General features: G+C 40.4%; 5 protein-coding genes and 3 long non-coding RNA genes across 9 annotated transcripts in view; 1 reads left to right on the top strand and 7 right to left on the bottom strand.

Annotated features, from left to right (window-relative positions):
• Nucleotides 1-4,871, bottom strand: part of LOC122644211 (GTP 3',8-cyclase, mitochondrial) — an 18,756-nt gene extending 13,885 nt beyond the window's left edge. The window contains exons 1-3 of the mRNA XM_043837824.1: nucleotides 4,865-4,871; nucleotides 1,392-1,393; nucleotides 596-666 (exon numbers count right to left, since the gene is read on the bottom strand). Coding sequence (XP_043693759.1) covers nucleotides 596-658 — 63 coding nt within the window. The 5' untranslated portion in view covers nucleotides 659-666; nucleotides 1,392-1,393; nucleotides 4,865-4,871. The remainder of the gene's footprint in view (nucleotides 1-595; nucleotides 667-1,391; nucleotides 1,394-4,864) is intronic.
• Nucleotides 4,872-44,441: 39,570 nt separating this feature from the next.
• On the bottom strand, nucleotides 44,442-46,127 carry LOC122642384 (putative adenylate cyclase regulatory protein). Of its 2 annotated transcripts, none has more exons than XM_043835835.1 (2): nucleotides 45,341-46,126; nucleotides 44,442-44,467 (listed from the first exon to the last, which is right to left on the bottom strand). In XM_043835835.1, exons 1-2 carry the CDS (start codon nucleotides 46,073-46,075, stop codon nucleotides 44,447-44,449), a joined length of 756 nt encoding a protein of 251 aa, XP_043691770.1. In that variant the 5' UTR covers nucleotides 46,076-46,126; the 3' UTR covers nucleotides 44,442-44,446. The 2 variants fall into 2 exon arrangements, with proteins under 2 accessions (XP_043691770.1, XP_043691769.1); XM_043835834.1 differs by lacking the exon at nucleotides 44,442-44,467 and adding an exon at nucleotides 44,995-45,133 and having other exon boundaries at nucleotides 45,270-46,127.
• LOC122643175 (putative adenylate cyclase regulatory protein) lies at nucleotides 46,099-48,760 on the bottom strand. Its single transcript, XM_043836826.1, has 4 exons — nucleotides 48,557-48,760; nucleotides 46,829-48,463; nucleotides 46,223-46,723; nucleotides 46,099-46,107 (listed from the first exon to the last, which is right to left on the bottom strand). Exons 1-4 carry the CDS (start codon nucleotides 48,758-48,760, stop codon nucleotides 46,099-46,101), a joined length of 2,349 nt encoding a protein of 782 aa, XP_043692761.1.
• Nucleotides 48,726-141,944, bottom strand: LOC122642383 (disease resistance protein L6-like). The gene is made up of 3 exons (XM_043835833.1): nucleotides 141,429-141,944; nucleotides 54,939-56,040; nucleotides 48,726-48,840 (listed from the first exon to the last, which is right to left on the bottom strand). Exons 1-3 carry the CDS (start codon nucleotides 141,908-141,910, stop codon nucleotides 48,781-48,783), a joined length of 1,644 nt encoding a protein of 547 aa, XP_043691768.1. The 5' UTR covers nucleotides 141,911-141,944; the 3' UTR covers nucleotides 48,726-48,780.
• Nucleotides 66,105-79,951, bottom strand: LOC122642387. Its single transcript, XR_006330034.1, has 4 exons — nucleotides 79,715-79,951; nucleotides 79,308-79,448; nucleotides 68,297-68,306; nucleotides 66,105-66,115 (listed from the first exon to the last, which is right to left on the bottom strand). It is a non-coding gene; the product is annotated as an uncharacterized LOC122642387 (long non-coding RNA).
• LOC122642388 lies at nucleotides 79,547-80,427 on the top strand. The gene is made up of 3 exons (XR_006330035.1): nucleotides 79,547-79,630; nucleotides 79,759-79,896; nucleotides 80,313-80,427. It is a non-coding gene; the product is annotated as an uncharacterized LOC122642388 (long non-coding RNA).
• Nucleotides 81,020-94,128, bottom strand: LOC122642386 (TMV resistance protein N-like). The gene is made up of 3 exons (XM_043835836.1): nucleotides 93,556-94,128; nucleotides 82,278-82,568; nucleotides 81,020-82,181 (listed from the first exon to the last, which is right to left on the bottom strand). Exons 1-2 carry the CDS (start codon nucleotides 94,035-94,037, stop codon nucleotides 82,502-82,504), a joined length of 549 nt encoding a protein of 182 aa, XP_043691771.1. The 5' UTR covers nucleotides 94,038-94,128; the 3' UTR covers nucleotides 81,020-82,181; nucleotides 82,278-82,501.
• On the bottom strand, nucleotides 121,130-122,007 carry LOC122642389. The gene is made up of 2 exons (XR_006330036.1): nucleotides 121,964-122,007; nucleotides 121,130-121,332 (listed from the first exon to the last, which is right to left on the bottom strand). It is a non-coding gene; the product is annotated as an uncharacterized LOC122642389 (long non-coding RNA).
• Nucleotides 141,945-144,179: the final 2,235 nt, after the last annotated feature.

The raw sequence follows: 144,179 nt of genomic DNA, 5'->3' as shown, positions 1-144,179 counted from the left end.
AAAGAAGCAAGCTATTGGAAGTTTGAAACAATCAAAACTTACATTTGGTTTATACTATTCTTAGAAAGTATGATCTTATCAATAAGTAAATAAACTGCTATTTAAAGAAATGTTCTTGTTCTCTAAGAAGTTTGACTGATCAAATAATTTTATTTTTACATAAGACATTTTGTATTAGGTAGAACACAAAACCAGCTTTCCAACAAATCCAAGAGTTGCTTAAATCTGATTTATATTGAAGGAGTTATGTTCCGGTCAAACCTTATTTGGTGTGTGCGAATACTGTCAAAATCACTCTAAATAAAAATACTTTTTTAAATATCAAAACAAATGAATATTTTACCGCACTTTGGGTTTTTAGCAATTATGTATAATAAATTAATCATAAGAATATAAATATAAATAACTAATAATAAATGCAAAAGCTATAACAGGCATAGTTATGCTGAGTTTTTCTTTTCTTTTTTTACTTTTGGAGGGGGGATGTATATTACTGTATTTATTACATTCATAATCAACCATAAATGGATGACAGCTACCACAGGAAAATTTAAAATTTTCACCAGGAAATACATGGGAAGAGGTATGAACACACCGTAAAATTAAATCTCTTGAACCTTGAAGGCCATTTCCAAGCATTCACTACATGCCGCTGCATCGTTGAGGCTGAATCACCAAATGATAGATAAAAGATACCAAAATAATAAGAGACCTGTTACTTCAAAACAAACAAATCTAAAGACTAAACGAGTTGAACACAGATTTGTGGTCACAAATTACGGCAGCTCTAAATTTCAAGTGAAAGGATAAAGAGATGCAAAACTTGTTTGTTGATCCTTACCATCCTCTAATAGTTTTTGAAATAAATAACGAATGGATTGAAGCAATTCGGAACTGTAAAACACATGCAGGAGATTTAAGAAAACAAACATATGAAATTCTTCTTTCTAGAATTCATATAGGGGAAAAAAAGAACGAAATATATTGCTTTTTCCAGTTGGTCAATGTGTCATTAGCCCTCATCCTTGGACTATTTACAATTGGAAAACCAACAACTACCAAGACCTTGGCCTTCATGACCAACATGTAAGATGGCTAAGTATGGTTTCAAACATCCTGCTACTTAAACGTAATGAAGTACACCAAATAACAGAATCTCCAGGGATTCTCTAACTTTTGCAACCCTTGATACCCCAGGTTCAAGATTTTCCCAGCAAAGCACCAAATCCATCAACTTTGTGGAATCTCCTCAATCTCATATCAAGGAAAACACTAACCCATTGGCCAACAGGAAATGTAAGTGATACATAGTCAAGGTCCCTAACCAATACCAGCAGAGGAAGACGAAGTAATCAGATTTTGGTGTCTGACTTTGACAACACAACCATCACAGCTAAACTGACAGCCCACACGACAGCCAAATTTTCAGTGACATGACACCCTGCAGCTACTGTTCATAATTAGATTCTGTTTTGGATAAGAGTCCATATCTTATCCTTGTTAAGCAGTCCAATTGTGGGTTTTTTCTATAATTTATCTCTCTTTTTTTTTTTTTTAATGTAAAGCCTATTTGGATGGAATATATTATTCCAGTCTGAGTTGGCTCCTTTTCTCTTATTGGTTGGGTTACAGAAGTTCTTATTTCTTATTGGTTGGATTATGTAGGCTCTCTCCTAAGCATAGTACTAAAACTCGCGAAATTTCGATCGAGATATCGAATATTTCGAGTATCTCGACCTGTCCGAAACGAAATGCAAGTCCGAAATGAAAAAATGCAATATTTCAAAAATTTCGGTCATCTCGTTTCAGAAATTTCGAAAATCTCGGTAATTTCGGTCATCTCGTTTCGAAAATTTCGGAAATCTCGGACATTTTTGGCATTTTACACCCACAGAAAAATACCATATTTCGACCGAGATTTCGACGAAATTTTGGTATCTCGAAAATTTTGGTCAGACCGAAGCACCGAAACGAAACGAGATTTAGTACCATGCTCCTAAGCCAATCACGGGATTCTGGAGTAGCTATAATTATATGTACTAGCCATAGTGTTAGAGTTTATGTAAAAGGGGTACTTTAGTCACTGGTTTATTGGAAGTCATATTGAGTTGTAATTTTTATCTTTTTTCTTTTTACCTATTACCTCCCTAGAGAGGCTTATGTAATTCCAAGGAAATGATTAATGAACAATATAGGTGAGAGAGAAGTCGATTGACTCTCACCACGGTTTCTCTCTTCTCTTCTTCTTCCTTCTTCTCTTCTCCTCCTCCTCTTCTTAGCTCTTACTTCTTGTTCCTTGCTTGAATTGATCCATACTTGTTTTCTAACTTGGTATCAGAGCTTGGTTTGAGAGTCGACCAAGCTTACATTTCTTCTATACCTCCTCTTTGGAACCCTAGAAAGGTAGATAATGCAGTCCTAGATAGGTAGGAGACCTACTAGGAGCTAGATAATAGGATCAATAGCAAAAGGGGTTGCTGGTTCGAATGGACAGCACTGGGTTTTAGGTTAATTCTAGGGTTTAGGATTGGAATTTGGGAATGGGTCTTATATAGCTTTAATATGCAGGTCTAGGGGGTTATTATGGGATAAAATAATTGGATTTGGTTAAGTTTGAAAAATCTGCAGAATTAGGGTTAGGGTTTCGGGTTTTAGGAATTAGGAAATAGGCTGAATTTAGGGTTTCTAATGGTCAAATGGGACTCAAATTGGGCTCGAGCGTAGGAGGGAGAGGAAGGGATGTTTGCTGGAAGTTTGGCACAGATCTGATGGTTGGAAGGTGAATGCTTGGGGATCAAGCTAAAATTCGAAGGAATAGTTGTAGGTTTATTGGAGGGGATGGAAGGCTGGCTGTAGTGATCTGATTGGGTCAATGGGAAAGGATGGATTAGGTTAGAGGATGAAAAGGGGAAAGGATATATGCAGGAAACTAAAATTACTTACTGGTTTGATCTCCTTCAAAGGCAGCAGCAGCAGCTTGAAGAAGCTCGATTGAAGAATAAGAAGAACCTCCCAGTACTGGACAAACGCAAGGAGTCGTGAGAGTCCACTCACCCTAGCACCTTGAGATCCACAAGGCAACACTCACACAAGGGAGCAATGGCAGCAGCAGCAAAAAGCAGCAAAGCAGCAACGAAATTGTATTTTTAAAACTCAAAATTATGTGGGGGAGCCTCCCACGTTTTCTATTAATAATAAGGGCCTAAGGGCCAAATCCTAATACAATTGAAATTCCTTCTCTCTTCCAAAATCGTGGAAGGAGTGTGAGTCTAATAAACAACTTAAAACAAAAAGACCTATTTACCCTAACAACTTAAAACACTTTAAATAGCTGAGATTCCTAAGTAACCAATAGGATATAAGATCCTACTAGCCAATAGGAACACTTCACTTAAATTGGACCAAATTGAACCAATTGGATGCAACCAATATGAGCCGGTTCAATTACAAAATAGAAAATAAAACTAAGTATAGAACTGAAATAAACTATCCTAAGGCTCCTACTAAAACCCTATGACCAAGGAGGCTTCTTCATGTCATGGAGACTTGGATCTACATCAGTAGAGGGTTCCAATAGAGGCTGTACTATGTAAGATAATACATTTAGAAGATCTAATGCCGTTCCATTGTCCAAACCAAGACCTAATGGAGGAGATATGGGGGCAGTGAAAGTCGATTTGAAGACCTAGGGGCTCAAGACAAGTTACCGCTCATCCCTTCATGTCTCTCTCATCCAGCCACCATTTGAGATGTGGCTAGGCTTAATAGAATCGCCTAAGAGGTACTTTTCAACCCCCTAGGGCCCCATTTGCTGGAGTGATATACTTTGGGAGCACAACTCCATCTCTCCTAGCTGGACAGGTACCGCCAGATTCACTGTTTCTTTTCTGTTTTGCCTGATATGCTTTGTGGAATGTTGAATGGTTACTATTGGTTGAAGAGTTACATTATGTGAGACTTATTGGATGTTATGGAATGATGCTGCACTGTTGGGAATGCATGTGATTTGATTTTCTTCAAGAATTGTGATTTGTTTGCTTGCTGTTTTTTTTTTTTTTTTGGGTAGAGTTGACTCCCCATTTGATTGTGGTATTACGTTGATTCACTAAGTGTGTACTTACCAAGTCTGGGTCTGAGGTCAGTGGACCTATGGAAGCTTCGGCTAGTAGTTTGGGTGGTACCAACCCCAATATGACTCTCTTTGATAGCCCCAATACCCAAATATCCCTTGTGAAGTTGGACAATAACAACTATTTGGATTGGGCTCACTCTGTGAAGTTGTCTCTGCGAAGTAGGGGAAACTGGGATACATTAGCGGTTCTATTAGGGCCCCTGCAGTGACTGATCCCATATATCTGAAATGGGAGACTGAGAACTCAACCATTATGACTTGGTTGGTTTTCTCGATTTGGGACAGTGTCTCTAAGACATTTGACCAAGTAGGCGACTCACTAAAGGTCTATAAAATTCTTCAAAAGGTCATCTCTATGAAGCAAGGTGACTGAAGCATTTCTGAATACTACAACACTATCCTTGGTCTCTGGGAGGAGTATGATCACTATATGGCCCTCCAGCTGTCCCAACCCTGAGGATGAGGCAAAGGTGTATAGGAAACTTGAGAAGGAACATGTCCTTATTTTACTTGGTAAGCTTAATCCTGAATTTGAGCCAATCCAATTGAAAATCTTGGGGCGGTCACCTCTCCCATCTTTAGATGAAATGTGTAGCTACTTACAGAGTGAGGAGACCAGAAGAGTATGTATGGACACTACACCATCCCTGGAGAGATTTGCTCTTGCCTCTAGCTCTCAAAGAGATTAGCGAGGTGGGGGGGAGAGGCCAAGGGCCACCTCGTGGAGATAACAAAGAAAGATTTAAATGTGATCATTGTGGGAAACTAGGGCATACTAAAGAAAGATGTTGGGTACTTCATGCCCATCCCCTTGGTATGCGTGGTGGATCCATTGGTATGCATGGTGGTAGGAGAGGGAGCTTGGGCACACACTGTGACAGTTGAAACTGAGTCATCTAGACTACAGGCAGATCCTAACTCCCTTACTAGAGAAGATATTGCAACGCTACACAGGATGATGTCTCGACTGGGCCACTCTTCTATTGCTCCTGCAGAGTCAGAATATTCAGCCTCAACCTTGCAGGTCTCTCCATCTGCGCCTTCCACTACTCCCTCTTGGGTCATTGAATCTAGTATCACCGATCACATGACTGGTATGTCTCAGTATTATGATTCCTACTTTATTTGCTCTGGTGGGATAAAATTAGGGTTGTCGATAGTTCCCTATCTTCTATTTCTGGTAAGGGTAGTGTTCAAGATACTTCTTCTATTTCTCTTGACTCTGTCCTTCATGTCCCTAACTTTGCCACTAACCTATTTTCTGTAAGTCATCTAACCAAATCCTTGAATTGTTGTGTCACCTTCTAATGTAGTCCTAGGTAGGAGTAATCCCACTAGGAGCCAGGGTAATGGGGTCACACACAAGGGTTGGCCGATTGGGTTAGGGTTTACTAATTTAGGGCAAAACTAGGGTTAGGGTTGGATATTGAGAAAGGGGTTTATAGGGTATTAATGGGCAGGTCTAGAGGGCTATTATGGTATAAAAAGGTTAGGGTTTGGATGAGTTTTGAAATTCTGCAATTCTTGACAGAATTGAGTTGCAGGTTTTAGGTTTGATGGATGGAGGGGGGTGTGGATTAGGTTAGAGGATGAAGAGGGGAAGAATATATGCAAGAAATTAAAATTACTTACTAGTTTGATCTCCTTCAAAGGCAGCAACACCAGCTTGAAGAAGCTCGATTGAATAAGAAGAAGGACCTCCCGATCTACAAGATGCAAGGAGTCGATCGGAGTCCACCAATTCCTTCACCTTGATATTACCCACAAGGTAGCCTTTATATTACTCACAAGGTTCACTCAACAGAGCAGAGCAGCAGCTATGGCAGCAAACAAAAGCTTTTTCATTAATTAAATTCGTATTCAATACTTGGCCCCCTTACAACCTTACATAAAAGACTCAAAATTAGGCTCTTACACTAAAAAAGAAAGGCCTAACCCAATCCTTAACCTATTAGATAACTTAAATTGACTGGGAAACTGAAATAGACTCAAAATAGAGTCCTAATCCAGCCCAACTAAACAACTAAAAGAAAAACTAATAAAATCTCTTAAAACAACTACAATTCTTCAACAACCAATAGGATATAAGATCCTACTAGCCAATCAGAAATAATTACTTAAACTAAACCAATTGAACCAATTGGATGCAACCAATTAAAACCGGTTCAATTAAAAAATATAAAAATAAACTAAGTATTGGGCTAATCCCGTATGCAACCTATATACCCCTAATTTAGGCTCATTAAAGTGGCCTATTACATAGAAAACCCTTGGGAACAAAGGCCCAACATGTATATAACCCAACCCTAGGCCTATTTCTAAAGAAATAAGCCAATTTCTACGATGAACCTGCATCACCTTCTTCCCTTCTTAGTCTTTTTCAAGATTTGGTGACGAAGAGGATTATTGGCAGTGGACGTGAGGAGAAAGGACTCTACCTTTTTTTCAAGATTTTGCGACGAAGAGGATTAAGAAAATCGAAAAAGGAAAAAGACGGAGCATATCTTATAAAGAACTAAGGTAAGGAGGGCTTTTGCCCCTCGATAAATAATAGGCTTTTCCATCTGCACCTTGCTTAACCATCGTGTGAATTTCTCCAACTTTGATTTATTCCAAAGCATGTTAACCGTACTTTTTCTTTTGTATCTCATAATCATTCGATTCCGTCCAAACTAGTGACTCCTCTTCCTATTCTATTGATCAGAAGCATCCAGCAATCAAACCAAAACCTTGTCTATGAAAAAAATAGGGGTAAAATTGACCGAACCAGGCTGGCCGGTATCGGATCAATGGTAAAATCATAAAAAAAGAGTCAATTTTAATGAAAAGTAGGGGTAAAATTGACCGATTCAGGCCGTTCCGGATCTGTATCCATATATTTTATTTTCTTATAACCCGAAAGTTTTTTCTGTGGTTTAGAGTCTCCTCTCATATCCACAATGCTATTAGTTTGAAAATAGTCCGAAATCTCGCGAGATCTCGCCGAGATTCTCGGTTTTCCAATTTCCCGAGTCGAGATGACCTACGAAACTTAAAATGTCAATATCTCTCCGAGATCTTGCCGTCTCGGTTTGACATAGGAAAATGCCCATCTAGGTCCTTTATATGAGTGCCAGATCTCGAGATCTTGCTAGAAATTCTTGGTATACAGACACCTATCTATGCCGGGAACCAAGACAAAGAAGACAGACACTTATTTATGCCCAATATCATTTAAGTAAATGAAACTATTTCATTTACTTAAGATATTATTCATAAATAAGCAAATACCCCCCCATTTGAATTCAATAAAAATAGTTAAAAAATCAAATTCCAAAAGGAAAAAAAGTCAACCCCCCAGTTCAAGAACAAAAACTGGATTTTCGGCGATAGGTGTAATTTTCAACTTTCTAATGCTGAGGTTTTTCTCAAATCTAAAAATTCCATAAATCTTATTATGGTAAAACAATGCTAAAAACCAAAAGTGCGGTAAAATATTCATTTGTTTTGATATCCAAAAAATTATTTTCATTCAGAGCGATTCTAACAGCATTCGCACACACCGAATTAAGTTTGACCGGTACATAACTCTTTCAATATAAATCAAATTTTAGCAATCTTGGACTCGTTGGAAAGCTATGTTTTGAAAGCTACTGGTATCAGAGCCATATTCTATTTAGTCGACTTTTAGTTTTAGTTCTCTCCCTTTCAAGTTTACTTTCCGGCAATCCTCTGGGAGTTGCGTCGTGAGAACTAGTGGCTATTTGGAGCCGTAGGGCAGAGGTAAGACCCTAATATGCGGTTGATTAGCAACTAAAATCTCCTTCACCCTTTGGTGGAAAGAAGTATATTTTAGTTAGGGGGATTTGATACGATAACTATGAGTAGACTAAGTAGAACCATGTCTTCGAGACTGGTCAGCGACTTCAATTCGCCAAATCAAGTAATTAGTAATGAAGTCCTAACAAGTGACCTTGATCAGTCCCTGCAAAATTGGACCTTACCCAAGGTCCCAACCAAAGAAGTTTACAAACAAGAATGGTATAGTTTCACTGAAACCATCAAGACTGTAGAACAGACCATCAATTACTCTCCAGATATGGAAGAGATCCAACTCTTAGATCCTTCAAATCTTAACAAACTTAAAAAGGATTTCAACTACCTCCACATAGGACTTATACAAGTTGCCAACAGGGAAGGACTCAACGTAGCCCTCCTGCTTGCACTCAGGGATCAAAGGTTCCTGCAATTTGATGATTCCCTTCTAGGGATGATTGAAACCAGTTTACACAAAGGCCCAGTTTACTTCAATTGTTACCCAGATATAAACTTATCCTTGAATGATGCAAATCTTCTGGATACCCTAAAAGTTAACATCCTTACAAGTGGTTACAAGATGAAACAAGGATCAATACCAATTGCCATAATCCATAGAATCCAGTACAAGGCCATGAGGACTTTAAGACCTAAGGCCCTGAGAAGAACCATCAAAGGACAAACTACGTTCATAGAAACAGATTTTGTCTATTCAAGAACCGTTCACCCTAAAACTGTCAGCTGGAAAGACATTAAGTTTCCAACAAAATGGTGTCTCCAGGCTCCTTGCCCTGAGTCAATTGTTGAACCAAATAGTGACGTTGAATCGATAAACCAAGATCAAGACGGAATGGTTACCATAACATTCCAGAGAAAAGATAAACAGATAAAAGCTGAAGAGTTTGAAAGACTTAGTCAAGTTCTAAGTAGAGCTTCAACTTCTAGTTCTCTAACAAGTCTTCACTTAGAAAACCAAAGGTTACACCAACAATTAAGGTCCTTACAAATCTTAGGATTGCATACTCCAATTAACAGTAATGTCACCCAAGGAATTTATGAAGAACAGTCTAACCAATCTTCTCCGACAAATAACCCAACTTCACCAACTCAAACTGACATACAACACGAAGCAAGAGTTGCTGTCATAACAGTAGAAGACTATGAGATAGACAAACCCAAACTCAGGATAGATTTCAGTTCACCCAGAAACGCTGAAAAAAGAGAATGGTTTTCCAGCTACTTCTCAAAAGAAAAACAACAAGAAATCAAGAACCTTTGGTACGATAAGATGAGAGCCATCAAAGTAAATGTTATGTTCTTCACTTACCTAGACATTTACACAAGTAACAATAACATTCCTTATCCTTTCTCAAACATCAACGCTAGTAAGAAGACCTACCATAGCTGGAAATTAACTAATGATAAAACCATCGAAACTATACACCCTCCTGGTTCAAATATTAAGATCAAAATTAACAACACAGAAATAGCGGCAACACCTTTTAGGTCCATTGAAGGTGTTTCTGATGGATCAAAGAAAATTATTGAACAAACAAATTACACAAATCAATACTTACAAACCATAGGAAGCCAACTAATTAGAATAGAGAACTTAGTTCAAAAAGACACTCCTATTGAACCAACGTCTCTAAGTCAAGCTAGTACTTCCTCAACAACAACTCTGTTCAAACTGTTCACAATTTCCAACAAAAGCCTAAAAAATTTAAATACTCAAGAAAATAGAGATCTAGTAAACCAGATTTCCACAAGATTACAAAACTTAATTGTCCCTGACATACTCCAAAAGGAAACACAAGGAAGCTCTGCTTCAAATGTGGCAAATATCCAACAAATGGCCTCCTCTGAATCATCCAGTGATGATGAGGAACAAGACCAAGTAAATGCTATTACTAGCCCATACATGAACAATAACTATTATCCAAGACCAACATACCCAGATCTCCAAATTGAACAAAGAAGGAAATTTTCCCAGGCAAATTACCAAAGTGGTACCATCTATGAATGGAACATAGATGGTATGTCAGATTACAATTTGGCTAACAAGCTCCAAGAGATGACCATGGTGAGCAATGCTCATCGGATCAAGAACATACCTGACCAAGTCATAGCAGAAATAATTATTTCTGGGTTTACAGGTCAACTAAAAGGTTGGTGGGATAATGTTCTCAGCCCAACTGAAAAGGAATCCATACTAAATGCCATTCAAACTAATGAACAAGGTTTACCAATTATAATTGAAAACCAACAAGTTGAAGATGCAGTCAACACTTTGATTTTTAGTATAACCAAGTATTTCTTAGGAGATCCTACCAGACTCAAGGACAGATCTTCCGAACAATTATCAAACTTCAAATGTAAAAAATTACATGATTTCAAGTGGTATAAGGACACATTCATGACCAAGGTTCTAACTAGGGAAGATGCAAATCTTCCCTACTGGAAAGAGAAGTTCCTTACTGGGTTACCCAGTTTATTCTCTGAAAAACTCAAACAAAAATGAAGAGAAGAAAACAACGGGAAAATTCCCTATCAAACCCTCACCTATGGTGACCTCATAAGTCTTGTTCACAAAGAAGGATTAGCCTTGTGCACAGACATCAAACTCAGAAAACAAATTAGGAAAGAATCAAAATCCTACAAAAAAGAGTTAGGGGGATTCTGTGAACAGTTCGGATTTGATTCAAAAATCATCTCCCAAAAGAAACATAAAAGCCACAGGCACAACAGAAAAAATAGGTACTCAAGCAAATACAAAACTAAAAAAGAACCAGATAAGAACCTAGATAATAGGTCAAGCCCCAAGAAACATAGACCTTACAAGAGAACCTTCAAAAAATCAAGATCAACCCAAAACACCAAGACTGGATGTTATAACTGTGGCAAACCAGGCCACATAGCCAAATACTGTAGACTCGCAAAAAAGATCAACTCACTTATAATGCCTGATGATACAAAAATCCAACTCCTAGCTGATTTAGAACAAAACAGCTCTGAAAGTGAAATAGAAACCCAAGAAAATGAGTTGAACCAAATTGAGTCAAACAGTGATAGTGATGAACAGGTATCTCCCTGTAACTGTAGTCAAGGAGTTTTTTGTAAAAACTGTGATGATTCTGAATCATCAAAATCTATTAACATGATACAATCAAGTTCAGGACTTAAAAACTTTAACAAACCAGAAGAATTCCTCAACTTTGTTGACCAGATCAAAGATAAATATACCAAGACTTTATACCTTCAACATGCCCAAGAACTCTTACAACAGGTCTCATCAACAAAACCTCAAACTAAGGCAACCCCTCATAACATAAAAAATATTTACAAAAAGTTTGATAAAACTCCAACTTCTTCACAAAATCCAGACCAAATTAAAATTGCTAGCCTAGAAGCTACTACAAATGATTTGAAAGCTGAAATCAAAAATATAAAAGCAGACATAGTAAATTTAAAGAAGTTCCAGCAAAAGGTCGAATTAGGAGTAGAAGAAGAAGAAAACAACAGTATACAAACTTTACCAAACAATAATGAAGATTTTATTGATATTGTTAACAAAGTCAAATGTCAACAGTGGTATGTCAATATAACTATTGTCATATCTTCAGCTCACAAGATCAGTACCATAGCCCTAGTTGATTCAAGAGCTCAAATGAACTGCATACAAGAAGGGTTAGTCCCAACCCAGTATTTTGAAAAGACAACCCAAAAGTTAACAGGAGCAAATAGGTCAAGACTTAACGTTAATTATAAACTTTCAGATGTTCACATCTGTAATCAAGGAGTTTGCCTCAAACAAGTGTTCATACTAGTAAAGGACCTAAACACTGAAGTTATCCTAGGACAGCCTTTCCTAGAACTCATAAAACCCTTCACTGTTTCGGATCAAGGAATTACAACAACTATCCTAGGTAAACAAGTCCATTTCGAGTTCTTTGAACAAGCCAAAACAAAAGAAATAGACCTGCTCAAAACAGTTGCCATTTCAGAACAATCAACTATAAGTCTAATTCAAAATAAACAAAAACACCTGCAATATCTAAAACAAGAGGTTAACCATAGAACTATTGAACAGAAACTCCAAGAAAGAACAATTCAAAAACAAATTTCTAACACCAAGGCCCAAATTGAAAAGGAACTATGTTCAGAGTTTCCTAATGCCTTCTGGCATAGACGTAGGCATATTGTCCATCTTCCCTATGAACCAAGTTTTTCGGATAAGGACATCCCTACAAAAGCCAGACCTATTCAAATGACCCAAGAAATATGTAAAAAGGAAATTCAAGACCTTCTTGATAAAAATTTAATCAGTAAAAGCAAGTCATCTTGGAGCCAGGCTGCTTTCTACGTTAATAAGAACGCTGAAATAGAAAGAGGGACACCCAGACTTGTCATAAACTACAAGCCTTTAAATGAAGCTTTACAATGGATCAGATATCCTATACCAAATAAAAAAGAGTTACTTCAAAGGCTTTACCAAGCTACAATTTTTTCAAAGTGACCTTAAGTCTGGATACTGACAAATCCAAATTCATAAGGAAGACCGTTACAAAACAGCCTTCACCACACCATTTGGTCATTACGAATGGAACGTAATGCCTTTTGGTTTAAAAAATGCCCCTAGTGAATTTCAAAATATTATGAACAACATCCTAAACCCATTTGGCCAGTTCATAATAGTTTATATTGATGATGTTCTAGTATTCTCCAAGTCTATTGAACAACATTTCAAGCATCATAGGAGCTTCTTCCACACCATGAAAACTAGTGGATTAGTTCTTTCCCAGAAAAAGATGGAGTTATTCCAAACAAAGGTTAGATTTTTAGGTCATTACATTTACCAGAGTAAGAGTTGATTGCGATGCCGCAAAAACAAGTTTTAAAAAATGATGTTCAAAATATTGCTTCAAAACAGATTTTTGCAAGATGGCAAGCCCTTTTATCGAGTTTTGATTTCGACATAACTTACATAAAAGGAGAGATGAATTCAATTCCTGATTTCTTGGCCCGTGAATTCTTGCAGGGTCCCAAAACAATTTCTGTTATCATGGCTCCTAAGGAGCCTCCCAAACCCAGTGTTAAATCAAAAGGTTCCTATGCCAAGCCAGCTCCTTCAAGTCAACTAGTTAAGGTCTCCCCTTCCAAAACAGTAGTTGCAAGTGTTCCCTTCAACCAAGTCGTGGCTAGCCAGTCCACCCAAATGATCCCAAATACAAGGTCTTCCCAACAGCTCTCTAGGCCTGGTTCTTCCACAACAGTGTCCAAGCCAGTTCCTTCCCAAAACCTGCCCAAAAGTCAGTATGTCCTCAAACAGGCCTATCAAGACATTTTTGCCCTTGATGATCAATTCACCAAAGGCTGCAACATTCCAGTAGAAATAGCTCGAAGAGCTTTTTTCCAAGGTTGGAATTTCTATTCCCCAAATAGTTCAAAAAATCAAGAATTCTATGAATTTATTCTTGTTGATACAGATTCCATCCGTATCAGACAAAATTTTGACAAAAATGAATCAAATTTGGTTACCCATACTTCAGTAACCATTCTACAAATCATCAGTTCAAAAGATTGGGGCACACATCCCCTCACTACAAAAAGGTTCTCTCAAAACTACTAACCACAAGAATACCACTATTTTGATTATATGGATGCTTGGCACCATGCCTTCCTTTTTCAAAATAGTAAGAACCAACATTCTTAGTTCTTTTGCTTTGACTTCAAGTTTTCGAGCCCAATTCCAAATTGGTTCCCTCGTTGGTGGGCCGCCTATGGACCAATCAAAGAAATCCTACCTGATCAAGTGTTCAATGCTCTCAACATTTTTTGCCAGCACACCGAACAAATCCCTGAACAGCCAGATCTTCTAAGGTTCTTCATCCATTGCCGTCTGGCTTGGATCATGTATTGGGAATATGCAGTTGAGCAATCTGAAGGCCCTGATTGCTCTATCCCTTTTCTCATAAGAAGTTTCAGAGTCAAGTGGTGGGACAAGTGTGACCTAAAAAGATGCACCCCTGAGGCCCTTATCCAATCACTCACTAGAGCTACCCCTCAAGTGGCCCTCTCTGAAAAGTCAGAAAAATCCAGCAACAGTAGACGCCTTAAACTAAAGGCCAAGCAAGCAGAAATCGAGGCCCAGCTGGCTGCCCTCGATACAGAAGAAGAAAAAGAAGAAACCAGCTCAAGTGTTGGGTCCATTGACCCCTACCTTCATGAACGCCAATATGCTCAAGACCCAGATGATGGGCTGGACCTCATCAGTCAACAGTTCTCTTCAACAAGGTCCACCAGACGATCCATGAGCCAATCTTCCAGAAAATTAGGCCATAAGCCCATGGGTTGGTCTCCAAACCCTTATGTTGGAGAATCGTCAGCCATGACGACATCAAAAGAATGGCTCAGCAACTGACATGTGGCTGTATCAAAAGTCGTGTCCCAGTTACTATCTCTGGTCCTAGATAGTCAAGCCATCACTGGGTCCATTCTTATACAGTGAACCATCTAAACCAAACCAATGAGGAAAACAGTGTTTCGACATGTGGAATGCCTCGGTGCGGTTTTTGAAGTCTCTCTTCAACAGTTCAAGTTCTACCGACAAAGTGGACTGTAGCACTACGGACCAAGACTGCTTTCGACGCCTCTGCCTCCAAAGTCAAGACTCTGGGCCCACGCCCACATGCTTCTACGCTTTGCCAAAGATTCCTTCGAGATAAGGTTTGCTTTCGGTGGAAAAGTAAAGCGACCAAAGCCTCCAAAGCTCTATAAGACCCCTCGTCTTCTCCAAGACAAAGAGGAGAATCTCTGAAGAGGAAAATAGAAGCACGCAGCACTGTTGTAGCTCAGCTCTTCAAGTTCTTACACCAAGTTACTTCCAGTTTTTATTTTATTTTATTTCTTCAAGTGTAATTCATCAAGTCTACTTCAAGTGTTCTTCAAGTTGTAACTAAGATTCAAGGGTTCATCCAAGGTTGTAACTTCAAGTCTTTAGCCTTTATCTCAGGCTTCCAAGTTTCCGTCAAGTAACCTGTAAGTGAACAGTTATCTTCAAGCTTTCTTCAAGAGTCCTGTGTCTCAAGATTGTAATTCAAATTCTCCAAGTAATATAAAATTCAAGATTTTACTTCTCTTTTATCTTCAAATATTGGCCGGCTCAGCCGCCTTCAAAGCACAGCAGAAGGCTACCTGCAAAACGGTAGACCGTTGAGGTTACCCCTCCGAGTGCCGCGACCGGTTCAAATTAAGGACTGCAGCACCTGCTAAGCACACACAAGTTTTATTTCCGCAGACTCTTTCAAGTTTTCACTTGCATATATACTTTCATTACTGCATGTTTTATTTAGCATCCTGGAAAACCTACTGGTATGATAGCTTTCCAACAAGTCCAAGATTGCTTAAATCTGATTTATATTGAAGGAGTTATTTACCGGTCAAACTTAATTCGGTGTGCGCGAATGCTGTCAAAATCGCTCTGAATGAAAATATATTTTTGGACATCAAAACAAATGAATATTTTACTGCACTTTTGGTTTTTAGCAATGTTTTACCATATTAAGATTTATGAAATTTTTAGATTTGAGAAAAACCCCAGCATTAGAAAGTTGAAAATTGCACCTACCGTCGAAAATCCAATTTTTTGTTCTTGAACTGGGGGGTTGACTTTTTTTCCTTTTGGACTTTGATTTTTTAACTATTTTTATTGGATTTAAATAGGGGGATATTTGCTTATTTATGAATAATATCTTAAATAAATGAAATACAAAAGCATTTACTTAAATGATATTAGGCATAAATGAGACTGTTTGTCCTGTGTTTGTCCTGGTTTCTAGAATAAGTGTCTGTCCTGCTTTCTCACTAACTGAAACTCCAATTTGGACTTTGTTTTTGCAAAATCTAATAATGCCATTGTGTTTAAATGGCCTAAAATAGGCTGTATACTGATTTTCAGACCCAAAAGAGGTCTAAAACCCACCGAGATGGGCTTCCGAGTCAGAAAAAAAAAAAAAGGCACAAACTCGGCGAGATCTCGGCCCAACTCAGTTTTTTGCTGGGCCGAGATGGCTCCGAGACCCGAGTTTTCGAACCTTGGTTTGAATTGAAAAGGAAGAACAGGTTCTAAGATATTGAAGGTTGGAGTAATCCGATAGTACAGGTGGTGCACAGCAAAACGGAACCCCAGTCCAATGTGTTCATATCTTGTAGAGAAATGGTCCAAAGGGAATCTCTTTGCATCAAATAAGCCAAAAAACATTTACATTAATATAAAAGACAAATATCAAACAACCTTAGACTCCAACAGATGTCAAAATTTAGAAAAACAAAATGCAGATTAAAATAAGAGAAAGAGACGAGAAAAAGATGAAACAACATTAAACATCCTACAATATATCTAAATTACTAATTAATATCAGCATTACAAAGTAAACAAATATAAGAATAACATTGAAGATACTCACTTTTCCGTTAACCAGACCTGATAACCCTAAACATCCAATCTACTTAGATCTCACCTGCAGGAGAAAATAGATTCCCATTATGTACTGCTATTTATGTACTGATATTAGTGGAAAACAGAAAATCTTTGTGCATAACACCAAACGAAGTTTTACATCAAACATAGGCATAAAAATAATAGAATGTCCTTCTGGCGAGTTTCTAACTCCATTTTTTGTTTTTTTTTTTTTTTTTTTGGGGGGGGGGGGGGACTAAAGTAGGATGAAATTCAAAGAAGCACATCTGCAAATAAGAAAGAGGCCCAATGTCAAAGATCAGCTTACAATTAAAATTTTTGAACTATTATGTACATAAATTGATCCCAGCAGTATTTTCCAGCAAGGAAATTGTATCAGAACAATAAATTTGAATACAACCGACTTGATGTTATATTGTTACAATACATAACAATGATTCTTTGAAAAATAAAAGCTCTAGAATCAGGTTCAAATCAGTAGTATGTCTACTGGGAAGGCTAGAACAGACATGAGTCACATGACCACCTACACAGATCAAACCCACATATACCAAAATGAAGGGGACTTGGGTATTTCACCAGAAAGCACAAGAACCTGACAGAACCATTGGAACCACTGAAAATCTCATTCCATTTAGCACAACACCTATAATTACTAATGTAATGTCATTAAAAAAAAAAGGAATTGAACTCAGTAAAAAAAATATAGATCTTGATAACCATAAAGCCAAACTTTTATGAGACTATTAAGTAATGTGGATTGAAGAACTGAATCGAAGGGAAGAGACAATGGGCTATGGATCATAGATGGTTAAACAAGGTTGGGTTACAGGTTACGGAAGTATACCTTAATTTCAAGCAATAATTGAATCACGAATTAAACAGAGAGAAAAGAATTCAACGACATTGAAGAAGAATAAGAGCCGTCCTCTGCTCCAAGTAAATAAATAAAAAAAAATTCATAATGAAACAAAACAAAACAAAGAACTTTCTAAGTTCCACTATAGTCCTCAATGTGTAGCTTTGGTTCCAAAGGTTGGAATTTTTGGAAGATCTTTATTCTATACGATTTGTTGGGGGGTTTTCAAAAAAAAAAATGGAGTAAAAGGATTTTTTAGGGAAAACCGTCTGTTTCTGAGACCATGAAAGATGTAGTATTCCTTCTTATTGAGTGGGCTTCTTCTGATGCACGCATATTTACCTCGCCGGGTAAATAAATCATTGAAGATTCAATGATTTATTTACCTGGAGAAAAAATTACGTCAAAGAGGATTATCTCCTGCACTGAAACGAAAACCCCAACGAGACGATTTCTTAAACAATGATTAATTAACAGATCGCATTTACTAAAAAAAGGATTAATTAACAGATTATCGTATTGCTGCCAATCTTTAAATTTGGGTGTGAGATAGAGCACCGGTCGTCTTCTCCGAGGACGGCCATATACTTGAGCTCTTGGTCATTGAGAATCCGATTCAGTGGAAATTTGATTGGATTCAGACCTCAACGAGAGAGAAGAAGGTTTGCGGGGACTATGATTACAAAACTGCGAGAGAGAGAGGCAAAGAGACAAAAAGAGAGTTGGATTTTACCAGAGAAGACGCCGGCGCCGGTAATCGAGGCTGCTTTACAAGCGGGAATCCGACTTCCACGAGAGAGAAGAAAGTTTGCGGGGCTGTGACAGACTTAAAAATGGTTCCAACCATCCCGCTTCCAATACGCTTTACTCGATCGTGTTCATGCAAACTCAAGGGGGTTGGTGGTGGGTAGTTGACGAAGGAGGTAGCAGAGGTGATGATGGCGGCGGGATGAGGAGGAAGAGGCACAGTGAAGACGTTCGGAGAGATGGGTCCTGTATCTGTCTCTCCAACCTTACGAAGAAGAGAGAAATGGCGGGGAGCGGATTGGATGGATGTCTTATGAGATTGGGAGGTGTCTTTCGCACGGGTGGAAGGGTATGACGGTATGAGAGAGCGACTGGGGTATGTGTATCCATTTTTATAAGAGAGATGAGATAGAGTAGAAGGGTATTTATGTCAATTTAAAATATATTTGACAAAAATGTAGAGCTTTCATAGGATACATAGATACATTTTTTTGTGTGGGAGGTTAAAACATAGATATATACAATACATATGATGCATTAATGCTTTTGTTGGTAGTCACGACCATAGTTAGTAAGTTCAAGTACGGCAATAATACGGGAACGGATATGTATGATAATTAATCGACCCACTTCAAAAATCCGGTGCAATAAAACACATATGACAATTAATTGATACATGTTTTAATACGATTGCTCTAAAATAATTTGGGAACAAAAATGCGGATTTATCTTAGTAAAAATCAAGGAGAAAACTGATTTTTTTACAACTAAATCCTAATATTCTTATCCATTCATAAACACTTAAAACCAATATGACTTTCCAATTTGAAATTATTTCCCATTCTTTTGGATCTCTACATCTAATAATATTAAGGGTAAATTACACGTCACCCCCTGATTTTCGAACGAAACTCAAATCACCCCTGGTTTTGAAAATACTCATTCCCCTCTAAAGTGATAGTGTTAACTTAAATCAAACCAAAATGTGAAAGGACATAATTACCATTAACTCATTCCTTTCCTTGTTTGAGATTTCTCGGGCGGCACAACCACCTCTTCCAACCGGCGACACCACCACCGCAACTAAGAAAAAATATCACCTCAATTTGTCTGCCCGTCAATTTCCTCAGTTCCCTCTAATAGAGGGAGGTGGACCCCACCTTAGATGGAATTGAGGAAATTGAGGGGCAGACAACTTGAGGGGATAAAGATCCCCGCAACTAATCTCTCCAACTGGGCTGGGCTGCATTAAAAAAAATAAAAGCAAAGGCAGCAAAGCCACCCCCCCCAGCCGACGACACCACCTGTAGAGCAATTGTTCACCTTCTATAGTATTGGTAGTGATGCTAGTGCCAAATTGGGGGGGGGGGGGGGGGGGGGGGTGGGTAGAGGACAATAAGATATTAAGATACGAAGCTAGCTCCCCATCTCTCTCAGAACAGCAGCAATTTAATTTAATCTATATTATAAACATAGAAGATTACAGAGTTAAGGAAGACTGATCTGATGCCCTCATGAGTCATGTGGAACCAGAGGAGAAGAAGAAAGGAAGGTTTGACTTGGGAGGATTCTGAAAGAGAAACAACAGAGCACAGAGACCTTCCTTTAATGATTGCTTTAAACTAATTAATAAGTGAGTATGTGTTTGCTTAAAGGCACAAAAATATATGGAGAGACTGTTCGTTCTCTCTTTTGTCTTTCTCTTTATCTTCTGGGATTTGTTAATGGGACATCAAATAAAAGACCATAATGCCTCCCTACAAGTCTTCCTTGATCCCACTTCCCAATCTGATATGAAGCACTATTGATGATTGTCTGAACATCGTTACATCTATATTGAGCCAGATAATATTCGAGCCAATAAGAGCCACACTAATAAGAAAGATTGAAAATTTACAATCAGTGTCCAGAATATCTCTACAAGAGTGAGCAGCTTCTGCAAAAACCGATTGGAAAGAAAGATTAGATCTTTAAAGATGGTTACAACTATAAAAAATCTTAAGAAGGCTTATTAATGGAATATATACATGAAAAACACTGTACTTTAAACAATGTGGGGAGTGCAAAGTATGTCTATGGAAAAATCATTGTAGTCGAATGAAGAAAGAAAAATGCTTTTTATGTTTAATCCTTGATGCCAACTTCGTCACAATGTAAATAATCAAAAGATTATAATTTTAGGTAGGTGGATACTTTCTCGTACAATTTGTTAAATGTTGAAGAGCATATATGCATAGAGCGAGAGAGAGAGAAGAAAAAAAATTTCCGACATGGGCATGCAATTGAACGGAAAAAAAATCATTCATGATTATTACAAATATGGGTAGAAGCATCTTGGGCACGTATTGGGACAGTTGGAAAGCTCAGGACTTTTTAAATTTTTTTTTTTCTAATAAGTTGTCCCTTCTTGTGCAGAGATTCCTCAGCCATTATCTTTGGGAGCTTTTCATATAGTATCATATTTGTAAGTTACATTGTTTTCCTAAAATTCATGAGATATTGTGATAAGTCCGTATGGAATATTGCTGAAGCAACATATATGGAATAGACAGGTTTCATGAACTTTAACGACCGGATTTGTTATATCGACCACTATCCAATTTCTAGATTACTAAGAGTTTCAAATCCGTAGCTTAGAGCCATGGCTCTAGATGTTGTCACCAGACCTAACATGCCAACTTTGAAAAAAAAAACAAAATCATTCTACTGCTTTACATGGTAACTCACTCTGTGAAGTACACAAATAGATTGTTTTCACCAATTTCGTGTCATTTCATTGAATCCCCTTGTAAAGCCTTATATTAATACTATACTTCCAACAAATAAAAAATCTCTCAAAATTATGTCATCCAACTTCCCATATCAAAATCAAACAAAGTTCATCATGCCTTCATTCAGGAGAGGGGGGGAACCAAAAGTTAACATGCAAACACCAAAATCAAACCAGGGTTATAGCTCATACCAAATCTAAATATCATGGAGGAAGACCTGCATAATTAGATTCAAAGAGAATATTAGTTAAAAGGAAATAGAACTTAGTTTAACTAAAACAAAATCAATGGTTTGATTTGATCTCAATGAATAGTCATTTTTTTTTTCTAATTGATTACTATGCCAAACAAGATGCTTGCAATGCAAGAGGAGAGAGAGAGACAGAGAGCATACCAAAGAGCAGTCTTTTAAGATTCTCCTGCATGGTGTAGTTGTTGCAGAGACAGTATAACCACCAATGGTCTTGTTCCGAGGCACAGACTTAACGGCAGAAGAGTCTCAAATTTTTCCTCTGCGCTCTTCTTGCTGCTGCAATTGATATTGTTGTTTTGGTTATTATTCTTTCAACATTTGGCCTCATGATCTTCCTCTTTCTTGAGAACATTAATAGTGAAAAGTTTTTGCTCTTTCAACAATGAGGAAGGAAACCCATGAAACCTTGTAGTCCAGAAAGTCTGGAAAAGGCTGGCGGAAAAGTGATGGAAAAGGTTAGACAACTTTATGTACATTGCAGCTAAGAGTTGCAACTTATTCTGCTGCCAAGGCTACCCAAAACTATCATCTTGGAATTTACATTGGAACCCATGTATTTCTTTATTTTTATTTTTCCTATCTTCTTTGTTCTTTGAGCAACACCAGAGCTGCCATGTGTGAAATACTTGGGGTGAGAAAGTGACATGTATATTTGAGTTTCAACTGTGGCATTTCTTAGACTTTTCGAGATCAACAAATTAAAGGTAACAAAACCCATCTTGAGCTTCAGCCAAGTAATGTCCCTAGGTTCTCCAAGAAGGTTGGTAAGGGGTAGTAGTAACTTAGTTTACCAAAGGTAACATGCATCTCAATGCAGAACACAAATGGAATTGGAACCTATACAAACAAGGCTAGGCTAAAAAAAGTGTCCAAAAGGAAAAGATTTTAGCACCAAAAAATTCAGTTAAAAGAGAAGAAAATTGATATATACAAGAGTGGGGAGGAGAGTTACAATCTTAGAGAAGAGCTTGCCCCCATGTACAACGGATTGCTAGCTCTCATGCAATTATTGAATCAATTGGACCTTTAAGACGATTTGAAAAAAAAAATAATAATAATAAAGCAGAGAAAATGTCTCATAGATGAAATAGTTATGTTATCCAATCAGCCCTAACATAGGAGAGCTCTTCCACTGACAGAAGAGTTAACCAAAACAATAGTTCCAACTGGAATTGACCCTACATTTCAAAAGAAGGAAAATATGAAATGAAACAAAAGGAATAACAACAATTAAGGAAATACCACAAGCAATACTAAATAGGGAAAACCGGAAAAAGAGATAGAAGAGAACATTTGGAGATGTGATAAAACCTTCAGAATGTATTGGATTTGGGTAATCAATCTTGGATTAAACACCAAAGTTGTTGGGGAAGGAAAATAATCAAGTTTTCCCCAAAGAAGGTCACATGGTAATCAATTTAGAATGAAAAATGTGAAAACATCGGAACAGTCTACAGTCTAAAGTCTAAACTGAGAAGCTAATGTGGTGGGGGAAAGGGAGAGGGGGAGGCTTTTGGAATTCCCTATGTCATATTAGTAGATGAATAGGATACATCAATCGCAATAAAGTTATTCCATGCTGAAGAGAACTGCAAAGATGCAAAGATGAAAAGAAAAAAGTGTATGCAAACCAAAAGGCAACAAAAATTAACTTATAACCAACATAATGGGGTGTAATAGGGGAAAATTTTTTACCTGCATCCATATACAACCATGACTGAAACTCCCAAACTGGAGAGGGATTGCTCTTGACACACCACCTGTGACCACCATTAAAAAATGCTAACACCTTAAGAAGAAAAGAACAAATGATTTTCTTTATATAGGAGAAAACACAGTAAACAATTTAAATCTAAAGGTCATTCGCTTGTACCTGCCAATTGCTTTTGCTTTCCTTCTCACATCAGCCGACAACAGAACTGGGGATGAATATTTCGGGAGGTTTTCCTGTTGCTGCATTTTTCTCTCTCAACCATGCCTCCACTTCCACACACTCATATACCACCAACCAGGTATCAAGGATGAACGAAATTATAAAGTTGTCCCCTGTCATGAAGCCAAATCAATTACATTTTAAGAAGAAGAGAAATTAGCAAAAGTCCAAAGGTTCTTTCCAATGCTGCCTCTCTGAAACTGTTGATGCATTAATTAATTTGTTCAATAGCTGGTCTTCTCTCCGAGTTCTCCTTGTAACGCTCCTCAATGTGATCCCCCAGCTATCACTCCATTGAACTATATCAAAATACATCTCTAATCATTGCTGCCAGTAAAAGTTCACACAACAATTTGAAGTCTTTACCTTCTTGAGTTCCTACAGCTAATAATATAGACACCCTTGGTTTCATCCTCATCCTCCTCCTATAGGCAATCCTCAACATCCTATAATTTAAAGTGATCAATCTGTCCCCTGTCTGGAGGGGGCTTGTGGATGGGTGAGGGGGGGGTTCGGGGGGGGGGTTTTTGTTTATAAGTTGTAGGGTTTAGAAGGTTTGGTTGGGGTGGGGGGGGGGGGGGGGGGGGGGGGGGTTTTTGGGGGGGGGGGGGGGGGGGGGGGGGGGTGGGTTGGTTGGGGGGGGGGGGGGGGGGGGTTGTGGTTTTGGTTGTGTTGGGGGGGGGGGGGGGGGGGGGGGGGGGGGGGGGGGGGGGGGGGGGGGGGGGGGGGGGGGGGGGGGGGGGGGGGGGGGGGGGGGGGGGGGGGGGGGGGGGGGGGGGGGGGGGGGGGGGGGGGGAAGAAAAGAAGTCACAAATTTGTGATACTTGCCATTCACCTGGGAAAAAGACTAAGAGAAAAAGCTCATCAAATTAGCAGCTTGGTACATAGAAATTGATCATAAGCACCTAAGAGTAAAACAATGTTATTATCTATTTATGTGTGCATATATTTAACTTATTTCTCACATCATAAACTTAGCCTCCAGTGCATTCTTCATGTCCTTTGTTTCCTCCATGACTTGGTAGCACCATTTCCAACTCTTTCTTCGCATCAGCAGGTGAAATTTCCTCATAAACAAACTCTGCAACTGGGACATTTGTCATCTTTACCTTCTTACCAATCATAAAAACACCATTTGATAATATAAATTGAGGAAAACAATTTGCAGCTGTAAACTGAGATTGCATGGAAAATGAATGAAAGAGGAAGAGAAAGTACCTTCTCTTAAATTTTTTCCTAAGATTCTGTAAATGAGCAAAGGGAAACGGTTATAAAAATCAACTCCGGCTGATCACTGATCGGTTTTTCACTATGAACTGGAACAAATCCAAAAACTCACCTGTATAAGAAGAAGAAAAGAAAGCCAGAAGCACAAAGGAAGAACTGAATCAGTAATGAGAGTCCTGATCTCTTCGGATAGTAATTGAGAAAAACAAAAACAAAAATTGGGAAACTATTAGCCAACTAAAATCATAGAAATAATCAAAGAACAAAGAAATAAAATGCTTAAAAAACTGCAGTTTCGGAAAAATCACCATCAAAATTGGTTGTAGAACAAACGAGATGAGAGAGAGAGAGAGTTTGAGAATTATAAGGAGAGAGAAAAGTAAAGAAAAGAGGGAGTTTGGGATGGGGGGGGGGGGGGAGGGGCGAAAGGGTAATAGAAAAAACCAGAGGAAGGGGTTTCATGATGGAGAAAGTGGAAGAATTGGTCCTCTTCATGGATCTCAGCGAGAAGAAATGTGGAGCAAATAGAAAAAATTGAAACCACTTATTCCGCCATATCAGGGAATGGGTATAGAAGGTTTTGCTTGGTTGTTCAGATACAGACAATAGTGAGGAGGTTTTAAAAACCACAAATTCTAAGAGAGACAAGCCTCACCAACAAGAGATGTGAGCAGCAGCGCGGATGAGTTCTAGGGAAAGATGTGAGCAGAGACTCCACCAATTGCAGCAGCCAGCAAGAGAAAGGTGAGCGATAGAATACGATTCGTCAGAGACTTAAAAGAGACAAGCCTCAACAACAAGAGATGTGAGAAACAGCTTGATGAAGAGAGCAAGACAGGGTTGGTGATCTGCAGAGATGTTCGCAGATGCGTTTGACCGCTAGAGATGGTTCTAGTCAGAGTTGCAGAGATGGTTGAGAGAGAGAGAGAGAGACGTGACTGTTTGAAGGACTAAAGGAGAAATCATGATCCTATTCCTAAAAGGAGTGTGTGCGTAGAGATACGAGAGAGATGTGTTAGCACTGCTTCATAGGAGAGCGAAGAAGAGGTTGTTGGTGGTTGGGACTTAGAGCGGTGAGGGGTATTTTAGTCCACCCAAAAGTTAGGGCATTTTTGTCAGCTGAAAAATTAGACAAAAAAATATGGAGTACGTACTTTTATAGGATACATAGATGGATGCAGGTGATGCTATAGCAGCGGATGTGGAACCTCTCTACCCGTGACTTGATAGACTTGATAAAATCGATATTTGGGGTGATCCCAGTGAGGAGGAGCACTGGTCGAAGTACACATGCAAGGCCTGTGCCATGGAGTGATGTAGCATGGCTTGAGGCCCTTTGGGATATTTGAGTATTTTGTTTGACTGTTGGATTGTAATTAAATACTCTTTAATTCTCTTTATTGGTTTAGATTTGCATACTTATGTACTTAGTACTTTTGTTAAAAATTGTCATAATGGAATAAGATTCAACCTACCTATATGATATCATCCTATTAGCTTCCATAATCTGATAATTATGCTTCCACTGATACTCTGATTAAGATTATATTGATGGGTCAGTGTTCTTAGCACTGCAAAGTGTAGATCCTAGTGTTGGCCGGTGTGGAATACAAGGGGTATTCCAATCACACTGCCAATGTCTTGGGAGTGGGGTGTGACAACATGATATCAAAGAGATTTTTGCTCTGCCAGGTTCACTGACGTATCTGATTCACCTAGATTTAATCAATAATAGGTATCGCCTAATAAAAGCCTTAACAACACACAATTATAATAGAGACACATAGTGATGTGTGACAGATAGGAAGGTGCTATTTTCATTGATAAAAAAACTCTTACATTCAGATAACAATAAAAGAACAAGTACATCTTGATTTTTTTTTTCCTTCTTGCTAGACACCTCATTTTGTCTTTCCCCCCCGAAGGCCTCCTATAACGATGATGAGCACCCTCCAAGACTTAGAGCTGATGTTTCTGTGGATGTAGCGTCAGTGTGCACTACCCAAATCCATTTACCGATCGTCTATTCCCTTTGCCGGAGCCCAAACCAGAGCCTCCAAGCTCTCCAAGATCCCCTAGAAAGGCTAGCCCAGACCCAGACCCAGACCCTTGGGAACCAGTCTGGCCTAACACAAACCCTGGCCCAAACAACCCATTCCATCCCTGTCGACACCGAAACCCAGGTCGACACTCAAAGGCCCCGAGATGACACTGAGACCACCTTCCATCGACATAGCCCCTTTGACTGTCTAGCAGTGTATTCCTACTGTCTATTTCACTTTGACATTCAAACAATGACATTCAATAGCCGATCCATTTCCCTCGATGTCGACTGCTGTTCATCGACAATCACTCGATATCGATCACACCCCCCTTCGATGTCGACTCGAGCAATTTCACTGTCAAAATTGTGCAAATCCGAGAAGCCAAAACTTGTCATGTTTAGCTCCGATCTCGCTTCCTTTCGCGACCAAGCTCGTTTTTGTCAATTTGGATCTCAATCTTGGCTCCCTTAGGCCCCAAGAAACCACTCCTAAGGCAATTAAACACTTGCTACACCCCCCCCCATTGGTCCTTACCTTGACTTTACACCCACCGTTGATGCAAAGGCCCCCCATTTGGACGATCAAACCCAATATCCCTACACAAATTTGGGAGTGCACACACCTCTCTACATCTACAAATACAGCCTCTCCCACGTTGAGGAGGGCTACTAACTGATTTACTTGTTACTTACTTCGACATGAACTTCATTTGATCACATGCACTCCATATGAACCTTGCTTGCCCCAATTCAACTCCCCACTTCCTTATTCAAGAACTTTGAGTCCCTAGCCTTTGGCCCTCACTTGGCCTTAGTCTATTGTTTGCCCCACCTCTTGAGTGAAACATACCCCGTTGAAGTGTCACGCCTCAAACCACCCCTAGGAGAATTGGGCAAGTGACCCGGAATGTATAACAACATCCGCCAAATCTCCAGGATCTAGAAGCAGTTAATATAACTCACAAACACACACACCCATAACAATGGATAATAAAAGAAGTACAGAGTGCTGCGGGAGCTAGAGATTATCATAAAAGCTTAAAATATGTACATTGCATTGTTCTTGTTCTCATACCACCACTTGTTATACAGTCACTACAATTCTAACCAAGCTTTACAAAATTATAAAAGGGCTAACCAAGCTATACAAAACAAGAGAGTTAGTAGATCCTATCTACCCAAAAGAATTTGTTAACAGATCTGAATTAGGGAATAAGGCTTTGGATGATCAAAGGCTGATCCCAAGCAATGTATTTATAATATTAAAAAACAAATTACATGGACAATTCTGTCCCTCATAACCGACTCAATACAAAGCAAAATAAAAAGGGAACAAAAGGACCAAAATACCCCCATAGTATTCTGTCCCATACAACCACTCCCCCTCAAGTTGGTCAATATATGTCACACATGCCCAACTTGACTAAAATAGGACAGAAAACTTTGCTACTCAATCCTTTAGTGAACACATCGGCTAACTGGTCAGCAGACTTCACAAAGGGGACACAGATGAGACTAGCTTCAATCTTCTCCTTAATGAAATGTCAATCAACTTCAACATGCTTAGTACGATCATGTTGGACAGGGTTATGAGCGATGCTAATGGCAGCCTTGTTGTCATAATATCGCATAATGGGAAGATGGACAGCAACTCCAATGTCTTGCAACAACCCTTTAAGCCATAGCAACTCATAGATTCCTTATGCCATACCACGAAATTCAGCTTCAGCACTGGATCTTGCCACAACATTTTGCCTCTTGCTACGCCAAGTGACAAGATTCCCACCCACAAAAGAGCAATATCCAGAGATGGATTTCCTATCAATAGAGCCAGCGCAATCAGCATCAGTGTAAGCTTCAACTTTCAGATGGCTATTGAGAGATAAAAGTATTCCTTTTCCAGGAGCAGACTTAAAATACCGAAGAATACGAATAACTGCCTCCATATGAGAGGAATGAGGATCATGCATAAATTGGATCACTAGACTAACTGCAACAGCTAAATCTAGCCGTGTATGAGAGAGGTAGATTAGCTTGCCAACCAATTGCTGATAGCGACCTTTGTCAACTGGTTTACCTTATTTCTCCTTAAGCCTTGCAGTAGCTCCATGGGAGTGTCTATGGGATGACACCCTAACATCCTTGTTTCGGACAACGGATCTAGGATATATTTCCTTTAAGAAAGGAAGATGCCCTTTGAAGAACGACCAACTTCTATCCTTAGAAAATATTTTAGAGTTCCCAAATCCTTTATTTCAAACTCACGGCCAAGGAAGTGCTTTAATTTCTTGATCTCATCACCATCATCTCCAGTTACAACAATATCATCAACATAGACTATGAGAATAGTTACCTTATCACCAACTCGTTTGATGGACAGTGTATGATCAGCATTGCTTTGCTTATAGCCCACTGAAATCATAGCCTTGTGAATCCTGCCGAACCAAGCTCTAGGTGACTGTTTCAACCCATAAAGAGCACGCTTCAATTTACAGACCTTACCCTTGGTCTTATCCAAGGTTCTAAAACTCGGGTCTCGGTGGCATCTCGGCCTAGCCAGAAACCGAGACGAGTCAAGATCTCGCCGACGGCGAGTTGCTGCATTTTTTTTTTTTTTTACTCGGACCCCTAACTCAGTGGGTTTTACACATATTTTGGGTCTGAAACTTGGTATTCAGTCTCTTCCAGGCCATTTAAACACAATGGCATGCCCAGATTTCCCAAAAAACAAGTCCAAATATGAGTTTCACTTTGGACCATAGGTTGGTAAGCGATGAGTCGTACTAAAAGTCTAAAACAACCTACTCTACACATAATTTAGTAATACATAGCAAATTAGCAATCAAAACATTCAAATAAAAAGTACATTACATCAATGTTCTCTGAATTTGTTACATAAAATGTGATCGAGTAATAAATTCATCCCCATATTGAGCCACAAAGAAATCCTTCAAACAGGTGATGATTCTTGGACTGTTGGAGTTGAATATTCAATTTAGCATTTGAATCTCACTTGAAACCATGCAATCCACCCAAGATTTGAAGGAAAGAGGAAGAAAATTGAGGGAGAGGGCTGTTTTCCCCTTTCTTTAGAGCTATGGACAGAACTCAGCGAGATTTTCGAGTTCTGTCCATAGCTTAGTTTATGTTGTTTTGTTAGATGGATCAAATGGGCACAAAAAATGGGTCAAAAGTCCCAAAACCCATATCCATACCCATACCGAGATCTCGCCGAGAAATTGCATTTTTATAACTAAAAAAATCAGGAAAAAAATCAGGAAATTGGACTCATTTGGCTGGACCTAGACGATACCGAGATCCCGAGATCTCGAGATCTCTCCGAAAAATTGCACTTATATAATGCGTATGTGATCTCGACCCGAGTTTTTGAAAAACCGAGAAACTCGGTGAGATCTCGCGAGTTCTCGAACCATGGTCTTATCATTAGAGAAGCCTGGTAGAATATCCATATATACCTCTTCCTCTAGCTCTTTATGGAGGAAGGCATTCTTCACATCCAACTACTAAAAGATCTTACCCAAGATTTACAGCACATGACAATAACACTCTCACAGTATTGAGTTTAGCCACTGGTGTGAAGGTCTCCTGATAATCAACTCCATAAGTTTGGGTAAAGCCCTTTGCAACCAGACGTGCTTTATATCGATCCACAGTCCCATCAACCTTCTGTTTGACCACAAACACCCATTTACAGCCCATTGGTCATTTCCCCGGAGGAAGATCTACAGGATCCCAAGTATTATTTTTTTTCAATGCTCTCATTTCTTCCAACATTGCTGCCTTCCACTTTCCATCTGTGTAAACTTCCTGCCAATTTTTAGGAATAGAAACAGAAGAAAGAGAGGACACAAATGCACGAAAAGATGGAGAAAGAGAACTATAAGAAACAAAATGGGAAATAGGATGTTGAGTGCAAGTCCTAGTACCTTTGCGATGAGCAATAGGTAGGTTGGAAGGAGAAATCTTACCAGGAGAAGTAGGGTCTGGATCCAAAGTCGGCAACTGGATGGGTACTGGAGCTACGGTGGATTGAGGTTGCCCTCTTCTTGAACATCTTTTGTGATATATTAAAATGTTGGAGTCGTCGATCCTCTTCTGAAATTTCTCAATGGTTCTCTGAATTGGAGTCAACTCCCCCCGAGTAGGAGCTTCACCATCAACATTTTCCATAGTCTTCCCCTGTATAGGATCATCTAGAGGTGATGGGGCAGCAGCCAAAGGTGATGGGGCAGCTGCTAAAGGTGATGGAGGTTCAAGAATAGTAGGCCCAAGGGAAGAAAACACATCCACATCTTCAGTATAACTGTTCCCCTGAAGAGGTGGTGAAGAATAACAAGAAAGGCCTTCATGGAAGGTAACATCCATACTGACTAGAGTACCACGGGAAGGGGGATGATAACACTTCTATCCTTTCTAGGTTGGAGAATAACCTAAAAAAATACACCGCAATCCACGAGGTTCAAGTTTGCCAGGGGACTTGATATCCCTAGCATAACACACACAACCAAACACTTTAGGTGAAACCACAAAGGACGAATTCCCAAACAAAACTTCAGCCAAACTACGGGAGTCAAGGACCCCAGTAGGCAATCGATTAATGAGATAGGCTGTAGTGAGAACAGCATCTCCCCAACATTGGGAGGGAACATGTCGAGCAAACATTAATTCTCTAGCCTGTCAGTGACGGTTCTTCCTTTTGGCCACACCGTTTTCGGCTGGGGTATCAACACAACTAGTTTGGTGAAGAATTCCATGGTCAGCAAGATATTTTTAAAAGTGACCCTCTTTACACTCTGTTCCATTGTCACTTCTCAAAACTTTGAGAGTGGCTTGGAATTGAGTTTGGATCATCTTATGGAAATGCTGAAAATAGGAAAAGACCTCACTTTTCGTGTGCAAAAGGTATACCCATGTGTTTCTAGAGTGGCAATCTATAAATGACACAAACCATCGATGTCCAGAAATTGAAGTCTTACGACTAGGGCCCCAAACATCAGAATGAACCACATGGAAAAGGGAAGAACTTCTTTTATTAGAACTAGAATAAATTGAACGTGTCTGTTTGGCCAGTATACACGCCTCACAATATAATTCATCTTTATTACAACCCTTGACAAAGGCTGGAAACAAATGAGCCAAAGTTCCTAATGAGGGATGACCTAATCTAGAGTGCTATTGGTAAAGTTCAAAAGAGACCAATGAATTTTGATGAAGTGGAGAAGGTAAGGTTGGTAGAGAAGGACGACCATCATCAAGCAGGTACAATCCACCTTGCACTTTACCACATCCAATCGTCTTCCCTGTCACCAGATCCTGAAAAACACAGTGAGAAAGAAAAAAAGGTTACTTTGCAATTCAGGTCACGAGTAAGACTACTAAAGGAAAGAAGATTAGTAGTAAAGTTAGGAATGTGTAAAACTGAAGACAAGGTAAGGGAAGAGGTGCAGTTGATGGATCCTTTTCCAGAGATGGAGGAAAGGAAACCATTAGCTACCCTGACTTTATCCTTCCCAGAAATGGGAGAATAACGATGGAAAAAACTAGAAGATCCAGTCATGTGGTCTGTAGCACCAGAATCTATGATCTAAGGATGAGATGTTATAGAAGCACAATGACCACCAAATGGGATACCTGACCGAGCAAACTATGAACCTGAAGGAGCAGAGGAATTGGCAGGAGCTGATGTAGTAGAAGCCACAGCAGTAGAAATCTTTAGCATATGTAGGAATGCCTGTAAATCATCCTAGGATAAACCAAAGTCAGTAGTAAGAGCTGTAGTAACAGTCTCAGTGTGATGAGCCTTATTCTTTGGTTTTTTCTTGGCATCCCGTTTTACTTCAAAGTCAGCTGGTTTCTTGTGGAGTTTCCAACACTTCTCTTTGGTATGGTAGGGCTTGTGACAGTACTCACAAGTGACAGTGCTAGTAGTAGAATCACCAAGAGAAAGGTTTCCAGCAGGTGTAGGAGTGGTTGGGGCAGCAGCCTAGAGGGTTGATCTGTCAGTGGTAGGAGGATGTAACATAGCAATCCTACGATTCTCTTCAGAGGAGACCAAGGCATAAGACTGTTCAAGTGTGGGAAAAGGAGACTGGCCCAACACTTGAACACGAATCTAGTCATACTCCACATTCAACCCTACCAAGAAATCATAGACCCTGATCTTGTCCACATGTTTTTTATAGGCACTAATGTCAGCAGCTATAGTAGGGTGGAAATCAGAGAAGTGGTCCAATTGTTGCCAAAGGCTGAGCAGGGAAGCATAGTATTTGGAGACGGATAATTCTCCCTAAGTAGTGTGAAGGACCTTTTTCCTGAGTTCATAAACCTGGGCATCATTGCTAAGCTAACCATATGTCTCTTTGCAAGCAAACCAAATCTGAGAAGCTGTGTCAAAGAGAAGAAATCCATGTGCAAGGTCTGAGTCATAGAACCAATCAGGTATGACATGAGAACCTCATTGTTGGCAAGCCACCTACTTTGAAGAGGACCTGGTGCAGTCAGCATAACACTGGTGCCATCAATATGGCCAGTGAGGCCACGGCCAGTAATATCAAAGGCTGCAGATCGAGACCATAACAAGTAGTTGGAGCCATCCAGTTTGATGGGAGTAGGAGGAAAAGTGTAGTAATCAGTTTTGCCTTGACCATCCTGATCAGAAGTAGCAGTGGAAGTGATTAAGTCACCATACTTGTAGCAGAGAAACCCAAATCGTAGAGAGGGGTGTTGTGAAGAGAACCCCAACAAATACTCCAAGATAAAAGCTGAAAATTGGAGGAGAGACTAGTGGAAATATAGTAATAATTGCCTCCAAAAATCAGCAACAGCAGCTAGGGCAATCCCCTAGATCGACTTTTTCAGGGTTTTGAAAAAAACCCCGAATATGGTGAGATCGATGTAGGAGAGAATGGAAGAAAAAACACACTGGAATGGGCTGAAACTTGGATTGAGTGGCCTTCTAGTAGTGCTGAATCACCCTTCCAAAAATCAGCATCAACAGAGAACAGTAACCCTAAGATCAATATTTGCAAGGTTTCAGAAAAAAAACCCTGATGAGAGCAAAAATCAATAGGGAGAGAGAGTCTTCAGTATGGCTGGAGATAGAACCTTGTCCAATAAATCTGTTGCAGTTCCTGAGCTTCAATAATGTGGAGAGATCCCTTGGGAGATAAAGTTGAATCAGTCCAAAAATTTGAAGGCTTCAAATTTCGCAAACAGGGTACACAAGCTTCTATCGATTCTGAAATTTTAGAACATGAATGAGGTGGAGGGCAGCAACTGGATCTGTAGATCACCTCATCAGTGTTGCCCTAATGGGAGAATGAAGAACAAGGGGAGAAGGGTGGAAGAAGAACTTGAGAATGAAAGAGAGAAGAAGAAGAAGAAATCGAGAATGGAAGAGGGAGAGTTACCCTAATTCGAAAACTGCTCTGATACCATGTTAACAGATCTGAATTAGGGAATAAGGCTTGGATGATCAAAGGCTGATCCCATGCAATGTATTTATAATATTAGAAGACAAATTACATGGTCAATTCTGTCCCTCATAATCGACTCAATACAAAGCAAAAAAAAAAGGGAACAAAAGATGGAGCCTCCTCTCTGCCTAATTTTCGGCCTATCTCTCTTTGCAACCTTCTCTACAAGTTCATTGCAAAGATCTTGCCTAACAGAATCCAACTTGTCATCCCATCCTTAGTTAGCCCTAACCAATCTGCTTTCATCTCTGGTAGGAGCATTGCAGACAATATCATTCTCTGCTTAAAACTTGTGTGCGAATCTGATAAAAAATCCCACTCGTCCGCGGCCCTCATGAAGATCGACCTCCACAAAGCTTTTGACTCCCTCAGATGGGACTTCATCTGCGATGTGCTTGCCCAAATGGGCTTCCCTCTGGCTTTCATCAGGTGGATCTATGCCTGCATCTCCTCCCCCTCCTTCTCTGTCAGAGTCAATGGCTCTCCCGCAGGTTTTTTTCACTCTATTGTGGGGATCCGTCTAGGCTGCCCCCTCTCTCCCTTTCTCTTCTCTTTGGCCTTGGAAGTCCTCTCGAGGAACATCTAAGCCAAAACTGATCTCCACCTCATCTCCCCTATTCCCAAGTGCAAACATATCAACCTAACCCATTCGGCCTTTGCGGATGATTTAATGATTTTTTCCAAGGCCTCCCCCTCTTCGATTTCTGCAATCATGTCTTCCCTTCGTCTCTTCGAGAGTCTATCTGGCCTCCAAATCAACCTCCTCAAATCCAAGCTCTTTCTCTCTGGAATCTCGAATTCCGATAAAGACCTCCTTCTGCGCCTAACGGGTTTTTCCCTAGGCTCCCTCCCAGTGAAATACCTAGGCCTCCCACTCATCCCTACTAGGCTTTCCAGTCAACACTGCACCCCCATGCTTGACAATATCCGCAAACGCCTACAACTCTGGAAGGCCAGACTTCTCTCCTATACGGGTAGGCTTGAATGCATTAGATCGATCCTCCAATCTTCCTACATTTATTGGTGTGGTATCTTTGGCCTCCCTAAATCCACCATCAAATCCATGGAGAACCTTTTTTGTGCTTTCTTATGGAAAGGGAAGGAAATGTCCAAATTCCTCCATCCAATTAGCTGGAAGTCCATCTGCCTCCCCAAATCTAAAGGAGACCTTGGCATCCGCCGTATCCATGACTCTAATACGGCTGGAATTCTTAAGCTTATTTGGAAGATTTCCTCCAAGCATGATTCCATTTGGGTTCATTGGGTCTATTCCCATCTCCTCAAGAATGACTCCATTGGACCGTCCCCACCCCTTCTGATTCTTCCTGGCTATGGCGCAAGATCCTCCTCCTCCGCCCTTTGCCACCTCCTCCCATATTGTTGATGGATCCTCCAACTCTCTCTGGCTGGACCCCTAGCACCTTAATGGGATCCTCTACAACTTCTTTGGGGCTAGAACAATCTACTCCTCTGGCATTCCCAAGAATGCTCCCCTCTCATCCATTATCTCTCATGGTTCCTAGTCCCCCCTCCCCCCTTTCCCCCCCCCCCACTCTCCTTGATCTGGCATCCCCTTCCCCCTCCCCCCTCCCCCCCTCTCTCGCTCGGACAAGGTTATTTGGCTCCCCTCCCCCAACAATCTCTTTAGCTTTAGATCTGCTTGGAACTTTGTTAGAACCCAGGCCCCTCCTGTCCTTTGGCACAAGCTAGTCTGGTTCAAAGGTCACACCCCTCGTCACAGCTTCTTAGCCTGGAGAACCCTCAGCCTTTGCCTCCCCCACCCAAGCCTTCCTCCTTCACCGTAGAATCCTTGTCTCCCCTTCTTGCATCTTCTGTCGTAATGGTTCTGAAGACACTGACCACCTTTTCTTCGCTTGCCCTTTCTCCTCTACTATCTGGCAGAAAGCCCTTTCTATTTGGCCTTGCTGCAGAAGACCTCTCCCCTTCGCTAGAGAATGGCTCTGGATGGATATGACGTTCCTTGGATGTTCTACCTGCGACACTGCTGGTAAGCTGGTGTTTGATGCAACCTTGTACCACATCTGGATGGAGAGGAACTTTAGGAGATGGACCTCTAATTCCCGGTCCTTTGATCAGATTTAGAAAGCCATCTCCTTGGATGTTTCCTCTAAGTTGATTGTTCTCCCCAAAAAGCCCTTTTGTGATTCCCTAAGGAACAGGCATGTTTTTGTTTCCTGGGGATTAGATAGTGCTCTTTTACGGCCTCATTCCCATTCTTAGTTTGGTTTGGGCCTTTTCTCCCCCCCCCCCCTTCAGTTTTCCCCTTGTATATTCCCCCCTCTTCTCCCCAATATATTTTTTATCCACAAAAAAAAAAAGGGAACAAAAGGACCAGAATACCCCCCACGGTATTCTATCCCATACAACCAACAGAATTCCTAAGGTTAGAATAGTATGCTGCCCATCCCTCAAGGATCATCCTCAAGGATCACCCTGAGCACCAGCACAAGAGGGATAACCTCCATCGGGGTCCACACCCAGATAGTCATAATCACCATCAACCTCCGCCTCGAGATGTCTACCTGTAGACTGCAGTATCATCTTAAAGAAAATATGCAAGACTATGAGCTCCACCGAGCCTGTGAATGAAATATAAACCATGCATGATATTAATTAATCCACCTAACAACAAAACTAAGACTGGTGAAGTTGCTACTACAATCCCCAATACATGTCACCCCTGGTGCGGACTTTTAACCCCTGTCCACGATACAACCATTGAGTTGTCAGAGAAAACCAGTCAGCTCTAGCATTCTCTCCATGGACAGCCCGACCAGCCCTCTATGATTAGCCTGTGATACCATCTTTCTTGAAGATGGGTACCCAACCGAAAAATACCCTTGGTATTAGTTCTCTCACAGACATCCTACACCTTAACCCCCGTTGGGAAGGGTTCGCAACACGGGTGATAAAACCCTAACCATATGCATTCTATATGACATAGTACGAGTCAGGTGGTGCCCCGCATCCCATTCTACGGGCCACCACCAGTCCTGTTTCCAAGCTGACTACGGCATCTAGACTAACAATTATATGCAAGCAATTCCATCAACAGTTCTCAATATAATTCCAATAAGAATAAGAGTTTATAAAGACAGTAAAGTAAATTGAACTTATTGTCATAACCCAATAGTTATGTTACACCTACACGTATAGTGTAATTCCACTCACCTTGACTAATTCTTGATTGTTCGTCTGTTTGTCGGGTCCGATTGGACTTTGATACTGCTCTTCGTACCTGCGGCTATAACCTATGTTAATGGGACCATTAGAATATGTTAAATACTGTTTAAAGGGATTTAGAGTCTTAGGGAGTTAGCTTGGGGTTAGGTTGGAGTCAAATCAAACATAAAATAGTACTGTCAGCATCTCTGGGCCTTTCACTGGGCCTTTTGAAACGCCCAGAGAGCAAATACAGCAACAGTGGAGGTTCTTCCTGGGATTCCTTTGTTTTACACGACAACAGCCCTGGGGAGTGATGGCAATGGTTTTCCCCATGCTTGGCTCATGTTTTGGTCCCATGGTCCCTCCTTGGATCATGGCCATTGGTGCTCCCAAGGTAATGACAGCAGCAAGGCTGCATGAGGTAGGTGTTTATGATGGGTTTCAGGTTCTAAATACCATTTTGGGGCCTTGGGTTAAGTCCCATAAGGTTTGGATTAGGCTTGGTCACAAAACTGCTACTGGGCCTTTGGGAATCGCTCAGTAGCCTGTTTAACATGGGATTATTGAATATCTAGAGGGATTTTCCGGTAGGATTCATCCCAATTCGACTTGGGATAGTCCCCAAAGGTTTAGTAAAACATGTAATTAGGTCATTATAATAGGTTTACATGATCCCAATTATGGTTTGCCATATTGGATGATGGATTGGGTCCAAGAATACAAGGTTCAAGCAAGGCAAGGCCAAAATCAATAGCAAGGCGAAAATCAATCTTTTAGCATTCTAATTCATACAAACAGTATAGGAAATAGTTATATTAGCATATCACAGTAGCAATCCTAAGCCATAAAGTAGGAAACACATCATACATGTAAGGATTCGTGGCTCTATCCTACCATTCATGCTTTATGTACATGGTTTGGCATAAAACTAAGCTATATTCATGGCTGGAACTGAGGTCTAAGCATTTCTGAGTTTGTATCATGCCATGAATGCAAGGATCCATGGTCTCCTAAGCATTCTACATGATATTTGCATATGGGAATATGGTAATACATGGTTACATAGCTAAGCTTTTGGGATTTTATACAAGAACCAGAATTGGGAAGTGGTAAAGGCTAGGAATCGACTCGTGGGGGGGGGGGGGGAGGTTATACCTTCAAAAAACAGAATTGATCCAAGGCCTAAGCTCCTCTCTCTTCTTTTCTTCTTCTTCTCCTTCCTTGTCTTCCTTCTCTCTTTCTTTCCTTCTTTCTTTCTTCTCCCTCCAATATTTTGAACAGTAATAGTACAAGTCTAAGGCTGAGTCTTTTATTCATAGGCCCTAGCCTACTAAGGTTTGTTTGGCTAGGGGTTGTTATAATAAAACTCATTCTTTTCCTAGCTTTCCTATGTGTAAGGATGGGTAGGTGGGTCCCACATGGGTTCATGGTTGGGGGATAGTTCCTACATGCCATTGGGAATGTATTGAGGGAATCCCCATTGCAAGACACTGGATTCCCATAAGTTTGGAATGAAAGTTACACGTTTCAGCAACTCTGGGCCTTTCACTGGGTGTTTGGGAATCGCCCAGAGAATCCTGTTTTGCTGTTTTTGCTTTAATTCATCACAAAGGCTGGGGCTTTCGCATGGCCACCTTCCCCCACATGTTTACAAAGTTACTACATGTATTAATGTGGGCATGGCCCCCAGGAATATAACAAGGAGTGGTTACCTAGAGTTGTACATCAGATGATGCATTGGGCATTTGCATGGTGATGGAATCCTCCTCCTAGCTGGTATGTAGGATGCCATCAATAGGGGCACCTCACTAATCTCAACCACAGGAGTAATATACTACAGAGTACTGGTGTGAGTGACCTCAGGCTCCTGATCTATAAGCAAGGGTTTCAATTAGATTGGGGCTAGTTTAACATTCTCCCCTCCTAACAGAAATTTCGTCCTCGAAATTAGCATACCTTGTTGTCTAAAGAGTTGAGGATATTTATCACGCATTTCTTCTTTACGCTCCCAAGATGCATCCTCGGGCGGGTGATTTCCCCATCGAACCTCAACGAACGCAACTGAGCGGTTGCGGAGGTTATGCTCATTTCTATCCAATATCTCCTTCGGTTGCTCTTCATATGTCATATCGGCATCAAGCTGCTCCGGTTCTACGGAGAGTACATGTGTCGGGTTGTTGATTTATTTTTTTAACATCGACACATGGAATACATTGTGGAAGCCTTCCAAAGATGGTGGTAGGGCTAATCGATACGCTACCGGTCCAATTCTTTTCAGAATTTCACAGGGTCCAATGTACCTCGGGTTCAATTTCCCTTTCTTGTTGAACCGCAACAGACCCTTTGTGAAATCCACTGTAAATTTGAACTTTGGAACTTGTGTGATTTCAGGTTCTAGTTCAGTGTCTATGGTTGCTTCAATGTTGTGAACTGCATCAGTAGAAGATGCAGATCAACTCCTCGACTCACCTATGGAGGATTCCAGGGTGTCATCACAGCTAGCTATTCTTGAGTCTGAAAATCCTACCGGCTCCCTGCACCAGAGTTACTTGTGTCAGATTTGCTGGCTCGTTCGTATGCAAAATCTCTCCATTTCCTAAACTGATTAGGGACAAAATGGTAATTATTACTTACGAGACCCACATCCCCATTGTAGAACCCAGTTTCCTTGTAGACTATAAACACTGGCTTCCCTTGATGTCACATGACATCACCCCAATGACTAATTATAGCTAAATAGGTAACTAAATTATACAAAATCAGATTATAAAAACACTTCCTAAAATCTGTTTTTAACATACTTAACCAAATAGCCCTTAGTCAATACACTAGTATAAATATGATACTTAGCCTTAGATTTTCATTACATTCCTACACAAACCAGAATTCGGTTCAGCCCAGGAAATCTAGAGAAGAGAAAGTAGAGAAGGAGAAGAAGAGAAGGGAAAGGAAGGGCTAGAACTTGGAATTGAGGCCTAGCTTGGAGATTGGACTTGGAACTTGGAGACTACCATTAGAGATCATACTTGAAACTTACAATCAAGGCTGCCATCTTCAATCTCATCTGCTGTATCAGGTAGGCTATGAGTAAACTGCAGTATCTTTCTTCTTCCTCTCAATTCTCTTAACTCCAATTGGGTCTTAAACCCAATTCAGCCCTAAACCATAGAATTGGTAAGAACATAACCAAACCCTTATTTTGTTCTTGAATTTGGACCTAATATGATTCAAGTTGATAGATAACCTGAATATCACTTCTTATCCTTCAACTATAAATGAATCTTATAACCTATTAAACCCTAGCATAGGGAATTAGGCTAAATTAACCAAACCCCCAAATTAAAATGTGGTTTTGAATTGAATTAACCCAATTCTACTGACCCACCTTAAATAAAGCCTAAAACATAAAATTGAAAGCTTGCATGTCAAGATCCAAGAATTACATGAAAAACCCCAAATTCAGACTTTTGGACCGGATGGAGTTGCAGGCATGCAACCGGTCGACCGTAGGGTTTAGAGTGTGAATCCAGTCCATGATTTTGGCCCTGTCTTGAACCCTGATGTTAGGGCTTTGACCTAGGACTCTTCCTATATCTAATTCATGATATTTTGTGTCTATTTAGGACTGTTAAACCCTGTCTTTGTGTGATTTACCAGGAGTTTTGGGATTTTATTTGGCTAGGCTAGTCTGCTATTTCAGGTAAGGGAAATTGAACTTAATTTGGTGTGTTTGTGAAATTAATTGATATTTTGTTAAGTATGCCATACCATGTATCATCTCTACAACTCTGATCATGTAGTTTATTAACTTTTACTTCTTTGCATTAGATGTGCATGATTTAGGATGCATCTGCATATTGCATTGCACTTATTATTGTTCTTGGAACTGTATGATTTATGATGATGTTACTGGTCAGCTTATTATTACTCTTATTAAAACATATGCCATCATTTTAGACTGCATATGGTTAGGATTGACATAGCCCAGTACTACGTCCCTTACCAATAGGGGAGAGGTGTTGGATAACCCGTGGTAGGTCCGAAGGGATGATTCCGGAATGTCATTCACTGTCCCATTTCCGAATAACATTACAAAAGTGGGAACAAACAGTTGGGTTAGTCACTGGGGGTCCATTAGCGTCAGATGTTTGATGCCTGAGCTATCGGGTCTCCACCGTAGTAGAATGGTTTCGTTCGGGTGACCGACGTCTAGTTATGTGTTTCCGGGACCGAGGCTATCATTCTATTACAATATTTACTTATACCTCATGAGACCTAGTATCCATGTTAGGAGTATGTTTAATTTAGGTCATTCATCATGGACTATCTGCATATGCTTGTATGTTTTTCCTTGCTGGGCTCAGTGGAGCTCACCCCTGTGGAGATTCTTATTTTCAGATGATACTATTGTTGTTACTAGTGTTTCTGTGGGAGTTTCTTCTGCTCAGGACCCTCTTACAGCTCATGGAGTTGATACTCCGCTTCTTGTGGAGCACGATGTCTCGTGCTCGTGTGACGACTGCACCTCCTCTTGATCTGCCTGACAGACCATGCCATCTCCTCTCTTTTTGTTTATAAACACTTTTGTATACTTAGACTTATGTAGATATATCTTTTTGGTTTTAAGTTACTGTGTGGGATTGCCTTGTAACTCAACTTCACTCAAATATATACGACCGCATTATCACGACTTTTTATTACGTCTCTTTATCTCTAATATTTAAATTGCTTCACTATGTTTAAATTCTATATATTGTGATAATTGTCCGGAGACTCATGCAATCCTGTGGATTGGTGGATGTCGAGACATCCACTTCACTGGCCCTAATGAACCGGGCTGGGGTGTGACATTTAAGTAGTATCAGAGCAATCGTGCTCTACTCCTATTTGTAATCAAGTTCACAGTATAGCAGCTCTTGGACTCATTGATCTGAAGGTGAGTTCAGTTTGGGGTGATACAAAAACTTCAACTAAAAGTTACTAAGTAAAAGAAAACTTGATTGTGAAACATAAATGAAAAGAGAATAAAAACTATTATATATATATATATCCGAATTTTGTACAAAATTTCAGCAAGTATGCTGATTTGGGTTACATTGGATTAAACAATTATAGAAAAGAGGACATAGTCCTTATAAGGAAAGAAAACTAAAAAGACTAAACTAAACTGAAGATAAGAAAAACATCTGAAAGTCACTATGGTGGTGCCTGCCCAGAGAAATGAGATCTCCACTCTGACAGCTGAGTCTCCACTGCACTCACTTGCCCGCTTCAGCTCCGTTCGATAGTCCAACTTCTGGAACAAATCGAGGGCCTCTTCCGCGATGAGCACCCCTGGTAGACCTCGTGTTAACCATAATTGTTTTTCTGAAAAGGAACCTTAATCATAAATAAATCTACATTTCCTAGCTAAGGAAGGATCTAAATTTGTACTCATGCATACGAGCTAGCATCTACTAAGGTACAACATAATAGCAAGACATCGCACGTACAGAGGAGTATAGCTAAAAACACAGGAAATCATAAAGCCCTAAGATAGGATGGGATGTGTCTTGTACCTGTAACTAGAAGGCAAACTATTCAAGTCTTTTTCCTATTTATATATGCTTCCACGTCGAGGTGATGTAGATCACTCCTAACCTCGTCGGCTAATGCAAGAAAGTAAATGCGGTCTTCAATCCTACAAGTATCGGCATGGACTAGGTATACTTTTAAATATTTCTTTGCTCTGGTCTTAATTCTCTGGATTCAAGCCAATCTCCTTCTTAGTTGCCTACGGTAATGCATGTCGTTGGGGATTGTCAAGCCCAAACAACACGACCATTTCCTGTCATGGGAAAGATTTGGGTATTAGTCTACTAAGGGTACTTTAAACTTAGGGCAGGTACACTTAAGGTTGCATGCAGTCTGGCAATGAGTACGGGGAACATGGAATGGAATGATTCGAGGATGCATGCAAGCAATAATATTACTCAAAATTTAATCTAGCAACCAGATATACAAATGGAAAACTTTAAAGATAAAGTCAACTAATACCTTACCTGTACTCCCTATACTAGGCATTGAATTTGGTCTGACCATCGGTTTGGTATACTCTCAATGCGAGTAGTGTGGTACTGGAGGTAACCGAATCTTCTTTCAATAACATAGAAATCCTTAGCCATTAAGTCTCTATTATGGTGCAGCTGGCCCTGTAGATACTTAGGGTCATTTATCATAATTTCAAGTTTCTGGTTCAGCTCATGTATGTTGCTATCATCATAGTGATAATCCAAAATTGGCTTTAGGAAGTACTCCATTATGATTTCAGTTCCCAAGTTTGTGTGTCGGCACGTCGCTCCTGACAAGCATTTGGTTAGGTTCATATGTGGTTTTCCTCATTCTTACATATCTATGTGTAGATTCTCATTCACTTTTCACACACACACGTTCATACACATTTATGTATATACACATGCTAGTATTCATATTGCACACACACCTATATGTATATATATATAAAATATGTTATTTATTATATATTATTTTTGGAACATGGACTAATATGTCACCATGCTCAATCAAGTGTTTTGGGGTGTTCATGTCATTCCATTATGTAAGTTGGTTCAAGCCAAAACAAGGAAAATTTTAAATTTTGCTGTCCTGCCATTCTCTGGGCAATTGGGAATCACCCAGTGAATCGTCCAGAGAATCGGGGGCTGTTTATAACCTCAAGTTCTTATGCATGAGGGGGAGTGTTGAATTATGTACACCAGAATACCGTGGGGGTATTCTGGTCATTTTACAGTTGACTTTTATATGCTTTGTACTTCCTAGTTAAGTCGGCTATGCTAGGGGTATTTTGGTCATTAGGATGTAATCTTCTCTATTATAAATACAAGGCTTGTTTGATCATATTGATCACTCAAGCAATTACTCTCTAATTCAGATCTGTTAACAAAAAACCTCCAAGCAAAGGGGGCTCTGATGTTGTTATATACACAATACCCCTTTCTTACTGTTAGGATTAATTGATATCATCTTCAAGAGTAAATGAAAAAGTGAAAGAAAACGGATGTGAAACATTGCAATTAGGATAGCATGAAGAAAGATAGAATCTCAGAATAAGATTCAGAGAGTTACCTGGAGGGTCTAATGAAGCTCATCCTGAGGCACACAATTTTAGTCCAATGGTGAGGATTTTCTAGCACATCCAATGGTGAAGATGCCAATTAGGAAACAGAAACCAAACCAGCATTTTTCTACATACTCCATCTCGGCTAACATATTAGTACATAAATCTTGGCTAACATATTTAGTACTTAACCCCTCAATTTTTCAGGTTTGACAGATCTGGGGATTCACATCTCTGTCTTAGAAGAAGGCCCAAGACCTGCCGAATCCTCACAATCTAATACCTGCGGTTGGAACCTCAAGCTCCCTCATCACACCCCTTTCACCCTCTGTTCGGCTCTACATCTGACGCAAAAGTCTCTGTTTCCAGATCCCCTTTGCTCTTGTCTTCCCCTGTCCTTATTTCCATCCTCAAGAGCTCAACCTTCTTTGGTTGACAGAGACTAACAGGAGCCCTCCTCCCTAGAGTTGAGATTAGTTCTTCCCCATCTAACTCTAAGGTTGGAAACACTTCAAAACCACTTGGAGACAATGATTCCCACGGGACTCCTGTTCTTCCTGCCGATACTTGAACCCCAAATCGTTTGCCCAGGTCACACCCTGATCCTACCAACCCAGATGAGTGGGTGATCGAGAATCCCGAGTCAAACTTTCGAGTTTCTCAAACTGGTCTGTCCTTCAATTTGCCCCCAAAAACATCCAAGAACTATAAGGATTCCAATCTGTTTAGGCCTTGAATCTCCGTTAGCTTGACGCACATGTTAGTTTTTAGATGCTTCAAGTTTCTCAAGTTGAAGAGATCCAGTAATCTTTCCATAGATCTGCCATTATTCAAATCCAATTTCTCTAAGGATTCCAATCTATCGAGGCCTTGAATCTCCTTTAGACTGAAGCACTCAGCAGTGGATAGACGCTTCAAGTTTCCCAAGTTGGAGAGATCCAGTAATTCAAATCCAACGTCTCTAAGGATTCCATTCCATCAAGGCCTTCAATCCACATTAGATTGACACACCCGGCAGTAGAGAGATGCTTCAAGTTTCTCAAGTTGGAGAGATCTGGTAATCTTTCTATAGATCTGCAATTATTCAAATCCAATGTCTCTAAGGATTCCAATCTATGCAGGCCTTCAATCCACATTAGATTGATGCACCCGGCAGTGTATAGATGCTTCAAGTTTCTCAAGTTGGAGAGATCTGGTAATATTTCCACAGAACTGCAATTAATAATATCCAACGTCTCTAAGGATTCCAATCTATCGAGGCCTTGAATACCCATTAAATTGTCCCACCCGGCAGTGGATAGATGCTTCAAGTTTCTCAAGTTGGAGAGATCCGGTAATCTTTTCATAGATTTGCAATTATTCAAATCCAACGTCTCTAAGGATTCCAATCGTCGGAGACCTTGAATCTCCTTTAAATTGAAGCACCCGGCAGTGGATAGATGCTTCAAGTTTCTCAAGTTGGAGAGAGCCGGTAATCTTTCCATAGATATGCAATTAGTCAAATACAACATCTCTAAGGATTCCAATCCATCGAGGCCTTGAATCTTTTTTAGATTGAAGCACCCGGCAGTGGATAGATGCTTCAAGTTTCTCAAGTTGGAGAGAACAGGTAATCTTTCCATAGATATGCAATTATTCAAATACAACGTCTCTAAGGATTCCAATCCATCGAGGCCTTGAATCTCCTTTAGATTGAAGCACTCAGCAGTGGATAGAAGCTTCAAGTTTCTCAAGTTGGAGAGAGACGGTAATCTTTCCATAGATATCCAATCATTCAAATACAAGATCTCCAAGGATTCCAATCCATCGAGGCCTTGAATCTCCTTTAGATTGAAGCACCGGGCTATGGATAGATGCTTCAAGTTTCTCAAGTTAGAGAGATCTAGTAATCTTTCCATAGTCCTGCAATCATTCACATCCAACATCTCCAAGGATTCCAATTTATCAAGCCCTTGAATCTCCTTTAGATTGACGCACCCGACAGTGGATAGATTCTTCAAGTTTCTCAAGTTGGAGAGAGCCGGTAATCTTTTCATCATGCACCCACAAAAATTCAGGATCTCTAAGGATTCTAAATTGTTCAAGCCTTGAATTTTGGTTATCTTCCAGAAGTGTCCGACCTTTATTTCAGTCAACTTTTTCAAGTTCGACAGATCTAGTAAGCTTTCGATCAATGGACAATCAACCAGGCTCAGTTTTGACAAAGATCTCAAATTCTCTAGGCCCTCAATCCAATGTATCTTATTGCAGTCCAAGATTTCAAAGATACTTAGTTTTTCCAATGCAGACAGATTAGGTGTTGCAACCAATGATTGGCATGACTTTATTGTCAACAGCTCCAGGGAATCTAATTCTTCAAGGCCCTTAATCTCCCATATATTCAAGCACTCCATTTCTAATACCCTTAGTTTTTTCAAGTCAGATAGTTCCGGTATTTTTCTTAATAGTGTGCACCCCTTTATTGTCAACAGCTCCAAGGAGTCTAGTCCCTCAAGGCCCTCAATCTCGGACAACATTGAGTAGTCTTTGAGTCTTAATTCTTTCAGTTTTCTCAAGCCGGATATTTTCCCGATTTTCCTTAATGATTCACAGTTCTTCATCATCAACAGTTCCAGGGAATCCAATCCCACTAGACCCTCAATCTCGAGTAACTTGTTGTAGCCTTCCATTTCTAATATCCTTAGTTTTTTCAAGTCAGATAGTTCTGGTATTTTTCTTAATAGTGTGCATCCCTCTATTGTCAACAGCTCCAGGGAGTCCAGTCCCTCAAGGCCCTCAATCTCGGATAACATTGAGTGGCCCATGAGTCTTAATTCCTTCAGTTTTCTCAAGCCAGATATTTTTCCGATTTTTCTTAATGATCCACAGTTTTTCATCATCAACAGCTCTAGGGAATCCAATCCCACGAGGCCCTCAATCTCGAGTAAACTCTCGCAGCCTTCCATTTGTAATATCCTTAGTTTTTTCAAGTCAGATAGTTCTGGTATTTTTCTTAATAGTGTGCACCCCTCTATTGTCAACAGCTCCAGGGAGTCCAGTCCCTCAAGGCCCTCAATCTCGGATAACATTGAGTAGTCTGTGAGTCTTAATTCCTTCAGTTTTCTCAAGCTGATTATTTTTCCGATTTTCCTTAATGATTCACAGATCTTCATCATCAACAGCTCCAGGGAATCCAATCCCACGAGACCCTCAATCTCAAGTAACTTTTCACAGCCTTCCATTTCTAATATTCTTAGTTTTTTCAAGTCAGACAGTTCTGGTATTTTTCTTAGTAGTGTGCACCCCTTTATTGTCAACAGCTCCAGAGAGTCCAGTCCCTCCAAGCCCTCAATCTCGGATAACATTGAGTAGTCCGTGAGTCTTAATTCCTTCAGTTTTCTCAAGCCGGATATTTTTCCGATTTTCCTTAATGATTCACAATTTTTCATCACCAACAGCTCCAGGGAATCCAATCCCACGAGGCCCTCAATCTCGATTAACTTCTCGCAGCCTTCAATTTCTAATACCCTTAGTTTATTCAAGTCAGAGAGTTTTGGTATTTTTCTTAGTAGTATGCACCTCTTTATTGCCAACAGCTCCAGGGAATCCAGTCCCTTAAGGCCCTTAATCTCGGATAACATTGAGCAGTCCATCAGTCTTAATTGCTTCAGTTTTCTCAAGCTGGATATTTTTCCAATTTTTCTTAATGATCCATAGTTCTTCATCATAAACAGCTGTAGAGAGTCCAACCCTTCGAGGCCTTCAATCTCTACTAAGCTCTGACAATTATCAAGATTTAATTTCTTTAAATTTCTCAACCCTAACAAAGCTGGCACCGCCACCAGATTTTCACAATCATCAAGGCACAGCACCTCTAAATTTGTCAGGTTTGAAATCCTTGGCAATGATTTCAAAGTTTTGCATCTCAGAACACTAAGATATTTCAAACCAGAAGGAAGGTCTGGGAGCAATTTCAGACTGTAGCAGAACCTTAAATCAAGTGTTCGGAGTGAGGAAAGACCAGAAACTGTCGCTGGTAGGCTATGAAGATTGTTTCCACCTAGTTTCAAGATTTCCAAAGAGGATAACCACCCTAAAGCATCCGGAATTCCACCATCCTTGAGATAACAAAAACTGGCATCAAAAGTCTCTAGGTTTTTGAGAAAACCTATGGTATCAGGTAAATTGTCCAAACCTTCACATTGGTGTAAGTTGAGATTTTTAAGAGAAGTCAACCCCCAGATGCCATATGGGAGTTCCCTTAGTTTCGTGCATCCCCTCATATTCAATATCACTAGCTTCTCAAAATAACTGATGGACTCATCAATCTCAACCAAACTTCTACAGTTTTCAAGAATCAAGACCTCCAAGCGACAATTTGCTAGTTCAGGAGTTCGCATTAGGTATTGACACCCTGCCAGATTCAAAACTTTCAGATTTTTTGCCACCTGCATGCAAAAAGAGAGATTATTAGAGAGAATTTGTTTAAGAAGTTCATGATTGATTACATCAAACAAAAAGGAAAGAAATTTCTTTGAGACCTTGATGCAGTTCCAACCCCTCCAATTAATTGTAACAAGACTATATGACAAATCAAGAACAACGAGGTTCAGTGGATGAAATTTCGTTAGTGTAAATTCCAGAGGGCATCCTCTCCATCGAAACCATATCAATTCCGAAAAAGAAGTCACGAAGTCTGGAGCAAAGTGTGCATAATCAACTTGGAGTAACCTGAGTTTTGTCATTTTAGTAAATCCTTCACTCGTCAAACAGCGTTGACTTCTTGAACTACCTCCAAAGTCAACACACTGCCCTTCAACTTTATCTGTCCCCTAAAACAAACAACTTTAAATAAGTACGAGAAATTATCACAACCAGAACTTGCTAATGTTCACAGTGTTTTGTTGAATTATTTTGCTTTAACAATCACTTGTCAAAGATTGGATCAGGTGAGCCAACACTATAAAGGAACCCCTCCAATCTTATTTGTGAAATTTTAACCCAAAAAGAGCATGCTACATGGACCAATAGTGCATCCAAAGGTGTACAAAAGGGTAAAAATGCCACTGAATTTAATATTAGACAAGCCCTAAATATTTTTGGCATTTTCGTAGTTGTTACTTCAAACAATGTTTTGATTATATGCTTATATAGGTCCGATTCTGAAACTTCACCATTGAAATGAGTACAGAAAAAGCCTGTGCAGCAACAAGTTCACCAACCTCAATGATTTTTATATTTAGAAAAAGAAATGAATGTTCATATATCAAATCTATGAAACCTTAAACAATTAATAAATGCCTTCTAGGTATTAAGTCTTATCAAAATTTATATCTTAAAAGGAAGCGCTTTTAGTGGAAATATATGTGGTAGTGTGGACAGATTTAAAATTAGGGAAAGCTTGGATGATCTATTCATCCCAAGCACTCTTTATTTATAAGAGTAATAAAACAGTAAACATCTGTATGGTAGCAATGTGGGACTAAACCACATAATACAAAACTAATAAAATAACAAAGAAAAGAGGTCCAGAATACCCCCACGGTATTCTGGCCATATATCTAACACTCCCCTCAAGTTGGAGCATATATATCATGCATGCCCAACTTGACTAAGATAGGATGAAACAGCTTGCTACTCAGTCCCTTAGTGAACACATCAGCCAGTTGATCAAGAGACTTCACAAAAGGAACACAAATGAGGCCGGCCTCAAGCTTCTCCTTGATGAAATGTCGGTCAACCTCCACGTGCTTAGTACGATCATGCTGGACAGGGTTATGAGCAATGCTAATGGCTGCTTTATTGTCACAATAAAGCATCATGGGAAGATGGACAGCAACACCGATATCCTGTAATAATCCTCTAAGCCACGTGTTCACAAATTCCTTGGGCCATCGCACGAAACTCGGCTTCAAGATCGACCTGGCCACAACATTCGCTCTTGCTACGCCATGTGACAAGGTTCCCACCAACAAAGGAACAAGAATCTGAGATAGATTTCTGTCGGAGAACCAGCCCAATCGGCATCGATAGGCTTCAATCTTAAGGTGACTCGTGGGAGATAGAAGGATTCCCTTTCCGGAGCGGACTTCAAATACCTCAAAATACGACTGGATCGCATCCATATGAGAGGAATAGGGATCATGCATGAACTCGGCTCACCAAACTCACAAAGAATCGCAATGTCGGTCGTGTGTGAGAAAGGTAGATTAACTTGCCCACTAACCGATATAAACACCCTTGTCAACAGGCTCACCTTCTTTCTCCCTAAGTTTTGTAGTAGCTTCCATAGGAGTATCCAAGGATGACACCTAGCAGCCCTGCTTTCTACCAATAGATCAAGGACATATTTCCTTTGAGAAAGAAAGATGCCATTTGAAGAGCGAGCAACTTCTATCCCTAGAAAATATTTCGAGGACCAAGATCTTTGACCTCAAACTCACGGCCAAGGAGGAGCTTCAAATCCCGATAGCATCACCATCATTACCGTGACCACAATATCATCCACATAGACTATGAGAAGAGTTACCTTGTCACTAACTCGTCCGATAAACAAAGTGTGATCAGCATTACTCGCCTACAACCTGCTGAAATCATAGCCTTGTGAAATCGCCAAACCATGCCCTAGGTGATGCTTTCAGCCCATAAAGTGCACGCTTTAGTCTACGGACCTTGCCCTTGGTCCTGTCATCGAGAAGCCTGGTGGAATGTCCATATATACCTCCTCCTCAAGCTCCCCTGGAGGAAGGCATTCTTTACATCTAATCGTTGAAGATCCCACTCAAGATTTACAACACGGATAATAGCACCGGATAGTGTTGAGCTTCGCCATCGGGTGCAAGGTCTCTGATACATCAACTCCATAAGTTTGAGTGAACCCTTTGCAACTAGACGTGCCTTATATCGATCCACGAACCATCGGCCTTCTGTTTGACCACGAAGACCCATCTACATCCAATCGGTTTCTTTCCGGAGGAAGAGTCACAAGCTCCCATGTATTATTTTTATGTAGTGCTCTCATTTCTTCCAACATTGCTGCCTTCCACTTTCCATCTGAGATGCTTCCCCAAGTTTTAGGAATCAAATGTAAGAAAGAGAATATACAAAAGCACGAAAAGATGGAGAAAGAGAACTATAAGAAACAACACGAGATATGGGATGTAAAGTACAAGTCCTAGTACTTTCATGAGCAATAGGTAGGTCGAAGAAGAGGGATTACCAGGAGATGGAGGATCTGGATCTCGAGCCGCAATTGGATGGGTATTGGTGCTAAAGTGGATTGCAATCGCCCTCTCTGTTCGCCCCTGTGTAGGTGAGTATGTTGGAATTGTCAATTCTCTTCAAATTCACCAATAGTTCTTCTCGACGAGTCGCCCCGAATAGGAACATTAACAACACTATTTTCTATGGTCTCCCCTGTAAAGGATTCCCATTAGGTGAGGGAGGAACAGCGGAGGAGGTTGGACATCATCCAAAGGAGGTTGGGCATCGGGCAAAAGGAGGGTGGGCAGCGCCGTGGGTGCCGTCAAAGGAGGTCTGGACAGCAGCGGAGGAACCTCTGCGAGGAATCTCAAAGGGCACATCTTCACTAGAACTCTCCCTCAAGAGGTGGTGAAGAATAATAAGAAAGGGTCTCATGGAAAACAACATCCATACTCACCAAGGTACGACGGAAGGGGGATGGTAACACTTATAACCTTTTTGGGTTGAGAATAACCCAAGAAAATACAACGGAGCCCACGAGGCTCAAGCTCGGTCTCGAGATCTGGTATCCCTAGCATAACACACACACCCAAATACTTTGGGAGGGACAATAAAGGAGGAATGGCCCAAGAAATATTAGAGGGTGTACGGGAATTAAGAACCCGAGAAGGGAGCCTATTGATGAGATAGGCGGCTGAGAACCGCATCCCCCATATTGAGAAGGAACATTCCTCGCAAACATCAAAGCCCGGCCATTTCCAACAAATGGCGGTTTTTTCTTTCTCGCCACACCATTCTCGGGGGTATCAACACAACTAGTTAGGTGAATAATGCCACGATCAGCCAAATATTTTTGAAATTGTGATTCAAGAATTCGGTTCCATTATCACTTCTCAATATTTTGAGAGTAGTTTGAATCGAGTTTGAATCATCTTATGAAAATGCTGAAAACATGAGAAAACCTGATTTTTAGTATGCAAAAGATATACCCAAGTGTTCGAGAATGACAATCAATAAAAGAGACAAACCAATATGACCGAATAGAGGGCTTCATGACTAGGGCCCCAAACATCGAATGTACCAAATTAAAACAAGAAGAACTCCTTTTATTTGAAATAGGATAAGTTGACGTGTCCTGTCAGGCGTAACACAAGCCTCACAAAAAAGTCATCCTTAGTATGTAGGGTGACCAAACTAGGAAATAAATGAGCTAAAATTCCTAAAGGGGTGACCTAACCGAGAGTGCCACTCGTAAAGTTCGTAAGAGACCAAGGAGTTCGATGCGCATGAGAAGGCAATGGCGGTGGAGAGAAGCGACCGTCATCAAGGTACAAGCCACCATGCACTTTACCCAATCCAATCGCTCTTCCCGCAGTCCGCATCCTCGAAACACACAACGAGATGGAAAAAATGACTTTCAGCTTAAGATCACGAGTAATACTACTAATGGAAAGAAGGTTAGTAGTAAAATTAGGAATATGTAAAATGTAAGACAAGGGAAGAGAGGAAGTGCGATTGATGAGTCCTTTTCCAGTATATTGAAGAAAGGGACCCATGGCCACTTTTACCTTATCTTTCCTGCAAGTGGGAGAATATCTGTGAAGCAGACTAGAGGAACCTCCTGAGTCGTATGATGCGTGGCTCCAGGTCCATGATCCAAGGATGGGAAGCCCACGAGAAGCACAATGACCTACAAATGGAATACTCCTGACCGGGCAAAGTGTGAACACAGAAGGAGGCGAGGAATTGCGTGGCGATGTAGTAGTAGGCGGCGAGCCAGCAGAAGTCCTGAGCATACGTAGGAGGGCTTTGTGGATCATCACAGGATAGAATGTCGGTAGGGGGCTAGAAATTGTAATGTGATCTCGAGTCGATGGGCCTTGGTCTTTGTCTTTATCTTTGTCTTGGCAGCCCGTTTAGCTTCAAAATCAGCGGTTTCCCATGAAGTTTCAAGCCACTTCTCTTTGGTGTGATAGGGTTTGGTGACGGGTGCTCACAAACAACAGTCCATGTAGTAGAATCACCAAGAGAAGTAGTGCCACTAGGTGCGAGAAGGGTCGGGGCAGCACCTTGAGAGCTGATCTATCGCAATAGGCGGGTGCAACATGGCAGCCCTATGGTTCTCCTCGATGAAACCAATGCATAAGATTGTTCGAGCGTGTGGGAAAAGGCTTATGGCCCAACACTTGAACACGAATGGGATCATACTCACATTCAAGCCACCCAAAAATCATAGACTCTGATCTTGTCCACATGCTTCTTATAGGAAGCAATAGCAAGAATCGTAGACGGGTGGAAGTCGGAGAAGTGGTCTAATTGCTGCCAGCATCGCGTAGAGTAGCATAGTACTTAAACCGAAAGTTCACCTTGAGTGGTATGGAGGACCTTCCGCCTAAGTTCATATACCGGGCATCATTGCCGCTGCCGCCCGTAGGTTTCTCTGCAAGCAGCCCAAATCGCAAATGTGTTCTAGAAGAAGAAAGTTATGCTGCAAATCGTAGTCATTGAACCAATTAAGTAGGACATGAGAACACCATTATTAGCAAGCCACCGTCCCCGAAAGCAGGGGCCTGGGGCGAGGGTTGAACACTAGTGCCATTAATATGGCTGGTGAGACCACGGCCAGCAATGGCAAAAGAGGCAAACCTGGACCATAAAAGGTAATTCGAGCCATCAAGTTTAATAGGATTTGGTGTGAAGTCGCGTGGTAGTCGGGCCTTGTGGTGACCATCGGTAGGTGGCTGATCCGAGTAGTCAAGAATCGAGAGAGTCACCCATATCCGCCGAAAGAAGTCCAATAATGTCTTCATGGGAAGGCTGAACTAACTCCAAAAATCAGAGACAAAGAAGGTGAAGAGTCCTATATCGATAATGGCAGGGTTTTTTTGAGAAAACCTGAATTGCTGAAATCGATGAGGATAATAAGGAGTCCAAAATTCTGCAGAAAAATGGCTTCAATCGAGGTCAATTAACCCTCTATAGGAAGAAACAGCCGCGAAAAATCAGAACACTGGTGCAACAACTCCAAGATCGATAGGTGTCGTGGTTTTGCAAAAACCCCGTGATAGTAGGATCGATCTCAAGGAGGAGGTATTCAAATCAGATAAGAACTCGAACCAATAAAAAGAAATCCTTCTCGGTTTGTGGTCTTCAAAGGAAGGAGTTAATGCCTTGTAGTTGTTGTAGAAGCAAGCTCCAAAAAACTGAAGATCCAATATCGCAGCAGTGCTTGGCGAGTCCTTATCGAGCAGAATTATAGTGCATAAAAGAGGTAATGGGGGCAGCAATCGGATCGTATGATCACCTCATCAAGCTGCCCTATATGGGAATGGAGAACAAGGGAGAAGAAAGAGAGAACTAGAAGAGAAGAAGATCGAAAGAGAGAGGGAGAAGAAAACTGAAATTCGAAGGAGGGGTTTTGTCCCTAACTCGAATCGCTTCCGATACCATGTGGACAGATTTAAAATTAGGGAAAGCTTGGATGATCTATTCATCCCAAGCACTCTTTATTTATAAGAGTAATAAAACAGTAAACATCTGTATGGTAGCAATGTGGGACTAAATCACATAATACAAAACTAATAAAATAACAAAGAAAAGAGGTCCAGAATACCCCCACGGTATTCTGGCCATATATCTAACAGGTAGCTTATGCTTAAAAACATCAGTAGTGATTGGAAGAATAAAATAAAGTGTATTGAAAATTTATTGAGAACCTACCGTATGTTTATCCAATACATCCAAGGCTTCCTTGTGAGACCACAACCTACTACGCCCTCCTGCCACCTTAAGGTTTTCTTGGCGAATGATTTCCTTTCCAAGATCTCTAAGCAGATCATGCATCTTTAGTTCATTATTTTCACCAATCTTTATCAAAGACTTTTGGCAAAGAACCTCAACTCCTATTTCAGGGCGAAAGTTACACTGTTGCCATATGAAACATGCAATATTTTTATCCATTTCAATGAAAAAGCATGCAATATCAAGAAATATATCTTTCTCCGTATCCTTTAAGCCATCAAAACTTATTTTCAACTTTTCCAGAACTTTATCATGAAGAAAATCATCTTGCAACATCTTCAGTGTATCCTGCCATGCTAATTTTCTCATACCAAATAAAGATGAACCTATAACCTCAAGAGCCAAGGGAAGCCCTCCAGTATTCTGTACAATTTCTTTTGAGAGATCTAGATAGTCCTCCGGAGGTTGGTCCCTTCTGAAGGCATGCCTGGAAAATAGTTGAAGAGATTGATTTGCATCCATTTCATTGGGTTCGTAGATCTCATCCACTTCACGATTAGCTAATATATGCCCATTTCTTGTTGTGATTATAATCCTACTTCCCAAACCAAACCAATCGCGCTTCCTGATTAATGCATCTAATTGAAAATTTTCATCCACATCATCAACAATAATAAGAACTTTTTTCCTGCAAAGTCTTTCTCTGATCACATTAATTCCTTCATCTACATTAGTGATGTTGAGTCTTGCTCCTTTCAATATATTAGAGACAAGTTGATTTTGCAAATTGACTAGTCCCCAATAATGTTGAGAAGTTTCTCGAACATTTGCAAGAAAGCTACATCCTTCAAAGTGATGAGAGATTGTATTGTAGATAACCTTGACGATAGTTGTCTTACCAATCCCACCCAGACCCCGGACTCCCAGAATCTTTATATTATCAGATGTAATGTTTAATAAGCTCATCATTTTTTCAACATGAGATTGGATTCCAACTAGCTCATCAGAAACAATCTGGGAGTCTTTTCTCAATTTACTGGAAACTTCTGCAACAACTAACTTGACTAATGTCCCTTCATGCCTGTCCAATTCAAATCAAGAAGAAATAAGAAATTTCGAGAGCAAACAAAATCACAAATAACAAAAGAAAGGAACTACAACATTTTACACGGATGAGACCATAAATCAATAATTTGAACTAAATTAGATGGGAGAACTTTAATTACGTCTTTTTTTCCCTATCATTCTGAATAGATATAAGTGGGGTGCCAATATATAATCTCATATAGGTAAAAAGGGAGGGTGAAGACCAAGAACAATACTCATATTTTTATGGCCCTAAACCCAAGTGTTTTTTTTTATTTTTTAAACCCGAATATTACCTGCGACCCGGGCCAGTCCCTAGAATTTTATTAATAACCCAAAATGGTAAAAGAATACAAGGGGGGAACATTCCACCTTACCCCAACCCAAGGAGTAGAAAAAGCTCTCATAAAAACTCTCAAACAATTACCTTCCCAACCCCATACAGCCAGGAAAAAACCACAAGCACTATTTTCTAAGAACAGGCAGTCCAGCCTTGTCCTCCCTTTAAATATCTTGTAAAACTCCCGGTGGCAGACTGCCCTGGTGGAAAGTGAGAGAGGACCTTGTATCACAAGCAAGGTTAGCCAACCAATCAGCCGCCCTATTACTTTCTCTATAAGCAAAGGACACATTAGACCGGGTAGAAGAAATTAAAGCTAAGACCTCCAGAAACCAGTACCAACCCTTCCATAAGTTACATCTCCTGAGTTTAATCATTCTAACAGTAGATGCAAAGTCTGAGTTTACCACCAAATCAATAAATCCTAACTCCTGGCACAGAAACAAACCATCCCTTAAAGCCCTTAAATCTGCAATCGAGTTAGTGCAAGCACCATAAAAGTTAAAAAAAAGCTGCCAGGACAACAGCTTTCGAGTCCCTAATGATCCCTCCACTCCCCCCCAGCCAGGATTACCTCTACAAGCACCATCCACATTAAGCTTTAAAGAAGCGAAAGGTGGACACCAATACACTAGGAGAGGGGGTGTCAGCTTGGGGGTGGGCACCGATAGGCCGAAACACTGCAAAATTAACCCGTCTCTAGAGGACCCCAAGCGCCCAACCTTGGAGGGGAATGGAATGTCTTTCACCCAAACTTTAATGCACTCAACTATTGAGCCAGCAGAACGCAAGCTTTCCCTGTGTCTTCTATTGTTTCTTTCCTTCTGTAGCTCCCAGACGATCAGAGAAGGCAAGATCCCTGTGATATAGGCACTTAGGCTGTTGCAACTCGCCAATTCCTACCAAAGAGAAAACCCGACTTCTGGCATCCTGTGAAGGAAGAATAGCAATGTCCAAAATGCATAAAAAATAACCCCAAACCTTGAAGGCCGTGCCACCAAAAACCAGGCAATGATCTGTTGTCTCCCTCCTTGGATTCCCACAACAGTTGCATTTGGAGGCCAAGGGAATACCAACCAACACTAAAGATTCATCTGTGGGGATCTTTCCATTAAGGAGCTGCCAAGTAAAAAAAGCCACTTTCAAGGGCAGGGATTGATTCCAGATCCATTTAGCACAGGAAACATCAGGCGACACACACCGTACTTCATTCCAAGCCGATTTAGTTGTGAAACAACTATCACTAGAAGGGGTCCATACCAAAACATCATCTCTATCTACAAGAGAAAAATTACCAAGAGATATGCAACATCTTATCTCTGCTGAATCTGTGAAATCCACCTCTAATTTGAACTTTTTCGAACTTGTATGATTACAAGTTCTGGGTCTATGTCTATGCTTGCCTCTATGTTGTGGGCTGCATCAGTGGTGGATGCAGAGCAATCCATTGACACACCTATGGAGGATTCTGAGGAGCCAGTACAGCTAGCCATCCTTGAGTCTGAGAATCCCGCCGGGTCCCAGCATATCAGTTTCTTATGCCAAACATGCTGGATTGAGCATATGCGGAACCTCACCATATCCTAGGCCAGTATAAAGATAAAAATCCTATTCTATGTATATATATATTGTATTCTTGCTTAATTACTGTACTAGGGGCAGAATAGTAATTTTTACCTAGTGGGACCGACACCCCTTTGTAGATCTTGGCTGTTTAGATGTCAACATACCCGAACCCACTTCCATGACCTATAAAGGCCTAAGTTATTATTTTAAAACTTAAACTCAGTAATTAATTAACTTTAGAAATAGATTTGTAAATTACATTCTTTAAACTAATTCTAATTATAACATAACAAATAGCCTTTAGTAAGACTTGCTATATAAAGAATCCTTAGTTTAGGATTCATTTTACATCTAAACAAGAAACGATTTCAGCTTTGGGACCTTAGAAGAAACTAAGGGAAAAGAGAAGGAAGAAGAAGGAAAGCTAGGGTTGATCTTTTGGGACTTGGAGTTACACTTGGAGTTTGGGAATTTGGGGCTGCCATCATCAATTGAACTCTAATTTCAGGTAGGACATCTAAACCTTAAATCTGTTTTCCAAAATCCGTTTCTTCTCTGTTCTCTTATGGCTGAATTCTTGACTCATACCAACCCTAGTATGATAAACCCTAATTTGGGTTGTTAATAACCCTAAACCGTAACCTAATTAAACCAATCTACTGTTCTAGGACAGCACCCAATCTTAAACCTGATTTCTCAACTTCTTCTCTAATTAGTCTTGCTGAATTCTTCTTGGGATTAAAACCCAACTTAGCCTAGACCTAGGGGATTAGGTGGTTTTAGATAGAATCCCAAATTGGACATAGGAGCAGCTTGGTAGATCACCAAAGCCATGCTGAAATATCAACCCTTTCTTTTCTTATTTGGTTTCAGCCATGTTTCCAAATTACAAGAATTTCTACTTTATTTAATTTTAATTAGGAAACTTAATTTGATCTTACATGCAAATGGGTCAAAACCTTCCCTTTGTTGTACTCTATTAAAGCCCTAAACCTATTTTGGGAAAATAGCCCCATACATGAATGATCCATGAGTTTTGGATCTCAGAACAGCCACTGGTAGGCCAACCGCATTCAGACAACTGAGTCCTACGGTCAACCGGATTCAGACGGTTCTGAATCCAGTTCTACCCACAGACTTAGTTTTGGTTCTTGTGTACTTTGGGCTTTTACCCAGGGCTATGTTAGACCTAATAATTGTTGTATATTGGTTATATAGGCAATAATAACATCAAGTGATGGGGTAGTTTGTGTGTATTGGAGCTTCCATTGGCTAGGATAATTCTCCAATACAGGTAAGGGAATTCTGACTTTTCTTTGGAATGTTTCTTCTTGATTTACTATTTATGCTGGCTGTAATTGTCATGCATCATCATAATAGTATAATCATGTAGTTTTGTAGCTTTTGTTTTACATTAGATGAATGCATGTTATTAGGTGTCATTTCATATTGCATTTGCATACTTTTACTATGATCTATTGTGATGTATTGAGAAATGATGTTGGACTTCTAAATTACTATCTATTGCTGCCTCATATGACATCACGTTTAGAAATACATATAGTTAGGCTATCATAAACCCAAATGCTACGACCCTTGCCAACAGGGATAAGGTGTTGGATAACCCGTGGCAGGTCTGAAGGGTTAATACCAGAATGTCATTCACTATCCCAGGTCTGATAAGTACATACCGAAATGGGAATAACAGTAGGGTTATCACTGGGGGTTCGTCGGGGTCTGATGTGTACATTCTGGAACTGGAGGGTCCCCACCATAATAGAGTGGTATTCTTAGGAAGACTGATGAGTTCATTCCATGACTGAGAATGTTATACCCACTATAGTAGCATTTATACCTCATAAGACCTAGACATTGATGTTGATCATGCATCATGGACTATATGCTTGTGTTTGCATGTTTCCCTTGCTGGCCTCAATGGAGCTCACCCCTATGGTGCATCTTCTTTTTCAGATAGTGCTGTTGGTTCTAAGAAACCAGATGATGTGGTTATTTCGGCTTCGGACTTCCACACCGATGAGGACCGTACGGTGCAGAAGTTTGAAGTTCATGAAGCTTACTGCGGAAGCGATGCATGTGCGTTTACTTGATCTAGCCTGATGGAGCAGGCTAATCTTTTTGTGTTTATATACTTCTTTTGTGAAGTATAATTATGTAGATACTGTTGTACTTTTGTACTTGTGGTGCTTTTTGAGAACTATACATTATATCACAGGTTTCACTTAGTATAAATACTCAGTTATCACCTGATCTCTTTATTATTATTGTTATTATTACTGTTTATTCATTTCCGCTGCGATGATTTACTGTGTTTTATGAACTGTAACTAGGAGTACTGCACTAATTGATCCTGGGGGATTGATTGCCAATTGGCATTCGGTCACACCTTACCCTTACTAACCGGGCCGGGGTGTGACAGAATCAATGAGATTCAAAATGCCTTGCCTCCAAGTGTCGTCTTCCTTAAGCACATCCTTGCCACACAACGTCGTATCAACCTGAAGCCCTTTGTCAACATGGTCAAACAGAGGACCAGCCCCAGCCCAATTATCAACCCAAAAAGAAATATTGCCAGAGCCAATTAACCATCTTGACCTATCCAACAAGAACTCCTAATACTCCAGGGTATTTTTCCAAGACTTCGAACCATCCCCATGCGAACCAGCCAAGGCAATATGAATATTTTTTAAGAACTTTGCCTTGAAAAAGTCACTCCACAGCGAATGGTCATAAAGGATTCTCTAAAAGCCTTATAGCCTAAGAGAGAGGCCAACATCCTCCAGAAGCCTAACCCCCAACCCTTCCCCTTCTTCAAGTGGCTTGCAGACCTTCCGCCAACTCACCCAATGCCTGTGTTTTCCCCATCCCGAATTTCCCCAAAGAAAATCAGCAAAAATTCCATAAAACCTACGAATGACCGCCTTAGGCAGATCTAGTATGGCGAGAACATAGATGGGAATAGAAGAGAGAACATATTTTAAGAGCATAACACCCCCCGAAGATAAGAGCCTCCCTTTCCAACCTGCCACCTTGTTTCTTATCTTTTCAACGAGACCATCAAAGAAACAAATTTTGAGCCTTCCAGAATGGAGTGGGGCCCCCAAATAGATTATCAAGAGTGACTTCCTAGTAAAACCCAGTAACCGTCCCCACCATACGAGCTCTAGCCATCGAGACCTTGTCTCCCAACACAAAACAACTTTTTGCCTGTTGACCAATTGCCCCGAAAAACCTTCATATTTGTTGATAAAACCCATTATTTGCTTGAGGGAGCTCTTTAAACCCCTTGTGAAAATAATGGTGTCATCTGCAAATAAGCAATGAGAGATCCCAAGGCACCCTCTCGGAAGCCTGAAAAAGGATGCATGCCCCTTTACAAACAAGCTTTTAATGCCTCTGCTAAGAACCTCTTCCGCCAAAATAAAGAGAGCAGGAGATAAAGCATCCCCCTGCCTCACTCCCCTGGAAGACTTAAAAAACCCGAATGGTTGCCCCCCAAAACAATAGAAAACCAACGATTCTCCACAGTCTTCCTGATTAAGTTAATCTAGGCATTGGCAAAGCCAAATTTTGAGAGGACCAACCAAAGGAACATCCATTCTAAACGGTCATAAGCCTTTGCCATATTCAGTTTGAGAATCACATCCCCCCCCCCCCCCGAGCCTTCCTGTTTAAGTCCTGAGCAACCTCTTGGACAATCGAAATATTATCATGTATACACCTGCCCTGCACAAAAGCACCTTGCTCTTTCGCCACTAAGCAGGGGAGCAGCCCCGCCAACCTAGAGACAATGATTTTGGTAATAATTTTATATGAAAAATCGCAAAGGCTTGTAGGCCGAAAACCAGTCATTACCTCAAGGTTGTCCTTTTTTGGAATAAGCACCAGATTAGCAGAAGTGAAGCTTCTCGGAAGAACACCACCCTCAAAGAAATCCTTAATAGCAGCCCAGACAACATTGCACACAACCTCCCAGCAAGCTGTGAAAAAGTACCCAGAAAAACCATCTGGGCCCGGAGCACTGTCAATCGAGAGAGAGAAAACTGCCCCCTTCACCTCCTCCAAAGAGGGGAGCAACAGAAGAGAAGAATTCTCAGCTTCAGTCACCACCTTGGGAATCAAAGTAGCTCATCATCAACCAAACACCCCTGAGAGGCAAAAATTTCCAAGAAGTGACACACCGCCTCAGCCTGCACCCCATCATGGTCAAAAATCCACGAACCATCCCCTCCTTTTATTTTATGAATACCGCCCTGCCTTCTTCTGACATTAACCATGGAGTGAAAAAACTTCGTATTCCGATCCCCCTCCTTTAACCAAGTCACTCTGGATTTTTGCCCCCAGAAAATTTCCTCCTGCAGCAACACCCCCTGCAGAGTTTTCCTGGCCTCCTCTAGGGTCTCCAAGGACCCAACATTTGCACACTGGTCAAAGGTCGCCTCCGCCCTACTAACCGAATCCTCAACATCCCTAACCTTTTGGTGTATATTGCCAAAAGCCTCCTTGTTCCATTTACGGAGAGCACAGCGGAGCCATTTGAGTTTCATGAACAACACAAAGAGAGGCGAACCGAAAACATGCTTTTCCCATTGGCTCTTAACAAAGTCAAGAAAACTCGGGTGCAACGACTATATTTGCTGGAATTTAAAGGCCGAAAAAGATTAGTTACAAGCAACAGAAAAAGAGAGCCAAATAGGTGCATGATCAGAACAAGTTCTATCAACCCCATAAACCTGTGTATAACCCTTGGCAACCAAGCGGGTCTTCAAACGAGCCAAGGAGCCATCAGGGTTCACCTTAACCACAAATACACACCGACAACCAACACCCTTCTTGCCAGTAGGTAACGGTACCAAGTCCCAAGTATGATTGTCAACCAATGCAGCCAATTCCTCCTCCATAGCTGTCCTCCAGCCAGAGTGGGTTAATGCCTCTGAAACAAACTTAGGGGTAGGATAAAACTTAACAATAGAGAGACAAGCAGATAAGTTAGCAGATAAGCCTGTATAAGAAACAAAATGAGACAAAGGATGTTGTGTACAACTACGAACACCCTTACGAAGAGCAATGGGAACATCAAGATCAAAAGAAGGAATACTTAACTAAGGAGGAGGATCCGCAGGCAAAGTTGAAGTTGGACGATCAGTAGAGACCGAAGGTGCTGGATCATCACGAGGACGCCAAACAAATCTGAACCGAACAGGAGGACAGGCTGGCCGAACAGGAGGAGGTGGAGGCGGAGGCGGAGGCGGAGGCAGAGGCAGAGGCTGAGGTGGCGGAGACGGAACAACAGCCGGTTGAACCTAAGAAACAGTACATTGCACCACATATAAAGGAAGATTCTTATCCAACTCCGATGAAACAAAAGAGGTATCATCATAAGCAGTGGACTCAAAAAAGTTAACATCAACAGAGACAAAGTACTTTCGAAGAACTGGTGAATAACATCGATAACCTTTTAGAGAGCGTGAATAACCCAAGAAAATACATTTAATCGCCCGGGGATCTAATTTGGACAGACCTGGATGATGATCATGAATAAAGCAAACACACCCAAAAATCTTGGGTGGTAGAACAAAGAGAGGTTCAGTAGGAAATAAAAGAGAATGAGGAATTCCATCCTGTAAAACAGCAGAAAAGGCATACGATTTATAAGTAAACAAGCAGTCAACACAACATCAGCCCAAAAAAAATTTAGTACTTTCATCTCAAAAAGAATTAAACGGGTCACTTCCATTAAATGTCTATTCTTCACTTCAGCCACACCATTTTGCTGGGGTGTGTCTGAACAAGAAGACTGGTGCAGCATACCACTGTCAGCCATGAAAGAATTAAAGGGAGCAAAAAAATATTCCAGGGCATTATCATTGCGTAAAACACGAATATTCTTATTAAACTGAGTCTGAATTTCAGTCATAAAGGCACGAAAAATGGTAAACAACTTGGAACGACTTTTCATTAAATTAATCCAAGTGACCCTAGAATAGTCATCGACAAAAGTAACAAAATATTTAAATCCCATCTTAGAAGTAACAGGGCAAGGCCCCATACATCAGAATGCACTAAAGAAAAAGGGTACGCAGACCGTTTATTGACTCTAGGGGAATAGCTCACATGGTGGAGCTTTCCAAACTGACATGACTCACACACTAAACCAGAAAGGGATCTAAAACGAGGATCCAACTTTTGTAGACTCTGCAAAGACGGATGGCCCAGCCAACAATGAACCTGGTGTGAAGACAAAACACTGGAATAAGTAGCTGAAGGAGAATCTTCAAGATGATACAAACCCTCCTTGCTCACGTCCCCTACCAAGCATCTTCTTCGTCATAAGATCCTAAAAAACACAGGAATCAGGATAAAGGGTTACTAAACAATTGTAGGCTTTAGTAATTTTACTAACAGAAAGCAGATTACAAGGGGAGTCAGGTAAATGGAGAACAAAAGACAACGATAAGGACTTAGTTGGGTTAACAGTGCCCGTGCCAGTGACTTTGGTAAGGGAACCATCAGCCAATGTAATACTAGACTCTGAAGACCGAAAGGAAGAAAAATTACCTGACACACTAGACATATGATCAGAGGCACCTGAATCAATGATTCAGAGACGAGAAGTGGAGAAACACGGAGTGGCATTACCTGTCTGGGCAAAAGTAGCTATGGAGGAAGATGTGGAGGGCTGAGAAATCTGAAACTGTGTGAACCGAGCATAATCCTCATCAGACAATCTCACCACCTTACCCTCAGAAGGTGTAGCAGGAGACTCAGTACTAGCTACTAAATTAGCATACTACTGGTGCGGTGGCTTCCCATGAAGTTTCCAACAAAAGCGTTGGATGTGTCCTGGTCGACCATAGTGATTATAAGTCTTCACAGAACCAGTTTCACTACCACTGCCTCTTCCACCTCCACAGCCAGTTGTACCACCATCACGGCCCTCATTACATCCAACATTACCTCTCCCTTGACTAGAAGCAACAAGGGCAGAGCTCTCACCATGAGCAACTGCTGGTTCATGGGAACTATCACGAAAAACACGAAGAACGTGAGAGAAAGTCTCTGCAAGTGAGGCAACTTTATCACCTCCAAGAATAGTAGAGTGTACTGATTCATATTCCTGGCCCAGTCCTCCCAAAAATCCCATGACCGCAAGTTGTTCATGTTGATCTTGCACCTGTTTCTCATCCGAACTAATGGGCAGCAACATAGTTATCAAGCGTCCAGGAACCTTGGTCGCCTAGGCGGACGCCTTGATCACCTAATTGGTGTTGCCTTGATTTTTTACCCTCTCCAGCGCCTTGGATCACCTAACCGTTGTGACAACTATGGGCAGCAACACATTTAACTCTTCAAACATGCGTTTATAATCAACAAAATATTGGATCAATGGACGCCCCTTCCTATCAGCATGATAAAACTCCTGTGATAGCTCATATATACGGGATAAATTATTCTGTCCAGAACACAAAACATGTAAGTAATCCCATAACTCCTTTACAGTATCTATGTGAGTCATTAAGTCAACAATCTGTGAATCCATACTGTTCAACATCTGTATCATCCTCTGGTTTGGCTTTCGTAAGATGTTCTGTTGGCCACAACCAGTCAAAACAACCCACACGATTTTCTTCCATTACTGGTAATTACTCACCCTTTCCAATCTCTTCTCTGTAATAGACTTGGAAGAGCCCGAAACAACCTCAGAGATAACACCTTTGGAATCTTCAGTTGGGTCACCCATCTCAACCAAGCAAATCGATGCAAAAATTCACAAATAACTAATAAACAAGAGCAAAAGTGATAAACCAGCAAGCAAACACTATCGCCAACAGCCACCGAAAAATCAGAGATCAATTTTTTTTTCACAAAAATCGATACAAACTCAACGTCCAGCAAAAATCGATTTAGGGAGAACCTTACAAATAACCTTCAAACCACCAAAAAAGTGGAACAAAAATCAAAGAATAATCTCTTCCCAAAACCCTGAATCGATTTCAAGCAACCACCATAAAATCGAGACTAGGTTCTTTTATATAATCATAAACCAGTCTCAGCAAACTCCACCAAAACGCAGCATAGGGTGCTACAACCCCTTCAAACTATAGTCACGAAAACCTACAAACCTGAAGCCTTCAAAACTGCAACACTATCTTGATCAATCTGAGAGTAATCGAGTAGGTCCTAGGATGTAGAATCGACTCCTAAGATCCTAGCTCTGATACCATGTAAATAATATCAAATTTAATGGAGAAGATGGAGAAGAAGAGAGGAGTCTGTAATCCTTCAAATTTAATGGAGAAGATGGAGAAGAAGAGAGGAGTTTGTAATCCTTTGAGGAGAACAACCGATTAGATTGAACTTCCGACTTTCATTAATCTAAATAGGAATAGGGTACACAAGAGACAAGATGGGATAAAATCCCCAAAATAACCCCACTAAACCCATCTCGCTATACCGAGATGCCAAATCTCAATATCTAACAAAACCTATATCTGCCATAATATACTTGCAATTCGAGCTATTCCATCGCAATGATCTATTCCTTGAGAGGAGGCAATGGCTTGACTCACCCCGTCTCTAATGTCATTAAGTAACGCATATTCCTGTAAGTTGATCCTTCCCCAGGGAGAGTAAGCCCTATAGCATCGCATAAATAGGTGATTGGAATCTAAAATCCCTTGAGAACACACCATGCATACATGAGGTACATTTAAACCCCATCTTTGAAGATCTGCTGTGGGTAACTGTCCAAGTAGAAGTTTCCAAAGGAAGATTTCCACTTTAGGAGCAGTGAGAATGTGCCAAAGCTTAAGACACATAGTATTAGAGCCAGTACGAACAGTACCGCAAAAGAGGAAACTAAGGCATTTAAAAAAAAATAGTGTGACTATCTTCGACCTCTAAACAGTCACGCAACCTTCAACTGACAGCAGCAGGGGTTGGGGGGAGGCGATAACCAAGAATACACCGATAGCATAAAACCCAGAGGCGTCTTCCACAATAAAACGCAATTTTCATAGAGGAGTTCTAGTTCATTTTTATTCTTGAAGCTTTACCATCCGGTCCATCCTTACTCGTTTATCAGCCGGATAACATGATTTTTTTAGGCAAAATTCCATATCCAACCGTACCCTACTTGTTGCCATTGCCTATGACTTTATATTCATGGTTAAGCCTAATTTAGTTAATGCCCAAAATAAATAAAATAAAATAGGAACTGTTGGACTTACCCGTTAGCGATTGTCTTCAAATCCCATCCCTTCAATTTTCCAACCTCTCTAAGAGCCTCTTTCCATTCCTCAATGATCGTCTGATGGAACCTTTCGTTGTGTTCCTGAAGAGCCTTCGCATAGCTCCCAGTATGGTTACGGACGTCTGAGGGATCAACATTGTAGAAGATGGGAAGGACAAGTTGATTCATGGTTTTACTGCATTCAACTATCTTGACGAGCTCATTGAGGCACCATTTGCTTGATGCGTAGTTAGTCGAGAAGATGGGGATCGAGATTCTCGATTGCTCGATCGCAGATAGTAGCTTTCCACCGATCTCCTCCCCCGTGCGTAGTCGTTCATCGTCCTTGAAAGTATGAATTCCAGCGTCATCCAACGCATTGTAGAGGTGGCCGGTAAAGGTGTTGCGAGTGTCTTCACCTCTGAAGCTCAGGAACACATCATAACTCCAACCAGATGAGGGCGTAAAAGGGGCTGCCATCGAGAGACGTCTTCACCGAAATAAGTAAAATTTACTCTTTGATTGCAGAGCCTCTGACTTAGTTACATACAATCTTGTAAGCTGCTTGATTTTACTCCCTCCCTATCAGTTTAGACCAAATTGTTTGATTGACTTACTATTGAAAGTGGACCGAGTTTCCCTTAGCACACGGCGAAACTGTAGGGGAGTAATTAGACCTTAATTTGATGGTGGATGAACGAACCTTCATCCTCTTGTTCGGAAAACTTTTTCAAAAGTCAAAAGCATTTTTTTTTCTTTTCTACTAACAAAATGAAATAATCGAGAGACGATTAGATTTGGTTTTTTAATGATTCTAGACATTTGTTGGAAAATTTCAACAACAAAAAACAAAAAAAGGTAATTTACAAAACATCTCTCGAAAATGGAACGATAGTCAAGTCACCCCCTCTTATTTGAAAATACCCAAAACACTAGTTTGTTTGTTTTTTTTGTTAAAAAGAGTTTATATATTATAACTTACAGTAATTGATTTACATTCGTAGGTATTTCTTCCCCATAGCATCGCTCTGCACTGGATGTGAGAGAGTTGCTGGGAGGGAATCTACACACAGAGAAACCTCCTGAGAGGATTACAAAAAACTCGCTAAGAAGTCAGCACAATAGTTAATTTCTTGTACATGGTGGGAGAAAACACAACCCATGAACGAGTCACGCAGATCCCAAATCTCCTCGACAAGCCACCTCACATCCCATGCTATCTGAAACGACCCAACAATCATTTGAATGGCAACCATCGAGTCTGACCTTACCTGAACATGGGAAAGGTTGAGAGCCCGTGCCTTGGTAAGGCCACACCTTATAGCCAGCAACGCCATGTGTATAATACTTATATCAACACATCCACCAGCAACTACGAACCATGGCCTCCCCAAGTGGTCACGACCAATAGCACCATAACTACTAGTTCCTACTGTTAGTTTTACACGGTTAACTAATGAAGTCAGCTAGTTAAATTTATTTAAAATCCTAAACTACCCTTGATCACTGTATAGTTACTATTTTACCCTTGAATCTAAAAAACCCAACATATACTCTTTTCTTTTTTAATTGAAACAAGGAATTGGAGAGGGCCTTCTTCCTCAAATTGCTAAACCGCATGGATTTAGAGTTTTAACAACCACCACCGTGGTCTCTTGCAGCGGTGACTAATTTGCCTCGGATGGGGGTTGCATCATGGTTTCGATCTTGGCTGTGGCAGTGGCAACAGGAAGAAAGAGAAGTTGACATGACATGATGGAATTTTCCAAATGGACTAGTTTTTTTGGAGTTGCAGTCCCAATCATTGTTTTCTGGTTTCAGAGGTTAATGGTAGACAAATGGTAAAAGTGATTTCTCCAGAACCTACCTGCAACGCAATTGTGTTCTCTTTAATCACCAGAGCCACCATTGAAATAAGGGTTCAAAGCTCAAGAGTAAAGGACTACGAAAACAGAGCACCATGGGTCGTGCTCGAGTCTGGGTTGAAATTGAGTTAGGGTTAGGAAGTATGATCTGATAATTGAATGAATTCATGAGAATTTGAGTTTAATCAGCTCTGGCTTAGGTTGGTTTTGGTTCAAACTCCAAAACCCTGAAGATCCCAACCGTTCCAGCCCGGAACCTAGAGGAGATGCTTCAAAATTCATACCAGAAGCAGAGGTGGTGATGATGATGATTCAATTCCAGAAGGGGAGAAGAGATAGAAAACAACTGGGTTTGATTCTTGTATCTTAACTTCATCGACATCTACATAGAGAAACAAGATATCCTGGTGGACCAAAGCCAGCTCTTCGAATAGTTGGTTCATCACCACCAACGGCATGCACCAGGTGGCCGTGAAATGTATCACCACCTATAGATTGAACAATTTCACAAACAACCACCACCACAAACCAAATTTATAAGGATAAATAGATAATGGAGTAATGAAGAACAATTCTCTATTTTATTAGAAAGATTGCCCAGAGAAGAGGATGGTGTGGGATGGGGCTGCACGGTGGTAATGGTGGTGGCGGTGGTGGTGATTTAGGGTATAATTGGAAATATAAAAATTGGTATCTTAGATATAATTTACAAGCTTTGGGTATCTAAAGTGCATTTTCTACAAATGTTGGGTATCTCAATTGTCATTGTTTATCTTATTTTGGTTGAGGTTAAAATTGTCTTTTCATTTTTTGGTTTGACTTAAGATAACACCGTTAGTATAGAGAGGGGCGGATGAGTATTTTCAAATAAGAGGGGGTGACTTGAGTATCGTTCCATTTTCAGGGGGTGTTTCATAAATTACCCAAAAAACACATTATTAAAAAATCAGGTTTTCTTAACCACTCATTTTGGCATCCTTCTTTCTTTTTCTGCCTGAAGAAGCAAAGATTGTTTGATGAGTTGCCACAAAGAGACATTTATCCCTTGGTCTAATCAACTATGAATGATGCAACTTGCTAGGTTCTTTATTGATACCCCTCAAGGTGTCAAATATTTCATAATCTTATATTTCTACCCTTTAGTCTTATACATAAATTTTTTCCAATGAGGATAAATATTGTCATTTCACATTCGTACTCAAAATATGTGCATGACGATGGCACTTTTTTATTATGACATCATGACTTGTTACTTTCAAATTATTTTTGAAAACCTTTTTATACCCCTAACTTTCTTTTTTTTGGTAGGAAGAACATCTATTGATAGAAATGGGATACACGCATGTCATCAGTGTTACGTGACACAGAGAAACAGGGATCAGAAGTAGGACAAACAATCCTACCCGCCACGGACTGAGCCCTCTTAGCCAAGGTATCCACCAAAGCATTGGCCACCCTTGTAATAAAACGAAAAGTGACTTCATCAAAATATGAACATAGGAACTGGATATCCTCCACAATTGGCCTAACCGATAAGACTGACAGTTTGGAGGCATTTTGCAAATAGGATAACACCTCCTGGTTGTCACTTTCAACTTGTAGCTTGTAAAATCCTTCAGATAATGCTTCCAGCAAACCTTCTCTAATAGCAGATGCCTCGCCCACGAGCATGTCCTTGATATTAAAAGGATCCGATACCGCGAACCGGGAGTGGTCCAAATGGTCACGAATGACAAAACCCAATCCTCCCTTACCCCTCTCATGGCTAAACGACGCGTCACAATTTAGTTTATAGTATCTAAGAGGAGGGGGAGACCAGGTTAAAGCCGATTGCGCCCCTGCAGGCCGAGAGTGAGGTGGCTATGGTGACAAAGACGACAGGTACTCATTGCATGACTTGTGTGCCTTTTCGATCACCTCTATTGGCGTCCAGTTCTTCCTTCCAAAGAGGAGATCGTTTCGCGAAACCCAAAGGAACCAGCATATGAAGGAACAGAGGGTAATCGTGTCCCTAGCCATCTTCTTCCCTTCATCTTTAAAAATTTCCCAACCTAAAATCTAGCGGTGCATAACAGCAATCTCCTCCGAAGGAACTGTATAAGTCAGCCTGCTACCAAACCAACCAGAACGTGCGAATGGGCAGTGGAAAAATATGTGATCAATAGATTCTGCTGCTCCACCACATCGTTGGCACTGAGTATCCACCTGCACTTGTCATTGGTGCAAAGCAACAGATGTTGCAAGACCTTTAGAGCACGCCCTCCACAACAGGGTTTTAATCTTGGGTAGTGTATTGGAATTCCAGATCGACTTCCAAACTTGCTTTGGAACTTCTTCCCATCAATGAGATCTTGCTGAAGATGGATTCACTCTTTCCTTCGCAATCCACTGGTCGCAGAGTATATGATATGCACTCTTGACCGAGAAGATTCCTTGCTTAGAAGCCCCCCAAACTTGATGATCAACACCTGCAAATAAACTCAATTGGATTTTATAGATCGCTGCATTGTCACTTGGATGGATAAAACGCTCAATGATGTCCCTCCTCCAACAATGGGTTTGTTGGTCTATAAGATCAGAAACCAAAGTGGGAGGATTATCTTCTATTGACTGGTATTGCAGTCTAAAGCCTGGCAAATTGGGAACCCAATTATTGGACCAAATCTTAATCCATTCACCTGTACCAACACGCCATAGCAATCCCAATTTCAAGATGTTATGTCCCTCCATAATGCTTCTCCATCCCCACGACGGATTCGCACCCAACTTTGCCTCCATGAAATCATGCCGAGGGAAGTAGACTGCTTTAACAAACAGGGACCAAGGAGAATCCGGTTCACTCCAAAGTCGCCATGCCACCTTTGATAATAGTGCTTTATTGTGTATTGTTGGGTCCCTAAATCCCAACCCACCATTTTCCTTAGATTGGCATAGTCGAAGCCAAGAGATCCAATGGATCTTCTTCTTATCTGAGCCATCACCCCAATAGAAATCAGTGGCCAGTTTTCGCAGCTTGTTATGGTGTGAATTAGGTAATTTAAAATGGGAACCAGCATAGTTTGCCAGAGAAAAACCAACCGACTTTATCATCACCTCCTTACCTGCAAATGATAATAACCATTGTTTCCATCCACTGAAACGCTGGCAAGTCTTCTCAGCTACTTCACGAAACAAATTGGCCTTCGATATCCCAAAGAAAGTCGGCAGTCCCAAGTATTTGCTAGGTCTTTTGTAATAAGAGACCTTTAGAATTCTGGAAAACCACCATTGCATCTTCATATGGACATTGGGGCTAAAACAAAGACTTGATTTGTTGAGGTTAATTGCTTGTCCGCTGGCCTTGCAGTAGATGTCCAAGCATTGCTTCAACTTGTATACCTCATCAAGCTTCATCTTCGAGAAAAACAAGCAATCGTCTGCAAAGAGCAAGTGGGCAATTGGGTTTGCCCGATTCTTCACCTGAATCCCTTTAATAAGACCTGCTTGTTCTGAATGTGATACAACACCACTCAAAGCTTGTGAGCAAAGTATAAATAAAGCAGGAGAGAGTGGATCACCTTGTTGTATACCCCTCCTAGGGGTTACACTTCCTCTTATTGCACGATTAATCACAAGCTTGTATGTCACAAAGCATAAGCAAGCCATTATCATTCTTACCCAATGTGCAGAGAAACCAAATTGCAGCAATAACTTGTCAATGAAGTCCCACTCCACCCTGTTGTATGCCTTCCTCATATCCAATTTTAAAGCCAAAAACTTCTGCTTCCCTTTCTTCTTCCGCTGGATATAGTTGAAAAGTTCATGAGCCAAGAACACATTATCGGATATGGAACGATCAAGGATGAAAGCCGATTGTGCTGGAGAGATGAGCAGCTCCAAAACCTCCTTTAATCTATTGGCCATAATTTTGGTAATGACCTTAACCGCCACTGCACACAGACTGATAGGTCTATACTATTTTGCACTTTCAGGATTAGAACATTTAGGCACTAAACATAGGAGAGTTTCATTATAATGTACTGGAAGGTTAGCTGATGCAAAGAAGTTACAAACAAAATTAAATAAATCCCCATGAGTAAAATCCCAATACTTTTGAAAGAATGCAGGAGGCAAACCATCTGGGCTGATGCAAATAAGCAATTAAAAGAACTTTCAAGTTCTAAATACACCTATACACTATAGAGGATTAGAGGTGTCATTCAACATTCCCTTAAATAAATATCTATCATACACTAATTGATAAGGGGGAGGGTTTCCAATGCTGCCAGCGTGGGTAGAAACCTGCATGCCACATCAATCGGTGTCCTTAAAAAGGTCATCCATATGGGACCCATATTTTCAAAGTAAATATGAGAAAATAATAAAAGAAATTCACATTGGAGGGAAAATGCACACTGGCATTGTAGTGTATCTTTATCGTCTCCATTTATCTGCCCCTCCATTTCCTCCATTACATCTCATAGGGGGGCAAAAATGACCACCCTACCCCCTGCCCAAACACACTGCCTGGGTGGAGTCCACTCTGCCCCCGTATTAGATGTAATGGAGGAAATGGAGGGGCAGATAAATGGAGACGATAATTTTCCCATTGTAGCAATCTTTTTCCTTAGGACATCAAGCTAAGATTAGCTACCGCTCCCTGCCTAAACTAGATCCTCAAGTAGTCAAGTGTTATCCAAATACTATTTACCAAGTAGATTTAGGGTGACTGAAGTATTCTAATCAGCTAGAGGGTAGGTTCAGTAGGGTTGATGCAAGCTTGAATTAAAAAAAATTGTGAAGCCCCATCTTCAGAACCATGGATAGTACCTGAGTTAGCATCATGGCAATGTGCATTTACCTACATCTTATAAGAAATTCTACACCCCCTGTATAATATATGCAGCAGCTTTGATCTTAGCTTGAGGCAATAATTACATATATTCACCTAATAGAACACACACTGACCATCTACTCATGGTTAGGTATTGCTACAACTATCCCCAGGGTTAGTCTATTTTATACGACAGAAAAAAAGAGTATGAATCGAACAGCAGACTTCGTATAAAAGTATATGCAGTAATGCAATATAACCAGTTGCCAGTCAAGTACAATATGATCGATGTCCTCAAATATTGGAGATTAACAAATATGGCCCATCAATGTTTGAACAATTATATATGGTGATACATTAGGGATACATTACATGTATTTACAACAACATATCTATCTCTACTGTACATATGCCCGGTCACCCCTAACCAAATTCACCATGACTGATGCTTTAGCCTCTTAGATCACCTAATGTACCGGTTAACATCGGGCTCCTGCTGTGAAATTCCATCATTTGTCCGCCGACTCTTCTTCTTACACTCTGTTTCACAATTGTATTTTCATCAAAGATCTTCAAGGAAGTATTCCTACTCATCCGCCGTGATGAGCCTCGGTTTAACAAGTGATCGGATACACCAAATGTCCTTTTGTAGAAATGAAAATAGTCAGATAGCGTTCATCAGTACAAGGATTAACATTATTCTATCAACGGATATAATAACCACTCATCCACAGATTATGCTGTAAACATATTCACCTGTTAGAAGGGAAGCCTTTCAGAGCTGGATCAATACTAAATGTCTTTAGCATGAAGACCCGACAATTGCCACTGCACCATTTTATTATTTCATTATTATTGGGGAAGTTTACTTATTTAGTCACTGTCCGCTGAGGAAACCCTTCCACCAGAATGATATCCCAAGGGCCAGCTGAGGTTCTGCCAAGTAGCTTGTCCCACAACCTGCGACTACACAAAGAACACAATTATTTTCAAATATATTGCGACAAATATATCAACTCTCATCAAGGTGCATCACAAGAACGAGAAAATAAATTTTTTGTACGGAGAGAACATAGTAATGCTTATTCAAGTAAGCTATAGTGTTGCTAGTACATACCATGATATACATTTCAGCCTTGTACACATCAGGTCGGTTTGGTAAGGTATCCACTATATAGATGGTCCCGCCTTTGACATGAACACTATGCATGGTTTATGCTGTGAATTGGGAAGAAAACTGCAAATGGCCAATTTAAGTTAATAGAAGTACTCTATTAGAGCTCATACTCTGCTCTGCATGGTTTGTTATTTGGTAGTACATAAACATAGATATACTCGTTTATGATCCAATGTGAACATAAAACTTTTCCTTCTTTCCTTCTAGTCCTACATGAAAAAGGGTACTCATACACGACTAGTCATTCGCTTGGAAGGAAAATCCTCCAATCTCACAAGTTCTTTCCATATTGACAGTTTCAAGTGCACAGCTGATAAAAACCTGATCACATGTTTCTTGCATTGTTTCATGAAATTGAGTTGGGTTAAGTTGGTTTATGTTCCTCATCATATAAAGTATGCAAAGGATTGTTTATTGTTGTGCTTCGGCTATAAAATCAACAATGGTCCACTGGTTGAAGATATTAACTATAACAGATGAATATTTAAAGCAAATTGCAGGTAAACAAAGAAATTAAAGAAACTTTTATTAGATGTGCTTAGATAGAAGTCACATCTTGTTGATTGTAAGATACAACCCAAGAGGAAGGTGAATTGGAAAGTATGATCATTAAATGCAAATGTGAGGACAAAGTCTAATATAACTAAAAATAACAACGGAAAGACATAGGAAAGCAAAGAAATTAAAGAAACTTTCTTAGATGTGCTTAGATAGAAGTCACATCTTCTCTCTCTTCTTCCACATTACTGATTCTGATTTCCTGTTTCTGGTTGTTTCAATTTAAAAAACAGAAACCTTTATTTTTTTTCTTTCTAGATTCCATTCTATTGGCTTATACATCTTATAGTGTAGGTACATATATGTGAAATATTGCGTATGCATCTTGTTGCAAAGGCAATATAAAGACAACATATTTTGAGCACACAAAATAAATATGTAAAATTTTTAAAATTTATAACCAAACCTGTATGCCAAACGATCCCATTATGGGTATTTTACTGTAGACTAGTGCATGAATTCAAGGCAAATATATGTGGACTGGGTGGATTCAAAAGTGCAAAGTTATCCAGGACACCCTGCCCTGATAAGTTTTTCATAATGGTCCACAGCACATCGGATGAAGCCTAAATTTTTTGGGTTGGAAGACCCCAAGTTCCCCTGTCAAGTTTCAGCCCAAATGGCGTTCATGGACCAAGGTTCAAGAACTCAGTTTCGGGGGGGGGGGGGGGGGGGGGGGGGGGGGGGGGGGGGGGGGGGGGGGGGGGGGGGTTTTTTGGGGGGGGGGGGGGGGGGGGGGGGGGGGGGGGGGGGGGGGGGGGGGGGGGGGGGGGGGGTGGTTAAAAAAGAAAAAGAAAGGGGTGGGAAAAAGAAAGGGGGGGGGGGTTTGGTTTGGGGGGGGGGGGGGGGGAGAGAAAAAAGAAAATAAAATTTTTTTATTTTTATTTAATATTTAAAAAAAAAAATTTAAAAAAAAAAAAAATATTAAAAAAAAAATAAAAAAAAAAAGTGAAAAACAATCTTACATAGGGGGGGAGAAAAAAAAAAAAAAAAAAAAAAAAAAAGGAAAAGGGGGGGGGGGGGGGGGGGGGGGGGGGGGGGGGAGGGGGGGGGGGGGGAAAGGGGGGGGGGGGAAGGGGAAGGGGGGGGGGGAAAATTTGGGGGAATTTAATTTAAAAAAAAAAAAAAAAAAATTATTGTTGTAAAAAAAAACCAAAAGACCATCACAAGAAGCTTGTCAAGATCCTCTAAATAAAATTTTGGGAAAATTTCACGGACATCCCCTATAAGTATCCAATACATCATGGACATGCTAAACTTTGGCAAAATATCACAGACTACCCTTATTTTATGTTTTTATTTCAACTTAGTCCACTCCGTTAGGTCTGTGCAGTTAAGTTGCTGTTAATTCTTTTATAATGGCGAAATTACCCTTACCACAGGTGAACTTCCCATAATACCTTAATGTATTAAACAATGGGTTCTCCTGTCAAACCAACACGGACCGGTTCGATCAGACCAAAAGGACCGAACCGATCTTGAATCCCAAGATAAAACCCTAAGTCATCCATCTTCTTCTTCCTCTCAGATCTCCCCTTTGCTCTGCTTCCATCTCTCGTCTCCGTGAAAGGTCGCTGCTGCAACCAAACCCTAAATCGAGATATGTAGATGAGTAGATCCTCGATCGTAGATGGCAATCCGAAGGCGAGAACGGTGTCTGTAGATTGCGCGAGGCTTGATTCGATAAAGAATGAATTTAGGGTTTTGAGAAGATTTGAGGATGGGAAATTTAGGGGAAAACGAAGCATTTTTTCTGGCCATAAGACTTGCAAACCTCACACTGCATTTGTAAAACTGTTAGCCAGCGTTGTGTCCCAAATGCCATTCCACTAGTTACATATTGATTGAAAACCTGATGAACTGGTTTATTCTCTATCTCTACATGTTCTACCCATTTAACCTGTGTTGAAATGGTTCCATTAAATCATCAACTTGAAACTAAGGAGAAATGCCATTTAAAAAGCCAAATAAATTAAGCATATTTCAATCCATACTCTCGAATATCCATTAGGCATATCTTCAATGATGCAACCAGATGGCCTTCTTCTGTATATAGGGAATGAAAATTGGTGATTGTTATGTAAGATATCAATTGGTAAACCAACAATTGTCCAAGTTCCTTCTTCTTCAATGATGCAACAAAGCTTTTTTCATTGCAGAGGAGTGAAGATTAAGAGGAAGAAGAGTTCAGGAGTTCCAAACAGCAAAACAAGTCTGAAATTTTAGGGTTTCAAATCCTTCGTTCAATGACTCTGTTTTAGAAAACCAAAACGGCGGTGATGGTGGAAGTGGTGGTGGTTGGAGTTTGGAGTAGGACTAACCTTAATAAGGCACCTCAAACATCATTTTTCAAAGTTAGGATACCTCAAATGTTACTTTTCCAAACTTAAGGCACCTTAGATGTAATTTATCTGTTTTTTTATTTAAATATCTAAGGGGGTAAAATGGACATTTTAACTTTGGGTGGTAACCCTGCTTAACGTCAGGGGGAAGGTTGATATTTTCACCAAGTTTGGCATGTCTGACATATTGTATACTTACAGGGGGTGTCCGTGAAATTTTCCCTAAAATTTTTCTTTTTGAATATTTTTTTACCTCTTCATCTTGTTAGGATTACTCGATATCATATTCAACAGTAAATGAAAAAGTAAAAGAAGAATGGATGTGAATCATCGCAATTATGATAGCATGAAGAAAGATAGAATTGCAGAGAATAAGGTGAGAGAGAAAGGTACCTGGAAGATCTAATGAAGTTACTCCTGAGACACGCATCTTTAGTCCAATGGTGAGGATTTCATAGCACGATATCAAACAGTGAAGATGCCAATTAGGAAACAAAAATCAAACCAGAGTATTTCTAAATATTCAGTCTCGGCAAAAATGCTAGTGTACAAAAATCTTGGCCAAAATATTTAGTATTTAAGCACCCGATTTTTTGGGATTCACATCTCTGTCTTGGAGAAAGGCCCGAAACCTGCCCAATCCTCACGATCCAAGACCTGAGACGGGAACCTCAAATTCAAGCTTCCCCATCACTCCTCTTTCACCGCTCGGCTCTACATCTGAAGCAGAAGTCTGTTTCTTCAGATCCCCTTCACTCCCCTCTTCCCGTGTCTTCTGTACCATACTCAAGACCTCAACATTCTTTGATTGAAAGAAATGAACAGGAGCCCTCCTCTCCAGAGTTGAGACTCGTTATTCACCCTTGAAATCTAAGGTTGGAAACACTTCAAACTCTCTGGTAGACGATGATTCCCTCAGGACTCCTGTTCTTCCTGCCCAAACTTCAACCCCAAATCATTTGCCCAGGTCATGCCCTGATCCTATCGATCCAGATGAGTGGCTGATCCAGAATACTATTTGTTGAGGCCTTGAATCACCATTAGCTTGACAACATGCTAGTTTTTAAATCCTTCAAATTTCTCAGACAAACAATTATGAAAATTCAACCCGTCCAAGGATTCGAATCCATCAAGGCCTTGAATCTCCTTTAGGTTGATGCACCTGGCTCGAGTTAGAAAGATAAGATAATATTTTCATAGACCCGCATCCAGTAATCCAACGTCTCCAAGGATTCCAATCCATCAAGGCCTTGAATCTCCTTTAGATTGATGCATCCGGCAGTGGATAGATGCTACAACTTTCTCAAATTGAAGAGATTCGGTAATCTTAGACCCACATCCAGTATAATACAACGTCTCTAAGGATTCCAATCCATCAAGCCCTTGAATCTCCTTCAGATTGATGCACCCGGAAATGGATAGATGCTTCAAGTTTCTCAAGTTGGAGAGATTTGGTAATCTTTCCATAGACCAGCATCCAGTAAAATCCAACCTCTCCAAGGATTCCAATCCATCGAGGGCTTGAATCTCCTTTAGGTTGTGGCATCCGGCAGTGGATAGATGCTTAAAGTTTCTTAAGTTGGAGAAATTAGGTAATCTTTCCATAGACCAGCAATCAGTAAAATCCAACGTCTCCAAGGATTCCAATCCATCAAGGGCTTGAATCTCCTTTAGGTTGCGGCACCCGGCAGTGGATAGATGCTTCAAGTTTCTCAAGTTGGAAAGATTTCCCGGGAGTCGCAGTTATCAAATTCTAACCTCTCCAAGGATTCCAATCCATCGAGGCCTCGAATCTCCTTTAGATCGATGCACCCAGCAGTGGATAGATGCTTCAAGTTTCTCAAGTTGGAGAGATCCGGTAATCTTTCTATACACTCGCATCCAGTAAAATCCAACATCTCCAAGGATTCCAATCCACCAAGGCCTTGAATCTCCTTTAGGTTGTAGCACCCGGCAGTGGATAGATGCTTCAAGTTTCTCAAAAGTTGGAGAGATACGGTAGTCTTAACATAGAGTCACAACAATCAAATTTCAACCTCTCCAAGGATTCCAATCCATCGAGGCCTCGAATCTCCTTTAGGTTGCAGCACCCGGCAGTGGATAGATGCTTCAAGTTTCTCAAGTTGGAGAGATCCGGTACTCTTTCCATAGACTTGCAATTATTTAATTCCAACCTCTCCAAGGATTCCAATCCATTGAGGCCTCGAATCTCCTTTAGATTCACGCACCCGGCAGTGGATAGATGCTTCAGATTTCTCAAGTTAGAGAGATCTGGTAATCTTTCCATAGACTTGCAATTATTAAATTCCAACCTCTCCAAGGATTCCAAACCATCGAGGCATTGAACCTCCTTTAGATTGACACACCCGGCAGTGGATAGATGCTTCAAGTTTCTCAAGTTGGAGAGATCCGTTACTCTTTCCATAGATTTGCAATTATTTAATTCCAACCTCTCCAAGGATTCCAATCCATTGAGGCCTCGAATCTCCTTTAGATTCACGCACCCGGCAGTGGATAGATGCTTCAAATTTCTCAAGTTAGAGAGATCCGGTAATCTTTCCATAGACTTGCAATTATTAAATTCCAACCTCTCCAAGGATTCCAAACCATCGAGGCCTTGAATCTCCATTAGATTGACACACCCGGCAGTGGATAGATGCTTCAAGTTTCCTAAACCGGAGAGATGCGGTAAAATTTTCATAGAATTGCACCGAGTAAAATCCAACCTCTCTAATGATGCCAATCTATCAAGGCCTTGAATCTCCTTTAAATTGACGCACTCAGCAATGGATAGATGCTTTAAGTTTCTCAATTTAGAGAGATTCGATACTCTTTCCATAGATTTACAATTATTAAAATCCAACGTCTCCAAGGATTCCAATCCAAAGAGGCCGTGAATCATGATGCACCCAGCAGTGGATAGATACTTCAAGTTTGTCAGGTTGGAGAGATACGGTAGTCTTTCCATAGACATGCAATTATCAAATTCTAACATCTGCAAGGATTCCAATCCATCGAGGCCTTGAACTTCCTTCAGATTGACGCACCAGGCAGTGGATAGAAGCTCCAAGTTTGTCAAGTTGGAGAGATCCGGTAATCTTTCCATAGATCTGCAATTATTAAAATCCAACGTCTCCAAGGATTTCAATCCATCGAGGCCTTGAATCTCCTTTAGATTGACACACCCGGCAGAGGATAGATTCTTCAAGTTTCTCAAGTTGGAGAGATGCGGTAATCTTTCCATAAATCTGCAGTCCAAGATTTCTAACATCCTTAGTCTTTCCAAGTCAGACAGTTCCGGTATTTGCATTAATGATGTGCACCCCTTTATTGTCAACTGCTCCAGGGAATCCAATCCCACAAGGCCCTCAATCTCGAGTAACTTCTCGCAACCTTCAATTTCCAATATCCTAAATTTTGAGCAGCCCACGAATCTTAATTCTTTCAGTTTTTTCAAGCTGTGTATCCCAATTTCTCTTAATGATTCACAGTATTTCATCGCCAACAGTTGTAGGGAGTCCAACCCTTCATTGAGGACTTCAATCTTTGTTAAGCTCTGACAATAATCAAGACTTAATCTCTCTAAATTACTCAGGCCTGACAAAGCTGGCATCTCCACCAGATTTTCATAATCATCAAGGCATAACACCTCTAAATTTGTCAAGTTTGAAAGCCTTGGTAATGATTTCAAAGATCTGCATTTCAGAACATTAAAATATTTCAAACTAGAAGGAAGCTCTGGGAGCGATTTCAGTCTGTAGCAGAACCTTAAATCAAGTGTTTGGAGCGAGGAAAGGCTAGAAACTGTTACTGGTAGGCTACAAAAATTGTTTCCACCTAGTCTCAAGATTTCCAAAGAGGATAGCCACCCTAAAGCATCTGGAATTCCCCCATCCTTGAAAAAACAAAAGCTGGCATCAAAGGTCTCTAGGTTTTTGAGAAAACCTATGGAATCAGGTAATTTTTCCACACCTTCGCACTGATGTAAGTTGAGGTTTCTGAGAGAACTCAACCCCCAGATGCCATAAGGGAGTTCCCTTAGTCTCGTGCATCTCCTCATATTCAATATGACTAGCCTCTCAAGATAGTTGATGGATTTGTCAATCTCAACCAAATTACTACAGTTTTCAAGAATCAAGACTTCCAAGCGAATATTTACTAGTTCAGGAGTTCGCACAAGATATTGACACCCTGCCAGATTCAAAACTTTCAGATTTTTTGCCACCTGCGTGCAAAAATAGACAAATTATCAGAGAGAATTTTTTTTAAGCAGTTCATGATTGATTGCATCAAACAAAAGAGAAAGAAGTTTCTTCAAGACCTTGATGTACTTCCAACCCATCCAATTAATTGTAACAAGACTATATGACAGATCAAGAACAACGAGGTTCACTGGATGAAATTTCGTTAGTGTAAATTCCATAGGACATCCTTTCCAACTAAGCCATATCAGCTCCGAAAAAGAAGGCACAAAGTCTGGAACAAAGTGCGCATAATCAACTTGGAGTAACCTGAGCTTAGTCATTTTAGAAAATCCTTCACTCATCAAACAGAGTTGGCTTTTTGAACTGCCTCCAAAGTCAATACAGAGCCCTTCAACTTTATCTGTCCCCTAGAACAATAAATAAGTACAAGAAATTATCATAACCAGAACTTGCTAATGACCAGAGTGTTTTGGTGAACTGTTGTGCTTGAACAATCACTTGTCATACATTCGATCGGGTGAGAACATTATAAAAGATCCGCACCAATTATTTATGAAATTTTAACCCAAAATGAGCATGTTATATGGACCGATATTTCATCTAAAGGTGTAAAAACAGTAAAAATCCCACTAAATTTAATATTAGACGATAAAGGTTTGTGGCATTTCGTAGTTGTTACTTTGAACAATGTTTCGTTTATATGCTCATACCAGGCTCAAACTTCATGTTAACAGATCAGAATTAGAGAACAATAATGCTTAGATGGTCTAAGACTGACCCCAAGCTTTATATTTATAATGATAAAAAACGTTACATGGACAGAATTGCCCTTACATACTCAAAAGCATAATAAAGAGCAATAAAGAGGTAAAAAGTCCAGAATACCCCCACAGTATTCTGGCCCATACAATCCAACACTCCCCCTCAAGTTGGTGCATAAATGTTACACACATGCCCAACTTAACTAGAATAGGATGAAACACCTTGTTACTCAACCCTTTAATGAACACATCGGCTATCTGATCAGCATACTTCACAAAAGGAACACAAATAAGTCCAGCTTCGAGTTTCTCCTTGATGAAATGTCGATCAACCTCCACACGCTTAATACGATCATGCTGGACAGGGTTATGAGCAATGCTAATGACCGCTTTATTATCACAATATAGCATCATGAGAAGATGAACAGCAAAACCAATATCCTGCAACAATCCTCTAAGCCACAAAAGTTCACAGATTCCTTGTGCCATGGCAAGGAACTCTGCTTCAGCACTGGACCTTGCCACAACATTTTGCTTCTTGCTACACCATGTGACAAGGTTTCCACCCACAAAAGAACAATATCCAGAAATGGGTTTTCTATCAGTAGAGCCAGTTCAATTGGCATCAATATAAGCTTCAACTTTTAGATGACCACTGGGAGATAAAAGTATCCCTTTTCTTGGAGCAGACTTCAAATATCGCAAGATGCGAAGAGCTGCCTCCATATGAGAGGAATAACGATCATGCATAAATTGGTTTACCAAACTCACGGCAATGGCTATGTTTGGTCGTGTATGAGAGAAATAGATCAGCTTGACCACTAATCTCTGATAACAACCTTTGTCAACAGGTTCACCTTCTTTCTCCCCAAGTCTTGTAGTAGCTTCCATGGGAGTATCTGAAGAATGACACCCTAACAGTCCAGTCTTAGAAAATAGATCTAGGATATATTTTCTTTGAGAAAGAAAGATGTCCTTTGAAGATCGAGCAACCTCTATCCCTAGAAAATATTTTAGGGTTCCCAGATCCTTTATTTCAAACTCACGGACAAGGAAGAGCTTCAATTTGTTGATCTCATCACCATCATTTCCGGTCATTACAATATCATCAACATAGACTATGAGGATAGTTACCTTATCACCAACTCGTTTGATGAACAACGTATGATCAGCATTGCTTTGCTTGTATCCCACAGAAACCATAGCCTTGTGAAATCCACCGAATCAAGCTCTAGGTGGCTGCTTCAACCCATAAAGAGCCCGCTTCAATTTACAAACCTTGCCCCTGGTAGCACCATCAGAGAAGTCTGGTGGAATGTCCATATATACCTCTTCCTCTAGTTCTCCATAGAGGAAGGCATTCTTCATATCCAAATGCTGACGTTCCCATCCTAGATTCATAGCACAAGATAATAATAATCTTCCAGTATTGAGTTTTGCTACTGGTGCGAAGGTCTCTTGGTAGTTAACTCCATATGTCTAAGTAAAGCCCTTTGCAACCAGACGTGCCTTGAATCAATCCACTGTTTCATCTGCCTTCTGTTTGACCACAAATACCCATTTACATCCCACTGGTTTTTTCCTTGGAGGAAGAGCCATAAGATCCCACATATTATTTTTTTTCAATGCTCTCATTTCTTCCAACATTGTTGCCTTCCACTTTCCATCTGTAGATGCTTCCTGCCAATTTTTAGGAATGGAAACAGAAAAAAGAGAAGATACAAATGCAAGAAAGGAAGGAGAAAGAGCACTATAAGAAACAAAACGAGATATGAGATGTTGAGTATAAGTCCTAGTACCTTTGCAATGAGCAATAGGTGGGTCGGAAGAAGAGGTCTTACCAGGAGAAGAAGGATCTGGATCTTGAGTAGGCAACAGGATGGGTATTGGTGCTGCAGTGGATTGAAGCTGCTCTTTTTTGGAACATCTTGTGTAGGTGATAATCTTGAAGTTGTCTGTTCTCTTCTGAAATTCACCAATGGTTCTTTGGACTAGAGTCAGCTCCCCCTGAATAGGAACATCACCACTACTATTTTCCGTGGTCTCCCCTTGTAAAGGATTCCCCTCGGATGAAGGGGCAGCAGCCAAAGTAGGCTGGACAACAGCCACAGGAGGCTGGGCAGCAGATAAAAGAAGGGGAACCTCAAAGGACACCACATCTTCACTAGAACTCTCCCCCTGAAGAGGTGGTGAAGAATAATATGAAAGACTTTCATAAAAAACAATATCAATACTAACTAGAGTACGACTTGAAGGGGGATAGAAACACTTATAACCTTTCTGGGTTGGAGAATTACCCCAAAAAATACACCGTAACCCACGAGATTTAAGTTTGCCTGGAGATTTTGTATCTCTAGCATAACACACACAGCCAAACACTTTGGGAGAAACCACAAAAAAAGAATTCCCAAGTAAAATTTCAGCCGGAGTACGGGAGTCAAGAAATCTAGAAGGTAACCAATTAATGAGATAGGCGGCAATGAGAATAGCATCCCTCAATATTGGGAGAGAACATGTCGAGCAAACATCAAGGCCCTGGCAACTTCTAATAACTGGCGGTTCTTCCTTTCAGCCACACCATTCTGGGCTGGGTATCGACACAACTAGTATGGTGAATAATGCCATGATCAGCCAAGTATTTTTTAAATTGAGATTCTTTATACTCGGTTCCATTATCACTTCTCAAAATTTTGAGAGTAGCCTGGAATTGAGTTTTGACCATCTTATGAAAATGCTGAAAACATGAAAAAACCTAATTTTTTGTGTGCATAAGATATACTCAAGTATTCCTAGAATGACAATCAACAAAAGACACAAACCAACGATGACTAGAGAAAGAAGTTTTACGACTAGGGTCCCAAACATCAAAATGCACCAAATGAAAACAAGAACTCTTTTTATTTGATATAGAAGAAGTTGAATGTGTCTATTTGGCCAGAACACAAGCCTCACAAAAGAAATCAGATTTATCACAATCTTTGACTAAAACAAGAAATAAATAAGATAACGTTCCTAATGGGGGGTGACCTAATCTAGAGTGCCATTGATAAAGTTCTGAAGAGACGAAGGAGTTCTGGTGGAGTGGTGGACGTGTCGTTGGTGGAGAAAGACGACCATCATCAAGCAGGTACAATCCATCTTGCAATTTACCACATCCAATCGTCTTCCCAGTCACTAGATCCTGAAAAACATAGTGGGAAGGGAAAAAAGTTACTTTGCAATTAAGATCATAAGTAAGACTACTAATAAAAAGGAGGTTAGTAGCAAAATAAGGAATGTGCAAAACAGAAGACAAAGTAAGAGAGGATGTGCAGTTGATGATTCCCTTGCCAGAGATGGAGCAAAGGGAACCATCAGCTACCTTGACCTTCTCTTTCCCAGAAGTAGAAGAATAGCGATGAAAAAGGCTAGAGGAACTAGTCATGTGATCCATAGCTCCAGAATCTATGATCCAAGGATGGAAAGCTAAGGAAGCACAATGACCACCAAAATGAAATACCAGATCGGGCAAAGTTTGAACCCGAAGGAGCAGAAGAATTGGCAATAGTGGATGTAGTAGAGGTAACAGCATCGGAAGACGTTAGCACACGTAGGAATGCTTGTAGATCGTCCTAGGATAGACCAATATCAGTAGTCGGGGCTGTAGCAACAGATTCAGAGTGATTGGCCTTGTTTTTTGTCTTCTTCTTGGCAGCCCGTTTAGCTTCAAAGTTAGTTGGTTTCCCATGAAGTTTCCAACATTTTTCTTTAGTGAAGGTTTGTGACAGTGCTCATAAGTAATAGTTTCTGTGGTAGAATTACCAAGAGATAGATTTTCAACAGGGGCAGTAGGAGCCGGGGCAACAGTCTGTAGGGCTGATCTCTCAGTAATAGGAGGGTGTAACATAGCAGCCCAACGGTGTTCTTCAGAGGAGACCAAAGCATAGGACTGCTCAAGTGTGGGAAAAGGAGAATGGCCTAACACTTGAACACGAATCTGGCAATACTCAACATTCAACCCTGCCAAGAAGTCATAGACCCTGATCTTGTCCATATGTTTCTTATAGGCAACAATGTCAGCAGCTGTAGTAGGGTGGAAATCAGAAAAGTGGTCCAATTGTTGCCAGAGGCTGCGCAGAGTAGCATAGTATTTAGAGACTGACAAATCTCCCTGAGTAGTATGAAGGACCTTCTTTCGGAGTTCATAAACTTGGGCATCGTTGCCAAGCTGCCTGTATGTTTCCTTGCAAGCCGACCAGATCTGAGAAGCTGTATCAAGGAGAAGAAACCCATGTGCAAGTTCTAAAGTCATAGAACCAATCAGGTAGGACATGAGAACCCCATTGTTGGCAAGCCATCTAGTTTGAAGAGGACCAGGTTCAAGTGGCATAACATTGGTGCCATTAATATGGCCAGTAAGGCCATGGCCAACAATGGCAAAGGAGGCAGACCAAAACCACAGTAGGTAGTATGATCCATCCAGTTTGATGGGATTAGGTGGAAAATTGTAGTATTCTGATTTGCTATGGCCATCATGATCAGAAGTAGCAGTGGAAGTGGCAGAGTCACCCATAAGTGCAGAGAAGCTGTGGGGATGAGAAACCCAATAAAAAGTCTAGGATAAACTCTAGAAATTGAAGTGGAGAGTCCTTATAGGATGAAGATATATGCCTCCATAAATCAGCAACAGCAGACAAGGGAAACCCCTAGATCGATATTGTCAGGGTTTTGAAAAACAAAAAACCTTGTTTTGCTGAAATCGATATAGGGGAGAATAGCCCAAAAAACTGAATGGATGAGGCTGAAACATAGTTATCAAGGCATCGCCAAGGCGACTATTGCCATGGTGTCCAGGCTCCTTGGTCACCTTGGACGCCATGGCGGTCGCCTTGCCGCCATGTCTGTGTCACCTTGGTTTTTTACCCTCTATACCGCCTTGGTCGCTTTCCCGCCTTGATAACTATGGGCTGAAACTGTAGTCGAGTGTGCCTTTATGAGAAGTGAAGCACCCTTCAAAAAATCAAAACCAATAGAAATCAACGACTCCAAGATCGATAGTTGTCAGGGTTTTGAGAAAACCTTGTTTTTGTTGAAAAAAATCAATCAGCGGAGGTCTTCTGTCACACCCCGGCTCAGTTTATAAGGGCCAAGTGTGACTGGATGTCTCTCACATCCAACCAACCCACCAAGATCGCAAGTGCAGTACTCTATTCGCAATCATATCCACAAATACAGAATTAAATGCAGCGGAATAATTAAATATATAAATAAGGCAGCAATAAGAGAAGAACTAGTGATAACAGCTGTATATATATTCAAGTGAAATTGAGTTACATTGGAAGTTCACAAAAGTATCCCAAAACCCAAAAAGACTTATCTACAGTAGTCTATACAAAAGTGTTATACAAAAAGAAAGGGAAGAAGTAGCCTGTCAGTTAGGCGGCTCAAAAGAAAGCACAGTCGTCGCATGAGCACGAAGCATCGTGCTCCACCAAGAAACTTCGACAGGAGCAGCGTCTGTCATCCTTGACCTACTTCGAGGTGAAACCTCAAAAAAGGGTTTTTCGGGGCAAGTGACAATCTCCAAGTCGTCAGCGATCTCCTCCAACAGGCTGAAACGATTCTGGGGATCTCGTCCAGTCTGGGTCTTCGACAGCGACAGGCCATTGGAGGGCTGATTTGTAGGGTTCTCCACAGGGAGATGATTTCGGCGCCGATGTCTGGTTCTCGGCCTGCCTCGAGAAAAGGATATGTGCCGAGGAAGACACTGAGCTGTGTCAACAGCAGCAAATGTTCCAAGGGTCACAGCAGCTCCATCGTCAGTGGCTATAGCAGTCCGAAGGTTTTTCCCAGCATCAGTTTCTTCAACAGCCACTCCAATACCAGGGATTTCAGAGACAAAGGGGACCTCCTCAGCCAAGGCCTTGCCTGTCGGAGCACAGTGATGCGAGTCGTGACCAAACACCTGACAGACAGACCACTGAGGGGGTTTCCATTCATAGTGCACTTCTTGCTCAAATGAGAAGTCCTCTCCGTCATGGGCAGTGATGAAGGCAGGAAGGAAGACTTTGGCGGAGACCTCAACACAAATTCTAGCATCAGCCAGTCAGTCCTTGCGCCTTGTTCTCGCATCAGAGAACAGAGGCTTACCAAGGACAGAGCCTATGTAACTGAGCCCGTCTATACACGAGAAGTGGAGAGGCAGACCAGGAAGCGAAATCCAGAGAGGAATGGAGGTAAAATCCATTTTACGAAGCTGCAGCTGCCTATGCCAAGGACGGAGGAAAATAGGCTTCTTCCCCACAAGCCAAGGGCCACCCTCAAGGGCGCGAGACTTGTCTAGGGGAGAGGAGAATTTAAAAATGAAAAAACCATTGTCAAGTAGAAAGGTCTCCAACGAACCCTGTGGACGCCATTGCTTGGATAGGGAGGACTTGACGACAGGGAAGGGTGGTCGCGAACCCAAGAAGTTTCCAACCAGGCAGTTCTCTCAAAGCAGAGCTTCAACGGCAAGTAAATCAGCAGGGCACAATACCACCTTCAAGGAGCCCACAGAGGAGGGGGCAACAAAGGGTAAAGGGAGCCCCTCAGAGCCAGCAGGGAGGCCGAAGGGGAACAAAGAGGACCAAGAAGCAGACTGGGGGACAGGCAAGGAGGGACTTGAAGGAGGAGTAGGAGGGGGGGAGGAAGGGGGAGGGGAAGCAACAAGGGAAGGGGACGGCATGCCTCGTAGGGGAGGGACAGGCCAGGGAAGGTCAGGCCTCCGGCAGGGAGGGAGGGAGAGCATCAGGTCAGCAAGGAAAAAAAAATCGAAGGGTTGTGGAATTGGTATCAGCTAGTTGATTTCTTCTCTGCTGAACTCTCAATTACAGGTGTAGCATCACGAGAACTCTCACTAGATACTCGAAGCACTCGAGAAAAGGTATCCGTGAGTGAAGCAACAGTCTCACCACCAAATGATCTAACCGACTCAAATTCCTATCCAAGTCCTCCCAAAAAAACCCATAACTGTCAATTGCTCCCTTTGGTTCTACATCTGCTTCACATCAGAAGAGATAGGAAGGAGGGAATTCTACTCCTCATACATCCTCTTTAAGTCAACAAAATACTGAGTGATAGAATGCCCCTTCCTCTCAGTCCGATAGAATTCTTGAGACAACTCATAAATCCAAGACAAGTTGTTCTGACCAAAATATAAGGTTGTGTTTAGTTGAGTAAATCAACAGAACGCAACTCTGTAGAATTGCAATTCTGAGTTAATAAAACCGTTTGGTTTACTAATTCCAATGGATTATGTGAATTTCATGATTCTGATATTTACACTAAACGTGATCCATATCTGAGTTAACCTCTTTAGGTGAACTCAGATATGAATTCCAAATTCTAAGCTTAGTATAAATAGCATCATCCAACTTTGAATCATAAGTTTGCTGCCCTAAATCAAAAACGATCTGATAATCGCAACGTTTACTTCTCCTCATTAGCTTTCCTCTCTATTGCTGGACCTCCTCTCTCACACCATTCTCTCTTCCACGAAGGTGCGAAATGGTGCTGCATCAGCTTTCCTCTCTGTTGCTGGACCTCCTTTCACGCCATTCTCTCTCTCTCTCTCTCTACCCTAAGATTTCAGGGAGTTCTTCTATGGAAAAGAAAAGGAAATCTGTTGAAATCAAGAAAGAAGAAACGAAGCCCTTAGGTTAGGGTTTCTTCCAAGGAAAATAAAAAGAAATCTGTTGAAATCAAGAACCCTAAGAAACACCCCGAGAATGAAGAGCCCTAAAAGAAACAGCCCCTCCCCTGCATTCTTTCTTTATTTCTCTCTGAAAACCCCTGCCTGAAATGTCCAACAAATACTCTCTTGAAACTGGAAAATCCAAAACCCAAGAAGATGAAGAAGAAAATCAAGCTCTCTGATCTCGGTGTTTACCTTTGTGCCTTTTTTTCCCCCTCTTTAGTAGTGTGTTTGTTTTTCTTTTTCAAGATTTTGTTCCCATGGTGAGCTGAATCATTAGTGATAGAGATCAAAGTCATGAAATGAGGCTCCAGATAGAAAATAGGTACAAATTTAATGGAAATTTAATCAAATGGGGCTGTTTTTTAGTATATGTTCACAATTAATAATAAGATGCTTATCTGCTTTCTCTGTTTGTGTATGTGTTGGATCTGATAATTAATTAGCCAGAAGCTTCTTTTTTCCATTTCAAACACCAAGCATGATTATACTGTTCTGATCAGCTAGCTCATTCATTTGATACCAAAGCATGATTCTTCTTTACCCTATCATTTACAGCTTTGGATATCTCTTGTACATTGAACTGTAAAGCCAATGAGAAAGAAAAGGAGCCTCAAAGCAGAAAATTGTAATAAAGACAAGTGAGATATCTATAGAGTATTAGAAAGATGCTAGCCATTTTTCATAAAAAACCATTCAAAAGTCAACGTAAGCTGATGACTTCACTTACCATATCTCAAACCTTGCACTCGTGGGGTGGAGCCTTTCTTTTCTTTCTTTTCAACCATTTCACAATTCCATGAGGTAACCACCAATTTATTGTGACTAATTGGGCAAATTTCTGATTGTTCTGAGATTAGCTTTTGATTGGGGGACTCCAATAGGGTTCAACATGATTATGGTTTCTTTTATGGGTTTGTAGATCTTTGGGGCAAGTAGGTAGCTTTTAAGCATCAGGGCTTAGCTAGACATAAGCATGCATGTTGCTTATTTTTCTCTTTAACTTCAGTAGACATAAGCATGCAAGTAGGTGTTTCTTTTTCAGAGTTGAGTATGGGATTAGTTTGCTTTCATGTTGTTTATTTTTCTCTTTAACTTCAGTTTCGTTAGCATTCTTTGGTATTTAGGGGATCAATGACATCATAGCCTTTATGATGCTTATTTATATATCAGTCTGTGTTATGCTACTTATGTTTTCTACTCATAATAATTACAACAAGAAGTGATTCCTTATTGGAAAAGACCATAGATGAGTATTGTGCTTAGCACATGGAAACGATCTCTCACTCAATTGATTTTATTATGCTGGGGAGTAGACATGGGCTGCAGCTAGGCAGTTTGCCTTCCTCCTTGAGATTCGACAGTAATCTGTTTTTTGTAGCTTTTTTTTCTCCTCTTCTGAGTTTCTTCATATTGATTCCCTTCATTTCTAATGCAAGTTCAAGTGATGTTGCTAGAAAATTCCCTTCTTTTAGTTGATTGTTTTTAATAGTTCCCCTGTGGGTTGGCTTCAAATGTTTTTTTCTGCTCCTTGTTCAGTTGCTATATGTTTTTGTGACATAGTTTATAATTTATATAGGTATGTGAGTCTTTAGCTCAAAAGGAAGAGCACATGGGTTTGTTCCCAAGAGATGATGGTTCGACTCCATCACGACTCTCATGTAGCAGTAGCTTCTTATTTAATTTCTTATCTTGAAGTGAATGACTTACCCATCAGAATAGGGTGAGGCTGGGGGGAATCTGAACTTTTGTTTTACTGTTATTGGAAGTGTTGTGTTTCAGCCTAAGTTCAACTTCAAATTTTGGTTAATTGAAAATCTCCTGTTTCTGAGATTCAGCCAGTGTGGTTTTCTTTCAGCATATTCTCAGGGAAGGCAACCAGATTGCGGATTCACTAGCTTCCACTAGAGCGACTTATCAAACTGAACAGTTATGGATTCCCCATCCCCTCCTTTTATTCTCCTTCCTTTATGTTTTGATGCTTTTGGTTGCAACTTTCCCAGAGGTTTTAATAAAATTCCTCTTTTACCACCAGAAAAAAAGGCTAATGTTAGGTGGGTAAAGAGTGAAGGGATTTACCCTCCCAGTTTAACTGTCTATTAGGGGTAATTAGGTAAAATTTATACATCCCATCTAATCTTGTGCTAGTCTATATTCCCAAGTTTTCCATCATTACCAAGGTTTTAATAATTATAATTGGGCCTGAATCGGTCCAATACAACTGTTTTAAAGAATCTGTCCGATACAACTGTTTTAAGCTATTTTATGGTCAAAATAGAATCGATTTCCTACAAAAACAAAAAAAAAGAATCGGTTTAGGAATCTTGAATTGGCCCATGAATCGGTCCAACTCAATGTGGATTACAAAGAAAATGACTAGCAATAAGCCAATACAGATCCGATTCCAATTCAGGCAATAACAATCAAGAACGGTGGAAATCGGTATTGGTGTCAGCCGATTCCGATCTAAATCAGCCAATTCACCTATCCGATTCCCGATTCTTAAAACCCTATTCACCACAGGGTGAAGGAACCGGACAGCCATTAATGACTGTACTTAACTCCCCCCTAAGTACGGATGGATAATACCCTCTACCGTTCCGTCCCGATCGCCTCTCCTGCCCATCCGACGGCCTTGGACCATGACTGAAGGAAAACTCGTCCTAGAAAAAAAAAAACCCATATACCCAATTCATTTTTTCCTGTTGAAGCTTTACCATTCTTACTCGTTTTATTTTTTTATTTTTTTATTTTTTGATACCCTACTTGTTTTTTGGGTAATGCAATAGATAAATATAGGCAAAGTCGCAAAAATGACTTTTATATTCATGATTAAGCCTAATATTGTTAAAAGAGAAAAAAGGAGACTGCCCAAAAAATAAAGAAATAAATAAAATAAAAGGAAGCTTTGGAGAGCCTTACCCGTTATTGATTTTCTTCAAATCCCATCCCTTCAATTGCCCAACCTCTCTCAGAGCCTCTTTCCACTCCTTTATGATCGTCTGATGGAACCTTTTGTTGAGTTTCTGAAGAGCCTTTGCATAGCACCCAGTGTAATTACGGACGTCCGAGGGATCAACATCGTAGAAGATGGGAAGAACAAGTTGATTCATGGTTTTCCTGCATTCAACTATCTTGACGAGTTCATTCAGGCACCATTTGCTTGATGCGTAGTTCTTCGAGAAGATGGGGATCGATATTCTCGATTCCTCGATCGCAGATAGTAGCTCTGAGCCGATCTCCTCCCCCGTGGAGAGTGTTTCATCATCCTTGAAAGTATAAATTCCAGCATCATCCAACGCATTGTAGAGATGTCCGGTAAAGGTGTTACGAGTGTCTTCACCTCTGAAGCTCAGGAACACATCATAACTCCATCCAGATGAGGGCGTAGAAAGGGCTGCCATCGAGACGTCTTCTCCGGAATTTTTTTACGAGTCTTTTTCTTCGTTTCTAGGTTACATTTTCCCTTCGATTGCAGAGCCTGACCTAGCTACAATCATGTAATGTAAACTACTATGTCACATTGTCACCAGCTATTCTTCCTAATAAATGGACAACGCCTTTACCAAATGGACAATGCCTCTAAAAAATAATAGAGAAAATTACATGCACCCCCCCAGTATTTTGAAACAATATCAAACCACCTCCCCTAGTTTCACTATTTCAAAAAACCCCCTAATGGTTCACGATGTTAGTAAACTATTAGTTTTATAAGTAAAAAGACTGTTTTACCCTTTTTTCATCAGTGACTTAATTCAATTACCATTTTACCCTTTTACATCTTCTCCTCCAAACAAAAATCCCTAAATCGATTTAGGGCTTTCTTTGTTGCCTATCTCCTTAGCGATGATTTCGCATCTTGAAGGTGGACGGGACGTTAACCGCCTTGATTCTTGTGGAGATATGATCTGAATACTTGGGCGGCAACGAGCTCGGCACGCCGGCCCTAACAGAAGCCTTGGCGGAGGAGGTTTGGGCGTACGAACACCGTCTTGACTGTCGCACTGCGGCGTAGACGAGTGCTAGGATCCTTTCGTCCCTGTTAACAAAAAGAGAGAGCCATAGCGGCTAAGTAACCACCGGCACCGGAGACTTGACATCAGCAATCTTTTCCAAATTGAGAAGTCGGAGTAAGTTTCGAGCTTTCTATGGGGGCTCCTCCTTCTCCTCCTATTTGGGCCTCCGCATAGTATAGTGAATTTAGGGTTCTTGAGACCTACCTCGACTTGGAACGAGGTGTAGTACTAAGAAAAAATGAATTGGAGGTGAAGGTAGGAGCCATGACTCATGAAACCGAGGGAGAGAGAAGTTGTGTTAGTTGCTCATCCAAGTCTCTCGGGCATGATAGGGAGAGAGTTTTTTTCTGCAATTTTTGTTTGGTTAGGATAATCGGATCACTTGGATGGGAGATTCGAGCCATTAGCCAATGGGAATTATACATGTCATTGGCAATTATCCGGAACAGAGAATCGGAGACCAGAACTTGAAACTTGGAATGAAATTAGGATATATCTGTGAAATGAATTTGTGTTAAAAATGACATTCCCAGCTCACAATTCACCTTATCCTTTTTTTCTTGGTGGTTTGGTGCTTGGAGCTTGTGTCTAGTTTCTAATCAAGCCTCTCCTCTGTTAGATGTGAAATGAGGTGATCCGATGGTTTGGTGCTTGGAGCATAAAAAATAGAAGAAGATTAGGAAGAAGAAGAGGAAACCCAGGCGGAGAAGAAGGAGATAAGGAGGAAATTGTGCGGACATTGGTGACATCGGCCATGACCGTGCTCGGCTTCTTTGTACTTCTAAACCCGGATAAACGAAATGATAATAGAAAAACATGAGTTGCGGTGGTGATGTGCTCAAATCGCGGAGAAGAAAGAGATAGGTGGAGGAAGATGACAATGGAAAGTTGGTTTTGGGGAGATGGGTTTGGGCTATGGTTATCTCTCATAAGGGTAAGAGGGTCAATGTTAATTACTTGAAGGGTAAAATAGGATTTTAGAAAAGTTTAACTACAACTAACGTTTTACACTTGACGGTAGGGGCTTATTTGTAAGTTGTCCAAATTCCAGGTGGGTGCACGTTAAAAGTGAAACTATTTCGGGTGGTTTGATATTGTTTCAAAATACTGGGGGGTGCATGTAATTTGCTCTAATAATAATAAATGGACAATGAAATTTTTGGATAAAAATTGTGTGGTTGCCTTACCATCTGAAGTCATCAAAAAGTCTGATTACATTTCCTTGTGGGAGGACTCGGCTCCTGTCCAGCACCTTGCCAGGCTGTTATGTGTAGCACGAGAAAAGACTGTCTCACCCCAGCCTGAGCGCCTTGCCTGAGTAGGGGTGAGGTGGTCTTTTCACGCCTCACCAAGTCCGGCGTTGCACATGCAGGCCGGGCAAGGTGCTGGACTGAATCCTTTTGGAAATACCCATTCTCACGAATGGGTATCGAGAGGATATTTTGGAATATACAAAAACCTTAGGAGGAGTTTGTAAACACTAGGATGGTGGGTAAACCGTCATTTATGAGTGGAGGAAATTTTTTTTTTGTTTTTGATGAAAGTTGAGGGAAACTTTTGTCCTTAAAAAATTGTGTGATACTATAATGGTAAAAAAGTAGAGTTACAATTTTTTTTTACCACCAACCTTGATTATAACTAAATTATGCTATTTCTCATCAAAAAAAAAAAAAGGAAATTTACGAAACACCCCTTGAAAATGGGTCAAAACTCGGATCACCTCCTGAAATTTTAAAATACTCAAATCACCCCCTGGAATAGAGCCCAATGCTCAGATTCAACCCTACCGTTAGTGGTCCACCATTAAACGATGAAGTCAGCCATTTAAATAATTTTTAAAATCCTAAACTACCCTTGTGCAATGTAAAGTTCCAATATTACCCTTGCTGAGAAAAACCCCCCAAAGTCTAATGTTATCTTCTTCGTTCTTCACTCTCTTCCCAAAAAACCTGCAACTCCAAAAGTGAACTTCGCCGGACTGAAGAAAGACAAGGAATTTGAAAAATGGGTTGCCGAGACTGCCTTGACTCACGCCCTTATGAATGTTTTACCCTTTTTTTATTTTTTAGGATGTGAATTAAGTAGATGGAATCCAAGAAAATGTAATGAATATTGTGTTTTAAGCTAAAACCTTGACTGTAATGATCAATGGAATATTGGGTTTTTAAGTTCTAATTTAATTATTGGGTTTTAAGTTCATTATTACATATAATGTAATGAGATGCATGATTCCATTGAAAACCCTTCCCATGTATGCAAGCCATAAGCATAGGTTCAATGGAACATATAAAGAGGTGAAAATTTACTGAGACAGACCATTCGGTATACCGAATTTGGATCTTGTATACCGTTTCTGTCAATGTCTTCACATTAAAATGAACAAAAAGGGAAACGGTGTACGCTGGATCCAAATCCGGTTTACCGTTTCAAAAAAATTTCAGATGTGAAATTACAGAGAGAAAAACGGCGTACACCGGATCCAATCTCAGATTTGTTTCTGCAATTTTTTGTTTTTTTTTCTTTGTTATTTAACAATCGAAGAGAACGATCACTGAGATCAATCGAAATTTCTGCAAATCTGCCTGATTCCAGGTATGATTCTCTTTCATTCTTGGAATTTCTTGATCTATTTGAGATTCTGAAGTTCGACAATCGATGGTATCTCTCCGAAAAAACTGATTTTTTCTCTAGTCGATCAAACTCAGAGACGACATTTCTGTGATTTTTGACAAAATTGTTGCAATTCCTCAAACCATCCACAATGGTTCCATTCTCGAATTTCGATATGAGATCCACTTTTTGCAAGGATTAAAGCTGCTAAAGCAAATAGACGGGAAGAACGCCAACCAGATTTTTGTCACCCAATTCAATGCTTATTACGAATCCCCCGAGTTGCAGAAAACTCCGGCGAAATTGCAATGGTGAGGTCGGAGTTGCAAAGTGAGGATTAAAGGGAGATGAGGAAGAAATGGGTGAAAGTGGGTATTTTGGTTGAAGATGAAGGAAAGGGTAGTATTGTAAATTTGATTATAATGATTTAATACAAGGGTAAAATAGTCTTTTTATGCCAATAACTAACAACAGACTAACACCGTTAGTGTAGAGGGGGTGATCTGAGTATTTTCAAATTTCAGGGGGTGATCCGAGTTTCGACCCATTTTCAGGGGGTGTTTCGTAAATTTCCCCAAAAAAAAACTAAATTATGCTATTAGGAAACTGCTCATGCTCTCGGATTCAAGATGTAGCTGCCTCTCTGCCCCTGTGGCTTCTTTTTTTTTTTTCCTTCACTTTTCCATTTTTTCTTTCTCCTTTCACTCGCTAGATCTCAGTTCTCGTTCACTAGTCGAGTTTCCTTTCCCAGATTTAGCATCCGATGTGTTTTAGTAATTTGTAGAGGGTATTAATGTCAGTGGGGGTGGTGAATCCCGCCGATCCGACTCCATTCTTGGTGAGTACGAGGACTTTGATTACAACCTCCACACCTCTCATACCCTTGAGTTCCTTGGCATCCACACCATCCTATGTTCGTGGGCTGACCATAGCACCCAAGATCTCGACTGTCTCGTAGAATATCATCATTGGCGTTTGGCTCGAGAAAAAGAGTTTCAACGATACTGCAATTTGGATCTTTGTTTATTTGAAACCTTTCTTCGAGGAAAAGAAGGAAAAAGAAAGAATGAAGGAAATGTTGGAAATGTGTCCATCAAACCCATTTATTAAATTAATGAATTTAATTATTAACATTTTAATTATATTATTTGGGCTTATAAGTTCGTTCCATAGGTGTTAACGTTAAACTGGTCTTAACTGAGAATGGGACTGGACATCCTGTTTATATGATCGCCGTACCGCATGTCACGAGAAATGGAGATTTCGGTGCATGGGTATGCGTACACGTCGAGAACGTGTATAGATAACAATCCGGTATGAGTATCTGATGTAATGTTACTGGTTGTGTGAGTGATATACGTACCCCGCCACTCGATGGCCCTTAGACCTGAGAGATTCCATTTGTTGCAGTGTGGTGTTACGGGTTTTGGTAAACCAATGGTTGATATCCGTTAGGATTATAAACTGGTGCACTAGATTCGTGGTCCCGCATTGTAAACAAAGAAAATTCTCAACATGAAATCCACTGCCCGTTTATGGGGAATATCTAGGAGAGAGAAAGTCAGTGATTGGTCGGACAAAAATCTAGATCCAATGTTTATTCGAAATGTTTTATAAATTTATTTTTAATATAAAATTAATATATAATATATTGAATTTTGATTTCAAAGTTTTACGGCCGTCCGATCGCAATCACATATTCTCTTGATCAACGTACATGATGAATTGGGGATTAGTAGCATTAAAGTACATACCCTATAATTCATTATGAGATATTAAAAAAATGGAAGGGCTTATGTGCAATAAAAGAATTTATTGGACACATGACATTATATGGGAGAATAAAATATTTATGAATGAATATTTTTATGTTATGTCAAGAGATATTATGAGAATATCTCATGAACCATAGTTTAGAAAGATTGTATCCCTTTTGAGATTCTCTGTCTTCACTTTAGTAGTAAATTGGAGTTACAAAAAATAAAAGATTCACAAAACACCAAAATGAAAAATTGAGTCAATGCCAAGAAGGAAGGGGATTACTGAGATCCAAAGATCTCCAAAATTATAAAAAGGGAGAGGGAGGAGCCTCTCCATGATTTTGGCAGTGCTCTCTCTCCCCTCTCTTGTAGTGGTGTGTGTGAGAATTGAGTTTGAGAACTCAAGAGGCTTTGATGATTTTTTTGTTCTTTTAAAAAGTTGCAAGGATTGAACAAACATTCAAGTTTTGAACAAGTTTTCGATCTCCAAGTTTGCACAAGTTGGAAGACATATTATCTATAGGAGGAGTTACACTTGCGACTCTAAGGTAAGCATGAATTTTGTTTTTGAAATTGTTTCTTCCCTACTCTTGATCATGAACTACAAGTATTGACCCGAACCAAATTCCGTTGCGCATCGGGTTTATTCCCAATAGGAAATGTCTCTGGGGATGCACATCAACTTCGATCTTAAACTCATGGCCTCCTCACTTGAAGGAGTCGATGCCGGAATTCAAGTTGGCTCTTCACATCCCAAGTAGCAAATCGATTACCTTGATGGCTTTGGCTTCGTCTTCAAATCTGACTTCTGCCAGTGACGATTTCATCAAGAAGCTGACCAGAGCAATGTTGGGGAACGATCTACAGGAGTCTATAGTGGTGTTGAAGTCACCGAAGCCTCTGAAGTGGAAGACGTTAGGTTGAGGTTTGAGTGGGCTGACCACGATATCGATGGAAGAAGGAAAGGAACAAGAAATGGGGATTACAAAGTCTAAGAATCAATCGCTCAAAATGGGGGTCCCTTAAGTTTTCAGTGATCAATGTGTGTTATAGACTTATAGTTAGTTAAAACGGGAACGAAAAAAAAAAGGGTATTCAATACGGACGTGTTTTAAACGGATCAAAACTTAAGTAAAATGATTAAAAATACAATCAAACATTTTGAAAATGGTAAAAGAAAAAAACAGATGGTACGGATTTTAGACGTTTAGATTTTAAAAGTGCAAAACCAAAAAAAGGCAATATATATACATTTTTTTTTGGTACGAGCAATATATATACATGATATAATGAAGAAAAGTCTATAGCAAGAGTTGTGGTCATATATTGCTAATGACTCCAAAAAATGTTAATGGATAGATGAGCTTTGATACTGAGAATAGGACTCTAGGTAGTTTTTTATTTTTTTTTGGTCAGAATCTACAATTTTATTATTGGACAATTGTCACAGGACAAATCCTGAACTAAAAGATTACAAAGGGTGACAAAAAGGGGGAGGGGGAGAAAGCCACTAGAACGGGGATAAAAAGAAACGAGAGCCACCTTTAGCTAAATGGTGAACCTCATGTACAATAGAACGAGATACTAAAGCAAAAGAAACAAAGGTAAAAAATTGAGATAAAGCTAAAACATCATCCACAATGGCCATGGTGGCCCAACTAAGAGAAGTTGGGCACCATCTAAGGGCCAAGGCCACAGGTCGACAATTGAGAGAACCATCAAGTGGGCAATCTGCAAGCTACATCTGAGAAGCATGACATCACATATAGCATTAACTTCAAACAGAAAAGCTGATGAACCCAAACTAGCCTTACACTTGGTGCCAAAAAAGCGACCATCTGACTCATGAAGCAATAAACCATGACCACCCCTACATAGGGAGGGAAGCCAAGAGCCATAAGTAAATGCAAAGAAACAAGATGGGAGAGGACGATCTAAAAGGATGACTGAAGGGCCACGGGGAATTAGGGGTGTAAATGAATAGCTGCAATCCATTTATGTATCCGTGTCTGTATCTGTTTAGCATTATCCGAATCCATCCGAAAGCTAAACGGATGCGGATACAGATAGGTTATAGCTATCCGAAAAGCTATATTTACATGTAAATGGATAAAATATCCGATCCGTATCCGTGTCCGTATCCGTTTAGCACTATCTGAATTCATTCGATAGCACTATCCGAGCCGAATCCGATCTGTTTACAGCCCTACGGGGAACGCTATGATAAATGAGCTTTGATTTTGAGTCGTTTATGGTCAGTCGTCACGAAACACGCCTAAGGTGTTTGATTGTTTGTAGCGCACAAGAGCTTGAGCATAATCTACTTTATGGGTTGGGCTCTTAAATGTACAGGCCAACTTGTTTTTATCATATCAAAATATTTCTTAGCGTTTTATTTTAACTTGAAAAAAAATGTAAACGAGTTTTATATTACATGTCTTAACTAACTATGGTTTGTGTACCTTTATTGGTAGATCTCAAAAAATGTTGATGTAAAATCCGCAATAAATTTAAATTTTTGGAACTTGTGTGATTTCAAGTTCCAGTTCCGTGTCGATGCTTGCTTCGATGCTATGGGCTGCATCGGTCGAGCTCTTAGATCAATCCCCCGACACACCTATGGAGGATTCTAGGGAGTCTTCTTCTCAACTTGCCCTTCTGGAGTCAGAGAACCCTAGTGGGGTCCCGCATCTAAGCTACCTGTGTCGGATCTGCTACCTGGAGGGCATGCAGAACCTTTCCCTTAACTAAACTCATTGTAAGTATGAAGTTACATGTATTTTATTTTGTATGGTATGACCAATTAGAGTTATAGGGGTCTTTTGATCATTTTATCTCTGTGAGACCCACATCCCCAGTGGGAAATATTGTTTCCTATAATTACCCGAACCCTGATATTCCCTGATGTTATATGACATCATCCTATGATTAGAATAAGGTAATAGGTACGAAATTCTGCCTAGAATTAGATTTGAAGACTAGTTTTAGAAACTGTTTTTGGCCTTAGCAACCAAACAACCTTTAGTTGCAAATCTATATAAATAGCACCCCTTACCTAAATTCACTATTCACTAATCTTAAGGAGACTAAAATCGTTCCAGCCCTTAGAAGCTTAGAAAAGAAAGAAGAAGAAGAGAGAGAAAAGAAGGGAAATAGGAGATCTCCATGGGAGCTTGAACTTAGCTCTGGTTTGGGGAGCTTGAGAACCTTCATTTGGGACCTTGGAGCTTAGGAGCAGAGCTGCAACTGCTGTACCTACTACTGTACTTTGGTAGGCTCTAATCCCTCTCCTTCCCATCTTCTTCTTCCCAAATTCTTAGTCCTAACCATGCCTAACCCCATTTCAGCCATTAAAGCTTGCAAACCAAGCTTTGATAATAGAAGTTTGTTAAATTAAACACTGTTTTGGACCCAAATTTGGATCAGGTATGGCTGGAACATGAAAGCAACCCTTAAAGACCCTAATCCTTAACTGAATTGACCAAAAATTAGAACCCTAAAATTGCCAATTTAGGATTAAATGTTCAAAATCCCAAATTGATATTAAACCTTTGAAATTAAACTATTAATTAGACTGACCCACCTTAGGACAGCCTTAAAACACTAAATTTGGGGCTTGCATGTTAAGATCTGCCCTTTAATAGCAAAATCCCCAATTCTGGGACTTGAACCGGATGCAAAATCAGGGTTTGAACAGGTCGTCCGGTTCAGGTGCCCTATGAATCCGGTTCAGTCAAAATGGACCAAAATACACTTGACCCCTTGGATTGACCCCTGTCTATATTCTGACCCCAAAACTTGATGATTTTTTCCTGTTTAGGGACAATTTCAGCCTGTTCTTCGCTGATCTTGTCTGTGTTGCTGGGATCTTTGGAGGGTAGTTGTTAAAACCTGATCTACAGATTCAGGTAAGGGAATTTTATCTTATTTTATGTGTGTTTGTTACTTAATTGTTATTTATTCTGCGTGCCATGTGATGTTTCATCAACAATATACTGTTCATGTAGTTTGTTAGCTTGTTTTTCCTTTGCACTAGTTTGCATGTTATTACAGGCTGCATTGGCATCTTGCATTTGCATTGATATGTTCAATTGATGAAAGTGAAGTACTGTTTGTTCTTACAACTCAGTTACTCATACATGTTTCTTCATGCATAGATTGCACTAGAGACTAGGTTGTTATATCATAACCTAGTACTACGCCCCTTACCAACAGGGGGTGAGGTGTTGGACAACTCGTGGTACGATCGAAGGGTATCTTGGGGTACCATTCAACTGTCCCATGTTAGCGTGTGTGCTCATTGTGGGAACAAACAGTAGGGTTGGTCATTGGGGTCTGTTGGGTTGGTTGCCTGGTGATATGCTTTCCTGGCGGGTCCTCACCGTGGTAGAATGGTTTCGTTCGGGTGACTGACGTCTGGTTATGTGTTTCCGGGACCGAGGTTAGCATCTACCACAGTAGTACTTAAACCTCATAAGACTTAGCCTTCATGTTAGGAGCATGCCAAAAAAAAAAAAACTAGAACATACATCATGTTTATTGTGTTTATTTTGCATGCATTCCCTTATTGGGCTCAATCGAGAGCTCACCCCCGTGAATCCTTATTATTTTACGGATGACGCTACTGTTGCTGCTGCTTGTATTTCTGTGGGGACTCCTTCTGTTCAGGATTCTCCTGTTGACCGTGGAGTTGATACTTCTATTCTAGTGGAGTACGATGCTTCGTGCTCCTGTGATTATTGCGCGTTCTCCTAATCTCCTAGACTGATCAGACTTCTTCTTCCCTTTTTGTTATATCACTTTTGCAATACCTATTGCATATAATCTTTTTGAGTTAGTGTTACATCTTTTGTGAACCGGCATTGTAATCCTGCTGTACATGAATGTTCATATATAAATATAAACTGTTATCACTAGTTTCCCTTAATTATTGTCTTACGTCTTATTAAATTGCTTCCGCTGCACTTTAATTCAGTACATTGTGAATGAAACTGCGAATAGAGCATTGCATTGTGATCTTGGTTGGATGTTTGGGACATCCTGTCACACTTGGCCCTTATCAACCGGGCTGGGGTGTGACAGTTGAGGGTTTCAAGTGCTTTTTTTTTTGTTTGAAGAAAAGATGCATTAAAATTAAAAGGGTAAATTACATGTCACCCCCTGGTTTATAAATGAAACTCAAATCACCTCTGTATTAAATCCCAATATAACAAATTAGTCATTACAATTAGTTTTATACTATTAAATGATGATGTCAACGAGTTAAATAAATTTAAATCCCTTAACTATCCTTGACATCCAAACATAGATTTTGAAGGGTAGTATTGTAAATTTAAATTTTAATGTTTTAGTAAAAGGGTAAAATAGTCCTTTCACACCAATATCTAACAGCAAACTAACACCATTACTGTAAAGGGGGACGGATGGGTATTTACAACAAACTAGAGGGTGATTTGAGTTTCGTTTGAAAACTAGAGGGTGACGTGTAAATTACCTAAATTAAGAGGTTGAGAGTTTGTCCATATCTCTAGATACTTGATGCCTGATGTTAAGATGATCATCATTAAGGAAAAGACAGGAAGCCCAACCTCCTTCTTTATTGGAATGCAATAAGCTGCCATCAATGATGGGGAGATTATGAGCAACAGTTGCATTTAATTGGACAAGGGAGCATATTGGGGAGTCGGGACAAGTATTCTCACAAATGTAAATTATTTTTTTTTTTTGGGAATTGGAGAGCTTTAATAGAGGGATAGGAGATGGGGATAGGCCCCAAGGTAGTTTAAACTGATGACCTCTTATATGTACAAGCAAATCTACGTGAAATTAAAAATAATAGATGATCATGATTTTTTTTTTTTTAGGAATTGAAAACCACCGAATTTCTTTCAAACCAAATGAAGAACATAACTAAAAAAATTTAAAATTATTAAAATAATTTTTTATAAATAATTAAAGATTATTGGGTTTTTTTTTGAAATTTTGAGGAGTTTTGGGGGGGGTGAGGGGTGGGGGGGGGGTGGGGGGGGGGGGGGTGTTGATGAGAAATTTTAATTTGAGGGGGGTTGAGTTAAAAAGGAGGATTATAATTTTTGGAAGGGGAGGGGGTTAGGGGGGGGGGGGATTAAAATTTTTTTTTATTATTTTGGAGGGGGGGGGGGTTGGTTAGGTGGGTTGATGAAATTTTTGATTTATTTTGGGGGGGAAGTGAAATTATTAATAAATTATTTAAAAATTTTTTAAGTATTTAAGATTTTTTTGTTAGTTTGTTTTTTTTTTTTTTAGGGTGGGGGTTTTTTTTTTTTTGTGAATTTTTTGGGGGTTGTGGGGTTTTTGGGGGGGGTGTTTTTTGTTTGTTGGGGGGGTGGTGGGGGGGTGATAATGGGGGGTGGGGATTGGGGGGTGGGGGGGGGGGGGGGGGGATTTTTGTTGGTTTTTTTTTTTGGGGGTGTTGGGTGGGGGGGTTTTTGGGGGGTTGGGGTGTTTTTTTGTTGGGGTGTGTAAATTTTTTTTTTTTTGGATTTTTTTTTTTTTTTTTTGTTTTTTTTTTTGTTTTTTTATGTTGATTTTTTTTTTTTTTTTTGGTTGGTTTTTGGGGGGGTTTTTTTTTGTGGGGGTTGGTTTGGGGGGGGGTTTTTTGGGTTTTTTTGGGGTTTTTGTTTGGGGGTGTGTGTGGGGGTTGGGGGGGGTTTTTTTTGGGGGGGGGGGGGGGGGGTTTGGAGTTGGTTTGTTTGGTGGTGGGGTTTGGTGTTTGGGGGGGTAATTTTAGTTGGTTTTTTTTTTTTGGTGGTGGGGTTTGGTTGGGGGGGGGGGGGGGGGGAGGGGGAGGGAGGAAAAGGAGGGTGGAAAATATTATAAAAAAAATTATAAATTAAAATTATTATATTTTTTTTTGTTTATTTTTTTTTTTTTTTTTTTTTTTTTTTTTTTTTTTTTTTTTTTTTTTTTTTTTTTATTTATTTTTTTGGGGGTGTTTTTTTTTTGTGGATGTGGGGGAATGATGGGGTTGTGGGTTTTTTTTTTTTTTTTTGGGGGGTGGGGTTGATTGGGGTTTTGTTGTTTGTGATTTGGATTGGGGTTGGGTTGGGTGTGTTGGGTTGTTGGGGGTGGGGGGGGGGGGGGGGTTGTTTGTTTTTATTTTTTTTTTTTTGGTTGTGTTGGATTTATAATTATTTAAAAAAAAAGATGAAGAATGAATAAAAAAAGTGGGATTTGGGGGTGTGGGGGGGGGGGGGGGGGGGGGGAATATGAGGGGAATTGACTTAAAATTAAAGTTTTGGGGGGAGACGTGGCTTTTGTGGGGGGGGGGTGTGGGGGGGGTGGGTGGTTAGGAAGAAGTGTAAAAAGATTTTTTTTTTTATTTTTTTTGGTTTTGGGTTTTTTTGGGGGGTGGGTGAGTTTTTGTTTTTTTAAATAAAATTTTAAAAATTTATTATTTTTTATTTTTTTTGGTTTGGGGGGGGGGGGGGGGGGGGGGGGGGGAGGGGGGATTAATTTTTTTTGTGTTTTGGGGGGGGGGGGTGAATGTTTTTGGGTGTTTTTTTTTTTTTTTTGTTTTTTTTTGTGGAGAAGAGAGGGGGAAAAAGGGAGGGTGTTTTTTTTTTTTTGGGTTTGGGGAAAAGGGGATATTTTAGGTTTCGTGGGGGGGGGGGGTTTTGGGGGGGGTTGGGGGGGGGTTGGGGTTTGTGGTTTGGGGGTTTTTTTTTTTTTATTTTTTTTTTTTTGGGTTTTTTTTATTTTTTTTTTTTTTTTTTTTGAAGGAAAATTTTTGTAATTTTTTTTTTTTTTTTTTTTTTTTGTGTTGGGGGGGGGTTTGGTATTGGGTTTTTTTTTGGGGGGTTTTTTTTTTTTTTTTGGGTGTGTTGGGTTTTGTTTTTGGGGGGGGGGGGGGGGATTTTTGTTTTTTTTTTTTTTTTTTTTTTTTTTTTGGGTTTGTGGGTTTGGTGGGGGTGGGGGGGGGGGGGGATTAGGGGGAGGGGGTTTTTTTTTAATTTTTTTGTGGGTTTTGTTTTGGGTTTTTGTGGGGGGGGGGGAAGGGGGGTGAGATTTTTTGTTTGAATTTTAGGTGATTTTGGGGGGGGTGTTTTTTTTTTTTGGAGGGTTTGGGGGTTTTTTTTTTTTTTTTGTGGGGGGGTGTTGGGGGGTTGTGGGGTTTGGGGGTTGGTGGTTGTTTTGGGGTTTTGTTTTTTTTTTTTTTTTATTTTTTTTTTGATTGGGTGGATTTTTTTAGGTGGGGTGTGTGAGGGGTTTGGTTGGTGGGGGGGGGGGGGGGGTTTTTTTTTTTGTGATTTTTTTTTTGTTGAGATTGGAGGGGGGGTGGGGGGAGATTTTTATTTTTTTTTTTTTTTTTTTTTTTGTTGGGGGGGGGGGGGGGGGGTTTTGTTTTTTTTTTTTTTTGGGGTGGGGGGGGTGTGGGTTTGTGGGGGGGGGGGGGGACGGGGGGGGGTGAGTTTTTGTTTTTTTTTTTTTTTTTTTTGTTTTTTTTTTAATTTTTTTTTGTTTTTTTTTTTTTTTTTTTTTTTTTTTTATAACATAACTTGAAGAAAAGATGCATTAAAATTAAAAGGGTAAATTACATGTCACCCCGATTTTTAAATGAAACTCAAATCACCCCTCGTATTAAATTCCAATATGACAAATTAGTCCTTATAATTAGTTTTATGCTGTTAAATGATGATGTCAACCATTAAATAAATTTAAATCCCTTAACTATCCTTGACATCCAAACATAGATTTTGAAGGGTAATATTGTAAATTTAAATTTTAATGTTTTAGTAGAAGGGTAAAATAGTCCTTTCACACCAATAACTAACAAGAGACTAACACCATTATCTTAAAGGGGGACGGATGGGTATTTTCAACAAACTAGAAGGTGATTTGAGTTTCGTTTGAAAACTAGAGGGTGACGTGTAAATTACCTAAATTAAGAGGTTGAGAGTTTGTCCATATCTCTAGATACTTGATGCCTGATGTTAAGATGATCATCATTAAGGAAAAGACAGGAAGCCCAACCTGCTTCTTTATTGGAATGCAATAAGCTGCCATCAATGATGGGGAGATTATGAGCAACAGTTGCATTTAATTGGACAAGGGAGCATGTTGGGGAGTCGGGACAAGTATTCTCACAAATGTAAATTATTTTTTTTGTTTTGGGGAACTGGAGAGCTTTAATAGGGGGATAGGGGATGGGGATAGGCCCCAAGGTAGTTTAAACTGATGACCTCTTATATGTACAAGCAAATCTACGTGAAATTAAAAATAATAGATGATCATGATTTTTTTTTTTAGGAATTGAAAACCACCGAATTTCTTTCAAACCAAATGAAGAACATAACTATAGAGCCAAGGGTCAAGAAAGACCGTATAACCGATCTTGAGAAATCACGGCGATGAAAAAGTTTTAAAATTAGGTGTTGAAAGGAGTTACCAGTCAAGAATTCTGGTCTCCAACCTAAATTCCTAACTGCCCAAATTCTTTTAGAATAAGAATAACTAAAGAAAATGTGTCAAAAGGTTTCATTGTGTGAAGAGCAGAGAGGACATTTAGGATCAACATGAGAGAGGAAACGTTGAAGAACGTCTTTGGTTAGAAGACCATTATTCAAGCAAAGCTTCCACATGAAAAACCATGGGAAATGAGTCAATAGGTGGATTGAGGAAGACACTCCAGAGATGAGAGATGATGCAGCAGATTTGATGGTTAGAATACCCGATTAAGACATTGGGCAGAAGTAATGGTCTTGGAAACCAAAGGCCTGTAATCGAATATTGATTATATGATTACTATTGGGGGTGGAAAGAGAGATTTTAACAGCTGGAGGTTCCAAGAGAGAGTAGAGTCAATCAAATCATACACACAAGTAAATGCTGGATTGATATTGAGATTAGGTGGAATTTTAAAATCAAGTAAAGAAGGAATCCATGGGTCTGTCCAAATATTGATACTGTTACCAATACCAACCTTCCAAATAAATCATTTTACAAAAATCAGGTAAAATATTTAGAATACCTTTCCAAAAAACTGAGCAAGTCATTTTCCTTGGGGCTATTAGGAAAGAAGTCTGAAAAATATTTAGGTTGAAGCAGTTCCAGCCAGATAGATAGAAGATGGTTTTGTCAGAATCCGCCAACACAATTTGAGAAGAAGAGCTTTGTTATGAATCCCAGCTTTGCAAAACCTAAATCCCCAAGATTTATAGGTTTACAAAGATTACTCCATGAGATGGGGTAAAACTTTCTTTTATTCCAAGAGTGATCCCACCAGTAGTGACTTTGGATGGAATCAAATTCCTTATAGATGGACTTAGGAAATTTAAAGATTGACATCAGGCAGGTAGGTATCGAGTTAAGGACAAATTTAATCGATTTCATCCTACCTGCCAGAGACAAGCAATCCATTTTCCAAGCACTAGGTTTGGAATTCATCCGAGAAAGAGAGATGTGCGAAGTTTTTGTATTTGGAACGATTCAAGAGCATTTTGGTTCTTAAATACAGTGCATCCTGAATTAAAGAATTGAAACCTAGGATATGTCGGATTCTCTGAGAGGCAGAAATGCAATAATTCTTACCAAAATGGATGCAGCTCTTTGAAATATCAATTTGTTGTCCAGAGACATCCTCAAATAATTGGTGGATAGACTTGACAGTCAGTACATCTTTCTCAAGAAAGAGCTCGATAGAAAATAAAACAGATTACCTACAACAACGAGGTGAGAAATTCGAGGGCAAAACAAGCTATCTTAATTCCACGGAAAATATCCTCATCCTCAATGGTGGATGCCATCCTCGAAAAATCCCTCCATCCGGAAAAGAAGACATCTGGTTTCCTTGTTTTAGACCTCTCGATGGAGAAAAGTGAGTACAGACATAACCATTCAATTTAATAGAGTAAGAACAAGAAGAAAAAAGATGAAAAAGAGATCACACCAATTGTCACAAAAGCCAAGGTCTTCCATTATTGATCTAATGAAACTCTATTCAACACTATCATATGCTTTAGACATGTCAATTTTAAGAGTCACATAATCCAATTTTCCTTTTTTGTGATTTTAAAAATTGAAAAATCTCATGAACCATAATGATGTTATTAGATATTTGTCGCCCAAAAACAAAGGCACCTTGAAATGAGGAAATACAACGATTCATAAGGGGTTTCATACATTTAACCAAAAGCTTAGAGATAATTTTGTACGTCACATTACACAGACTAATTGGTCTAAAGTGATCCACCCGATAAGAGTTTTGTTGTTTAGAAACCAGTGCAATGAGAGTGTGATTCAAACTTGGTGGAAGATGACCTGTCATGAAGAAATCAGTGACAAGAGTCAAGATGTCATCTTGAACTATCGACCAAAAATGCTTAAAAACACAAGCAGGAAGACCATTAGGTCCAAGTACTTTGAAAGGGCCTAGGGAAAACACAGTAACCCTAATTTCATCAATATTAGGGATTTGTAAAAGTAGAGGATTTTCTTCCGAAGAGATTATATGAGGAAAAATTGACCCTAAGCATGAGGTGTTAATCGGGTTTGATGTGGAGAAAAGAGTTTGGAAGTGATTGGAGAACACTAAAGGAATCTCAAGGGATATAGAAATCCAAGAACCTAAAGGGTACTCAAAATATGATTCCTCCTCTAATTTAGTTGTGTTTGTCTATGGAAGAATTTCGTATTACGATCACCCTCACCCTCAGAGATATAAGAAGCTCTTGACTTTTGTAACCAAAAGATTTCTTTGGCAAAGAGTAAAGATTCCATATTTGATTCAAGCAACTTGACATTGGATAGAATATCCGAAGTAAGATCCAATCCTTGAAGGTCACGGAGTTGGTTAAACCAAAATCTTTCAAAGTAATAAATATTACCAAAGACATCTCGGTTCCATTTGTGAAGGAACCAACAGATTTCCAAAATTTCCTACCCAAAAAAAAAAACAGATTCCCAAAATTTTTTGTGAAATATTATCCGCTAAAATATGACCCCATTTGTCTTTGACAAAATCATTAAATTCATGATGAAGGAACGAAGCAGCTTGGAAGTGAATAAGCTTTTTAAAATGGATCATAAGAGGAGAGGGATGAAGAAGCGAAGGATGGTGATCTGAACCTAGAGAAGGAAGGTCATTGATAGAGGCATAGGGATATCAATCCCACCAAGACAGTCCCAAACCCTTTATCTAAGTGTTCCTTGATTAAGTTAGAGGGACTCGTTTGTTCGACCAAATGAAAAAAGGTCCAGTGGAAGGAATTTCAAAGAAAGAGAGAGAATCAAAGAGAATTAGTAGCTTCAAAATAGAAGAGCATTAAAGAGAGGCCTTATTACCACCAAACTTTTCAAAATCATTTAAATCTCATTGAAATCGCTAATCAAAGTAAAAGGTCCCTCTAAAACATTTAGAATGGAAGCTAAAAACGGCAAACAAGATGAACTCAAGTGTTATTGAGGTGCAACATACAAACAAAGCAAAAGTCCAATTAAAATTGCAACAGTGGTCATAAAAAAAAATCGCAAAAAATCTTCATTTGATAGAAGTAGAGAAGTTGCAAATGAATTGTCAGATAAAAGCCATAAACCACCATATTTCCCCCAAGCCTCAACAATACAAAGTAGCGAGCATTAAAACGGAATAACAAGAAAGATACAGCAAGAAAATTAGTAGCATAAACAAGGAGGAAATCAAGGGGAGAACAAGGTAGAGATACCGAAGGAGAGAGCTCCTCGAGATGTCCTGGCACAGCACACAGCCCGGTTACTTCGCCTATTCGCATGGTATAGCATAGAAACGAAGAACGCCAGTGCTCGTGTTCATTCTGAATTTCACATGAGGCTCATAAATCTTCAAGAGAAAGTCGGTAGAGATCTGACGCGGGAGATGATGATCATCATGCAATTCTCTGGAAGAGACCAACAGATACGAAGACTTGGGTTTGAAGAAATGAGAATACAGAGCTTGGCCAAGGCCAAATATCCCTACGGAGAAAAAAAGAAACAACGCTAAATTAAACAGATGGAGAAAATGAAAAAAAAAAAAAAAAAAATAGCAATGAGGCATTAAGTTACCCATGTCAAGGGTTTTGGAATTTCTCATTTCCCAAGGATCTCATTCCTAATATATCTCTCTTTCCCTCTCCCCACTAATGAGGCTTCATAATTTCCCCCCTTTTGAGGTTTTTAAAAAACGAAAAATCACTGGAAAGTCTATCCTGATAATGGTATAGATTGGCCTTATCAGGCCTATTCGAGATAAATAAAAAAGGGGCTTGAGTTTTCTGACTGGGAGAATGGCCTACGCCAGCGCTCCCTGGGTCTATCTATCTCTCTATCGGATCCAACTCCTCTCCAGGGAGCCCAGGACCCAGGCCCCCGGGGGTGCCAGAGGGGCATCCAACGGCACTGGACGCGTTGGTATGCATGACAGGCACACATCCCCACCCACCCAGCGCCATCAGATGCCTCCCTGGAGACGAGCCCGATGCCTATCTCTCTCCTTCTCCAGGAGTGGGGCAGATATATCATTTCATAAGAGAAGAGAGATAGACACAAGTTGATGCTGGCATAGACGACATTCCCGTGAAAAGAACATTATCCCATAAAAAACCACCTTTCGGCTGATTCAACCACACAGGTTCGTGCCCATCCATGGAAGTGATACTGCATCAAATGTTGTACAGTATGGTGTGGTACACGATTATCAGTCCTAGGAATATTATGAAAAAAAACAGAAAAAAAAAAAGATCTCATCTGAGATATGTAAACCTCATAATGCATTAACCTCCATGAACAGGAAGATTTGCATCTGTATTTCAAGAACAGCTTCACGTGCTCCTCTAGCACTTTCTGAAATCCCCATCTTGAAGCAATTATTAAAAAAAAGTGACCAGCTTTCAATTCAGCTTTGAAGCTAGATCCTGCATTGCATTGCTCCCCCTCTGCATATAGAAGAAAACCATTATGAGCCCTAAAGACCACAACCACAGCTGCATTCCCATTGAAGAATGCTGCATTGACATCGACTTCTATAATCGAGGAAGGGAGAGGTCTCCACTGAGTGCAGTATTATTCTGTTGCAAACCATGAGATTGTGAATATACATCTCCAATATCATTCAACATTTGCTGAATCTTTTGAAATACAAGGCACATGACTAAAGAATACTTTGTTCCTGCGTTCCCAAATAAAATAACATGGTATGGCAAAAGTACTTCAACAACCAGCATTTAGCTTTTTTAAAGAAAGAAGAATCAGCAATCCACACTTCTATCAATGTCCTTAGAGCTGTGGCCCTTCTCTTTCGTAGTGTAAGACTCCAAGGCTGTCCACTGCAAAACTGCTCGTGCAAATTCACAAAGGAGATGGATCAGTATTTTCTATAGCAGAACTACAAGAGCATTCTAAAGGCAGGTTTTTAAAATTTTGCACAAGATTGGCCTGAGTGGCAACACCATCAGTAATATTCTTCCACAGAATAGCCTGGAACTTTAAATTCCCAAACCCATGACCATTTAAAACTAGAAACCCAGTGTGTGCAACCTCTTCTTCTATTAGCAAGTGACTCATAGACAGACGTAACAGTGAGCTGCCTGTTTCTAGTTTGAACCCAACAAGATTTGTCATAATCGTCTATATGAAAAAGAGGAATTAAAAGAATATAGTGGACAGATTGTTTTTTTTTTCAAAATAAATCAATAGTGGACAGATTGGTCATGAAAATCTGATTATCTAATTTCCATTTTGCATTCACATCAATTAGTTCTGAAACCAAAATTTCACAATTACCCCACTCTTCTCTCACCCTTGGTTTGAAATCTCTGAGGGTTGGTAACAAAGGATCATGACAAACTTTTAATTCTTTCACCATCACCAAAGCTTTAATTCCAACAGAATGAATATGAGTTTGCAAAAATTGAACCTCACAACAGGGAACCTTCAATGGAGGATCAAGTTCTGGTGTAATGAGATTCTGTCACAAATAAGATCCTCATTAGTTACTTTGAATGGCTTAAGCATACACTACGAGTCCTTTTTCCATATTCTAACCTGCATAACAAGTTCAAGAACTTAAAAGTAGGCATTTTGCATATATCTGACCAAAAAAGATGTAATAAATTTGAACTTGAAGTTCATAGTTTTTAATGGGACACAATGAATTGCTAGCTCTCAAAGACACCCTCTAGATGTGTCCCTTTGATAAGTTGTCTCTTTTAGACACCCTTCCCTGACGTATAAATACCTATAACTAGTGTCAGTAAAGAATTGTTTGCAAATGATGACACCTGTCCAAGAATCCAAGCAACACACCTCTACTCAACCAATGCAAGCAATCGTCGAAACTGTCATCCTCTTGTAACAAACTTAGATACACTGATTTATAAAACAGAAGTCATTTTTCTAATACATATTACAGTGCAAGTACATATATGGGAACTATTGTCCATACATCTTGGTTTTAAGGAAATGTAAAGACAACAGATATTGAGCATACAAAACAAATATGTACAATTTTCAAAATTTCTAACAAAACGTTCATGCCAAACGATCCCATGAAGGATACTTATTGTGTAGCAGTGCATGAATTCAAGGCAAATTTAAGCGCACTGGGTGGGTTTAAAAGCGTAAAGTTATCCAGGACAGCCACTCCAGATAAATTTCTCATAATGGTCTAAATAAAGTTTTGAAAATCTAGGGGCTAAGAAAGGGTGCATCAACATACATGGACTGATGGACTGCTGGAAAATATACTTGAATGCCTTAGACATATATGGGTGGGTATTTAATTGATTTGAGTCGACAATTGGAAATGTTGCTAATTCCTTAAGATACACAAGGAAACCAACAGTTGGTTAGAATCAACTGTTCACTTGGCATCGAAATTTGGGGCACCATCACAAGAAGCTTATCCAGATGGACCCTCTAAATAAACCATTGCCTTCTAAATATTGTATATGCTCAGGTTTGTGAGAGATGTTTTTGATTGATTTTTTACCTACAGATCGTACGATATGAATAGAGGTTGTATTTCAGGAAGGTCACCAAGGCAGACAACTGAATGAATGTAAACTCATCTGGAGCTCTGTGCCAATGGGTTTCTTCCAGTTGCCTCCTCCAATAAAAAACCTCCAAGCCAAGGGGGCTTTGATGTCGTTAAATACCCCTTCATGCTATTAGGATTAATTGATACCATCTTCAAGAGTAACTAAAAAAAAAATTTAAAAGAAAATAGATGTGAGTCATCCCAATTAGGATAGCATGAAGAAAGATATATTTGCAGAGAATAAAGTTGAGAGAGAGAGAGAGAGGTACCTGCTTAACCTGAGGCAGGAACCTCAAATTCAAGCTCCCCCATCACTCCCTTTTCACCCTCTGTTCGGTTCTACATCTGAATCAGAAGTCGTTGTTTCCAGATCCCCTTCACTCCCCTCTTCTCCTGGTCTTTTGTTCCATCGTCAAGAGTTCAACCTTCCTTGGTTGAGAGACTCATTCTTCCCCATCTCAATTGAAGGTTGTTGACACTTCAAAACCTCTTGGATACAATGATTCCATTGGACTCCTGTTCTTCCTGCCAAACTTCAACCCCTAACCGTTGATCCAGCTCACGCTCTGATCCAATCGACCTATATGAGTGGGTGCTCCAGAATCCCGGGTCAAACTTTCAAGTTTCTCAAGTTATCTTGTCTGTCTGTCCTTAAAACTGCACCCAGAAACATCCAAGAATTCAAAGGGTTTCGATCTGTATAGGCATTGAATCTCCTTTAGATTGACGCATAAACAAGTGGATAGATGCTGCACTCAGTAATATCCAATCGATGGAGGTCCAATCCTCATTACATGGACGGACCCAACAGTGGAGAGATGTTTCAAGTTTCTCAAGTTCGAGAGATCCGGTAATCTTTCCATAGAATCGCACCCCCAAATATCCAACCACTCTAAGGATTCCAATCGATCGAGGCCTTGAATCTCCTTTAAATTGTAGCAATTGTAAGTGGATAGACGCTTCAAGTTTCTCAAGTTGGAGAGATCCGGTAATCTTTCCATACAGTTGCACCCAGAAAAATCCAACACCTCTAAAGATTCCAGTCCATCGAGGCCTTGAACCTCCTTTAGATTGATGCAATAGGCAGTGTCTAGATGCTTCAAGTTTCTCAAGTTGGAGAGATCCGGTAATCTTTTCATAGACGCCCAGTGGTTAAAATGCAATTTCTCTAAGGATTCCAATCTGTTCATGCCCTGAATTTTGGTTATATATTCCAAGTTTCCAAAATTTATTTCAGTCAACTTTTTCAAGCTTGACATATCTGATAATCTTTTCATCAATGGACAACCAATCAGGCTCAGTTTTGCCAAAGATTTCAAATCCTTGAGGCCCTTAATCCGACATAACTTATTACAGTCCAGGATTTCTAACGTCCTTAGTTTTTTTAAAGCAGAGAGATTCAGCATTTTAATCAATGCAAAGCATGACTTTATTGTCAACAACTCAAGGGAATCTAATTCTTCAAGGCCTTTAATATCCACTATATTCAAGCACTCCATTTCTAATACCCTTACTTTTTTCAAGTCAGACAGTTCCGGTATTTTTATTAATGATGTGCACCCTTTTATTGTCAACTGCTCCAGGGAATCCAATCTTACAAGGCCCTCAATCTCAAATAACTTCACGCAGCCCTCCATTTCTAATACCCTTAGTTTTTTCAAGTCAGACAGTTCCGGTATTTTTATTAATGATGCGCACCCTTTTATTGTCAACAGCTCCAGGGAGTCCAGTCCCTCAAGGCTTTCAATCTCGGATAATATTGAGTGGTCCACAAGTCTTAATTCTCTCACTTTTCTTAATCTGGATATTTTCCCGATTTTCCCTAATGATCCACAATTCTCTATCATCAGCAGCTCCAGGGAATACAATCCCACGAGGCCCTCAATCTCGATTAACTTATCACAGCCTTCAATTTCTAATACCCTTAGTTTATTCAAGTCAGAGAGCTTCGGTATTTTTCTTAGTAGTATGCACTCCTTTATTGTGAACAGCTCCATGGAATCCAATCTCTCAAGGCCCTCAATCTCGGATAACATTGAGCAGTCTGTGAATCTTAATTCCTTCAGTTTTCTCAAGCTGGATATCTCCCCAGTTTTTATTAAGGAACCACAGTTCTTCACCATCAACAGCTCTAGGGAGTCCAACCCTGTGAGGCCTTCAATCTCTACTAAGCTCTGACAATTATCAAGAATTAATTTCTTTAAATTTCTCAACCCTGACAAATCTGGCATCTCCACCAGCTTTTCGCAATCATCAAGGCACAAAACCTCTAAATTTGTCAGGTTTGAAAGCCTTAGGAATGATTTCAAGCTGCATCTTAGAACATTTAAACTTTTCAAATTAGAAGGAAGTTTTGGGAGTAAATCCAGTTTGTTGCAAAACCTTAAATCAAGTGTTTGGAGCGAGGAAAGGCTAGAAACCGTCACTGGTAGTCTATGAAAATTATTTCCACCTAGTCTCAAGATGTCCAAAGAGGATAACCACCCTAGAGCATCAGGAATCCCCCCATCCTTGATATAACAAAAGCTGGCATCAAAAGTCTCTAGGTTTTTCAATAAACCTATGGAATCAGGTGACTTATCAAGTCCTTCACATTGATGTAGGTTGAGGTGTTTGAGAGAAGTCAATTCCCCTATACTATATGGGAGATTCCTTAGTTTCGTGCATCCCCTCATATTCAATATGACTAGCCTCTCAAGATAGTTGATGGATTCATCAATCTCAACCAAGCTTTCACAATTTTCGAGAATCAGGACCTCCAAGTAACAATTTACTAGTTTAGGAGTCCGTGTTAGGTATTGACACCCTGTCAGATTCAAGACTTTTAGATTTTTTGCCACCTGCATTAAAAGAGACAAATTATCAGAGGAATTTTTTTTAAAAGAAGTGTATGACTGATTACATCCAACAAAAGAGAATGAAGTTTCTTCAAGACCTTGATGTAGTTCCAACCCATCCAATTCATTGCAACAAGACTATATGACATATCAAGAACAATGAGGTTCACTGGATAAAATTTCGTTAGTGTATGTTGGAATTGTGGGCTAGAGAGAAGAAATAAAATAAAAGAATGGCTTAGAATGACTTATCTTTATGAGAGAAAGGCCCCTCTATTTATAATGAAGTTACAAATAAGATTAAGCTAGGCGATGTGGGACTAAACCCACATAGCCGATATAAGCTTAATACACTAAATAACATAAATAATACCCCCACGGTATTCTGGAGTACATTATTCTAACACTCCCCATCAAGTTGGATTATACAAATACTAAAGGAAGAAGATCCAGTTTGAACTAAAGAAAAAAAAACTCTCTCCATAACAATGCTAACACTCTCCCTCAAGTTGGCGCATACAAGGTACTAATGCCCAACTTGAATAAACTGTAGCAGAATCCAGCTCCAAAAAGAATGTAGCTCCCAAATAGATCTTCAAGAACTTGAAAAAAAAACCGTCAAACTTGGACAGACTTGATCAGCAAAACATGACTGGAATGTTTTCCAAAAAGGCAGCCTTCACCAATCTTCTATTGCTGTCCAGTGATGAATCTCTGAATTATAATCCTGAAGATAAGTAACTAGGGTAGCCGGCAAATGAGTCAAGCAGCAGTAAAGACCAAGTAGCGGAAACAAACAAACAACCAAACTGTAGAACCTCATATGGAATATCTTCAAACTTTAAGGCCAACCTCCCCCTTATGACAAATTTTAATCCAATAACTAAGTAGATACCCATTGGCAATGATGAAATTTCTGACCTTCTATGTTTTGCACCAAGTGTCCCTGCATGTTCTGCTCTCTGCAATGGCTGCAGGTATAGTGTAGGTATACTGTATATATTCCCCCCTCACGTGTAGTACACGTGGACATAAGAGAGATAGGGCAAAACATAACATTCCAGAATTTTGCAATGGCTGCCAAGGGTAATGGAAAAAGAAGTAATGGTAAGGTAGAGAATACCAGTAACTTCCAAGGTGGTTATGGGGAATGCCAAAGGTATGTTTTGGGAGGTGGTGAAGGAAAAAACAGCAGTGGGATAATGAAGTAGGAGTAAATTATGCAACATATATAGTTCCAACCATCTTCCATCGATCAAACAAACACTTTTGATGGAAACCCCCGCAGGGGAGAAACTCCTAACTCCAATATTCAAATCGAGAAGTATACAGATCTGATGTGAAGGAAGAAAAACACCATGCTTCAAGGCTTGAGCAATCTTCAAACAAGGTAGAACAAGTGTGCAAAACTCCAATGTATAAACTCCCACATGCAAAATAGGACTGATGAAGATATCCGAACAGTAATGCAATGAAGAAGCTTCAACAAAAAGGTGGATCAGATCTGAATTAGTGAACAATGCTAGGACCAAGCTCCAAAGTAAGCCGGATATGAACCCGAAAGGCTTCACATAACTGAATAGGTTCGTAGGTGCAACCAATAATCGTGGAACACATTGTAGTACTCCCAAATTAGCTGATCTCCAGGGTAGCAGATTCGAGCCTTCCATAACGAAAGTAATTCAATCTCCAATAATAGGAAACACAGACACATTCATAGGGTAGCAATATTCCACATAAAAGTAACAATAACACATCAATCAGTCATGCGTACAAAAGCCAATCAATAACACCAGCCATGTAGGTAGTGAAGCTCAAAATAACCAGCAAATAGAAGATAAAGAACCAGACATATCCATAGGTAGTCAAGCAAGAAGCCACATAGGAACCAATAAAAAATAGGTTGATAATTGAAGAAATCGAGCCATAAGTGTGAACCTGAATTTTTCAAAAGAACTCGATGAATGATGCTGAAATTCATGTTGAATACTCCTCGATATGTGTAAGACTCTCCTAAAAAAAATTAGCTTGATAGGACAACCCTAACCCTAAAATCGATTTTAGTCAGGGTTTTGGGAAACCCTGAAATTGGGATCGACATAGGGAAATGGGGCTGTAATTGCTGATGTAGACTTGCAATAGATGCTCATCAAGGCTGCTAGACTGGAACCTCCAAGGTGAACAATCAATCTCCAGTAAGATTGAGACTTGATCTTCAAAGGGGAGAGCTTCCAAAAAATCGCAGAAACAAAGGGTAGCAACCATTGCAGGAAAAATAGACCTCCTTCAAGCCATGTATTGATGTAGGAGAGTACTCATTTAATGGTAGAACCACCTCCAAAGCACTAAAACAGCAGCAAACATCCCTAGCCCAAATCGATTTTTATCAGGGTTTTGGAAAACCCTGAAAAGAAGAGATCGATTGGGGTAGGGGTCTTTAAAAAACTTGGATAGGTGCAATATTGAGGTCAATTGGTCCTTGAAGTGGGAGTAATCAGCCCTCAAAAAATTAGCAAAAACTGAAATCTGAAAGTCAGGGTTTTTGGCAGGTAACCAAATTAGCAGGTTAAGGAATTTTTGCTTTAGAAACAAATCCAGCCATCAAAAAGGGTCCAAACTTAGGTCGAATATGGCTTGTAGTAGTAGGGAATCACCCCCAAAAATTCAGCTGCATCAGAAAAGGGAAACCCTAAAATCGATAAGGTGAGATCGATTAGGGTTGGGGCTGGAATACTCAAAAAAAGATGAAGAGAAAGAAAAAGGGAAGTTAGGGTAATAGAATAGGGTAGAAAGGGGCTGGAGAAGGGTGCATAGGGAGCTCCAATGGTGGAAGATCGGTTCTCCAAAAAATTCTGGACAACTCCAATATCGCAGAGAAGGACTCCAGCAGGGTTTTTTAATAAAAATCGATAGAAGAGAAAGGGGGGCAGCAACTAAATCATCGATATTCTGTAGTTACCTCATTAGTGCTGCCCCTAAACAAGGTTTAAGAAAAAGAAAAAACAGAAAAAAGAAAAGCCGAGAAAAAGAGAAGAAGGAGAGATCGATTGGAGGAGAAGAAGGGGTAAAATAGGGTTTTTCCTTCTCTCTAACCTAGATCAGACCAGCTCTGATACCATGTTGGAACCGCTTCCTCTAAAAAGTCAACCTTGTAGGAAAGGGAAGAAATAATATGTATATCATACAGAAGCTCTAACACGGTGGACTATCCAAAGGGGGACACGGGTGGATAAATAATTCAACAGTGTACATTCCAGAGGGCATCCTTTCCATCTAAACCATATCAGTTCTGAAAAAGAAGGGATGGAATCTGGAGCAAAGTATGCATAATCAACTTGGAGTAACCTGAGTTTAGTCATTTTAGCAAATCCTTCACTCATCAATCGGTGTTGGCTTCTTGAACTACCTCCAAAGTCAATACACAACCCTTTAACTTTATCAGTTCCCTACAACAAACAACTAAATAAGTACAAAAAGAATATCATAACCAAAACTTGCTAATGTTCACGGTGTTTTGGTGAATTGTTGTGCTTTCACGATCACTTGTCATACATTGGATCTGGTGAGATAACATTATAAAAGACCCCACAAATCTTATTTGTGAAGTTTTAACCCAAAATGAGCATGTTATATGGACTAATAGTGCATCCAAAGGCATACAAAACTGTAACAATGCCACTGAATTTAATATTAGACAACAAAGGTTTGAGGCATTTTCATAGTTGTCAATATGAACAATGTTTCTGTATATATGCTCAGATAGGGCTGAAACTTCATTGAAATGACTGCAGGATCCTTGATAACATGGACCCCACCAAGTCTACCACTACCGTGCTGCAAAAAGTTCACCAACCTCCATGACATTATATTGGAAAAAAGAATTGAATATTCATAGACCAAATCTAAGAAACCTTAACTTAAAAAAGGAACAAATGCCTTCAAAGTATTAGGTCTATCAAACTTTATCACTTAATAGCAAGTGCTTTCTGTGGAAATATATGGTTAGCTTATGGTAAGAACATCAGTAATGATTGGAAGCATAAAATAAAGTGTACTGACCATTTATTGAGAACCTACCGCATGTTTGTTCAATACATCCAACGCTTCCTTGTGAGACCACAATCTACTTCGACCTCTTAGCACCTCAGGGCTTTCTCGATGAATGATTCCTTTCCAAGATCTCTAAGCAGATCATGCATATTTAGTTCATTATTTTCACTAATATCTACCAAAGACTTTTGGCAAAGAATGTCAACTCCCCTTCCAGGATACAAGTTACACTCTTGCCATATGAAACATGCAATATCTTTATCCATTCCAATGAAAAAGCATGCGATAGCTAGAAATATTTCTTTCTCTGAATCCTGTAAGCCATCAAAACTTATTTTCAACATTTTCAGAACTTCATCATGAAGAAAATCAACTTGCAACTTCTTTAGTGTATCCTGCCATGCTGACTTACTCATACGAAATAAAGATGAACCTATAACCTCAAGAGCCAACGGAAGCCCTCTAGTATTCTTTACAATGTCTTTTGAAAGATCTAGATAGTCATCCGGAGGCTGGTCCCTTCTGAAGGCATGCCTGGAAAATAGTTGAAGAGATTGATTTGCATCCATTTCATTAGGCTCATATATTTCATCCACTTCATGATTAACCAAGATATGCTCATATCTTGTTGTGATTATAATCCTACTTCCCAAACCAAACCAATCAGGCTTCCTGATTAAAGCATCCAATTGAGATTTTTCATCCACATCATCAAGAATAATAAGAACTTTCATCCTGCAATGTCTTTCTCTGATCACATTAATTCCATCATCTACATCAGTGATGTTCAATTTTTCTCCTTTCAATATATTAGAGACAAGTCGATTTTGCAAATCGACAAGTCCCCTATAATGTTGAGAAGTTTCTCGAACATTTGCAAGAAAGCAACATCCTTCAAAGTGAAGTGCGATTGTATTGTAGACAACCTTGGCGATAGTTGTCTTACCAATCCCACCAAGCCCTTGGACTCCCACAATCTTTATATCTTCAGAATCAATGTCTAATAATCTCCTTATTTTTTCTACATGAGATTCAATTCCAACTAGGTCGTCAGAAACAATCCGGGAGCCTTTTATCAATTTACTAGAAACTTCTGCAACGACTAAGTTCACTAACGTCCCTTCATGCCTGTCCAATTCAAATCAAGAATAAATAAGTACTTTGGAGAGCAAACAAATAACAAAAGAAATAAGCCATAAAATTTTACTTGGATGAGACCATAAATCAATAATTTGACAGAAGTAGATGAGAAAACTTCAATCTACATGCCTCCCCCCGCCCCAATTCATTCTGAATGGAAATTAGGCAAATAGATCAGTGGGGTGCCAAAAACTTTGGCTTGGTTTGGTAATTATTGGAAAAGATATCATATAGTTTTGAGTTATGTAACCCGATAAGGGTACTTTGGGTTTTTTCCTTTGTTATTTGTTTCTTTATTTCTTTCCTTAGCTATGATAGTTGGCTATGGAGGGTATTACCTGTAATTCTGTCCTAATTAATGAAATCTATATAGAGGGGCTGAGGAGAGTCACACAACTCACTCAAGCCATTCAGCTCTCATTCTCTTCTCTCATCTTCTAACATGGTATCAGAGCATAAACTGATCTAGGGTTAGAATAGCCACCATCTTCATCGTTTCTATCCATCTCTAACAGCCCCTTCTACTTCTTTCTCTCTTCTTCTTCTTGGTCCTACATCTGCACTAAGGGCATCACATATGAGGTGATCTATCGATCTTGTGCTGTCCTTCATCTACCTCATTCATTCAATGTTCTAGAAGCATACCTTTGGATTGATAGCTGCTACCCCCTTCCTGCGATTTTGGAGTCTTCATACCTTGGAGATCGAGTCTTATCACAGAGTGAAGATCGAGTCTCCCCTTCTTGAAGATCCATATTAGCATACCTTGGACAGCTCCTATCATCCAATATTTCACACTATAACAGCAGCTACAGCTCTCCAAGACAAAAGTTGATCTCTACTGTCAGGTTTTTTCAAAACCCTGATACTCAATCGACATAGGGTTCTACTTCTCTGTTGATACTGATCTTTTGAAGGGTGGTTATCACATACTAGAGGAGTCTTCGATCCAAGTTTGAGGCCCATCCTCCAAGTTTTTGTGCAAGTTCTCTCTATTTCCCCTTTCAGCCATCGATTTCAGCATACAAGTGTGCTTGACATGTGTTCGATGAATTACCTCTTATAGTTCTTCTTCTCCGATTGGTCTGAAATTTTGAGGGTCTCTTCCATCATCATTAAAGAGTACTTGGTCCATATTTCAGCTTATTTCCCTAGAGATTTCTTGGGGATATTGCTATCCTTGTGTTGCTGCCTTTTTTGTTGAAGCTTCTTTTTTGAATCATCATGCCTGGCACCGATGACTCTTCTACAACCTCTGGGCAAGATGGACAGCCCCTTCCACAAGATGGACAGCCCCAGACAGAACTCCTTTCACTTTCTGCCCCTATCAAATTTGATGGGACAAATTACCTCAAGTGGTCTCGGACCACCTATTTGACCATTGCTGGTCAAGGACTGGCTGGTCTCATACTTGGGACTATTCCCATGCCACCTACAGCTGGGTCTCCGCAAGAGAAGTGGCTGTCCAATGATGCCATGGTTATGTCTTACTTGTTGGCATCCATACATCCAAATCTGTCCAACAACTTCATGCTTCTAGAGACAGCCCATCAGATCTGGAGTGCCGCCAAGGAGACTTATGGGCATATTGGGAATGCTGCCCAAATGTATGAGATTCGCAAGAAGGCTCATGAGCTCACTTAAAAGGAGTTGTCTGTCTCCACATACCATGCTACACTCAAGAGCTTGTGGCAACAATTGGATCATTACTCCACTTATCAACCATCTACACCTTCTGATGTTGCTACCTACCATAAACACGTCGACAGTATCCGTGTGTACGACTTCTTGGCTGGTCTAAATGTGGAGTATGACCCTATTCGAATGCAAGTGCTGAATCAGTCTCCCTTTCCTACACTAGAGCAGTCCTTTGCCATGATTCACACAAAGGAGACTCGTCGGGCTGCGATGTTACAAGCTCCTACTGTTACTAGGTCCGCCCAACAGACTACTGCCAGCCTTGCTCCTATTGCCACTACTGGCAGTGGTACTTTTGCTTCCAAAGAGCCTGTCAAGTGTGAGGATTGCCACGCCCCCTATCACACTAAGGCTCAGTATTGGAAGTTACATGGGCAGCCCGCTGATTTTGAGGCGAAACAAGGCCGGGGGAAGCTCAAACCGAAGACCAATCTGACTAAAGCCACTGCTCCTACTGCAACAGTCCCCACTGCTGATACTGGTTTTACTCAGGATGAGATGATAGCCCTCCGTCGCATGGTCCAGCCACCTTCCGCTGCACCTTCCACGGCATTTGCTGCCCCATCTGGTTCTTACTTTGCCTCAGGTATTCCAGTCGGTAGTCACTATGCATCGGCAGTCTCCAGTCTCCAGTCCTTGGACTTTGGTGCCACTGACTACATGACTGGCTCCTCTCATGTATTTCATCATTATTCTCCGTGTTCGGGCAGCGAATGGTTCCCTTTCTCCTATTCATGGAAAGGGTTTCATTCACTGCTCCTACCATTACCCTAAATTCTGTTTTACATGTTCCTTCTTTTCCTACTAATCTTCTTTCCGTTAGTAGTCTAACCAAAGATTTAAACTGCAAAATAACCTTCTTTCCTTCTCATTGTGTCATACAGGATCTGGAGAAAGGCCACGCAATTGGGGGTGGTAAGGTACATGGTGGTCTCTACCTACTCGACACGGGTCAGACTTGTCCACCAACTGTTTCCTCTTCGGCTCATCAGTTACATTCAGCAACTTCTTCGGATCTCCATCTATGGCATTGTCAGCTTGGTCACCCTCCTCTGCGAACTTTAGCTTTTATGTTTCCTCAGTTAGTTAAAGATTGTAACAAGGATGAGTTTTTATGTGAAGCCTGTGTCTTGGTTAAGCAGACTCGTTCTACTTACTCTCCAATCAATGAAAGAAGTACTTCTCCTTTTGCTTTAGTTCATATTGATGTGTGAAGCCCTACCCGTTATGTTTCCATTTCTGGCTATAGATGGTTTGTTTCCTTCATTGACTGCTTTACTCGGGCCACTTGGGTGTATATGATGCAGCACAAAAGTGAGGTTTTTCGATGTTTTCAGCTATTCCATTTTATGATTAAGACACAATTCAATGCCAAATTAAAAATTCTGCGGAGCGACAATGGTAGAGAATACATGGAAGTTCAATTTCAAACCTATTTGGCTGAGAATGGCATCATCCATCAGACCAGCTGTGTAGACACCCCTGCCCAGAATGGAGTCGCCGAAAGGAAAAATTGACATCTTTTAGAAGTGGCTCGGGCAATTATGTTTGCACGGCAGGTTCCTCCTCAATATTGGAGTGATGCTATACTTGCTGCTGCCTACCTCATTAACCGTATGCCTACCCTTGTCCTTAATGGGCGTACTCCTGTTGACCTCCTTCTAGGTTCCTCCTCCTTTGTGGTCCCCCAAAAATCTTTGGTTGTGTTTGCTATGCTCGCAATCATCATCTACATGGTAAGCTTGATCCTCAGAGCATCCATTGTATTTTTTTGGGCTACTCCACCACCCAGAAAAGATACAAATGTTATCATCCCCCTTCTTGGCGTACATTTGTTACCATGGACATTGTCCTCCATGAATCCTTGGCATACTATTCTCAGCTACCTCTTCAGGGGGAGCATGATCCAGTGTTTGAAGATGTGTCTGATCTTCTACCAGCTCTTATTCAAGGGGAGTCTTCTTCTACCCATCTGGCTCCTATTCAGGGGGAGTCTCCTTCTTCTCCAAGAGTTCCAACTTCAGTCTCTAGTGTACCTCCTATTCAGGGGAAACGAAGACCCGTGAGCCAAATTCCTGTGGATTAAGTCTTTAACCGGAAACACAAAGAGCAAGTTGAGATCACCACTGCTGTACTACTTCTCCAACTGTAAAAACCCTATCCAGATCCAAATTCCACTGCGTTGCCTGGTAAGGATCCCTCTCTTGATTTACCTATTGCTACCCATAAAGACATTAGATCTTGCACCCAACATCCTATCACCAATTTTGTTTCATATGATGCCTTGTCCCCTTCCTATTATGCTTTATGTCCTCTCTTTCCTCCGTTTCTATTCCTCAAAAATGGCAGGAGGCAATAGCAAATCCAAAGTGGAGGACAGCAACGTTGGAAGAGATGACGGCCTTATTTTAAAAATGAAACATGGGAGCTGGTGGCCCTTCCTTCAGGCAAGAAAACAGTGGGTTGCAAATGGGTGTTTGTTGTCAAGCAAAAGCCTGATGGAACAGTGGACAGATATAAGGCCAGGCTGGTGGCCAAGGGCTTTACCCAGACCTATGGCATTGATTATCAGGAGACATTTGCCCCAGTGCAAAGTTGAACACCGTTTGGGTTTTGCTATCATATGCTATCAATCTTGGCTGGGATTTGCAGCAATTGGATGTGAAAAATGCATTCCTTCATGGAGAACTGGAAGAGGAAGTCTATATGGAGAATCTTCCAGGTTTTGCTTGCGACAAGACTCATGGGAAGGTTTGCAGACTGAAGAGGGCATTATATGGGCTGAAACAATCTCCACGGGCTTGGTTTGGCAGGTTCTATAAAGCAATGATTTATTTAGCATACAAACAGAGCAATGCTGATCACACCTTGTTCACCAAACGGAATGAAGATAAGGTTACTCTTCGACATAGTGGTGATTGGCAATGATGCAGAGGAAGTCTCCCCCCTAAAGACATTCTTGGGCCGAGAATTTGAGATCAAAGACCTAGGACAGCTCAAGTACTTTCTTGGGATTGAAGTTGCCCGTTCTCCTAAAGGCATCTTTCTCTCCCAAAGGAAATATGTTCTAAACTTGCTTTCAGAGACTGGTTTGTTAGGAATTAGGATGTCACCCATGTGACAACCCTCTGGAGGTTACTACTCGTCTACAAGAGAAGGATGGTGATCCAGTTGATAAGGGGTGCTATCAAAGGTTAGTGGGAAAACTGACCTATCTCTCCCACACGAGACCAGACATTACGTTTGTTGTTAGTTTGGTTAGTCAGTTCATGCATGGTCCCTACTCCACCCATATGGCTGCTGTTCTTCGTATTCTCCACTACTTGAAGTCAGCTCCAAGGAAAGGGATTCCCTTATCTCCACATGATCATCTCTGCATTGAGGCTTACACAGATGCTGACTGGGTTGGTAACCCTGATAGAAAATCCACTTCAAGCTATTGTACCTTTGTTAGAGGTAAGCTTGTCACATGGCGAAGTAAAAAACAAAATGTGATGGCTAGGTCCAGTGCTGAAGCAGAATTCCATGCAATGGCCAAGGGCATATGTGAACTATAATGGCTTCAAAGTTTACTCCAGGATATTGGTAGTTCTGTTCATCATCCAACGATGTTGTACTGTGACAATAAAGTGGCAATCAGCATTGCTCACAATCCAGTGAAACATGATCGTACTAAGCATGTGGAGATCGACAAACACTTCATCAAGGAAAAGTTAGAAAGTGGTTAGATCTGTATACCCTTTGTGAAGTCAGGAGATCAACTCACCAAAGGTCTAAGTGGAAAGTTGTTTCATCCTAGTTTAGTCAAGTTGGCATGCATGATATATATGCACCAACTTGAGGGGGAGTGTTGAGTTATGTAATAAGGGTACTTTGGGTTTTTTCCTTTGTTATTTGTTTCTTTATTTTTCTCCTTAGCTATGATAGTTGGCTATGGATGGTATACTTGTAATTTTGTCATAATTAATGAAATCTATATAGAGGGGCTGAGGAGAGTCACAACTCACTCAAGCATTTCAGCTCTCATTCTCTTCTCCCATCTTCTAACATGTAGGTATTTTGCCGCTGGTCCAAAGCCCGGACAAGAAGGTTCGAAGTCCCACTGAGATCTCGATTCTTTTCTCGGTTTCAATAGGTACTGAGTCGAAACCAGTCACGAGTTAAGAAGTATGGAATGTTTCGGCCGAAATTTCATCTCGGATGAAACTGCTACATTTCACTTATTATAAAAGCAATTTTTCGATGAGACTAGGTCAAAATTTTGACCAGTCTCAGTTAGTCTTGGCTCTGTGTGAAGAAAACCCCCCACAAATGCTATTTTTTTACCAAATCTTCTCCAATCTTGCTTGGAACAAGTAAATTTGTTGTTCAAGAACAACATTTGGAGGAGATTTGTTGCACAACAACATCATTTGGAGGAGAATTCAACTTGAAGGTAACACACTTTTCTCCAAAAGTATTTGTTGCAAAGAAATATGACGAATACTTTCTTGCAGTTGTTCAAATTTTATATGTTGAAAATGCGGCCCCGATCAATAACTTGATGGAATGAGATTGTATTTTCTATTTTTAAAATATTTTTTAATTTCTATGCAAATAAAAAATTATTATTTTGCAAAAAAAAAAGAAAAAAATAGGGGTTATACTAACTGTTTGGAGGTCACCAATATATATGTTGGACAACATTGGCCAATCTATGGCCTCACAGTGTCCTTTTTTCAGTCTTAAAATTAATTATTTTAATTTCACTAATTTTCAAATTATTTTAAATAATAACAGAAAATTCAGGAAAATAGGGGGAAAGTTCTGTTTTACTTTGACAATTCTTGAGAATTATTGAAAGCATTGTTGAAGTATTTTACATTGAAAATGATGATTCATGTCTTATTCCATTTTTTCATAAATTATGCTAGGCTGTTAGCTTCCATTCAAGAGATAGATCAGCATTAGTTGGATTAGTTGAGGAATCCGGATACAAAAGATCAAATCAGTAAGTTCACCCGCTTTGTTTGCATTCGATGCTTCTTGCCCTGCTTCTTCTCTTTTCGAAGCCCCCTAGTGGTCCCCGGTTCGAGTACGGAATGAGATTGGACTTCTCAAACATCGATTTCGCAATCATACCTCTGAAAAAAAAGAAAGAGGCCACAAGAGCAGCGAGACACGCCACAAGAAAGCGATAGCGCTAAAGCTTACAGGTTCCTTTTTCTAGTTGAATGAACCATGTCATAATTATACCAATACTAAGACGCGGTTGGCTAGAGTCTCAAATGTGACTGATCACAGGCATTGACCTAGGAAAATTTACCCAAGAACATTCCTTTCGGACTACCATTTTGCTACCATACCTTTCCGAGCACATCCATTGCCTCTTCTCGCATTGGCTACTTAGTTTTCTTGGTATTATTTTTTCTAGAAAAATAAAATTAATTTTAATTAAGAAAAAAATACAAGAGTTAGGGGGAAAATCATAGTTGGAAAACCAGATTTTTTTTACTCGATTCTCCTCTTCAAAACCTGGTGAAAAACGAGTAACATTTTTCTTTTTTAATATATTTAATATATAAATAAAATCCTAAGTGATGAATCATGTTCCTTTTAATACATATAATATAATAGAAATAAAATCAAACCTGAATGCATGATGCTTGAACTTTTTACAAGGAAAAATAAAGCGGGTAAATGGGGGCATTAAATGCATTACTTTCTATGTCATGTTACTCTTCGTAAACAACAATTCTTTAACAGTTCTTCATTAAGACTTCAACCAAGGAGAAAAGTGTGAAACACGATGCAGCAAAGGGCACAGTAAAAGCGACATAACTCATTAGTTTTTGTATGACTTAGACAAAATTACGAGTTAAGGGAAAAATCATATCAACCAGGACCGAGTCTAGGCATTTTTTAAAGCTTAGGCGAGTCTTCAAGAAAGGCCTTTATCTTTTTTAACCTTTTTTGCTCAAAACTCAGTCCTATGTGTGTGGATAGTAGTTCTGTGGATTCTGTTATGTTATGGCATCATCGTCTTGGCCATCCATATTTTGTTGCAATGAGGAAACAATTACCTCACTTTTTTTCTATTGCCTCTTCTCATGTTTTTCACTGTGAACCATATATGTTTGCCAAACACTGTCGTTCACCTTAGCCATATCATGGTAATAAATCTGCCTCTTTTTTTCATATTGTGCGTACAGATGTTTGGGGACCTTCCCCTACTACCTCTTTATTTAACTATCGTTACTTTGTTGATGATTTTTCTCGTGCTACTTGGACTGTTCTTATGAAACATAAAAGTGATGTCTGTGATGCATTTAAAAATTTTTATCAGATGATTCTTACTCAGTTTGTTTTGGGTCATCTTAGAAATAGTTTGTAGAAATAGATTCTCCTAACTATTTAAAAGGTAGTTAACTCAAGAAGGAAATATAGTTAAGCCCTGGGAATGATATCCCGCAACACAAATGAGAGCCCGACTGTGAAGGTATGCGGGCAGCTCAACCTAGAACGGGCATGTGGGTTCTACAGGGGAAAAATTACATTTCAACCAATATTACATAATTAAGACATCAGTTTTATATAGCATTACTAACAGGTTCTTACCTATGGTCCGGCCTAAGTGATTGACAGGTTTTACATATGCTCCATGATGCATTTATCGCATGCAAAACTTATATGCGAGGTCCCATCCGGTTTCTCAAGTTCCAAAATAGCTACATCAGCTGATTCTTCGGAATCCATCATTAGGGAACTTGAAGATCGGTTCGAATCTTCAGCCGATAAAGCCCACAACATCGAGGCATACATGGTAAATTAAGAGTCATAACACTGAGATACGCCCATCATATGGTCAGTGGCTCCACAGTCAATGACCCACGAAGAGGCAGTAGAAGAAGCACTTTTAGAGGCCTGTATGGTGGAAGCAGAAGAATCTAGCACTATAGGTGTAGAAGAAGAGCTATCCAGATATGACAAAACCCAGCGAAATGCTGCAATATCATCCTGAGTGAGAGAACTGATGTCTGTCTATAGTCCATATGGAATTATGGATATCTTACAGGTTCAACCTCAATCATCATAGTGTGTGCTCGCTTCTCTCACCGCTTGCATACCGAGGGACAGACATAAAGTATCCAACATCTCTCTCTAGTGGCCTGATTTCCCATAGAACTGTGTTCCGCCTGTAGTCCATACGGAATTATGGATATCCTATAGGTTCAACCTCGCATCATAGTGTGTGCCTGCTCCTCTTCACGCATGCATACCGAGGAACAGACATAAAGTATCCAACATCTCTCTCTAGTGTGCCCAGATTTCCCACAGTGACTACAGCTGAATCTATCCATGTTATTCCCTTGGGATGGCCCTTGGCCTCTTCCTCCAACCTCGGACATAATATAGGAACACACGTAGAAAGTACGGATGATTCCCAAACCAAATGGGGAGTACACTCTACCTAAAAATATCCAGCAAGTAGGCAACCATGAAAAACTTGAAGTAAGCCAACTCACATACACCCTTCATGATTTAACTTCATTCCATGGCAACATATAAGCCCCAAATGATGTAACTCATCCACCAATAGCAACCAAACTCACCATACGAAGCATTTTGAGCAAAACCATAGGGCAGCAACACAAATCTGGCGGTACCTGGCAGCTTAGAGGAGCACAAGTTGTGCACTTGCGCTCCACCAACTCACCTCTTTAGTAACCAAGGCCTTGGGGGGTTGAAAGCCACCCCTTAGGCGACTCTAGCAAGCCCAGCTCCATTCTAAAATAATGCTCGATGGAGGAGAAACCAGAAGAGAAAAAGAAAAAAAAATAAAATGGTGGTGCCTTTAGAATAGTAGAGAATTGACTTGAGGTTCCACAACCCCTCTCTTCAAGAACGGAGGGCTTGTGGAAGTGATAGAGGGGCCTAGGATGATTCAAATGAGCCCTACCCCAGCTTCATCAACAGCCGGATGAGAGAGAGAGAGAGAGCCATTCCAACACCGAAATCACTGAACAGTGTCGTGACCATTATTTTTAGCTCCTATTGCTTCACATACCTCCTTTTGATGTTCCTATAACCCTCTTCCAAGCTTATCTCATGGTCCCTTTTGAGTTTTTCACACAATAGTCTCTTCCTTTGGAACCCCTTGTAACCTAAGGTTCCAAAGAGAGAGAAATGGAAGCGGAGCACCGGTAGGACGACTCTCAAACCAAAGACCTTCGCTCTGTTACCAAGTTAGAATGTAGGGAATGCAAGAGAGCAAGAGAACAAGAGAGAAAGAGGTGAGATGAGAGTAGGAGGATGAATGAGAAGAAGGAGAAGAAAAGAACAAGAGAGATGATGGTAGAATGTTGTGTGTTAGAGAGTATTCTCTTTCACACCTATATTACTTCACTAACATAATATATGGAATTACATACAACTCCCTAGGGAGGTGAAAAATAAACAAGGATAAATACAATATAAGATAACAAGTAGACTAGTTCCTAAAGTACCCTTAATACATAATTCTAACAAAAAGCACCTACCTTTGGTCCTTCCTACTGCAAGGTCTAATGGTAAAAACGAAACCTTCACTGTGCAAATTGAGGGCTCTCCTCCCGATACTGCGACAGTCTCTAGGACCTACAACCTCTTACCTTCTGGTCCCATGACCAATTGCTCTCGACTAGATCCTAAAGTTGGCTTTGGATCTGCGCTTCAACCTTCATCGTCATCTCGAGCTTCTGCTTTGCTATCCCTCACCACTGCTTCTGCTCGATTTTACACTCTATCCCTCTCAGGATGAGTGCCAAGTCTGGTTGCCCATTCCTTCCCTCCCCCCTCCTCATTTTACCTATCCCTTCAACGAACCCTTTCGCCCTCTCGGCCCAACTTCTTTTTTATCAGACCCCCTTGTTAGCCCTCCATATAACCCAAACCTTTCTGTCCCAAACCCTCGTCCTAGGAGGCTTAACCCAAACCCTTCTGCCCCAAACCCTAGGTCTAGGAGGTTCAACTCTAGCCCTCTTCTAACCAATACCACTATTCCCTTTCGTCCTCTTGGGCCCTCCTCTAAGCCCACCGACCCTCCAACCCACATTCCTCCCCCTCTCAAACCTGAGTCGTCCCCTTCTACCTCTTCTTATCCCATTATCTTATATCATTCCTTTGGCCCATCCTTACCTCCTTCGGGTTTGGATCATTCCACCAACCTGACATCCATCCAGGGCTCCCCTCCTCTTCGCCTGAGAGTTCCATAATGCTATCTGCCAACATCTCGCCACAATCGCCCACTGCCATGCTCATTTCCTTGACTGCTACCCCTCCCCACACTTCAGACTTTGGCATCTTCACACCCACCTCCCATTGGCCTCCATCCCCCTCTTCGTGCTTACCACAGACATGATCGTAGTTGTCCTTCGCTGTCCACTCTTGAAGCACAACCCTTTCTACCCACAAAGACTCAGGGATTTATTTGGAATTCTAATAGACTTAATCCCCCCCTCTAAACATGTTGACATTCACTCACACATTAAGTCGCTCTCCGCTTTCTATGCCTTACTGAAACCAAAGTGAAAGATTTGAATGCCTACCGCATTGCATACTCCACTGCCCCTAGCTGGTCTTTCTTTTCCAACTATCCCCACCACCCTAATGGTTGTATTTGGTTCCTTTGGGACCCCTCCAAGATTCAAGTTTCATTGTAGTCCACTTCATCCAATTCATCCATCTCAATATTTCTGATTCCTATGGGAAGTCTTTCTCTTTACCGCCATTTATGCCTTTAATTGTCCCATTGAGAGGATTTCTCTTTGGTTAGATCTTCTCCACATTGCTTTGCACATTGATTAATCCCCTTAGGGGCTAGGAAGCGACTTTAATATGGTCCATTATGGCTATGAAAAGCAAGGTGACGATTACATTGACAGTACATCAGTTGATGCCTTCAATGACTGCCTTGAGGATATAGGTATGAGTAACTTGAGATGGACTGGGTTTAAGCTCACCTAGCATAATTGACCTATAGAAGACGTGGGGGTTCTAGAATTGTCTGCAAGTTGGATGGTGTCCTTGTCAATTCAACCTGGCTCTCCTCTTATCCCTCTTCCCAATTGTTCCCATGCTTCCTTTGACCCCCCCAGCATCTCTGACCATAGCCCCATTATTCTCCTTGTTCAGCCCTCCATCTCATTCAGTCCCAAACCATTCGAATTTTTTGACATGTGAACCTCTTACTCTGATTATCCTGCCATTATCAAGGAAGTCTGGGACAACCTTATCCATGCCCACTCCTCCCCCTCATTGGTTTTACAAGGAAGCTCCAGAATGTCAAGTGTGCCCTTAAAAGCTGGAACTCTTCTACCTTTGGGAACATCTCCCTCTTTGATTTATGATTGCAAGGATAAGCTCTCTGTCATCCAGTTGAGGCTCTAAACATATGTTTACAACTCCTCCTAGGTAGAAGAACAATCAGCGTCCTTGGAGCTCCTCTCCCTATCTTCTCAAGTAGATAGCTTTCTCAGGCAAAAATCCAAGGTCAAATGGTTAGAGTTTGGTGACACCAATTCTGCTTACTTCTATAGGTCGATGAAATTTAGAATTAATGTCAATTCTATCTTCGATATTGGCCAGAGAAGTCAGAAGTGAGCAATGATCAAGGTGAGAGAAGAAGTGGGAACAAAGAGGAAGTTGGTGAGAGGAGAAAGATAATGAGAGAAGAGTCAGATGAGTGCAAACTTGTGGAGAGAGTTGTAATGACTCTCCCCTATATTGATTCACTAACGTAAGATGATGGAAATACATACAACTCCCTAGGGGAGGTAAAAGGTAAAAAACATTACAGCGTAATACAAACTAACTAACAAGTTAATAACTAAGTACTCAAAATACCCTCACTACATAAACTCCCAATAAGAGATGGTTCCATTATTGTCAGAGTTGAAGACATTAAGGCCAAGGATGTTGCCTATTTTGAGGATATTTTTAGGCCTTCCCCTATTACTTCCCCATAAGGGGTCCTTGATGATCTCTTGAACAAATTCATCCCTAGTCACCCTCCAGGCCATCCTCACTGAGGAAGAGATCCTAATTGTTGTCCTTTCTCACAAGGCTAACAGAGACCCTGGTCCAAATGGTTTTAATATGAGGTTTTTCTCCTCTATTTGGGAGCTTATCCTCAAAGCAATTAAAAGTATCTTCTTCAATCCGAGTTTTAACACACCTTCCTTTGCTTCATCCCCAGAAAAGAAGGCGCCTTAGCTATGCCGGAGTTCAAACCCATGTCCCTTTGTAATTTCCTCTACAAGTTCATCACCAAAGTCCTTGCCAACATAATCAAATTGGTAGTGGACTCTTTAGTTAGTAGTGTCAACCAATGGCCTCATTGCAGGTAGAAGCATCTCAGACAACATTATCATTTGTAATGAGCTTGTCAGAGGTTTTAATAGGATCATTCTCTCGCTGCCCTCTCAAAGATTGACATTCATAAGGCATTTGATTCTTTGAGATGGGAGTTAATTTCTCAAGTTATGCTCACGATAGAGCTTTCCCTCTGGTATTCGTCAATTGGGTCTTCCACTGCGTCTCCTCTCCATCCTTATTGCTTGTCAATGGTAGTCCAGCTGGTTACTTCACCTCCTCGAAGGGCATCCGCTAGGGTTGTCCCCTTTGCCCTCTCATATTCATGTTAGCCTTGGAGGTCCTTTCCAAAAGCATCCAATCCAGTACGGATCAGCAACTTATCACCTCCATCCCTAAGTGCAAGGCTCTTAACCTCTTGATGACCTAATGATCTTCTCCAAAGCTTCTATTGAGCCAACCGAGGCCATTATGTCTTGCTTGCATCACTTTGAGGGGTTGTCAGGCCTTCGGATCAACCTTTTGAAATCTCGCTTGTTCGTAGTTGGGGACTAAGGTCTCTAAGGATGTCAAAGGCAGTCTTGCTCAGAAGACTAGTTTCTCTATCGGCCATAGTTGTCATGGCATCTAGGTAACCCAAGGTGTTGGAGAGGGTCCAAATCAAGGCAACACCAACAAGGCGCCTGGACGCCTAGACGATGCCTTGACAACTATGCAATCTTCCGATCAAGTACTTGGGGTTGCCTCTTGTTCTGGGTATGTTGACAGCCAACCATTGCACTCCCATACTTGATCCTATGCGCAAGAGGCTTCAGATTTGGAAGTACAAGCTTCTATCCTATCCAGTTCCCAAGAACTGATCAGATCTGTTCTCCAATCATAATATATCTATTGGTCTGGTACTAAAGCACTGGAATCCCTTATATGTGCCTTCCTTTGGAAAGGAGATGAATCCTCCAGATTCCTTCACCCTACCAGTTGGGCCTCTGTTTGCCTCCCTAAGGAAGAGGTTGGTCTTGGCTTGAGATGAATTCAAACGGTCAACTATGCAGGTTGTTAAAGATTACAACGTTAGGAGGTTTGTAGTTAAACACGACAGGGGAGTGTCCCTATCGTGGACTAAGTAGTTGCTTTTATTTTGTTATTTGTTTCCTTATTTGGGTTGTTTCCTAGTTGTAGTTAGACTAGAATTGTCTTTCCTATTTCCTGTTCCAGCTATGTTTGTAAGTTGCAACTATTTTGGTTCTAGAAGGGAGACTGCAATCTATCGGTTGCCTCTCTCCTCTCCTTTCATCATTATCTCTTCTCTCCTCTCTCTAACTACTTGGCTTGTAGCTACTGGTTACAGATCCTGGGTTTGTCATAGGCACTTTCAAATTAATCTGGAACATTATCTCTAATCAAAAGAGTATTTGGGTTGAATGGGTTTCCTTGGGCTCCTTTGTAATGACTCTATTTGGACTGCCCCCTCCGTCTCTGATTCTTTCTCGGTGTGGCAAAAGGTTCTGAAACTTCATCGTCATGCTCTTTAGGCCATCTCTTCCCTCATTGCGGATGGCTCCTCCACTCGCCTATGGCTTGATCATTGGCACCCTTCAGGTGTCCTCTTTCGCTCGATTAGTTCAAGAGCTATCTACTCTTCAAGTCTCCGCAAGAAATCCACTGTTGCAGATATCATTAGTCAGGATATATGGGCCCCACCTATCTCATCATATCCTGTCCCCAACTTGCGGCAGTTTGGAGAGAATTACCTTCCATCCAAAGGAGGCCTTCTAATACGGGTGATTTAGTGGTTTGGTCGACTTCCTCCAATGGTCTCTTCAGCTCCAAATCAGCATGGAATCTCATTGGAGTGCATGGCTCTGTGGCTCCTTGGCACAAGTTGGTTTGGTTCAAGTCTCACATCCCCACGCATAACTTCACTGTTTGGCGGGCCCTCTCTAACTGCCTCCCAACGTAGTCTTTATTAATTCATCACTAGATTCCCATTTCCCATGTTTATTGTCCTTGCTTGCTTGGCTCTGAGGATGTGGATCACCTTTTCTTTGCCTGCCTCTTCCCCACCTCTTTATGACAAGGTCTTCTATCCAAAATCTGGCCTTGAAGTTGGAGGATCCTCCCCTTTCAAGATGTTTGGTGGTTCAACCTTCTATGATGTTGTGGGTAAACTTGCTTTTGGTGCAATCATCAATCATATTTGGATGGAAAGTAATATCAGGAAATGGTCTTCAAGATTCAAGGCCCTCCATCCATGGTTTTAGTGCACGGTAAAGGAACAGGTATCGATCAACCCGGAAACCGCTACGGTATCGGATCGATATCGGCATGGATCGGCCGTATCGGACAAATTTGCTCTGATTCTCCTTCAAGAATGGGTTTTTTTACCATTTTACCCCTTGTCCATACCGTGTCACCGATATGGTATCGGGATCAGTCATCAGCAAAACTGGATACCTCAAACCATGCCTCCATCAGATTTGGAACTTCATAGCTTTTGATATCAGGAACAAGTTTTCTTTATTTTCTTCTTATATGTGTTGACTTCCCAATGAACATGATTATTGTTTTTTGGAAAATTTTCAGCGACCCCCCCTCAGTTGGACCGTGAAATTAATGCCACCCCATTAAGTGCCAATATATCAATTTGGGCCCACAAACAAACAGGGTTAACTGTGTGTAATGGAAATGACTAAACTACCCTCTATACTAAAATATTAAAAAACAAATGATAAAATAGAAAAAAGGGTTGGGGTTTTCAAGGGTGTGTTTTGGACCATTGGATCTGAACAAATAAATCTTAAGTGTTGATTTGGAATAAAACATAAATTTGGGAATCCACTCTTCCTCTCGAAACCCCATTCCCTCCCTGACCTGCATTTCGCTCCGGCAACTTTCGTCCCTGACTCCATGCCTCTGTTGTATTTACCCTCCAATAAATCAGTAGCCATTTGTTTGTCTGGGTATAAATAAAAAAAAAAATCTACGAAAGCAGTCATGGCCTTAGTTAGTAAGTTCGGGAACGGCAATTGAACGGGAACGGATATGTATGACAATTAAACGGACTAGACGGTAATAATACTTTTCAAAAATCCAGTTTCATAATACGCATACGGTAATAATACGGTACGCGTTTAATACGGGTATAATACGGCATAGACGACAATAATACTTTAAAAAAAACGGACATATATTCATTATATAACATGCATTCATCACCTAATAAACAAAATAATATCATGATTTTATGAACTAAAATAAACACAATAATATAATATGCTATATAACATCTCTAAGATTATCATTTAACATACCAAAATATCAATAATCTACAAGAAATGAATGTAGATTGTCTGAAAATGAGATGAGCAAGTTGATTACCTTATCATTAAATCATTCTTCCAACATTACATTTCTTATTATCTACAATGAGATAACCATATATTTTTAACCAGATGTGTTCTTGTGAAGGGGATGAGTTCCCACTTCCCAGCTCCCACTAATTAACCAACACAAGACAAGAGGGAGAGTTCCAGATATGGATCTCCACTATACACGTTAGCTACAAGAGACAGAAAAACAAGAATAAAATAGAATAGAGATTGAGCCGTTCTCGCCAATATCACACCAGATTCATTTGCTTCACTACCACCATCAAAGTTCAAAGACCAGAGAAACAAAAGGAGAGTACAAGACTTAAGTGTCGCTTTGTTGAACGGAGATGGGAAGGATGATTGGAGATGGAGGGCAACTCCATTGCCGCTACGTTGGATGTTCAACGCAAATCGAAAGGGGAAGTGAAATCATTTCCCTAAATTATAATCTTTTGGGTATTTTTTTATTTTAAAAAACGTATAATACGTGTATTATACGAGTATAATACGTGTATTATACGAGTATAATACTTGTTTGATTAAAAAATGAGTTTTTTTTATATAAAAATACGGGAAAATATGGAGATGGGAGTATTATACGTTTAAAAATATGGGGATGCGTATAATCCGCGTATTATACGCGAATTTACTAACTAAGGTCATGGCTGCCATTGAGGGACAGGGAGACTGGCAATGGGGGTTGCCGGGGTGAGGTCGTCCTCCCTCCTGTGACCTGCGATCGCTTTAATAAAAAAAAACCTGCAGAAACGGACAGCAGGGTGATAAGTTAAAGGGCAGCGACAGAGATGGTCGCCGGAGTGAATCTCTCTCCGGTAACCTGCAACTGTTTAGATTTTAAAAAAAAAAAAAAAAAAAAAAAAACTGGGCAGCCAGGCTGCCATAACCGTGATGCTCTCATGGGCCAGCCCCAGCCGGAGCCCCTTTACCAGTTTTGTTGCGGTCGTCAGCCTCTCCGGTAACCTGCAGATTTAAAAAAATAACAAATTCTGCAAGTCACAGGGTGGGTTAGGTAACCGAATGAGGAAGAATTGGTATTTTTTTGGGTTGTTTTTCCGGCAAATGGACACCGACCGAAGTTTCATTGTTGTTTGCCTTGGTTTTTGAAAACCGGAGCACCGTCGGGTGAAGCCGCAGTTGGCAGCCATTTAACTCCAAAGTATCCAGGCACAAGTGTTGATTCCCATCTTTCCATTTCTTCCATGTTGAATCAAACCCTAAACGATTATAAGACGAATGTTGAAAAAAAAAAATTAGAGAAATCAGAAGAGAGCAGAGGGAAACCCTTCCTCTTGGTTCGATTCAATTTCTTCTTCCTTTCGATCAAAGGCGAGCATGAGTCCTTGGGAAGATCCATTTGAATTTTTTTTACCTAAATCTGAATCCATTCGCAGGTTTGGGAAGATGAGTTGCAGGTTTGGGGGAAACGATTTGAGGAAGATAGAGGGCATTTTGGTCAGATGACTTGGTTTACTTGTTTTCAGGGGAGGGGCAAAATAGTCTTTTAAAAAAATCTAACCTGCTCACATCACTAATTAAACAGTTCAAAGACCTTTTCCGTTAGTTTTTGGGCCGATATTGATATATTGGGACTTAATGGGGTGGCATTAATTCCACGGTCCAACCAGGGGGTGTCGCCGAAAATTTCCTGGGTTTTTTCCTGAGTTTTTCCCCCTCTCTTCTGCAGCCCTCTTCTTAGAGCCTGCTATGTTTGTTTTGTAATTCTTTTTTGTCCCCTGGTACTAGGGGCTCCTTGTTCTTTTCTCTTATTTTAATGAAATTTTTATTCATCCAAAAAAATATTATTAAAGAGGGGGGAAAAGAGAGAGAGAAATTGACTAGATGGAAATCGATCCTGAGGTCTTGCCATACTGAACTAAAATAGGGACACCCACCCCGAAAAAAATAAATAAAATATAGACCGTTGGACTTACCCGTTAGCGATTTTCTTCAACTCCAATCCCTTCAAATCCCCAACCTCTCTCAGAGCCTCTTTCCATTCATCTATGATCGTCTGATGGAACCTTTTGTTGTGTACCCGAAGAGCCTCCGCATAGCTCCCAGTATGGTTACGGACGACCGAGGGATCAACATCGTAGAAGATGGGCAGGACAAGCTGATTCATGGTTTTCTTGCATTCAATCATCTTGGCGAGCTCTTTGAGGCACCATTTGCTTGACGCGTAATTCTTCGAGAAGATGGGGATCGAGATTCTCGATTGCTCGATAGCAGATACTAGCTCTGGGCCAATCTCCTCCCCTGTGCGAAGCCGTTCATCGTCCTTGAAAGTATGAATTCCAGCGTCATCCAACGCATTGTAGAGATGGCCAGTAAACGTGTTGCGAGTGTCTTCACCTCTAAAGCTCAGGAATACATCATGACTCCAACCAGATGAGGGCTTAGAAGGAGCTGCCATCGAGAGACGTCTTCTCTGAAATTCGAGTCTTTCTTCGCTTAGATTGCAGAGCCTGATCTAGCTACAATCTTGTAAGTTGCTTGATTTACTCACTACCCTTCACAATAGATGGAGAATAAAAAGTTTCGATAACTTGTTTGACTGACTTGCAATCAAAAGTCAGTTGATCGAGTTTCCCTTCACCCGCAGCGAAGGAACTTTTCTTCACAGATAGGAAAGTTGGTGGATGAAACTTCCTCCCCGGTGGCGGATAACTTTCCTCAAAGTCGAAAGCATTTTGTCGTCACTCATCGACCCCGTACTGTAGAAGGAGTCATGAAGACTAGTTGGTGGATGGATGGCGGATAACTTTCCTCAAACGTGTCGTCAATTTTTATCTGCTAACGTGTTGAAATAATTGAGACGGTTCTTACCGGTTCGGTTCAAGGGGTCAATTCAAAAATTAAGATTTGGTCTATTTTACAATCTTTTTTTGTTACACAAAAACGTTTTTGGATGTGTTTGTATGGGTGTCAATCGGTTCAATTTCGACTCGGTTTAAGAAATAAAATGTACCAATAATTGAACTAAATCGAGAATAGGAATACATTTTCAAAATCAAAACCAAATCGATTCAAATCGATTCGGCTTTTTTTGTTTCTGTATTCAACTTCTTAGGAAGTTTTAATTTGTTTCATATTCAGTTTAGATCCTATTTTAAATGTTTGGGTCAATTTTTTTTACATCTTCATCAATGAAAAACCCTTATTCATTAGGATCATAGTTCATCAAATTTTTTCCAAACACTAAAAAGAAAAAGACTTTATCATCCACTTCTGATTAAAATTTTAAAAGGGAAATTTATGAAACACCCCCTAAAAATGGGTCGAAACTCAGATCACGTCCTGAAATTTGAAAATACTCAGATCACCCCATCTACACTAACGGTGTTAATCTACTGTTAGTTATTAGTATAAAAGGACTATTTTACCCTTGTACTAAATCATTAAAATTAAATTTACAATACTACCCTTTCCTTCATCTTCAACCTAATTTCATTATCTTCCTCACACCTGCAACTCAATCTCAAGCATAAGTTCACCAGAGAGAAGGGAAAAAAAAAAAAACAAGAGAGCGGGAGGCAACTGCTCCGATGGTGACTCAACGGCGAGGCAGCTGCTTCCAATGGTGACTCAGACCTGCAACTCAATCTCAAGCATAATTTCCCCTTGAAGAATCTTCTCCCAATCAAGAGGATTGTGCGAAATTAAACAACGCAATTGGGTTTTCTTCAAAACCCTCTATTTCTGAGGTTCATCTCCTCAAAAAGCCCCATACATCAAAACCCTCTATTTCTCAGATTCATCTCCTCAAAATTCTCTTAGTCAACCAACAAAGCCACTGGAACAGCCGGATGAACACATTCGGTATGCTGGATTCAGATTCGGTATACCGAATCACCTGATTTCTGTTTTCTAAATGAGTGTTTTTAAATTTCCTAACAATGTGGATTCGGCGGAAGGAGAGATTCGGCTAGCTCCGGCGATGTGTCGCAGCGCATCTTTTCTAAGATCACGATGAAGAATTCGATGCGGGCATCATGGCAATGTAGAAGCGTGAGGCAGGCTCGGCCGAGTTTCCGGTGAACTCTGCCTTAGAAAAATCCCAATAGAGCTTGACTCGGTGGTGATGTTGATGGGTGAGGGAGACAGATTTGGAGCCAGGTTGGTTTCGAACCTTTGCACTTCCCATGGAGAAAACCAGGTTCTCTGATCCCTAGTTTGGGCAATGAAATCGCAGGGATCTTGCTAGGTTCACTAAGTGCTTCTGTTCTTGGCTTGAATCTCGAGCCACGGCAGGGAAAATAGTCGGATCCCGGTCTCAATATCCAGGAAGAAAACTTCAGAAATAAAACCTTGGGAGGGAGAGATCAAGAACTGTCTATCTCCCAAGTTCATTCTTTTCTTCTCAATCTCTATACTCTCTTGTGGATTTTCTCTCCAGACGTGGAAGCTTTTACTCCCCAAAACCGTGAAGAGGATTCTTCTTCTTCAAAACATAGAGGAATCCACTATTTTCTCTCTTCTCTAAATCGAAGGCATGGATGATTAAAGAATGGGAGAAAAGGGTTTTGGACCAGGTTATTGTCAGGAAGGTTGGGAAGTTCCAGAGCTGAGTTTGGTACATGCAGGTGATGAGGTTTTATGGCTTCTGGGTTTCTTGAGTCAATTGGTTTGGAGTACCGAAGCAGGAAGGGACCATGGTTTCAGTTTTTCTCTGAGGTCCTCAA

Source organism: Telopea speciosissima, chromosome 10, assembly GCF_018873765.1.
Source record: "Telopea speciosissima isolate NSW1024214 ecotype Mountain lineage chromosome 10, Tspe_v1, whole genome shotgun sequence".
Classification (NCBI taxonomy): Eukaryota; Viridiplantae; Streptophyta; class Magnoliopsida; order Proteales; family Proteaceae; genus Telopea; species Telopea speciosissima.
Note: the sequence above shows the minus strand (reverse complement) of the source record. Positions and strands in the feature narration are given on the sequence as shown.

Coding starts and splice junctions, on each gene's coding strand:
- LOC122643175 (XM_043836826.1), bottom strand. CDS start 48,760: ATGACAAAACTCAGGTTACTCCAAGTTGATTATGCACACTTTGCTCCA. Junction 48,464..48,556: donor GGGGTTGGAACTGCATCAAG/GTCTCAAAGAAA, acceptor TTTTGCATGCAG/GTGGCAAAAAATCTGAAAGT. Junction 46,724..46,828: donor TAAGACTCATGGGCCACTCA/ATGTTATCCGAG, acceptor TCTGACTTGAAA/AAACTAAGGATATTAGAAAT.
- LOC122642386 (XM_043835836.1), bottom strand. CDS start 94,037: ATGGCAGCCCTTTCTACGCCCTCATCTGGATGGAGTTATGATGTGTTC. Junction 82,569..93,555: donor TTGAAGAAAATCAATAACGG/GTAAGGCTCTCC, acceptor TTATTGTTCTAG/GGGACAGATAAAGTTGAAGG.
- LOC122642383 (XM_043835833.1), bottom strand. CDS start 141,910: ATGGCAGCTCCTTCTAAGCCCTCATCTGGTTGGAGTCATGATGTATTC. Junction 56,041..141,428: donor TTGAAGAAAATCGCTAACGG/GTAAGTCCAACG, acceptor TGAATTGGACAG/GCATGAAGGGACATTAGTCA. Junction 48,841..54,938: donor ATGTATTGGATAAACATACG/GTAGGTTCTCAA, acceptor TTTAGGGGACAG/ATAAAGTTGAAGGGCAGTGT.
- LOC122642384 (XM_043835834.1), bottom strand. CDS start 46,075: ATGATGAAAAGATTACCGGCTCTCTCCAACTTGAGAAACTTGAAGAAT.